The following is a 144,179-nucleotide window of genomic DNA, read 5'->3' on the forward strand; positions in this document are numbered from 1 at the left end:
TAATTTAAAAAATTAGAGACTGGTGTTCATTCAGGTGTTTGTTACTATGGACACACACACAAAACACAATGAATGGCATAAAGTCAGTGAATTCACTAATACGCATTGTATATGTATCCACATTTGTGGGAGTGCATTAACTCTACTGTGAGTGTGTTAATATTTATAATGTAGTGACTGTTCGTGCTCTCTGTCTAGTGTGTGTGCGTGTGTGTGCATGTGTGTGTGTTAGCTGGGTGGATGTGGAGGCAGGTGGTGGAGAGTCGAGCACAGTCCTGGATCCTTGGAGGCGTCTCTCTAGGGACAAACTGAAGGACTATCATTTCACTTCACTGTCAGCAGCATTGCTGCCTCGCACAATGAGGACATAATCGCATACCAGCGACACACACACACACACACACACACACACACACACGCCCTAGAGGGTTTCAACAATATACATTCAAATCAAATTTCTCAGGCTGGAACAAGTCTCTCCCGTCTGCCGTGGGAGAACTGCACCTAACAACCTGCAGTATAACATCTGTGACATTTAATTATGTGTTATCAAGATCTTGCATTATTCTTCAGGAAGTAAAACTGCAGTTAGCCAGTCCGCCACTTCCTGGTCCAGACTACATGTCTAAGAGACCTGTGGATGGATTTAGATTCACAGTTACTGGAGGATGAATCTAACCAGTTTTGGTGGTCGCAGGTTCACCTCTAGATGTTATAAATTTCCGATTAAAGGACCCAAAAGCAAGACACCAGAGGAAGACTGGAAGAACTCATTTAACTAAACAGCAGTCACAAGGCACAATGAACAAGTGATGGCAGAGGGCTGGAAAACAAACATAGGGAACAAAACCAACAGAGACACACAAGGAAAGCTCTTATTTCAAAATAAAACAAGAAACCAACAATGCAAACATAAAATCATGACACATGTCTATTAGATTAAATTTAATGACACAGTTGGACATGCCTAGGCTAAGAATAAAGCCTAACTTATGCCCACGCATCACATCAGGTATCACGCAACCACAACTGCAACAGTTGTGATTGGTCCAACATGCATTTCATCGGTCATGTCTGTCAGCGGCAGCACAAGCACTGAAAGTTCTCACGCCTTCTCCTTCCTTCACACCACGTACTGCATGCGGTTCTTTTTAGTAAAAGTAATTGTTGCTTAACATTTATTAAATTCAACTTCAGCATGAGCCACTTACTTCCAGTCACCTTTGTGTGAGGTGCACAGAGAAAGCACAGCTGGGGTTGTGCAAACTACTAATATAAGATAATGAATGATCTCTGTGTGGTTTTTTCATTTATGTGCTTAAATGTGATTAACTTAATTGCCCATATTTTCAAAATGGCCTAGTAGATAAAAAATGACATTACAGACTTCATATCCTTTCACGATTATTTACAATAATCTGCCACCCGAGCACTTGCTCACTCAACACACACAGAGAGACATGTTTTGACAATCATGCACTCTGGTTCCCAGATTACACTTCTTTGAATAAAAATCTTGTCAGTCTCCCTCGACTGCATTAAAAACTAACTTGTAGTAAATGGAAAAAGGCTAGAAAAGGTTTTGTGCAAAGATCAAATGTGTTTTGTGAATTTGTCTGGTTTCTTGTGGCACTCCAAACTAAAGCAAAGTGTTGGTCTAAACAGGTTTCACTGCAATATTGCACAAAAACAAGAACCAGAGTTACACTGCACCTCCTAATCAGCATACCACAGCCACAGATGCACCTCCTTTGACACCTAAGCATGACCAGGATATAGGCAAAAAGGTGAAGATGCAAACGGATTTATGTGTAAAAACAACCCATGCCATGATGATGAGGGTCTGCTGGGATACCTTTGCGGACGTTCATGTGCAGCTCAAATATGTTTTGACCATGCAGGTGATACACACTGCAAGCGCACCCACTCCGCATGCACAAGGAAAAAAAAATCATGTGTTTTTAAGAGACTGTGTGGAGGAGATTTCAAGTTATCAACTTCATAAGTTCTCATCATGAGCGTACAAAGACACACAAATGTCATGAAACTCTCAGTGAGAAATTATTCCAAACGCTCCAGAAATCACTTGGGAAAAGGAAGCGAAAAACTCCGTCTGCAGGCCTTCATCACTGCCACCGCCCACTCAGAAGCAGCTGCTGCCAACTTTTATGGTGCGTAATGAGTGAGCACATGTACCTGCACATCATTCTAGGGTGCATGTACGTGTGTTCTTTTTTTCTTTTTTTTTTTCAGACTAAAAACGCAGAAGAATCCATTGATGACTTTCATGCAAACTGCTCTAAAAGGCTGCAGGCAGACCAGGGACATAAGGTTTGCTATTAGGATATTGTCTTACTAACATTTGCCAACATGCACTAAACTTAAAATAAAGCTGAGACTGATGGGAACATTTAATATTTCCGTAGGCATTTGTTAAAAAAGCATATCTATTAGACCAGGTGTGGGACATGTATGTCTGAACTGTATTTATTTTATGGCTGTTCAGATATTTCACCCAAAAACACCAAAATGTCAGCCATGTGGTGGTGAGGGCGAAATTCAAGGGATTAACAAAGTCACCCTGTACCAAGGTATGTGCCAGTCCACCTGATAATTCTGCACGTCACCTACAAAAATGTTTGTTGCAAGAAGTTTACGAGTGTGAGCAGATCTTTTCAGGCCGCGCTTTCACGTCTCTAGAAGGAGGGCATGACATTTATTCCTCTGAGCTGTTCACAGTTGGACTAATTGGGAACATTCTCTTGCTGCATATCCAATAACTCAGTTTTTACGAGAGATTTATTTGCTGGACTCTTATTTGGCCAGAGATTTCTTGAAGCTTCCTTTGATCAGAGAGACTATTTTCCCCACACTTTCATTTTTATTTTAAACTATACTAATCTGCTGCAATTGTAGCCTCATTTAACGACCGTGGTATCTTCTCATTTAACTCTTAACCAGAAAATGAAGAAGTTTACTTCCTACATCCTGACAATATATTGCTTATGACATGAAGTCTATTAAATACCTCATTATGGAAATATACGTACACATTAAATCATCTGTGATAAAGGCTGGTGACGGAACGGTGCAAACAGCCACTCTCCGCTTGATACAATTACAAATGCATCAAAGTGCAGTCCCTGAAGCCAAGCCAATTACATTAATCAAAAGCTTTCAGTAGATTAATGGAAATGTATCACGTCTGCTGACAGTTTCCACTTTGACTAATGCAACACAGCACTTAACTGGGCAGAAGCTGTCTGAGAGGAGAGTATCCCCAGCTGCTGTCAGGTCAACTTCATAAATTTCATCTTTTGGTGATTTTTTTTTTTTTTTTTTTATCCACTTGCATTGTAATTCCAAAGATGAGACGGGTCTGGTGCAGAAACGTATTGGCTCCTTAATTAACATGTAATGATTTTTACCGTTTGTGTGAATTTTAAAACAGCTGAAACACTATGTTGAAACACAATGTGTGCTGCTGCTGCAGGATGGGAATTGTCAATCCTGGTGCATCAAGTGGAAGATGTTAATGGAAACTTTCTAAGAGCAGTGGCCAAACAAAGAGATTTCAGAGATTTCCAGTAATGGATAAAGTACTCAGATCATTCAGTTTGTTTAACCAAGATCACCAAAAAAGATTCCTGCACATTTTGAGCTTAAAGTATAAGTGCACCATCAGCCCTAAGCCTAACTCTGCATATTATAATTAGAAAAAATGCTAATATAAGAAAGGTTCATAGGGCTGACGGGGTTCAGCCCTGTCAGTATCTTCCCAATTCCCCAATAAAACTTCTGTCATTGAAACTTCAAGCCAATCGTAACCTTGTCCTCTTTGACATTGTGACAGACATGTGAACTGTTACTTTTTCAAGGAGAGAAGAAATTCCTCCTCCCTTTGAAAAAGCAACACAGTCAATGAGAGAGGAGATTGACGTCTGTGAAATGGCTCTCAATAATCTGACAGTCTACAGCTAAGACAAGGTGCTGCTGACACCCCGACATTCAGTTTCAGAGTGATTGCTGACAAATGTTTGCCCACAGCTGAGAAGAACTAAAAGGAATGCAGTCCATTTTGAAGCCAGTCAAGGACTCCGTTTCTGATCAACATCCAGCCTGTGGACTGTGTGGGCTTAGAAGGAATGCACCCGACTGGTGTAAAAATAAATGAACTGTAGGCAAAAATGACTCCAACTGTCATCCCATCACTTCTCACATTCCTGTAGAGAGTGCAGAAAGTTTTACAGCAAGGTCATCGCTCAATAGAGAGGGAGGGTCGAGCAGCAGCGAAAGAAGAGCACAGGGGAGAAAATGCTGAAGATAGGTGTCAAGTGAATACCTCATTGCAGTGCAGAGGTGAAGGCCCTGATCTCGATTACAAGAAGCCTGCTGGAAAGCGGCTCAGAGTGGAGCAGCTGGGATCCCGACAAGCAGTATAATCTCTTATTCAGCATGTTTTCACGCTATCAGCAGGTCTTCAGACATATAGCAACCTGAGAGCCACTTACCTTTCCTGTGATCCAGGAGCAGATAGTGCTCAATGTTGACTTGGATCACCTTCAATTTTTAAAGTAAATTGTTGACTCACGTCATAGAGTTATAACACATAAATGATAAAAAAGTTTCCCTTGGCTTTAACACCTTTGGAGTCCAAAGTTAACAGTGAATTAGACTGAGACATAGCAGATTTTCTATGAAGCCGTAGTGATTTTCTCATTGTGTGCGCAAAGCAGCATGATAAGATTTTAGGAAACAGTTAAGCATACATGGAGCAACATTAGCTTTTCATTTCAAATCCGGGAGGTCAGAAGGGCAGCAAGTGGTGGAATGGATCCCCACTGAAACTTGAGCTGCCAACCCTGTTGCCAAGATGATAGACTCCCAGCAAAGTAGCAAAGATATTTGACCTGTTAGTGTCTGATGATGGATAGCTGAACATGGCCAGAGACCCTGAGCTAAAACCTCTGTTTGAAGTGACTTTCAGTATTTCTTCAAAGAACCACACAGAGACACAAAATAATCACGAGCAGAAACAACAACCAAGACATGTTCAAAAAGGAGAGATCAAGTGGGTGAAGAATGAACATTTATTGAAGAAACATGAACATTAACATGCGGCGTAATAATTTGGTGGTTTTAATCCAAGAACAAGTCTCATAGAGCCGAATCTCAGGCGATGAAGGTAGATAGAGACGAGACTCCCTGGAGTCTAGAAGCTGGTGGTGGTGGAGAAGAAAATAAAGATGGCAGGTGGCTGAAGGAGACCACAGATGAAGACTCCTAGGATGACCATGAAGAGGTGGAGATGGGGAGGAGGAGGGCTGCTCAGTTGACAGCCTGCAGATGGAATGCCAGAATGACTGACTTTAAAGCTTGAGGGAATGATTGGATGGGGGGAGGCAGGCAAATTTGACAGGGTGAGAAAATGGAAGAGATAAGGAAGTATCGTCAGCCCAAATTTACAAGAGGAGAACAGATCATGAGGTGACAATCTTCATTATTGAACCGTAGCCTAATCTTCATTAAAATGACTAAAAAGAACCAAAAATAATTAGCATGTGCAGAAGACCTTTCAGTAGATGGCAAATTACTTTAAACCAGCCAACAGTCGCAATAACAAATAGCTGATCACCAACTATTAGGAACAGGATCTTCAAACTGAATCTGTCAGTGTCAGTGCCAACAAGAAAGCCAAGCAGCAGTGACAGAGGTGTGAAGGCTTCAAGGTGTAGAACAGCACATTTCATGTCATGAAAATAGGTCAGGTGAAAGTGTCTTCATCCTTCAGCCATGAGGTGAATGAACAGCTGCAGTAACAACATGTGGCAGAGAACAAGCTTAAGAGAGTATGAGAATCTGATCCAGGTAGGAGGGGCTTGATCTAGAGCAGCTACACTGTAAAAAATTGCAGCCTCATTTAGTTATGTCCACTTGCTACCTCTCTTTAACACAAAGAGCTCTGACAAGTTTTGGATTTTGAACTCAGCTTTACAAGTTTTAGAAACTAAAACTTACAGTTAGTTGTTGTGTTGACTATTTGAGAATTCTGTCAGATTTGTATGTGTTGATTGAACTTGAGGTTGTAAGTCATCAGTTTAAAAGAAAACAGGAGGGAAAAAGGCGGGAAACTAAAACTTATAGTTACTCATTGTGTTGACTATCTGAAAATGTTGACAGATTTGTATGTGTTGATTGAACTTGGGTTTGCAAATCATTAGCTGGGGAAAAAAGGAGAGGAAAAAAGTGGGAGTGACAGAAAAATCTATTTTCTGACTTTTTAGTTAAAATGTCTTCCTTAAACCAAGGGAAGGTTGAAGCATAGGAATAATAATTTATAATCTGCAGTGTACACTGCAGATAGGTCATACATCGAATTCCATCCAAAATATACACATTTTGCGGTAAACAATAAAGGACTGCTTCCAGCGGCGGAACGAGACTATTTCGCTGACAACGGCCTGTTAACGGAGGCGGAGCAATAAAAGACTAGGTGCGTTCGACTTCATGCAGATCTGACTTGACGTGATGCATGCTGGGTTGAACAAGTTAATTTTAACCAATCATATTCGAGGTCTATAGCATGAACAACCCAGCATGCATCACGTCAAGTCAGATCTGCGCAGATCTGCATGAAGTCGAACCATGAGTTGAACACGCCTATTGAGAGGACTGGAGTTGGACGGCTGATTGTGCATGAAGGGCCTCTGCAGGATGCTTTTACTTTCGAAGTCTTTAATGTGGCTATGATAGTAGAGGAGAAGATCATCCTACACGACATCAGATGTGCCCACCGGCAAGGTCATCATGAGGATTAATGAGTCTCTCATTTGCCTTATTAACTTATGATGATGATGCCTTATTGAACTTATAATGTTCAATAAATGTATTTTTGGACAAATGCAAGAATTCAGTGCATTCTGTCATGTGGCATGTAAGTTGTAACAAATTTGAAATTTAAATCCTCTTAACTTGAAATGGGAAGTCATATAAACATAGTAAGTTATTTTTACACAAAACTGTGAGTTACAATAATGCAGAAACATGTGTTTGTTCAACTAGCTAAGGAAAGTTATTGTATTGGTGACGTTTAATATTTTTTTGTTTTAACTCGCATTATTGAGTTGAAACAAAAAGTGATAAAACATTGAATCAACTTTGACAACTTCAAAAACAAAGTTGAGCCAACTACAACAATTTAGTACAATCAACTTTTTAAACTTTAATTTCTGAGTTGAAACAAAGATAAACCTCAAGTTGAGTTAACATGCGTTTTCAAGGCAGCAGGTGAACTTTCATTTGCAAGTTTAACTGACTTGAATTTTTTTACAGTGTATACTGGAAGGGGTGTCAGTGTTCGTTTGTTTGTCTGTCTTGTGCCTGGAGACTCTTTGCCTATTAATGGGGTTAAAGAACAACATATCAAAAGAAGAAAAAAAAAGGAAGAGGATATCACTCAATGTACCTCAACTACTTCTAATTATGGGTGAGTATTGGGTTCTTAACGCACCCTAATCATGCATGTTTCAGGCTGACAACCCCCAAAGATGCTCCAAATGAAAACCTAAACTCCCCACCAGTCAGTTAGAACTGAAGAAGCTCCTTGGATGGTGGTGAAACATCTTCAAGAAAACTCCAACAAGTCCAGTTGTGTTTGTTTCAGATTTATTTTTAGATATTCCATAACCTGAATGATTCACAATCTTCATGAACATCATTGTATCTATTTTTTGCCTGACCCCTAAAAATTTACCTTTTTGTTGGCATACCTTTGCTGTAATCAGTCAAACACTCCACTGTTTATGTCTGTATGATACAGTGAAGGCCGATGTTTTGAAGCTCATAATTCATTGCTGAATCATGGGTTGGTGGTATACAGTTGATGCCCTGTTCTGATAAAAGGGAATTTAATTCAGTTTTGCAATCATCTAAGCGTCCTCCACCTACACCTCCAACCTACACATCTCAGCTCCATTATTCAGAAGTCAAGTAGAAGTTAATAGCCTGGTTCTGGCAGAGGGGGTACGGGGGCTGTGTGTGTGTGGGGGGGTGGGTGGGTGCAGCTTTTGCCAGATGAATCTTTAGCACGATTTTTTTTATGAGCATTCTGTTGCTCAAAAAAAAAAAAAAAAAAAACAATTTTCTCATTGTTTGTGAGTTATACTGCCACAACAGATGATTTGTCATTCAGGATATAATGTCAAAGAAACAGAATGATAATATCCTTCTGTTATATTATGGAAACAAGCAGTCATTCATTCTTAAAGCTTAAAATGTGCTGGTGGAGACAAGGAGCAACCAAGCACTTCGTTTCCAGGCCTTTGTCTTTAAATGTTTGAAAAAACCATTCTCCTTTTTGTTTTTCATGCATGGTGGCTGCTGTGAAATTTTCCACCCAAGACTGGCTGCAGATGTATAATGCTTGAACCCACATAAGCCCACCTGCTGTTAAAGTAAAGTATTAAGTGTTGCTCAAATATTCAAAGTCACTGATTCAGTGATTGTTCACCAAACCAGTCACCGAACATTAGTGCTGGGGCCTTTGAGTGATTTTTTGACACTTATATACTGATGTACCAGGTTGAGTAATTTGTGTATTGGGTGTTAGGGCCATGACTCACTTAGCATCTATGGCCAAAGTTTTTCCAGTTATTCCTGCTCCATTGACTGTCACAGGATCTTTAACTGTTCCAGCAAGTCCCTTCAGAGAGATTACCCTGACTGACTGTTCAGCTTATAGAAAACGAGCCAGTGCAGCCGGTCATAGCTGACGGTTTCCAGCACAAAAGCTGTTCAAAATCTGGCAACATGCACAAACAATGACACAAAATATTAGATCAATATTTTGTTTAATACTGACAATTCATACTGCTTACACTAGTGTGAAAAACAACACGGTCGAAGAATAGAAATCAGCCAGAAACAAACTGCAGCATCCAACTACTGACATCTGGCTGCTGCAAAGCCATTGGATGACGACATGTAGTCCACTGATGGACAGATGAAAGGCATCGCTCCTCTCTACTCTTTAGAACAGGGATGCCCACACTTTTGTGGCTTGCAAACTACTTTGACAGATCAGCCACAACATTAAAACCACTAACAGAAGAAGTAAATAACATTGACCATCTTGTGACAATACAATGTTCTGCTGGGAAACTTTTGGACCTTACTTAGACATGTACCACCCACCTAGACCAGACCAGGCACCCCCACCTCATGGCAATGACACTCCTTGATGGCAGCAGCCATCCCCAGCAGGATGCAGCCTGACACAGGCACATACACAAAAACGCTTTAGGAGCAACTCAAAAAAACATGAAGAACAGCACAAGGTGTTGGCCTGGCCTCCAAATTCACCAGATCCCAAACTGATCAAGTGTCTGTGGGGTGATCCACAGAGGCCCCTCCCCTCAACCCATAGGATCCAAAGCCCCCCACTAACAACATTATGTTGCCAGACACCATAGGACACCCTCAGAAGACCCATGTCCATTCTCTGATGAGTCACAACTGTTTTGGAGGCACAAGGGAGACCTACACAATATTAGGAAGGCAGTCATAATTTTATGCCTGATCGGTGTATACACCATGTATACCTTAAGCGTCACTTGTCCAGATAACTGTGATTTCAGTTCCCTCACTTCTTCTCTGCTCGCTTTTCAGAGTAAAGTCTGTAGTAATTTTTATGAAAAGTTTGAAAGTACCTCTTCACGTTTCCCTTCTTTAAAAGAGCAATGATAGATTCATAGATCAGACAAAGACCGAAGTCCTCCTCCCATTCTGCGTGGAAATGGTAAGTTTTTGGTTTCTTTACTTTTACTTGTCACCCCCATTCATTTTTATTACTTTTTTTAGTCGATAGGGTAAATACTTGGCTTGCTAGTGTTGTGCAGCAGCTCAAGCTTTTCGCCGTGTATGCGTGCAGAGATCAGTCCGTCATTGTATTGTACCCTTCATACACGCATATGAAATGCTCTCATACACACATGTGAACACTTATGAAGCAGGAAACTATTTTAAGTCTCCTCTAATGCCATGTTACAGCAGTGTGTGAAAAAGGCACAGACTACCATTCATGTTCAAAGGAAGCCGACAATATGAAGCTACAAAATGACTCCCAACACGTCTTGCAGCTCTCCGATGACGTGGTGGCATGTCAGCCAGTCGACGGTTGTTTCCCCGCTTCACTTTTAAAGAGATGAGAATATTGAGCAACACTCCAGCAGCAACTTGATGACAGTATAGCTGGCGACGCTTGACTGCTCGTCAGCAAGCAGCACAAACAAATATCTGTTAATTAAAAGCTAACAGGCAAATGAACTGAACTCCATCTGTTGAGAGTCTTGCACAAGAATAATGCCTTTCTAAATCCACTGCACCTCATCCATGGACATAGAAGGAATATAAACCAGGGTCATTAAGCTGCTTCTCTAACCACTTAACTCCCCTAGACTAATTGTCAGTTGATGTTTCAAAGGAACGACAGAAATAAATGCCTCCTATGTTCAGTAATATTGGTGGATTCTGTGACTTCTCCTTTAAATGCCTCTAAATGTTGCTTTAAACAGAAGGGATTAAAGATGTGTTCACCCAGCCAGCCTTTGGCAGGCAGTCAGTTTAAAGACTCTCTTGGTTTGGCGTCACAGGCAAGTGATAGATGGTAACCGTCAGAAAGCCAAGCGGCCAACTTTTTAAAAAGGAATGATAGAGGGAAAGATAGAAAGTGAAATCCCATGGCAGCCAACTTCTATCCCTCACACAGTATGTGGTGTTGTCATCTCCTTTTCTTCCCCACATCCCTCCATCCTCCTCCACCTACAAGCTCAGATTAAAAAGCTGTGAGGGTTTGCCTGCACGCAGAGGCTTGCCCGTCATGACAGATGCTACCACTTATTTCTGTCTTTTTTCCCCTCTTTTTCTTTCTGTCCTCTTCAGCCTATTGTCAGAAGTGGCTGCTCTGGTAGTCACATTTTGCATGTCTCCATCTTTTCAGTGTTAAAAAAGCTTCTGTTGAAAAAGTGTGTATCTTTTCTGCATGGGAATTCAAAGCTCTCCTGGAAGCCTTGTCAAAACACAAGCTTTTTATTGTTTCTTGTCATAGTAATTTCCTTTGTTCACATTGCTTCTGATTTCTTCGCCACCAGATGAGCAGCTGGCTCCTAACATCTGAACATCTTCCCCAAAGCACTTATTGTAAATCAGCCAATTCACACCCACTGGAAAGCATGCTTGGCACATACAGTACATGCCCATGTCATCATTCTGAGTTTCAATTAAGCATGTGTCATTCATGTATGCTTTAAACGTTGCAGTAAATGTATGCATTATGTAGCGTTAGCGGCCTTATTTAATAGAAATGATTACAAAAGCACATTTGACTAAAAATAGTCAACAAGATTAATCCAATGACGTCTGCACGGCTACACAACATGGTGCTTTGTGAATGTACATTCACCTTAGCAATTTCTCTAACACACGAACAAGGCAGATACCGCAAATACCTTACAAAGCCATTTGTGAGGAGATGATTGCTGTTTTCCATTATATATGGTCACTGCACACTAGAGGCTGGCTTTCAGCTCGGCTCCCTCTGGTTATCTCCAAGCCAACCTGCAAGCTCATTACATTGCTGCTGTTGAGCATTTCCCTGCAGCCTTGTGGAGGTTTGTGGTAAACACACACATTTGTATGTAAATTCAGCATCGTGTATATCATTCAACATGTTAAGTGCATTTCGTTCTTTGCAAAACATTTTTCAAAGCAACATTTTTCAAGTCCAACAATAAAACAGTAACAGCCTGTATAGTAAGTGATTCCACTCGCATAACTGCCATAATTTCACAGTCATGTTTCCATGCAGAGATAGTGGCTCTGCCTCTACAAAATGCCTTTGGCCTTTGTGAAATATTTAAAATTCAGCTCTGTCAATTTCCGCCTTGACCAGCCCAATTTTCCTTCAACATCACCACAGCAATATCAGGCAATTTCTAGATGCAGTATGTGCTAAGTAATAGGTAGTGAGCTGGCAGTGCCACCCTTGTTTCAGAACCACTGAGAGCGCTGCTTATACAATATGATTATTATATTATTAATAAAACACAGCTATGAATCTTTGATGCATTCATTACTGGACCTAACTGTTAACCTTGTAGGCGACAGCACAACAAAGTATGAAAAAGCACTATAAACTCATTCTGTATAACAGCCATAGTGCTACTGGGAATTATTCATTCATTCATTCATCTTCTGTAACCGCTTATTCCTGTTAAGGGTCGCAGGGTCTGCTGGAGCCTATCCCAGCTGTCATTGGGCGAGAGGCGGGGTACACCCTGGACAGGTCTCCAGTCTATCACAGGGTCAACACAGAGAGACAGACAACCATTCACACTCACATGCACACCTACAGCCAATTCAGAATCACCAATTAACCTAACCAGCATGTCTTTGGATGGTGGGAGGAAGCTGGAGTACCAGGAGAGAACCCATGCAGACACAGGGAGAACATGCAAACTCCACACAGAAAGGCCCAGTCGGCCCATGGAACTACTGGGAATCACAAATTTGAAATGGAACCTTTTATACTGGTGACCTTGCATAGCTCCACCCAATTTGAGCACAGCTGTATTTAGATAAAAACTACACAATGGAGCGATGATTTCACAAACAGCTCATTGTTTTGTTTGTATTGTGTACACACACACAAGTAAGCACATGAATACCCAGATGAGTGTGCAACAATTTATATCCTGCCATGAGTCTCTACTGTAACAATGTGTCGACAGCAAAGGCTGCAAAAAAGAGGTTGAACGACTTCGGATTTTTTAGTGGGCTAATATATAGTGAAAGTCGAGTCGACATCGACTAGTCAGTGACGTCACACATAAACACAGTAGAACGTAACGCATATTGTAGCGTCTCAATGGAACAAAGGAAGCTACGGAGGTTTTTCTGCAAGGTAACTGAAGCTTGAACACGGGCTACTGTCGGCCGTAGCCCACGGCAACACCATAAACACCGCCAGCCTGACACTTCTAATACGTAGCTCTCGGTGGGCAAACAAATTAAAAAAAAAAAAAAAAACACGCTCTACAACCACAGCAACAATGCCAACTGTACTGCAACACTGCAGATATGTATGTCGCCAACAGATATCCCACATATTGCTTACCTTGTGTGCAAACTACTGTTTACTGTAGTACTTTTTTACTACTGGCTGCAGGTAGAACAATACATTTCACTGTGCATTGTACTATGTATAACTGTGCATGTGACAAATAAAACCTATCTATCTATCTATCTATCTATCTACATGCACAAAGACAGGGACACACCAAACCTACGTTAAATAACTACCGGCAACGAATGCCAACTGAGTCTGGGCCAGAAAGTTGCGCTTTAACACGCCACAAAAACAATGGCCAATGGCAAAAACTCTCATCTGAAGAGCTACGATTAGCTGGGAGGCTGGGAAGCAAGGAGGAGGCACAAATGGTCTCCTGACTCATGCTGATCAGTCTATAATTAGTTCTTTCCCTATTATCATGTTGTTGTGAAAATATTTTTGGATCTGAATATTCAGATGAGATGAAGATGTAAAACAAGAAAATGTCTTCTGTGTGCCCTTTGAACATTGCCAGTTGGTTTACTTCTGTTTTTCCTCTTGTGGAGTGGATCAGTAAATCAGAGATATCTTTTACTTTAGTGGTTCGGCTAGTTGTAACAGTGCAGGAAAAACTAGGGCCACAGAGCCTCACTAAACGTCGACTATTGACTGTCAGCCTGGTGTGTCACGACCCTATGGCCTTTAACAATCTGTGGGAAGCTAAATTAAAAGATACATGCTATTTTAAGAGAAAATCTTTACTTGACTATTTAGAGTCAGTCTTTTTTTAGTACTACATGATTGAAAAAAGCTTTCATCCATCTTGCTTCTTTTCTTTTCATCAGTCCATCTAAAATTGCCATGAAATTCAGACATAATATGTGTCTTATTCTTCTTATAATTATATTCATAATTGTATTTTCCTCTAACTGTTTTTCCCACAGAATGAGGTCTTATCTGACTACATTGTGAAATTAATTTATTTCAAGAGCTGTCATAAATCAAGACAAATCGTTTTGTTGCTGATGAAGTGTCTGTGGTTCTTTTCGGCGCTTTGCAGAAATAAAGTTAGTGGCTGTTAAAGCTTAAATGAGACAAAATTACATCTTGTTTCCATCACCGTGGAGATTTTCTTGCAGCGACTGACCTTTGTAATCAGAGCTCAAGATGACTGTTTTAGCAACCGCGCAACGCACATGTAATATTCAGTGTTGTGATTTGTGCTAATTTATGGATTTCACCGGCCCTCCTGCTGCTACCAGCCAACCTTCTTTGTGTGTTGTAAATGAGAATCTGGTCGTCAACCTGCCAAATCAAATAACAGTTAATACTTGCAGAGTCACTGAAAGCCTTTTGTCTGTTTGGCTATTATTAACATTTTATCAGTTCGCAATCAAGTGCGGTTTTGCTTCACCGCACACTTCATAGTCACATTTCATCCAATCAGAAAATGACTTTTGTGCTTTGCTGAACAAGGCCAAACCCTGAGAACCAGACTCCTGTGAAGGACTCGAGGTGGATGTGTAAAAGGACTGTTGAAGAAATTGATCTGGCATCACGGAAAGCGAGCAGCTGGTGAATTAGCAATTGTCAATTTTGTTCAAATTAGATATAAATAGTAATAATAAACCACTCTCTGTATTCACGGATCACTGGACATAAACAATCGTGATTGCGTTGATGGGCTGCTTTGAGTCTCCTCCACAGCTTTCCTTCTCTCCCAGGATTCCACTGAATCAATCAAGCCATTCAGGAGGTGTTTATTCAGACAGTCAAACCTTTTATCTATGCAAGTGTTGTGTACAGGTGTCTCTCCGCTCCACGTCTTATTTTCACCCTAACACCATAAAATACATAACAATGCTAATTATATATGCTAAAATCAATTTTTCTGTCATAAACATTTCTATTAAGCCAATTAAAAGTTTTAAAGGTACAGAGCCTACGAATTAATGTTTGTGATTATGTAGCTTATGCATTTTATACACGTTTGATTTGCAGCTGCTTTCAGTTTTTTTCTCACTCTATCATGCATGCAAGCTGCCAACAAACCAAAGAGCTCCCTCCCCTCCTCTTCCGAAAACAAGCACTTCATAATAGCAATAAAGGTAAATTGTCGCATTCTCATTAGGTTTTAGTTTAGTAACATAAAATGATGATCGGCTAATTATTCATTATTAAGTGTCAGTTCCTTATAGCTGTGCTACAGTAGTATTCTATTAATTACACTGGACACCTATCACACACACACACTACACTACAGTATATACAGTTATATGAAAAGGTTGGATGACCATCACCACCATCTACAAGCCAACAGCACATGTGTGCATTCACTGTGAAAGCCCTACTGAGGTGTTTAATGTCCTGATGATTTAGGAGTAACAAGCATAATAACATATATGGGTCCTTGCCTTTAAGTGGTAAACAAATGTAAACATGTATTTAGACCATTAGAACAAAAGTGCTGATTCAGACACACACACATGATCACATTGGACAACATTAAGCCTCTTCTTCATGGTACCTGATAAAGCAGTTATGCTCAGCGTTCATGCAAAGGGGACCTTGCAGACCACATTTAACCCTGATTTGACCTGAGAATGTTTCCTTGATCTTCTCTGACTGGCTGGGTGAAAACCACATGCTTCTCAACCTTAATGAAAGACACAGGGACTTAGTTTAAAATGTGTGCTGAAGTTACCAAAGATGGTTCCTTGCCCCATAAAGGGTTAAAGGCAGGGTACTAGTCCCTTATCTGAGGAAGGCATGACACGAGGATAAAGGCTATTGGAAGAAGGCAGTGTGGTGGTTTGAGCAATGTTCTGCATTCCACCTACTTAAGCATTGTGTCAGACCATGTACACCTTTGCATAGAAACGGTACTCCCTGATGGCTGTGGCCTCTTTCAGCAGGATAATGCTCCCTCCCACAAAGCAAACATGATTTGGAATGGTTTGAGGAGCACTACAGTGAGTTCAAAGTCTTGACTTGGCCTCCAAATTCCCCAGATCTCAGTCCAATCCAGCATCTGTGGGATGTGCTGGACAAACAAGAATAATCCACGGAGGACCCACCTCGCAACTTTCAGGGCTTAAAGGATCTGCTGCTAACGCCTTTGTGCCAGATGGCCTCAGCACAGCTTCAGGGGTCTAGTGGAGTCCATGCCTCGCCTGGTCAGGGCTGCTTTGGCGGCAAAGAGAGGACATACACAATATTACACAGATAGTAACAATGTTATGACTGAACATCTCACTAAGGAGTCCTGCATGACTATTCTGAACATCTGTGGTTATTTGACATTTTAGATTTCTGTCTGTGCTGTTTCGTCTGAGGTCTGGTCACGGTTTTGACAAAGGTGAGACACAAAATAATAACTACTTATTTATACTAACATTCATTCATTCATTCATTCATCTTCTGTAACCGCTTATTCCTGTTAAGGGTCGCGGGGTCTGCTGGAGCCTATCCCAGCTGTCATCGGGCGAGAGGCGGGGTACACCCTGGACAGGTCGCCAGTCTATCGCAGGGCTATTTATACTAACAATTGAGTATATTTGAGACAGGGTCTTTCATATATATAAACTATTTTAGTGCAGCAACAATGTCCATTTAAAGTTGACTATATATTCATGATAAGAAATACTGTATGAAATATGCATTTTTGAGTAGCTAGGGCTTTCCAATGAGCTGTGTCCTGCTTGACTTTCAAAACTTTTCTCACTAACGTAAAGCCATTTAATCACATTTACTGTTGGCCATAGACCAGCTTTACTCTATGAACTGGAGTTTGAGCACAGTGTTCAAGGGCACCTTAGCCTTAAGAAAAAATAACAAAATTGATCATTTACTGCCTCTGTCCACATTTATAGAGTCAGTCCATGGTTTCAAAATCAGATTTTTCACCCTTTGACGAATACGTTTTATGTGTGCGTCCGTTTATTTGGGTTCCACTTAATGCAGGAATGACAAGAATTCAGCTAAAGATTTTGAATCAATATCACTCTTTTTTACTATTTCGTGGTAATGTTGTGTTAATCACAGTCAGCCATGTGCAGTGCAGGTGCTGATGCAAACATCAGCTTTATTCAACAGGATGGGCAGATTGAAACCATTTCAAAGCAGCTTCCAGCACCAACATGTCACTAAAAAGCGAGCTGCAACAATCTGCTATACAAATCAAAAAGAGAGGGAAGCAAGAAAAGAAATTTGTCCTGATTGATCAAGAGCTTTCCAAACAGGAAACCCCTCTTGAAATGAATAAGTGACAGAGATATGAATTTCAACAAACACTGAATACCTAATATGAATTGCAATTATTAATGTAGTTACAGATCAAAAAGGGAACATCAACTTCCCTGCAAGACACTGTATGTGCTTATAACCCTGCTTTCATGTGTTAAATACCCTCCTCATTGTGGATGGGCTGACTCTCACTGGCAGCTGGCACGACTTTCTTTGAACTGAGAAACTCTTTGGTTTCCAGGTTATATTGTGGAGTGTAAAGTTAGACAACCTGCAATTTCACTTGTCAGAGACCAGTTGACTGGTATATATGTTATATTTAAATATGGCAGAATTCAAAGTCAAATACCAAATTGAAAGAAGACAAAGGTAATAGTTTACGTTCTTTACACTAAACATTGCATTAAAGTTTGCATGCATCACCAACACAACTTGCTGTTAGTGTCTGGTTGATAGTCACCACAATTATGCCATGAGGGAAAAAAAAACTCATGATTGATTGATTTGCTGTTTAATATGCAAATGGGCATCTGTTCTGTTCATTCTGTAACTACAGGTTACCCTCAAAGCCTGGTATGTGGTTAAACGTTGAATGGATTTCTTCATATTGCTTTTTTTCATTCTAATAGAAAGGCTTCAATCTAATTTCCTTCACCATTTCACAAAGCATTTACCCTCATACATTAGTCTCTGTGAAGCTGCTGATAGAAACAAATATTTGACAGTTAAGCCTCTTTAAAACACTTGAAACATCATCTTTACTCCATACCTGACCTGAAGGTGGACAGACCAACATGTCTGACATGTGGCACCATGTTCTGTTTCACCCAGTGGATCTTGTCTACATATATACACTCTCAACTGTGTAAGCAAGTGTTCAAATGACTTTATCTTAACTGCCAATGGCTAGAAACCACCAACGCTATCACTTTAGCAAGCTAACAAGTGGCTAACTTAATAAAGGAAATCCAAAGACACAATGAAAGGATAAGGCCATATTATAAAATTATAGGAATAACTTTATATAACTAAATTATAATGTAAAGCTTACCCTTCACCTCAGTCAGAACTCGGACCTCAAGCAGGGCTCTTTCCTATGGATTTGTGAACATGATAAACACAACCTCATTTGAAGGCAGCGTGGATGGCATTTGAATTCAGCTGGAATTCTTTAACTGGTAGTGGATTATAAAGACACAATCCACGCAAGTGCAGTCCCTGTTATGTGTCCAGATTTACAGTTGCACCAACTGTAAATTCTGTTTTGTTGTAATCAGTACAAATAAAAATGTATAACAGCCACAGAATTATCCAAGTTTTCAGTTTGATTGTGTTTTACTTCACTTTCTTTGTGTGTCCAGGTTGTTTTTACTTCCTACTACTACTTACTACTTACTTTACTACTTACTTTTTGTCCTCATCTGTGTTTTGTTTATAGTCCAATCACTTTCTTCTTCAGCTGCCAGATCATTGCAGCTGCTCTTGATGTCTTCTGTGCCATTAGCCTTCCATTTAGTTTTGGCCTAGTCATATGTTCAATGTAGTACACAAAGAGAGAGAGAGAGAGAGAGAGAGAGAAAAAAAAAACATTTTATCCACAACAAAGTGTTTCTTAAAATCAAATAATGAATGTTAACACAGCAAGATATAAGATGAAGGTGAGTGATCTTTTTTTAGTACAGTTTTGTCTTTCTGGCTCTCCCCGGGGCAAATCTGTTCTTGTCTTCTTGTGTCTTTCTATTTCCTGAGCCGCTAAAATCCACTTTGCATTCTGTCTGGTCGCTCCAACAGACTTTGACTGACACCTGACATTTGTCTCCTGTCAAACTCCATCAGCTGCCAGAAGGTAGCATGTTATCCCTGCTTATCACATTGAAAGCATTATAGGGTGGGTGGCTTTCTTCGTGATGATGGGTAAGACATAGAATTATATGGTCTTAGGAGCCATTGTGATATCTTACATAAGTATATATTATAGTGCCAGATGTAAAATGTAGGGAAAACACCTGCAGACACATCTAAACAATGTCTGCAATTAGCATCCTATTCAGTGTTATTGCTGCATGTCTTTGTCAGCTGGCTATTTCTGTTTGTAGCTACTGTTTGTAATTGTAGTTAATTCTCCACATTTATATCCATCTCTGTCAGCAGATGGCTAACCAGCCAGCCAGTGTGCATTCATTTTTTTTAAATTGTGTATTAGCAGTGTATGGCGTGTTTAATACTCATTTCCCTCAGCATGAATTATGCTCGTCTGAAATAACATGCTGTGGGACCGCCATCTTCAGAAAGCCCCATCCACCAACTCTCTCAAGACCTTTTCAGTTTTGAATTACATAGCCGGTGGAAAAACAGCGTGGTGAGAAACTCTCACAGAGAGCAGATGGCATCAGAAATGCTTCTGTGTGAATTTGTGTGTTAGGATCCTTTGGGTATGTGTTTGTAGAGCAGCAGACATAGGTCCTATTCAGCATTGTTCTAGAGTTTTATCTAACTCTAACATGTGTCCAGTAGACATGGGGCCATGTTTAAGTCTGTATTGTTGTGCTCACTTTATCTAACTTGCTGCATCATCTGAATGGTTGAAGTGACCAAGGGATTTCACACCATGCTGAAAAACACCTTGGCAAATTGTAGTTGTTGTAAATCATTGGACTGACTAGTCTTCGATGTCGGGCGTCTCTGTTCTCCTTGATCTTTTTCTGCATATTCACTAAATGGTCAGTCTTCAACTCCATCCTAGTAATGGTGTTGTCATTTTCCTTTGCTCTGTGGTCCACTAACTAGAGGTGTGCGATACCACTAGATTTGGTATCGATCCGATACCAAGTAAATACAGGGCCAGTATCGCCGATACCGATATCAATACTTTTTAATAATTAAGGTGGACGCACCATCAATCTGAATCAATCTAAATCTGAATGTATTTTCATGACATTTTAAGTGTTTTTGTGATTTGCCTTTTGGATTATTAATCAGTTAAAATCCAGTACAGAATTTGGGCAAAGTTTATAAGTAAATAGAAAATACTTTATTATCACAATAAAAGTTTTTGTTCAGAAACAACACAAAATGATCACTTGAGGACAAATAAAAACAAATTATTTTTCAGGCAGAGTGTTCAGAAACTACAATAAAAACTAAATCTCTCCCTTCATTACTTCTTTCTGGATTTTTTTTTTTCTTAAATAAACAAAGTGTAGAAAATTATCACTCCACAACAAATACTATAAGTAATGTAAGGAAGTGTTTAGGAAGTACAATACAATACAAAAATAAGACTTTTGTCCCCTTTGCACTTTTTCTTCTTTTCAGCGATCTGTAGGGGCAAGGTGGGCGGGGGATTTAAAAAAATTCCATATGCTTATACAAGTTTGTTGTGTTACCACTGTATCTTACATCCTTTTTACAAGTAGTACAACTTGCTATCATTTCATTTTCGGCCCGAAAATATAACTAAACAGCCCTACTCTTTCTCTCGTGTGTAATGCTCTGCTGCTGGCCGGGCCTGGCTGGTAGAGGTGGGCGGTGTTCGGTCACCTGGCGCCGCGGAGTCACGTGACGGTACAACAAACACACGCGAGGGGGAGGAGGAGCAAAATGAGTCAGGTCGCCTCTTTAATGAAACGAGATAAACTGAAACTTAAGTATCGATCTCATTACATTGGTATCGATCAATCTCGATACCAACTTTGGTATCGATATTATTGATATTTGGATCGATCCGCCCACCACTACCACTAACCCCAGTAGAACTCTATGCAACATGACAATATTATTGACAGACCTTAGATGGTCTTTGCACTAGGGGTTGAACCGACTAGTCGACTAGTCGATTTTACTGCTGTGCCACGAAACTTTAAGCAGGAAGTTGACTAGTCGCCGATCACGTGACAATAACAATACGGACGCTAGAAGACAGGTGAGAAGCCTACTGCGTCATTGCAGCAAACTAGCAGCAGTTCATCCAAGTGTGTGGAAATACTCTGTGGAAAGTCTAATGAGCTCACAGAGATACTGTTGAAAGCTTTAAAAATTAATATAGAATATTTTGGCAAACAATAAATATTGTTGTTGAAAATATAACTACGTAACATTAATATGTGGTACGGTTTTGTCCTAATTTATGGCTAAGACTACATGACAGCATTATGTTTCTTTCATATGATGGTTACTGTGTTAGACTGGAATCAGAAAATGACCCGTTACGTAATGGTTCACCACCAGTCATAGCATCTTTCACAGCCAGAGACCAACTTCCTTCGTGAACAAGAACTTAAATAAATGGCAGCACAAATCACTGTGCATGATATTAGCTGGTTTGTACTGAAATAAAACTGATTAAAAATAAAAATGATGTTGGGCTCATCTGTAGATATCAGTCTGTCCAGAAGATTATGTTTTACAAGCGAGCACGGTGGTAAACATCACAAAACATACTATAGAAGATATCATAAGGTCAAAGAAGGTTAGAGAAAAATCATCAGTTTGTGGTCCAACCACCCTCTTTTGGCAATTATCAGGCTGGTAATCTGAGCCACGCATTACCTCATTGTGAGGTATTGATCAGTTCAACAATAGGTTCTATGTCCATCCTATGCAGTATGTTGGTGACAATCAAAGTAATTTAACTTGTCACAAGCTCGTTTACCCAAACCCTTCACCGATATCTAAAAATACAACAGATACAACAATGCAACAGAACCTGAACTACTATTTGCAACACAAACTACAGTTTGTGTTGCAAATAATAGCTAAAAGTACATAAAGGAACAGAGATTCCGGAAACCCTCCTGTATTAGTGCAACAACAATTTTCTCCAAGCTAGCAAATGGAGGTGGAATTGCAATTTGCTATTATACCAAAAGCATAAAAAGCAGAGTATTGCATCAGTCAAGTTTCTAGAGCAAGAACAAACATCAACACTCTTCCCGTCACAAGCCTGTAAATGCCCTCCTGACCTGCACACCTGTTCATTTTTTGCTACATCGCACCCTCCGTCCTCCCTCTTTCTCTCTTTCTCCTCTATCATTTCACACCCCCGGGGGTCTGCAGAGCACAGGCTCCATGGTAGTTTCATGCAGCCATCATCACCCAGCTCCTCTATTCCCATTTGCCAGATGCTGGCATACATTTTCTCCTCAATAAACTATTTATTTGCATATAATTTGATGGTGTGGTCCTTGCTCACGAAGTGAATATTACAGCCACTCTCTAACCATAAGTTTCAAAATGAGTGATTATTGCCACTGTCACTGTATGAGAAAACCAGGCACAGGTGCCCATTATGGGGACACTGAGAGCCTAATGAGAATCTGATGTTTGACAGTTACACCACGAAAATGCTCTCCCAATATGTGTAGACAGCAATCCTTATTTAAAAAAAGTCATATACAGCTCTTAATTTTCATGCAGTCCCGAGCATAACCAAAGCAGCCCGTATATTATTATCCTAGACACTGTCTACTGAGCTGTTGTATATCTGCTACAGAAAACTACTCCAACAAGATTGGAAATCCAACTGGTAACACGACATCTTCATTAGTGACAGACTTTTATTGTTATCCAGGAGTAGCAGAAGATTGTTGTTGGCAAATGGAAAAGATGAAATGTTTTGTTGATTCATGGGCAGGGCACAAGTTGCCAACCTCATTTCCTGGCAGTGGTGGCAAACAGCTGCACTATGGTGATGAAATTCATGCAAATGTACCACTGTACAAATGAGGTACACACTAAAAAAGCAATCAAAAGCAAATCCACTGTGGAAAAAAATATAATATATATATATTCTTTCTACTGTATTTGTCTGAGATGTTGCCTGTAATTTTGTCTATTATGGGTAGTGCGCATATATGTGTCATTGCTCTCCCTCTTCTCCGGTTTTAATTCATTTCTCCAATTTATTGGAGTTTGTTCAAGCTGTTGCATCGGAGAATGTGCTCTGAGAGAGGTGGGCTTCTTGACACGTCTTGTTCCACTAACTGGCCCCCAGAGGGCTTATAAATTACGACAAAGAAGGAAGCCAGGCAGGGACGTGCACAGGAATTTTGAGGGGCAGTTGCTCTGACTTGAAAAAAGGGCACTCCCCCCCAAAAAAAAAATAAATAATAACTCACGGGCTATATGAAGGACTGAGAATAACAGGGTCTTTATTAAAATATATATACATAAAGAAGTAAAACACTGAAATACAGCACTCAATCACCTTAACTACTACTAATAATTACACAGAAAAACATGACTTGAGTCATGAAAATCCCTACATCAATATCCCTATCAATATCCTATCAAGTCACTGATAGGCTACTGTAGGTTTCTCCAAATTTACATACTAAACATGAAAACTTACAATACCAAAAATAGTGATAGGATTTAACCATTTTGAATAAAATAATTAATGTGATGCATTACTTCCATCATTCATTCTTCTTGCTAAAACGAAATGTGAGAAACTAACTATCAGCAGACATGTAGCTTAGTTTGCCTAATGCCTAAAAAATAGCCTAGGCTATGTGATAACGGGCTGCTTGTCTGCAAGCTATCTGTCTGATTATTTAGGCAAAACGTGGCAAACTCAGAATATAATAATTACCGTATTTTCCAGACTATAAGGCGCACCTGAATATAAGCCGCACCAGCTAAATTTTGGGGAAAAGACAGATTGTGCCATAAACCGCACCCGACTAGCCGCACCTGACTATAAACCGCTGGTGTTTTAATGTTTAATTATCGTAAGGGTTTCTTCTACCACGGAGGGGATTGTCGGGACAGAGACTGTTTGGAAACGCAAAGCGTCCCATTTATTTACATTTGACAAACATAAATCTTTCGATCAATCAAACAAAAAATCAATCGATCAAACTTTCACATCTTTGACATTACAAACAGCATTAGTGCAGTGCACAAATAATAGCCTACAACGGTGCGCTCCTAGCACTTCCTGCAGTAGCCTACCGTAGTAGTGCAGTATAACAAAAAACAAAGCTTACAACGCTTGACGAGGCAATAACGTTAAATGGCTAAATTTAATTTGTTTGTAAAAGTGCTTGCCTGTAACACAGCAGCAAAAGTGCAGTAACCCGGCTGCTCAACAAAATAACCAGCATCTTTTTCGAAAACAGCCAACATAGCAGTAAAGGTGCAGTAACACGGCCGTTTACTGTATCAAAATAACCAGCCTACTATACCAGAAAAGTCAGTTCTTAATCCTCGTGTCATCGTCTATGACATGATAGTGCGCCCCTGGTGACCGTTAGCTGTAAAAATCCATCCGCCGTTGTATGAGCCGCAGGGTCCAAAGCAAGTGACAAAAGTAGCGGCTTATAGTCCGGAATTTACGGTAATGTGATGCATTACTTCCATCATTCATTCTTCTTGTTAAAACGAAATGTGAGAAACTAACTATCAGCAGACATGTAGCTTAGTTTGCCTAATGCCTAAAAAACAGCCTAGGCTGTGTGATAACGGGCTGCTTGTCTGCAAGCTATCTGTCTGCTAAACGTGGCAAACTCAGCCTGGATTTATGAAGATTTTAATTCATTTAATAAAACTTGATGATGATGATCGTTCGTTTGTTATACATCACAAACTCACCTTCTCCGACAACGTTGAGTCGTCTCACCCGACAACCCTATCTTTTACTGTCTATACGACAACCTCGACGTGCTCCTACTAGGGCCGCTGCCAGTCGCGTGCAGCGCTGCAGCCACGTTAACAGAGTTTCTTTTTTTTTTTTTTTTTTTTCCTCAGAAGGGCAACGTGAGTCGAGAAGGACATATGGGCAGTTGCCCGAGCAACCTGAGCAACCCCCCTGTGAACGTCCCTGAAGCCAGGCGACACTGAAGAGTAACAGAATGCATGTAAGAAGGGGGTTAGGACGGATGGGTCAACAAAATATCAGACTTAAACTCATTTCACACTTCCTACACAATTTTTATATAGATTTGTGAACATCTCAACAAATGTTCCCTGAAGCTTAAGAAAGTCGTCATATTGACCTTACATATTGACAAACCATGATCTTTCACCGAAGAAGTCACAATGTTTTTTTCAAACCATGTTTTTACTTGTCTGCAACAAGTTTGAAGTCAGAGAGGCAGTTCTGCTGCCAATCTGCGCCTGTGCCCTGCCAAGAATCAAAGCAAACAAACATTGTCAACCTTTTTGGCACTTTTGATTGGCATGTGACTTTGAGTCAAAGACCCAGCTTTCATAATGCGGTACTTTATAATTATAAAGGATCTTCCTGTAATATCACAGTGGCATTGTACCATGAGTTTTGATTACCCAGAACCATGGGAGATGTTTTATTACGCATCTCTTGTATTATTACTCCCTGGTTATTGGGTTTCAGTTATTCAGAAAAACAAATGAAAAAGTGTCTGTGACAATACATGGAGCAGTTGGAGCTGGAGGTACACCGACTAACCCAAATGTGGAGGAGCTCTTCAGCCCTCTGCAGTGTATATGACACACATTTAGCTGGTAAATAATGGCCCTTGAAGAACTTGAGTTCAAGCATGAAAACTGAACCTTTGTGTCCATGTCAACAGAAATTCTGAAACGTTAACCCCGAAGCGTAGCAGGTCACTGCAGGACAGGTCACATTGAATTAAACCCCTCCAAAAACAGGTCCAGAGTGCGGAGCCACTACTTTTCCTTTCATTTTTCAACAGAGCTGAGTGGAAAGTCCCATGGTGCGGCACACCGCATAACTATCACCTCCAGTAAAGTAATCATGGATTTACTCTGCGTAGCATTGACTGCACCGGTGATTATCACTACAAGGGGTTGCTGGTTAATGTATCAGAAACAGCATCTAATGGTGAACAACCTCCACACGCACGCACACGCCACATCTGACTCGAGAAGTCACCAAAGCATTTCCAGTCATTATCAGCCGGCATGCTGACGTTAACTGCCACAGCACCGCAGGCCTCTGCTTAATGAGAGGAGGCCTATGTTTGACCACATGGGGCGCCCGGTCAGCTGACCATGTGACGGTAAAGTCTGTTAAACAATGAGGGGGCAACACAGCGGACATTCATGCATTTTAAATGTGTCTTAACATCACTGAGATGTGTATTGCATGTGTATGATAAGGGGAGGGAGATCTGATGGGAACTGCAGGATAAAAATCACCTGTTTGAATCAGCCATATTTGCTCAGATTTAAAGGGGACTCTGTGTTCACACAGAAAAAGAATGGTTTCAAAGAAGGCTGCAGACTGGATTTTACATTAAACAGAGTGACTGATAATGAGAACAGCTCCGAAGAAGGTTTTGAGAAGAAGAAATTGTATGTGCAGTAGAGCAGCTGAATGTGGCACAGGTTTGCAAAAATACATCATGTTTAAAATGTGAACATGTCTAGAAATGGAAATGTTAATCGGTTTGTTTACCACTGTGGTCCAGAATGAATGACATTCAAGGTCCCTCACATAATCAGCTGTAGAGGTAAAATATCTTAATAGCTACATCTACATCTACATCTGCATCTTCTGTTTTGGCTCAAGATTTTGTTCATATCTGAAGCTCATCATAAGTTCAATCAGGAAGACTATCTTTATACTCATCCAATCATTTTTTTCTCTCTTATTCCGCTTCTCAATCTGCTCTGTATGGGAATTTCTAGCATATCCATTCAGATTTTTCCACAATCTCAATCAGTCAATCGTGTCATCAAACTTTAAATCCGTTCCCCTCTGCTGCTGTCAGCTGTTCTTTCAGCCTAAGTGCTGTGACCCCCCTCTACTCGTTCACCTCTAGTCCTCACATCCAGAACCCAGGTCCAGCTCATTCTCTAGTGCTCTCTCCTTCTCATCACCACAGCTAGTTTCTAGATCTGGGCTGATTTCTACACAGCACAGCCTCGCTAATCCACCCTCAGCTTTTGATGGCGTTACGACTGGGTGTAATCATCAAACGATGACTTTTCCCTTAATATTAACCTAATAGCTGCAATTAATGGCTAACGTTTAAGAATGAGGAAATCTGGACGGCTGTGAAATTTTAATAACATGTTTACGTGACCCATTGTCGCCATTGACAGCAAGTTAGCATGCAACATAGCAACATATGTGTCAAGCTAAACAAATTCTGTGCACATGCATAAACCCCACAAAGCAGTTAACATGGCCGTAGACTATTGAGTTCATCATAAAATCATTTGATTTTTAATGTAAATCAGCTAATATTTTTGCATTGTTGTGATCATAGGCACTGTCAAGGAAGATCATTTGTTCTATTATTCAAAGAAATACCTCCAGAGAAATATTGTACAAATTGTGGGTATGTGGCACATTATACAGTGTATTCACAAACAAAAAATGTTCTGCAATATGATGGAACTCTTGATTGTATTTTCAACAAAACTTTGAAGAGCGCATCCCTATGCTCTGTTCTTTGAGGTGTCTCTTAAGATGGAGGACGTGTCAAGATGCATACATTTTTGCAGTGCACTTGTCAAGAGAAGGTCACACCGCATGAAATGCGGTTCCTGTTAATTACATCTGCACTCACCCAAGGCAAAGACCGAGACACCCAGAGTGCAGGAAATGTCGATGCAATTGACTTAAGGTCTAGGGGCTAACATGAGCTGAGTGATGGAGAGTCAGAGCCACAGCTTATCCAAATCCCAGCCCACGTAGAAATGCAGCATCACAAAGCTTAACAGCATTTGGCTCCTCTGTCTAAGAATGGATTTGGGTGTCGTCTGTGTGGGCAGACACATAACCATTCCTGCAAGTCATTGCTCATTTGGTGCTGTTTTCTTGGTTTGTGTTACATTTAGCACTCGTTTTCTACTTTGAAATATTACTTTTCTCAAAAAATAACTGTGTCATAAAGACCTCTTACCCCTAGGTAAAAACAAATTGGAGGCAAACTCAATTAACTGACCTCCTGGCACTCAAACAATGTTAAAACAGACCATGTAGAATCTAATCAGGATTAAAAGCTGATGTATAGATAGATAGATAGATAGATAGATACTTTAATTTCAAGGACTGCCTGATTAAATCTTTACCTTCTCATATCTCAGAGCCTTGGGACCAGTTCAAGGCTATGCTGTCAAGGATGTATTCTACACAGTTCAATTAAACATGTACATACCTTTGCCCTGACAAATGGTTCTATAAGCAAGGAACGGGGGGAACCAAAACGTATGATGTCTCGGATCGATTGGTGCAAAGTTGCTCACTGTACCAGGGGTCCATTATGGAAAAGCCAAATGAAACATTGCCCTTTAATTACTGTAGCACAAGGAAAAACACAACATACATAAAATCACCTAAAAAAATCTTAAGAGGACCTTTATAGGAAACAAATGCCTTGGCAAATAGAGCAAGAGCATTAGTATGTACTGTCATCTCCAATATATGCTTTCTTTCAAACTTTATTTAGGTATGTTGAATAGGTTCACAGCTAGAAATTCTAAGCTGCAATCATTGTCTCACCATCTGTTTGTTGAGCATCACCGCCACTGGAGCAGGCTTAGAGGCTTTGCTTACCTGTAAGATTTGTTTGAAAAAGTTCTTACTCTCGTGCTCAGAGGTGTACTTCGTTACATTACTTAAGTATTTTTTTTTTTGAGGATCTGTACTTTACTTGAGTTTTTTTGTTTCAATCAGGACTTTTACTTTTACTCTACTACATTTAAAAGTTAAAAAATATACTTTTACTCTGTTACTGTGACGTTTGTCACCTCGTTACTCGTTACAAATTAAAATAGAAATATAATTAATCATTGAAGGATTATCTGGAATGGGCGTGTCCGAGAGGACGAGAGGAACAACGTACGGTACTCTGACGAGGTTTAGAGGTAAGGGCGGGATGCGCGGGGCGGCGGACATCAACATGGCTACCGCCGCAGTTAACGCTGATGAGGAAGACACGGAAGACGTTACCACACTGACAGCATCTCCTTCGGTAGAAGACGACAGTCAGCCGTGACTAGGAGATAGGAGGAACTTTTTTGTTTTCTTAGGCAGACGTACGCTTTATTTTGTTCTTAGGCAGACACTTGATTCACTCACTCTACAAGTGTTTTTTTGTTTTTCTTTTTATCATACCACATATTTCATTCACCTGAAAGTGAAATAAAGAGAACAATAGGAGAACCATTTTTGGTCGTTTTGCTTCTTTTTATGCGTACTATAAAAATACTTTGTACTTTACTTGTACTTATGATAATTGAGTATATTTTTTCACAAGATACTTTTGATACTTAAGTACATTTAATGTGAGCTACTTTAAGACTTTTACTCAAGTGATTTTCTTATGGGTGACTAACTTTTACCAAAGTCATTCATTCATTTCATTCTTTCATTTTCATTCATTCATTGAATGGAAATGAATGATTTCATTCATTCATTTTCCATTACCGCTCCCGTAACCAAGCTCCTAATCGCTTGTGAGAACAGAGCTTGTGGCGTGATGTGTGCCGTCCCCAGGGCTAAGCTACCTATTCATGGTAAGGAAATGTCTCAAAACCACTGGCTGACTGCTCATTTAACTACAATGTGATACAACAGACGTTCTGCGTGTGTCTCAAAGCCTCCTTTGACAGAGAATGTGTGTAATTCCTGTAGCTGTTAGTACTTTAATTCAGTTTACAATGAGTTACACAGCACAGATGCCCGCATGGGAATTGGAGAGAGGAAAAAATCAGTGAATCTGATTCTCAGCTGCAAGACCTTGCAGAAGTGTTTCATTTTCTCCTGGTTCAGTAGAACACCATGGAAATATTAATAGTTTTATTTTGAAACTGGTCTCAAATACAAAGACATTAAAGGACAATTCCGGCGCAAAATGAACCTGGGGTTAATAACACATGTGTACCGAGTTCGACCGTTCTCTGGTATTTGTTTTCATGCATTTGTTTTGTTAGTCAAATGTGACCAGTTTTCTTGCAAACCGCTAATTACCGTATAACGCTAGCCTTCGGGGCAGACGTACACATAAAAAGAAATCGCTATTTCTATACCACTAACAAGGCTCACAATATCACCACACTTACACGGTAGCATAACTAGGGTCTCTACATGTAAACCGAAGCATTGAGAACTTTGCAAGTATACAGGCAGTTTATTAAAAAAGGAACACAGTACCGTTCGCGTCTGGCTCACATATCCAGGCGGGCGCCATCTTGGGGAAACTGAACTCTCAGTTTCCCCAAGATGGCATTGTTTTCATGAAAACAAACGTTTGACGCGAGATTCCCGTTCACGTCCCAGAGAGTTCAGTTTCCCCAAGATGGCGCCCGCCTGGATATGTGAGCCAGACGCGAACGGTACTGTGTTCCTTTTTTAATAAACTGCCTGTATACTTGCAAAGTTCTCAATGCTTCGGTTTACATGTAGAGACCCTAGTTATGCTACCGTGTAAGTGTGGTGATATTGTGAGCCTTGTTAGTGGTATAGAAATAGCGATTTCTTTTTATGTGTAAGTGTGCCCCGAAGGCTAGCGTTATACGGTAATTAGCGGTTTGCAAGAAAACTGGTCACATTTGACTAACAAAACAAATGCATGAAAACAAATACCAGAGAACGGTCGAACTCGGTACACATGTTATTAACCCCAGGTTCATTTTGCGCCGGAATTGTCCTTTAAATCCTGTACACAACATGCAGTTTTATGACACAGACTGTGGTTCCTACCATGGTGTGCAAAGTGAACAAGGGTACCCACCCAGTTTAATAAACTACCCAAACGATGTATGTTAGACTAATCTAACCAGAAATTGATTAGCGTTAGCTACATTTACCGAAATGTTAACTTTCAGGAACTGCTGCAATTCCTCCCCGATGGTTCGTCTTGGCTGGCTGACCAGTAAATAAATCGACCTAAGCTTTACAACTTTTGCAACATCTCTCAAAACTTTCTGACAATCTTGCAAAAGTGCATCTTTTGATCACAGGGTCAGTAGAATATCACCGTTGAACAATGTAAAAATACTGAATGGCAGTGGGCCAATCATCCTTGTACTCACTTGTCTCCGTGGCATCATGTATTTTAAAATTTTAAAATATGTGATGTGTTATAATTGAAGATAACACATTATCTTGTGTCTACTGGAGAAGAGTATGGGCAGACTGAGACTCAACAGGAGACTTAGAAAGCTAAAAGTGAACAGCAGGAGCTCACCTTCTTTTGCTTCAGTGTAGATGCTCAAGAAAGCTCCAGGTGTGAGATATGGGTTTAAAGTCCCCTGTCTCCCCTTTCAACAATGTTCTTACCACATATAAAAAGATTTCTTACTCAGTCTGACAAGCGTTATAACTGTGAAATTGTAATTATTGATCTGTTGATGTTCCTCTTAGCTTCCTCTTTACCTCATCCTGCTTGTGTTCAACTGCTTCATTCTGTCTTTATCCTCCAGCGTGTTGTGCAGATACACACTGTGTTCCACTTATTTATTGGAGAATATTGAGCCCCTCCATTCAGAGATTTAAGCGGGCTCTGTGAAAGCAAAATCATTATCTATCAAGTTCCCTTTTCTTCCCCCTTTGTCATCAAGCCCATCCTCAATGCCTGTGAGAGGCTATTATTGCCTTTGTGTGTGTGTGTGCAGTCACATCACGTCCTCTGATTGAGTTATAGGTGAAATACTGGCATCCCAGTATGAAATGAACTAACTCGCCTTTTTTCTCATATGAAGGAAGCTCTTGTTCGCTGATCTCTCCTTAAGAATCTAAGCTTGCACCAAAAACTTTTAATAACTTAAGAGGCTACTGACACATTTTATTTAAATAAATTAAATGAAATAATGGTAATGTCCATCAATCCATCCATTTTTGTCTTCTTACCTGAGGTCAGATTGTGGAGGCAACATCCTAAGCATGGTATTCCCAAGCCAGATGGGATATGAAAGCTCTTCAGCAAATTCTGGGTCTACCCTGGGTCTCGTCCAAACTGGCCTCCATCGAGTGGCACCCAGGAAGCTTCCTCAGCAGATACCCAAACCACTTTAACTGTCCCATTTAGATGCAAAGGAGTAGTAGCTCTACTCCAAGGTCCTCACCCTATCTCTAAGGCCGAGCCAAGACAATGTACAGCTGTGTTAGAATTCAGCTGAGTTTATTATGGCCACTTATATTTATGTTGCCATTATTTTGGCCACAACCCAAAGTTAATGACCATAGATGAAGCTTTATTCGTAGTCGCATGTATGGCGTATGATATGGGATAACCTGACTTACGCCTCCCCTGAAATCCAACTACACATCATGGGCAGCGCAGACCATAAAGGCTGTGGTTGGTCCAAAATGCATTTCCTTCTTCACATGTCTCAGCGACTAGAAAAACAGAGCAAGGTCTCTCTTGTTCTGGTTCTACACACCATCTACTCAGATGTCTTCTCTTTGTTCTGTGCTGTAGTGTTTTATGTGAACGTAGGTTGAAACAAAAAGATTTGCCCTGTGGCTCTGCTGTCTTTTCATTACGGTTCAAACCAGCTGTCCATCTCTTGCTCCATCCTGACTTACTTGAATAACTTTGCCTTAGGCAGAAACACATCCCCAACTTTGAGGGAGCTATCCACAGTTTTATGCTCAGCACCTTGGACTTCGTAATCGACTGCAAACTGTTCCAGAGCGTACTGAAGATGTCAGCCTGATAAAGCCATAACAACTACATCATCTGCAGAAAGCAAATTTTGGAGGTTCCCATACTGTACAACCTCAATGCCCTGGCACGCAAAACGTGGACATTGTTAATGTGAAAGAAAAATAAAAGATCATTTTTCTTTACATTGCATAAGACTGTTAAGTTTGATTAAACATTATTCATTAATCTGATCCTTTAACAAAAGACATTCGTGATTACCAGCTACCTTTTCTGTTTGTCTTTACCACAGCATGGCATTGCTACATTTGAAGCTAAAGCAGAGGGAATAGTCTCATCTCTGATGAAATGCAGGAAGATGCAGATGAATCACATGCTGCCTGACAAAGGTGGTTGTCAAATCATTCTGGCAAAACTCATCTCCAGGCATCCGACTCCAATTATCACGTTCCATTTCTTCACAGCACAGTTGACGAGACTGCAGCTAAGAACCAAAGCTCTTAGATGTAATGTCACAATCAAAAGACAATCAAGAGATCTACTGTGGAGATGCTGCAGCAAGTTGTCACATGTTACTTATCTCTCACTCCAAAAAGGTGAACACTGGTTTGTTCTGTTCTGTGACAAAAAACATGAAGAAAATTGTTTATTCAGTAAAGGGGAATATTTAATCACGGAGGGCTGGAGCCTATCCCAGCTGTCATTGGGTGAGAGGCGGGGTACATCCTGGACAGGTCTCCAGTCTATCTCAGGGCTAACAGAGACAGACAACCATTCACACTCACATTCACCTACAGACAATTTAGAATCATAAATGAACCTAATGAGCATGTCTTTGGACAGTGGGAGGAAGCCAGAGAGAAGTCACGCAGGCACAGGGAGAACATGCAAACTCCACACAGAAAGGCCCAGTAAAACTGCTCTGTGACTCTCATTTAAACTAATCTTCCACTAATTTATTCATTATTTTTATAATGAAATGTGAGGAGGGTCGGCCGTTTTCATGAACTGAAGTAAATTATCGTTAGAGTGTGGGCTTCAGCTCTGTTCTGCAGCTCTTTAGCATATTTTAGCTTGGCATTCCAGTCCTGATTTATAGAGTATGTACTGCACAACATGACAGAAAGACTTATACTCCACTACTGAAATATATAGAACGTCAAGCACTTGCACATCCACTCGCACTTCAGTCACAATCACACCACTTGCCTCTACACCAGCCCCGCTCTTGATTTTTTTTTTTATGCCTTCTGAGAAGCTGTTTGGTAGTTGTTCGGTGTGGCAGTCTGAAGGCCAGCGTGATGGGCACATGACGATTGTTCTCCCCAGAAACCTCAGACATACCTTCACTGTCATTGGCGTAATTTGCATACATTTGATTATGCGCCGGGGAAAGCTCAACTCCTCATCCTGTGGAATAAGTCCCTTCAGCCATCCATGGACAGATAAGTGAACACAACGAGCATGGCATAGGCACCAGCTGTAGCTAAAGTGGAAGGTGGATTTTTCAGCGCAGTCCTACAACTCTATAATGTCTTTGCTTACTCCAGAGCCTTGCAATCAATCCATGATTGACACAAATTGCACCTTGATTCAAGCCGGGAGAATGGGAGATGCATAATATTTTTGCCCACCCACCGTTCAACCCACCCAAATGCGTCAATTAATCCTGCATGCAAGCGGGGCGTAATTATCAACATCGCATGGATTTAAACACAGGGCACATTCGAAGCATGACACATTATTTGTTTTTTATGAAGGGAGATGAGAGAACCATTCATCATATCAGCTGCAATACAGTGAATTTACCATGATAAAGATGCACTGGGCACAATAAGAACAAGCGGGGTGATATATTACATATTGGTTTCATACTGAGACACCTAACCAACTTTTGCTTATTTGATGCTCCAATAAGTTAACAACATTTTGTATAAAACTTTAAATGGAACCTGCTGTGGCTGCAGACTGAACATGATGAACAGCATGCTGAGGCAGAAATGAATGGATCAGAGAGAGGGGGAGAACACCAAGACCAGGTTGTCACTGTATCCCCTCAGTGTTCAGTGGTCTGCTCTTGCTTTTGATGAAAGTCACCTGTGTACAACGACATGCACTAATCCTGTTTGAATCAAACAGTGCTATACTACAGGGAATGTTTCCCCCGCAGCAAAAACTCATATCAGGTCACGCAGTCACCTGGAGGGTTGTCATTGTTGCCATGTCAGACAATCAGAACACAATTCCTGGTGGCCCGGTGAGCTGACTGAAACTGGAGTGTCAGCCCAGTGTTAAAAATGTCAATTGGTCACACCGTCGCATCAACACCACAGTCTGAGTGCCTGAGTGCACACAAGTGTAGAGGTGTGCAGGTTAAAGAGAGAGAAGAGAACTTTTTGAGCTGAGGCAGAGCTCATTAAAATGAGAAAAAAGCCTCGGGAGAAAGTAAGTTGAAATGTTAACCACCAAAGGACAAGGTTCGTGTTTTGAAATAACATATTAGCTAGATCACTTCACAACTACACTTTAAGTTGAGTCTATGTTTTTACATAAAATCATAACTGAGATAATTACTCAGAGGACACGGCGCCAAAGGAGGATTTTGCATCTTCCACAACAATGTTTACACTTTGTCATTATTTGTTATTGAGTGTAGACTGAAGTTTTATTGATTTGGAACTGATATTGCAACACAGTAACAAAAGGGGATGCATGATATGATATTAAAATAAAGAGCTGTTTTTGAAGCAGAATATTTTCAGTAAATCATCATGCGGTGTATATGTTCTATTGCAGGCTTGGGTTGATTCCATGAGGGCAACAAGGGTAGACTGCACTGGAGCTTTAATTTTGAAACTAAAAGCAGGGCTTCACCAGAGTCTGCTACATTAAAATGTGGCATTGCACCCAGAGAAGTAAACCAAACCCAAACAGTTTAATTCAGTGGATTTCCATTTTTATTATAAGTTTGGTTTGCATTTTGCACAAAAGGTGAGTTTATTTTGTGGGTCTTTGTCATCTTGTTTGAAGTCGGGCACTTGTTACAGCACACACACAGTAGATACTAGCATGAATAAAAATGGATTGCCAGGTGTTTTTGTAATTCATCTTAGACCCCAAGTTTTCACTTATTATTTTCTTTTGATGAAACCTGGTGTGTGTGTGTGTGTGTGTGTAAATAATCATTATAATGCAGTTTGACCATATTCTGGCAGTCACTGACCGCAACTCCAATGTCATGGTTGTGGCAGACCTCCGCTGTGTCACAAGGCATAGTGATGGCAAGGCATGACAAGTGCATTGTGCATTGCTACTGATTGGCATCCCCGCTTCCCTAATTAATTCTTTTCATTTGCAATTTTCTCCGATGGCTGCTATAGTCCAGACGGTAGCCTCTCCCTCTCCTCCTTCCACTCTCTCCTTTCCCTCACCACTGTCCTGTCAGGCTTAAAATGTCAATTCCGGCTCCCCACAGAGACCAGAGAATTAGTACACCACATAGTGATGGAAAACAGCATCCTGGGAGACGGAGTCGCACCTAAACCATTGGATTATCTTAATCAGTGGACGAAGTACACATCTTTCAATCCAAACGACGACCCACTGGTTTATTCTGCGGAAATAAATCATGTAGTGGATGATGAATAAGGTCCTGAAAAGATTTTTAACGGCTTCCTGTGGTGACGCTGCTGCAAACAAACCTGTTCTGCTCTCTCACTTTCTCTACGTCATTACATCTGAGACAGCAGCCATAGGGCTCCTCTTCTCATGTGAAATTGTGGATGCTCCATCACCAGCCAATCCCTCACATTCTTGGAACTGGGACGGTTTTTGTTCCTCTTGCTCTGTTACAAGGGAATGTATTTTACCTTTAAGTAATCAGAGCTATAGAACAAACTTGGCCCTCAGGAAGCAGCTTACAGTCACATTCATAAGCACAAGCTACCGACGCATTTAAATGCGGTGTTTGAATCTTCGGTCAAATAGGCAACTTCTAAATAAAAGACAAATTACATCATTGATTAATCCTAGGCAGCACCAAACCTATTGGTAGAGTTTTACATTGCACACAGACAGGTCATTGATTCAAATGTCTTGGCTGTCATAAAAATCGATCACACTGACAGTTGGACTCAGCCACATGCGAATCCATAAGCAGAACCCTGGGCTGAACAGTAAATAAGTTCACGTCAGTCTCGCTAATCACAATTTTTGCCTCTAATCAGTAAATCGAGAAATCAAATCAATATGTGGACGAGCACCACCTGCTTTCCTGATATGAGTCATCAGTATTCATGGAATCACTTTGGTGCCATTCAGATGTAGGTGATGGAGCTCTCTGGGCTCATTAGGGAGTGAGCTCAGTTTATCCTCGACTTCTCTTCCATATAGAGCAAAATATATACAGGATGATATGAATGTCATAGAAGTTATAATTTTTTTCATGGATTAAACCGCAAATCAGGTGCATACACGTCTGCAAGTGTTAGCTCACATCTGAGTGTGTGTTTGAGTGTGTCAGGACACGTTCTGTGAAAGCCAGACACATGGACAGCAACAGAGACAGACATGGTGTCCACAACAAATAATACTCTGTCATCTCTGCAGGTGGACTTCCTTCCTCAGCTGGTTATTTGACAATGCCAGGGTTTAGCTAATTCTGTTGAGAAGGTAACAAATGCACAATGAAAGGCAGGGAATTAACATCTCTCTCCTGGATCGCCGGCAGCGATCAGAGAAGTCAGAGGCAGCGGCAGCAATTCTTCACCATAAGTGTATTACACCTGCAAATGCAAGAACGCTCTTCAAACACACCATGTAAAATTCTCTTTGAGTTTAATATTTTAAAGGAAGCCTGTGGAGATTTCTTGTAAACAGACATAGTTATGCTGGTGTTACCAGCTGGTGTTACTCACCGAAACACGCTGTATGATTCCTCAAGGGGACGAAAATAAGGCAAATTATTTTTTTTCAAATATATTTCAAACTACAATACATTGTTTAAATGTGAGTTTGCTAAATAGCAGCTAGTTAATGATCCTAAGTGGCTTATTACCAGGAACTGATTCAATGAGCAACTTGAAAGGGCACACCTTTAGCGATAGAAGTGGCAGGGGTGGCCAGATAAAATTAACATATATTAAACATATCTGTCTTGAACATATACTGCGATGAGAAGTGCCAGTGCCATGTCGGAGGCGTCTGAATGGACCCAAATCCATTCTGCAGCATAACAACAGAGTTAGCTCAGTCCATTGTCTCTTCATGTAATCCCAGACTCACTACTTGTTAAGATCAGGGCTCTGTGGGAGCCACACCATCTGTTTCAGGCCTCCATAGTCTTCATGCAGTTAAATCCAGCTGAATGCGTGCTCCCTCTGTCATGCTGCTGAATTTCGGACTAAACTGATGCCTCCCTGACATGAAGGATAATAATCTGCCTCTCCATTTGCAGCCCCAATCCTGCAACAAACCTTGAGTTCCTGTGAATAGGTGAATTACTTGGTTTGATTTGGTGGTTACATTGGTGAGTCACATCATGGCGGCAGGATTTCCATCCTGCAGATGGGTGTACCAGATCCCACTGGTTTCTGGCAAGGCTGACAGAGCTGCTGGACAGTCAGGTGTCAAAAGGAAGTCAGGCTGATGAGTTTTTCATCAGTTCGGAACTTGGCCAGAACATTTGAAATATGACACCTATGTGATTGACTGTTTCTCTGTGTCTTGTTGCTTTGCTCACTTGCCACTGCATAACAGAATACACAATTACTGGGATATTCTGACTGCTTCAATTCATAATACAAAATTAGTGAGGTAAGAAGTGCTAATTGGGTGGTCTGTGGACAAAATAACATAATACAGTCAAATGTAACAGGGGCAGTGATTCTAGATGAAAATAGCACAATAGATACATCTGTAAACTACTTTTGTCCACACATTAAGTTACTGCTCTGAGAAGTACTTGTCACTGCGTCAAAGCTGAGAGCATCTCATACAGCTGCCTCATGATTTGTTTTCCAGGAAATGACAATGTGCCCAGCATTTTCATATTACTTTTATTATCTTATTTGACACGCCTTCTTTCTGACCCAGGCCCAGACAACGTTCCCAGCATGTTAAAATGAAAACCAACACACTATTCTTTGAACAGGGTCTATTGCTTCAGCCTGCCCCAGGTTTAACAACTCTGTCTACCCATTTACAGCACTATTCTGATTTGTAATTTCATTAAAAGCATTGGACCGATACACTATCTCCTTCACTGACTTGGATCTCAGCCTGTCCTCACCTCTACTTGGCACACTAAAGTTAATAACACTATAAAGTATAGGCCCTCATTGCGCAGCATACTGTATCATTTGCGTGTCCCATAAACTCTGTTCAAGACATAGTCTGAATGCGTTAAAGAAGATTAAACTCATTTGAAAAAGACCTAAGCATGGCTCGCTGGACAGAAATGTTAAGTGTTGATGCCTACTGAAGAAAAAGAATAAGATTACTGAGAAGCAGAGAAAAACTAAGTCATTTCATAATCCTGATCACCTCTCAACAACGACCAGATAGTGAAAATCAATCAAACGGCCTCAAACAAGCTGTGGCTTCTGCTGAAGAGATAAATGCTTTTCATCTGTTAGGCACTGCTGAATGTCAACACGAATATGTGTACATGACTGAGTGCACTTATGTTTATGTATATGCGGTTCAAATGCAGTACATGCACACGTACTCATTTCAATTTTAATGCCATGATCATACATCACACTGAAGGGCTTTTCTTCCGAGACAGTAGAGATTTCACAGCACACATACACACTCCAGGGGCTTAGTCTCTGTTATAGTTAAAGCCGCAACCAGGCCCGAAGACTACAGCAGTCATCCACCAGCAGATCAAGGCATTTGTCTCTGCTCTTGCTGACCAAGATGTATACAGAGTACGGCTCACGGAAATGGAGGAAAAATATTGTTTGGATAATTTCACCATCATACACAGTCTGGTAAAAGGGATCACATAAATCCATACTCTGTGACTTCACACTGTGATTATTGGATTATCAGACTGAAATTAAATAAAGCTAGTCCATGATAAACAGGCAGGTGCAGGCATTATTTTTTCTTGCCAAATTCACCTTTATAGCTTCAGATCTTGCAAGCAGTCTTCTCGCCATCCAGCTGTTATTATCCAGCCCTCCAGAGAGAAAAGCATCTAAGGTGTTCTTCATTTTTACCTTGACATCAAGTCAATAAGCATGACCATCTGTGGTGAATCTCACTGGGCCTTTTTTACTCTCTGGATCCTCTCATGGTCAGAAGTTGTACCTGCGGCCTGACAGACCTGCAGACACTACACGATGCTGAAAAGTATTATTCTCTTAAAAGATGCCATCACTGCAGCAGAGTGCAATTGATTTTTTTGTGTTGTGATATTTGATCATTTGGCTACTACCAGTACACTACAATGCAATATCTGTCTTGACTGATATAGGGCTGACATAATAAGACTTCCATAACAGTGATAAGCCTGTAAGCGTAAATCACGTATAAAATGCAAAATGAAGAAGTAGTATATTAAAAAAAAAAAAAGGGAGAACACTGCAGAGTTTGTCATGGGAAATCAATTTTTAAATCAAAGCATATGGGGAATGCAGCAGTTTTACCCAAACACCAAACAAGTATTTAAGCTGCAGCTGTAACTAACCAGCAAGTGAGCCTTACTTTTTACTGCCATCTAGTGAGTGGCTGCTTTTTTTTTTTTCATTGTTGTCAACCATTATCAACCCATCCTCTCAGTTGTTTCCTTCTTTAATTAGAAAGAATATTTGGTCTTTATATTGCGCATTTTAGTGATTTCAATTTGAATCTTCACATATTCTTAAAGCTTTGCCACTTAATGTAATGTTTAATGCACTTTCGAAGTCCTGTAATATATGTCATCATGTAGTGTGCAATTATTATGGAGATTAGATCTGCTGATTCACTGATGAATGTGACTTTCTGTTGACAGAGCTGGATTTTAAACACCTGAAAGACAGGCGGCTATGCTACAGATGGAAGAGAAATGAATGGTGCTCTTAGTGAACTTTAAGAAACAGGAGTACTAAAGAACATCTGGTAAATGTTACTAATGGTAGATGAGATGTTCTATTGTGTCACAGCAATACATTGTCATTGCCTTTAGACTTTATTTTTCCCTTTGAAACTTTTGTGCACTTCTTTGTGATATATTATACTGAACAGCATTTAATATTAAGACTTTTCAAAAAAATATTTAAACAATCTAAATTGCTTTCAGCATAAATGCCAATTAGGTGGTGAGAACTTATGTTGCAAATTTGACTGTTGATGCATATTTGTAAACTGTTGAACTCTTATGCTAATTTATAATTTTATAAAAATGTTTTATGGTGAAAGAATACATCACTTGACCATGAAAAGCAATAAATACTTCTGATTGCTCTGATTCTGATTAGGCATAAACGCTAAAAGTAATTTAAAAAATGTGTATACAAATGAAAAATTCAAATAATAATATGATTTACTATAGATCAAATTATGTTTGTTTTAGCAAAGTTTTTAGTATAACGTTAACGGTCTAAAACCTAGTTTACGGAATCTCGCTCGCCATTCAGAAAAAAAAAAAAAACTTCCTGTGGGCGTGGTTTGACGTCTTGACGCAGGGTGGTGTTACGTAAACCGTTCGGCGCAAAAATTCAAACGCTGAACAGGAAGAAAAACAACGGCTTGCACTATTCTTGTGTGCCACACTTCTGATTATAACGACTTCCAGTAAGGGTACGTCGGGGTTTTGGCATTCGGTGTTATGTTGAGTGAACTAAGCAAGTTTTGTTGTAAAATGCTTGCGTGTCCATGAGCTAATTAGGCAGTAAGGAACTATGGTTGTTTCGCTAAGTAGCATCTCATCGCGCCGGGCTAACTGTTTTCATGTGGTTGTGTTGCTCGGGTTCACGTTATAAGCTACTAGCATAATAAGCTATCGTACCCAATATGCTGTGGTAATATAATAACATAATACCGTTTGCTTCCTAAAAAAATACGCTATTTATGTCACGGTGAAGTTAGCTTGATGCTATATTATATAAAGTTCTTATGTTTACGTGTGGCTGGCGTTCAAGATAAGTTAAGCGAATTTAGACTGAGTGAAGTCTGGGCATTATTTGTGGTTAGATATCACTCGATTTGTGTAATGTCTTAAAGGGTCGCCTGTTAAAAGTCTAATACGCTAAACTAAAAGCCCTTTACCAAGATGGCTTTATGAACCAAATATAAACCAAAGTCGCTCTATAAGGAGGAAAAAATTAATTAAGCTCCTATCTATGAACATTATCACTCATCCAGGTCATGATATTTACAAAAACAAAATAAGGGTAAAACAAGGCAGCTGGTTTTCTGTACATATTTCTTAATCATTTCATCCCATTATCAGTTGAAACTTAAGGTGTCATTTCAGTAAATCAAGTTTTCTTAAGTATATTTATGTAATTATAATTTGTTTGCAGTGTCAAACTTTAAAATGTTATACATCAGCAAGTACTTTTCCTGTAGGTCATTGTTGAGTTGTGATCCCAACTATCCTTCTTGAAGATGAAACTTTCTTTTTTTATGTCTCCAGCTAAGATGAGCGCAGCCTCCACACCCGTGTCCCGGGTTCGTACGGGATGGACGTCATCCTCTTTGAAAAATAAGGGCATGTCCCCTGCAGCTTGTAGTACTCCTCTGCTGGCAGCCTTCCCCGGCAATGATGACGAGCAGGAGCGTCATCAGCGCAGGAGGTCAAGAGTCATTGACCTTCAAGCTGCCAATGATTCCTCCTTCAGTGAGTCTGCATCTCATAGGTAAGCTGTAGAGAAACACACATTTTTAGCTGTCATATCTATTTAAGTTTCATCTGTCTTTCATATATATCTTTCTGACCATTTGTTAAGTATAACGAGAGGATTAAAGACAATCTCATTTTTGTATGCAGCGCCGTGGGGACTCCTGCTGCCGTGCCGAAGCTGTCAAATGCACAGATCTCAGAGCATTACTCGACCTGCATAAAACTCTCCACTGAGAATGTAAGTAGATATGCGCGGTGTGCCTGCATATGCACTCACTTTCCAAACCAAATGCATTTTAATATAACAGTCCTGCAGTGTACTTGAACTGATGGTAAAGTGTATATCTCTTGTAAGCCCCTCAGCTTTATGAAGGCACAGAGGTAAATTACCAGAGTATCCTTTTAAGTATTAGCATCACCTGGCCTTAAATCTATCCCGTCTTTATATTGTGACCTTCACCAGAAATTCACCATGCAGTATCATCCCTTAAATGTGATCTGCTGACATTTTTATACCAAAAACTGAGAAACTAATAAGAGACATTTTCAGGGCTGTCTGTATTTTCAGACAACTGGCGATTGCTTTGAGTCTAACTGATGCTTTGGCAAGGGAGTGTATAACGCCTGGATCACAGAGAAATCATTCAGTTGTTCATACCGTGGATTTGGAAGTGTTGCTAGTGGAAATCGTAATGCTTTTCTTATTCCCTTTCTTTTCCAGATAATAAATTTTCTCTGTTTCCATTTTCTGTCTTTATAATGAATTTCTGTTGAATCTGAAGTGGACAGTGCAGCGGGGGAAAATCAAAGACTGATGGCTTTCTCTTTGTTTTGTTTTTTTCAGAAAATCACCACCAAAAATGCCTTTGGTCTCCATCTGATTGATTACATGGCTGACATACTCAAACAGAAGGATTCTGAGCTCACTAACTTCAAGGTATTTTATATTTTTATCCAACAGCTTCCAATAACCCCCTTGATTTCCTGACAGATTTTAACTTTATTATTATTCGTCATCAATGCATTCATTTCATATCATACTTCATCTTTTCCTAACTGTTATTGTAGTAACGTAAGTTTTAGATACACACTTTGAAGTTATCTCTCAGAAGACATCTAAAAGACGTATCTTGGGATTTTCAGATGTTCAGTCAGACAGGTGATAACCATTAGTTTACGCTGAGGAATCATCATTACATTGGATACAGCAGGTCATACAATTTTAATGAAAAAATTTGTATACTTGAAAGCTCCAGTCTGATATGGCATTCATGGTAAAATATGTTTAAATTCCGTCTAACATGGTAACAATGCATTTTGATTTAGTATAAATGCCAAATGTCATATATTACCTGTAGGATATTTTTGCAACTTTTGCTTGTATATTTGCATCCCTCTAAAGGTTGCAGCAGGCACTCTGGATGCCAGTACAAAGATCTATGCTGTGAGGGTGGATGCTGTTCACGCTGATGCCTACAGGGTGCTGGGTGGTCTGGGGGCTGAGACTAAACCTGGAGAGGGTGAGCTGTGGGATGCTTTATTTACATTTAAATAGACAACATTACTTTTAGGTTGCATGATTTCAACCCTTTTTTCCAAACACATGTAAAGCAGCCTAACCACACTGCTGCTGTATTGAAACTGTTCTACTCTTTCTGTTTGTCCATGAAGACCATGGTCCAAAAGAAGAGGACAGAGATGGTGAAGGACTTGGAGAGGAAGTAACTGCCAAGCAGCCAAAGAAAAAGAGGCCTCCTAAGAAGACCGTAGAGCAGAACCTGAGTAACATCAATAGTGCTGATTCTGAGAGGAAGTGTGAGGTATGGTGTGAAGTTTACAGAGAAGTAGTTTATATGACACTCAGGCCAAACCCAAGTCTAAAACTTTGTCACTGCTAATATCTGTTTACCTCCTGAATACAACTAAATAAGAAATGTTTCTACTGAAGTTTTGTATGCACTTGTGTATAGAGGTCACTTTACTTAGCTTTAAGCCATGTCATGACTGTAGCTAGAGTTTATCTGTCTGATATTTGATTTAAGTTTTGTAATGAGCTTACAGTATATCCACTGAATGTCTGGCTGATTACTGATAAGTTCACAGTTGATTGAGATCCATTATTAGACACGGATGACTATGCTGTGATCTGAGAAGAGGCTTTGAAATATTTCAGCTTTTTTTATTTATTGTTTTTGACCTTTGGTTTCCATTGAACCTGAATCACCATTATTAATTAAGGTTATTTTACTCAACCATTTATTCATGTCAAGGTTTTCTTGCATTTCTGTGGTCAACTGTTCATTTTACCCACCCAGGTGGACCCCATGTTTCAGCGGATGGCCTCGTCCTTTGATGAGAGCAGCACGTCTGGTGTCTTCCTGTCAGTTCTCTTCAGTGAAAGCAGTCGCTGCGAGCTGCTCTTTCCCTCCTACATGACCCTCCTCCAGTCCAGACCCTCCTACTCTCCTCCACCTCCACAGGGAGTCCCTGCCTCTCCGTTTATGGGTAAAATCCATTTACATAAAGCCGTTAAGCATTATGCCTTCAGCTGTGTGTTTGAACATTAGTTTACAGTCTATCATCTTTCAAGAGCTTCCTTTGTAGAAGTGCTAAACACTGTCTTTCTGTTTTGTGTTTCTGCCAGCTGGACTGCAGCGTTCCCAGGAGAAAAGCTCCATCTGCCCCTCGTTGCAGGACTTCTCCTTCACTAGCTGGAATCCTGAGCAGGTCGGAAAAACTGTATAATCAAACCTAGTATTATAAGCCATGAAGACATAATTCTCTCATATGAATCTATAGATTTTTCTGATCCTGTGTTATTTAGTGTAACTTTATCCGTTAATAATAATAATACAGAAATGTTGATCATCGTTGTGCTCATCCGATTTGTGGAGTGGCAGAGACAGAAAATTTATGGCATGAAGTTATTTCAGTTTGAGGAGCAGGAAACTTGGATGCCGATGTATAACCGTGCACCTCAAGGTTAAATGAACTGGTGATGGAGTCTTCATCCCGTAGGTCTGACATAACTCATTATTAAACTGTCTGTCTCATGGGCTTTGAAATGACTGCAGTTTAAAAAGCATTTACAAATGTCTTGTTTTTCTCTTACATCGACCTGACCTTCCAGGCCCTCAGAGACCAGCAGATGTGTTTACTCCCTTATTCAGTTAAATGTGCAATGCCTATTGTCTAACTGTTATATTCTTTCAGACCATGAATCAGCTCTTGGAGAAGATGAAACAGGGCGAACATGTGTTTGATGTGAACGCCGAGCCTGAGCCAGAGGACGACGACTGCCCCGACTTTGACGCCGACTATGAGGAGGGATCAGGCGACTATGAGGATGGGTCCAAGGAGCGCCGGGAGGGTTGTGAGGCCTCTGGCTCTGGCAAGGGAAAGTAAGAAGGTTTTTGTTTAACCACCATTTTTCTTTGTATGTTTGTTGCAAATTTCCATCTCTCCCACCTTTGCATTCAGATTAAAAATGTCTTAGAAGATTTTTTCAAAAGATCTGCATCTTCTCCGTATTGCCTGCTTAAGTTTAATCATGTAGATAAAGTAACTCCACTGAAGAGAAAACACTGTTTTCCAATTAGAACGTAGTAAACAGTTCAGAATCTCAACCCTTAAAGCTGCCATTAATAGAGTAGCTAATTTGTGCCTTTATGTACTGGTTAAACTGTTCTTGTGATGACGTTACAGAGACGTGATTCCCATTGGAGAGGGAGATATCACCACCATGTGTCTGCAGCTGTCATCTCAGCCAAGAGAATATTCATACTTCAGCCCCAGGACTATGGCCACATGGGCTGGACCTGGCTACTGGCAGTTCAAACCAAAGCACAAATGTGAGTAAAACGTATGGGCCACCCACCCTGTGACTGGTTCACTGCTTTTCCTTCCTTGGACCACTTTTAATTGATACTGACCACTGCAGACCAGGAACACCCCTCTAAGAGCTACAGTTTTGTGATGATGTGATGCTTTGAGCTATCAAAAGTTGGCACTTGTCAAAGTTGTTCAAATCCTTCCACCTGCCCATTTTCCTGCTTCTAACATCAACTTCGAAGACAAAATGTTCACTTGCTGTCTAATATATCCAACCTACTGACAGTACCGGTAATTGTTGTTATTCACTTTTCTACTGACTAATTGGTCTTAATGTTATGGCTGATCGGTGTTAGTCGTTTGAGAAAGACGTGTAATATATCATTAGGATAAATGTCAACAGACCAATCTTTTGGTCTTATTTATTGTGATGAGAGTTAATTTACCCTCTGTCTGCTGCATTTACCTTTCATGTTAACCATTAGTTATAAATGTAGCAGATATGTATTTGTATGCTGTGTGACACTGACAGGATAATGTTTACACATCACCTGCTTATTGCTGTGCTTTGAGTGATGTGGGCATAAATTAGGCTTTTGCATTTTCTCTAACAGTCGAGATGATTCTCTAATGGCTGTCCTTCACTGCTGAATGCGTGCAAAGTAATAATTATGTGTCTCCTCTCTTATCCGTTTTTGATATACTTTATCTCCCTCAGTGGATCATCTGCCTGACAAGGAGACACGTAAAAGGAAGCCCAAAAAGACCTTTGAAATAGACTTCAGCGATGATGTCAACTTTGACACCTACTTCCGCACCACAAGGGTAAAAACATTTTCCTTAGTTTCACTTCATACACGTATCCTTATTCACAAATCAAAAGCATTCGATTTTACTGCTACTACCAATCAAGTACATGTATGTAACCAACAAAATGCTGCTCCCTGTCTTGTGGACAGCACTTGATTGCTGAGAGGATGATTGCATTTCAAATTAATTACATTGGTAATTATCAGTATTTGTAATACTTTTAGTTCCTTTGTCAGCAAATGTTATTTATGGTAAAGAAAGGGGGTTTTATCTTGGACTGATAGTAGTAGTGGTTATGTAGACAGGCTTTATGTTCAGTCCAATGCTTTGACACCAAATGACAAAGTCAGAGGTGATCGGTCTCGGCATGCTTCATCTATTGAAATATGGAGGCATTAAAGCTACAACATGGCACTTTAGATGTAGTAACCATGGCAACTCAGCCTTCAGCACTTTGGGAATTATTTTTGATGCAGCTGGTGTCACGGTTACCATGTTTGGACATCTTTTATGTTTCTGGTTTTAAGTTTTAGGTTATACGGTTTTAGGCTGGTTGCCCAGCATGAATACCAAAGTATAGCAGAATTTAAAGCAGCATTTATGCAAAGTTAAAGAAACCATTGGAAAAAATATTTTGCCCATAATGGGTGAAGGCACATGAACTATTTGGGAATTACTGCTAATAACCCAACATAGCATCCTTAACCATGTGGGTGTTCTGCTTGTGGTCTGGTTTTGCCAACTTCGCAGATTTTAAACTTCACTAACATCATTCATGTCAAGGTTATCGAGTACTGTAGACTTGCCATGTATCTTATCTGAATCAGACATGATTGACTGTTGTTTCCTCCACAGGCTGCCACCACAAACAGCAAGTCTGCCCTCAGTGCCAGCAATAAGAAAACGACTCTACCTGCAGACTTCCAGTTTCCCCCAGAGAAGCTGTCCCAGCTCAGCCTAAAACCTTCCAGCTCGGTGAGACTTCATTAATCCCGTCAGCTAGGGCTGGTCGATTTTGGAAAAAATGAGAATCACGATTTTTTTTGGTCAAGATTGAAATCACGATTCTTCAAACGATTCTTTTTGAGTTGGAAAATAAAATGCATTTATTCGGCATTTCGGCAAAAAAAAAAAAAAAAAAAAACTCACTGTAACCCCCCCAATTTGGGAGAGACCCAGAGGTGAACTGTCCCCCGCGCCCCCTTTCCCTTTCTCACGCACACCTTCTGTGCACGGCACCTTCTCAGAAAGCAGGGGCGCCTGCAGCTGCAGGGGGCGACAATTTGCCAGTTCCCCACACAGATATGACAGATAATAGAAAACCACGTAGTGGCGCAGATGTATTTGTTTATTTATTTATTTTCCAAGTGCTCGTGACGCCCCCCTTGTGTCATGAAAAAATGCCGCCCCGGGCGACTGCCCGGTTCGCCCGTGCCTAAAACCGCTACTGGTGCAGATGTGTGTTTCGTCGATTCTTCGAATCCGAAGTGTTGCCATACAAGAGAACTTGTTTTACCCTTTTTATCGACCAAATGGGACCGCGCTGTTTTCTGAATAAGATGAGTGTTGCAGGTCACCACACATACACACACAGAGCTCGTGGCGCCGCGCTGAATGCTCTGGGGGAGCGAGTGAATTGCGCATGTGCGTCTCTTTCAGAAAAACCTCACAGACCTATGTCACAGACAACGGAAAATGGCAAAAGAATCGTTCCAACTCGATTTTATTAATTTGGAGATCGTTTGAACCAAGAATCGAAATCGTGATCAAAATTCAATTAATTGCCCAGCCCTACCGTCAGCTCTCAGGGTTGATGGAGTAGGTCGATTGTACAGATGCACTGATTTACTGCTGACATAACTCAAGATTTTACAATATGAGTAAATAGCATTCATTGGGATTGTATAATTAGATATTTATCTATGAATACCGCTTTCTCCAAAACACATATACACGCAGACATAAATAGTCAAATTGTATAGTCAAAGATGTATTGCCTGTGCAGTGTTTAGTAGTTTTAGTCACATTTTTGTCATTTTTATCTTTCATAGTTTTAGTCCAGTTTTAGTCAACACAAAGTCATTGCATTATTATTACATTTAGTCAAACTGTAACTAAGAACACTAATCAGAAGGGTATATATGTACCCAGAATTTGAATCCAGGTAACAGGGTGTATCAACACTGCACTCTTAGCACTTGTGCAATTCTACATTTCCACAGTTAAATATCATCCTGCTGTGCAGTCCTTGCTAATTTATTAGTATAGTTTAGATCATACATTACAGATAAAACAGATAAAAGAGATGGCAAAAACAAAAGGGTTCCTTCACTACATTTATGGACTATTTTAGTTTGCTAAATGCTAATCCATTATACATTCTACTGTACACTGTGTTAGATATGTGTCAGTAAAAAGTCAGCAGAGGGCAGCAGAAGGCAATAACTTCAAGTAGTACTTGGATGAAACTTGTTGTACTTCATAGTTATCTTACTTACCATTATGGAGGCTGTATAAATTGCAGAGTGATGCGTCTACAAACGTCATATTCTTCCCACTTAATTTGAGGCAACAGGGCTTTTGGCAGCTTGCTAGTTTTGGACATTTTGAAAAGACAGTCAGCCCGTGCAAAGAGATCATGTATTCTTAATGTCCAAAATTCAAGTAACTTCCAAAACAGACACAAAAAAAATACGTAATTGACGAATATTTTTTGTCATTGTTAACTTAAAAACTTCTAATGGTATGACTGAACAGCTGGTATGACTCAGTCCTGCACTGAAATCATACACACAAACATCACAATAGCAAATATCTCAGCCACCAGCTTTTCATGCCAAATTTCACAAAACTGAGACATGGTACAGTCACCATTTAATCTGTGCTGCTTACACACCAGAGGTGGCAAAAGTATTCACTTTCTGTACTTAAGTAAAAGTACGGATACTTGTGTAAAATAATACTCTGGTAAAAGTAAAAGTACTGATTCAACTCCTTTACTCAAGTAAAAGTAAGAAAGTACAGGCTCTGAAATGTACTTAAAAGTAAAAATGATTTTGCCATTAATGAAACAATTCATCGGTTGATAATTTTGCAAAATGAAAAAGTTTCTAGCAGAATAATCTAGACTGAACAGACCAGAGGTCCCGCATGAGCATCTGGATAATTTTTAATAATAAATTAAGTGTTATTGTGTTGTTGTTGTTTCTAAATCGAGAGCTAGCTAGCGTTAGCTATAAACGATGTGTTCCCCTAGCATTGCTAATGTTGTAAACTGGCTTCCAAAAAATGCTCAAAAAGCTAATGATAGGAACAGAAACCACGCCATATCTGAATTAGTTTTTTTTCTTTTGTTTGTTTTTTTCAAAAAGCTAATGTTAGCAACAGAAACCACACCATACCTGTTTTTTTAGAAGAAGTACACAGGAACACTGGTGTATAGAGCTGTTGGAGGGTATTGGAGGGTATTTTCCTTTATAACTTATAACTTTATAACTGTAGGCATGTGCATAGATCGCGTTTTTACTAAATATGACACAATTGGTCTAATTCTAGGCTCAGTTTGTCAGTCCCCTGTGAATTTCCATCGATTGATAACAGGCACCTTCAGCATCAGCATCAGGTCAACAGGTATCACCAACAGGCCGGTCATTTTGTGAGCGCAGTCCATCATCGACTTTCCCCCTCTAGTCTTATGCTCTAGTCGCCATCCCGGTCACTCCCTGTTTGAACTGTTACTTTCAGGCAGACGGTACCGATCAATAAACGGAAGGACAAATAGACTCAAACACAGTTTTTATCCAACAGCAATAACAACCCTCAATGCTGCACAAAAATAATATGCACTTTTATGAAATGACTGGGTGTTTTTTTATGCAATGACTGAGTGTGCATGACTGTGTGTGTGTTACTTATGCTGCTAAATGATGTTATATGTTTTTTTTTATTATTCTTTTTATTAATGATGCACTGATAGGAGAGCACTTTTAATTTCATTGTTCTTGTGACAATGACAGTAAAGACCTATTCTATTCTATTCTATGTCCGATCATGTCACGTCTTTAACGCCATGTCATCTGTAGAGGTTAAAAAAGTAACAAGCTTGTTTTTCAGTAGAAAGTACAGATATTTGTGTACAAATGTAGGGAGTAAAAGTAAAAAGTCGCCAGAAAAATAAATACTCAAGTACAGATACCTGAAAAATCTACTTAAGTACAGTAACGAAGTATTTGTACTTTGTTACTTCCCACCTCTGATACACACGCATCAACCACAACATTAAAACCACCCTGCCTAATATTGTTTAAGTCTCCTTTTTATCTCCCACAAAGTTCAGGTGCATCAGGATATGGACAGAGGCCATTATTAACGTTATTCCCTTCACCTGACATTGGTTTTAATGCTGTGTCTGACAAGTGTACATAACTAAATAAAGATTTATTTGTATTAAGGCAGATATATTTGGTTTTGTTCATTCTAGTTGTGTCAAGAAGGCCAGAGGAGGCTGTCTGGAGAGCTTGGAGAAGGCATCGGAGATTATGACTACAACAACGCCAACGACACAGCCAACTTCTGTCCAGGTCTTCAGGTCTGAAACCCCTCTTTTATGACCCTTGATTTAATTTCATTTGGATTTGCTATATTTTGATAGATATTTTAGACATTTTTAATAATTGATCAGCATAATTCAGGAGAGGTCAGCTCTTTACAACAGTTTACAACTCTTCCCTACTTCCTGGCTAATAGTAGCACTTCATTGCTGATACTTCTTTGATATCAATTCTATGTGTCCGAAACTTTACTGTTGTGAAACTACCACCGGCTCCAAATACTGCTGACAAAGATTTTTTAAGAAAATCCTCTTGATACCTCTTTCTCCATCTAACATATCAGGGTGCTGACAGTGATGATGATGTTGAAGGGTTTGCCGGTTCAGATGATACACAGCCTTCTGGTGACAACATACCTCTGCCCTCGCAAGATCTTGAGGGCGTGTCCACCTATGGGGAAGAGGATCTGGTACCTGAGCCACACAGGGTGAGGGCCGCAAGAATTTATTCAAGAATATTTTTAAGACACGTGAAACACCCTTGTAAAATAGTGGCTATAGCTGAAACTGTTTTACTGTTTGTGTAGGTCAACAAGATTGAGATCAATTATGCCAAGACAGCAAAGAAAATGGACATGAAGAGACTCAAAAACAGCATGTGGACTCTGCTGACAGAAAGCCCAGAAAAGGCCACAGAGGTAAGTTATACTAACAGAAGTGATGAGCAGCTTTTTGTCCGCAGCCAGAGGGTGCAAAAATTAATCTGCTTTAGGTTTTGAAACTAAAATCTTAGGTCACTGCTCTTTTCATTCCCCTCTTACAAGCCCATCAGTCCGTTTTAGCTGTGTACGTCTGTTTCATTGTGGGTTGTCTTCATGTTCCCTGCAGGGGGTGGACACTGTGGAGAAACCAGAAGTATGTGGGGAGAAAGCCTTCACTCAGACCACAAAGACACTTCTTAAAAGGTACCAGCAAGACCTCCTGTCTAGTTGCCATGGCACAGCACTAATGAGTAACAATAATCACCAAATAGCACTCACCAGTAATATTGTATGCAAATATGCATTATGTATCTGCCTCACTGTTGTTGGCATGAAGAATAAAATATGGAAGTGCAGATGCCCTCTTCAAGGTGTCCATTGGCTGGTCAGATAATCATGTCAGAGTTACTATGGATTTAAATAACTTTTCTTTTTTTGTTCCAGATTGCCAAACACTATGGCTCAGAACCTGTCTGTGCCTCTAGCGTTTGTCGCTCTGCTTCATCTTGCCAATGAAAAGGTAAGTGTTGTTTACTTTAAACACTACTTTGGAACAGTGAGGCAAATTCCTTTATTTTTGCTGTAGACTGTAAACATTTGGGTTTGACATCAAATGAAGAATATGAGACACGAGATCAACATTTCAGCTTTTATTTCCAGGTATTTACATCTGATCTGATACACAACTTAGGAGATAGCACCTTTTGTTTGAACCCACCCATTTCCATGTGAGCAAAGGTATCTGAACATGTGACTAGCAGGTGTGTTTTGTTGTCCAGGTGCGTCCTATTACATTGATTAGCGCTGGATGTCCACACATTTCCAGATTTAAGTTTTGCCTGTGCTGACTGCATTTATAGTTAGAGGGGTAACCAACATGAAAACCAGAGAGCTGTCTGTGGGTGAAAAACAAGCAACTGTGAAACTGAGAGAAGAGGGGAAATCAATCGGAGCCATTGCACAAACATTGGCCATAGCCAGTACAACCATTTGGAATGTCCTAAAGAAGAAAGAAATCACTGGTGTACTAAGTAACAGACGTCGAACAGGGAGACCAAGGAAAACAACAGCAGTTGATGACAAAAACACTGTGAGAGCTGTAAAGAAAGACCCTAAAACAACTGTTTTAGTGACATCAGCAGCAACCTCCAGAGGGCAGGAGTGAATGTATCACAATCTGCTATTCGCAGAAGGATTCATGAACAAAAGTACAGAGGCTACACCAGAAGATGCAAACCACACATTAGCAAAAAGAATAGGGAGGCCAGGCTGGAAGAGCTTGCATGGCTTCTTCTTCTGGGACAAGCTCATTAATTTTCATTGATAATGTAACCAGTGATGGCAGCAGCTAAATGAACTCAGAAGTCTACAGAAACATTTTATCTGCCAATTTAAAAAAAGATGCAACCAAACTGATTGGGAGATTCTTCATCATGCAGCAAGATAATGACCCAAAACAACAAAGGAGTTCATCAGGAGCAAAAAGTGGGTGGTTTTAGACTGACCAAGTCAGCCTCCAGTCTAAAACCCTATGTATGCATTTTACCTGCTAAAAAGGAGACTGAAGAGAGTAACGCCCCAAAACAAACAACAACTGCATTGCAAGCTTGGAAAAGCATCATAAAAGAAGAATGCAAAATTTAGGTGATGTCAATGGGTCACAGGCTCGATGCAGTTATTGCATGCAAAGGATTTGCAACTAAATGACTTAGTCTTATTCAGTTTAATTTATCTGTTCCAATACTTTTGCTTGCCAAAAAAATTGGTCTTCCATTACAATTTAGGAGATATCATTATTTGTATCAGATCCAGATTTAAACACCTGGAAATAAAAGCTGAAATGTTGATCTCATGTTTCATATTGTTCTTTTGATGTCAAACCCAAATGATTTCGGTCTACAGCAAAAATAAAGGAATTTGCCTCACTGTTCCAATACTATTTTTCATTTGAAATCAGTAGTTTAACATAGGTGAATGATAAGACTTCCACTGAACCCACTTTTCACCACTGTGTTATCTCTTTCATCAGCTAGTATGCTTAGAATAAAGACTTTGCTATTTGTCATTTTCTTTTTGAAGATGTCCTGGTCAGTCTCTTTCAGTTCTTGCTGGTTGTTTGGGAACTGCTGCCAGGCAGGAATGAGCACAGAATATACCCCAAAACTAACATTTTCAGAATATGGTTTGTGTACAGATTAAACAAACAACATGTAATATGTTAGCTGGTAAACTTCAAAGATGCGGGTAGCTAATGACAGAGCCATCCTTGCTCTTTTCTCTTGATACCAAGCTTGGTGCTAAGCTATGCTTACTAGCTGCTGGTTTAACTGGCTAAAAATCAGCCGTCAGGTTCAAACCAGTGGCAATGATATGGGACACACCAAATAAACTAGATATGCAGATGCTCACTGACAACCTGACACCAAATAATGGCCAACCATCGGCTTGGTGTGTCACAGTGACCGGATCTAAGTTCATTCCCAAAACATTGCTGAATATTTATATCTTTTTTGCTTTTTGCTTTTCTTTTTCTTCAGAATTTGGAGCTGGTGAAGGTTGACGACATGTCAGATATTATCATCAAACAAGGTCACTGAGGAGAAAAGAAATTGTACGGAGTATAATAATGCTTTTTCTTAAATCTCTACTTTTCCTATTCCTAATCTCTACTTTCTAAATCTAATGTTTCTCTGTGACTCTCCTCTTTGGAATATTTTAATCCTGTCTTTTAGCAAATGTGTGATAAGGATCCTTTGAAAAGAAACCACTTTTATGTTACACATTTGTCACTCCACAAAAAGTGTGTATATAATGTCGAGAGAAATAAAAACCCTTTTTCTAAAATGTTGTTGGTGTCCATCTTAATGGCAAAACATTATGACAATTTTCCATACAATTCATATTTCCAAGAATGCAGTGGACAGTATTTTAAGCACTCTTGCACAATGCCTGCCAGGAAAATTGTTTTGACAAACAGACGTAATTTCCGTGTTTATTGTTGGCTGCATGTGATTCAGAGTTCCCTGCAGCAGTTGTCGGACACGAGCAGGTAATGAACAGCATTTAATCCTCGTCACTGCCTTGGATAGAGGTGAAACCGGTTATTCAGGGTTGATGCTGGCTGCCTGGGTGGGTGGGAGGGACATGGTATGACAAAAAGGACCTGTTGGACTGGGAGGAGTCACTCAGCCGAGAAAGACATGAAGTTCCCAGTCTTGTTCTCTGAACAGCTGGACGTCATTCTTTCATTTATCCAGCTGTGAGATAAATGTCTTTATAATAAAGTGAAATCTCTTATATGAAACTTTGCTGTCATTTAAGAAAGGGGCTGCAGAGGACTTGATCGTAAACTCAAGTATGACAGCTCAGAGGTTTTTGTTCAGCCAGGAAGAAATGTTTTTTTTCATGAACTTGTCTGATAGCTTTATCTTAACGATTCTTTGAGTAGGCTCACAGCCAGTATATGATGGGAACGCCTTGGTGTGACGCCATCCTTCCGAGAGCCACAACAATGAGACAGGTACAGGTAAAAAAAAAAAGGAAATAAAGAGGGAGAGCAGTCAAGGTGTGCGGCTTCAAAATAAAAGCACGGAGCTGTGGCTGCAACGTGGAAGAGAGCTTGACAAAATTCTGAATATTTACATTTATTGTATAGGTATAGGTGAAAATATAAAGCAAATACACCATGACATTATGAGCGCCTGCCTCACATTCCAATAATGTGCAAGTCCCCTTTCTGCAAGAAGTCCATTAGATTTCTGAAGGTGTGTGCCAAGATGTCAGCACAAATCTTTCTTTTTCGTAGTGTTGTATAGATTTAATTTAATGTAATTTATACGTTTGCCTTATCTTTGTGTGGACTATATTCATTTTTGTATGCCATTTTTACAAATTTTTGCAACTTTTTTGCAACATAGGTAGGTGGTCCACATGAGTGGAAGGAGCCATGGATCTAAATTCCACCTCACGCTTGCCTTAAACACACAGCGCATCCTTGTGTCATGTGTTTCCCAGATAAGCAACGCACCAGGCCATCCACATGATGCAGAACACAATGTGATTTACCAGTCCAGGCCCTTATGTCCAAAGTGCTCCATGAGCCATTTCTGATGCTCATGTTTACATTGTAGGTGTTTTTTTGACTGTGGACCCTGAGTTGTGTGCAGCTACGAATCCCTAAATGTTATGGCTGATCAGTGAATAAAACTACCAAAAAGTTCTTACCCTAACCCGATAACTAACGCCTCTTTAGATTATTTTGCAAAAAAATTAAAACTTTAACGTGGTCCCTAAAATGTTTTATTTTGGAAGTCTGGGCGGTGAACTGCGGCTGCGCTGTGTGTTACTTGACTGTTGAAGCCAAGGAATTCAGTTAGAAAGAGGAAAAAAACAACCAGGAAGTAAAATTCAGGAGGAAACGTATGGGTTTTGGTGAAGCGTCAAACTTTCAACCCTTAAAATCAGGTTTTAAAACGGTTTTAAACAATATCGTCAACTTTGGAGAAAATTAATCCATCGGGTTTCGGTCAGAGGGCACGGTTTCCAACAAGATGGATACTGATCCGGTAGGTGATAATGGCTGAAGCTGGTGTTTGTGTTAACAAAGCCGTCACCATTGTTTAACGACAGACATGCAACAGGTGTACCTCCAGATATAGTTATACATTTAAGTGAAAACAGTTAAACCTGTTCTGAAAGTAAGTAAAATAACTGAAGCACATTCATGCTTTATTTTCTTTAGTGGAAAGTTCCAGAGTAGCCTTATAAAATGGCCTAATTATGGCTGAATTCGTACATCATATGGTAAAACACAGTTTTTCGCAGAGTTAAGACATGACACTCCACATGAATTCTTTGAACTTCTAATATAAATTTTCTGGTCGTTATACCTGTCGCAAACTGATTATTAAACATTGTATTTAACGTGAAAAATAGCACACAAGTTTTTTGGGTTGAGCCTTGTGCTTGTAGCTACTTAAAGATGAAGCTAACTTAATTTTTCCTACAATAAACACAAAAGTAAATAAAAAAATGTCGCCGGATGACTTCTGACGTATTAGTTGCCATAAATTTCTGTTATTGTTTCTAAATATGGATTTTCCACTGTGCAACAATTAGTTTGAGTAAAACATCAAGTTTTATAGGTGGAGCTCGCTGCTTGCCAGCTAGCTTATATTCTCTTAACCTCAACAAAACTTAAAATATAAGCACTTGCTGAATGAATGCATGTCCAAATAGTATTATGAATTCACAAAAAAGTTTCTAAAAATGTTTGGTATCTAATTACTGAACTCATTAAAACAGAGTCAGAGTTTTCTGTGAAGCGTAGACTCCTCAAGGAGTAAAACTGAGCTATTACCAGAGAGAGAACAAATATTCAATGTGTATTTCCTTTTGTGTTCCCACATATATTTGGTATTTCAATTCCTGTCTGAAACAAATCTCAGGCATCTGTTTGAACAGCTATATTGTTCAAAGTGTGCGTCTGTAATGGTCTGTACAGAGACCTAAATATCTATAATTGTGACATTTAGAACAGAGCTTCAGTAACAGAAAATTCTAATGTCTGCACCTGTCCCATGGTAATTTCACATTTGGCTAGATTAGGATGTGAGCAGTCTGGATTTCATGTGGCAAGCCAAGACAAATTAAATCCATCATTTGCGTTTTGTCTGATTGATGTCATTTACATTACAGGAAGCAAAGCTAAGCAGTATAATGTGCCTTATCTGTGAGGCTTTTGTGAGACTGAAATAACGAGGACCATATCTTTGGCTTATAACAAATATTTGACATGGATTCTTATTGTGGCAGTCAGTGTATGGCTCTCTTGTGCTGGCCATGCCTCCTCCTGCCTTTAAATATTGATACTTAATAGCAATCAGCCATTATGTGGGCCTCGCTGAACTTCCAAGCAAAAAGGAAATAACTTAAGAAAGATGAAAAGGAATACAGTAAGATGAGAGGAGCTGACACACTGAAGCCTGCAAGGTTTCCTAGAGACAGGTTTGTTTGTTTTTGGCTCATGGGACGTGGAAGTTCCTGTATGTATGCACATCACACATTGCATTTAACAATTCTGCTTTGAAATCGCACCGACAACAGCGTGAGATGAGAGCTCCTCTTCTGCTTCTTCTCAGAGATGTGAAGGCAATGGTTTGACAGCTAACAGGCTGAGCTGTCACGTGCAGCAGCTCAAAGGGACTAGAAGGACTCTTAAAGCCACCACCAGTGGACAGATAACACAGACAGGCCTGAAAATGAGGGATTTGTTTGTGTTATTATTTTCTGGCCTCGCGTTCTAAAAAAAATGCCAGCAGATAATGTTCACAGGCTGACACTACATCCTGAATTTCTGGTGAAGGTCACCTGTGCACACATGATAAATTTAATGAGCAAGTGGATATGTTTGCAGAGGCCAAGTGATGCCAATACTTAAAGGGCAATTTAGCTCTGCACTTTCGTAAAGCTGAAGTGCTGACTAGATACATACACTTAACTGCCAACTCATTAAGTACACTAATAAAAACAGTAAAACAGTCCTACATGAAATCTTGGCTTCATGAAGGTTATGGTATTCAACATTTGTTTAAAATATCTGAGAAATTTGTTGATTCAGTTGTGCTTTTTTATTTAGTTTGTTCTTGTTATTTGGCAGCCCCCATTTTAGTGCACTGGGCTAAATAACACAAACATTTTAGTGTTTAAGTCAATCCATTTTAACAGCACCACAAACTACATCCTCCATAATGATCAGACAGTTAAATGACCATCTTTCTGATGCTGTTTCAACATAAACTAAGGATTTAGTGCATGACTGTTATATTCCAAAGCATTTGTTTTCACTAGTGTACCTAATGAACTGGCAAGTGAGCCCAACTTAATAGCTTCTTTCCAAAGCAAAGCACACTCCTTCTGCTTTTAAATGTACCCAGGAAAAGGCAGCAGGTTCTTCTGTCAGGATCTCAGCCTGCGTAGGGGAGAGCAGCTCTGAAATACAATATATTTTTGAGCTTGCCCAACCTTAACCCTCAACCATCAGTTTAATTTACTGCCCTCGAGTCATTAAGAACAAAAAATGTCCATAATGATGCATGAGGGTAAAAAGAAATAAGGCTGTCAGTAGTAACATAATAACATTTAACACAACAAGTTTTTTAATGCACAATTAAAACAAATATGTTTTGTGATTATGACCCTCAGTCTACCCGTAGTTTAGAAAATCAGGAAGTGATGCAGCCATAATGTTGGGCCTCTCAAGCAGAAACTCATCTCGCTGAGCAGAAATGAACAAAGAAAGGGGTCTTTTGAAGGACAAGTTCAGCTTCAAAGCTCTGCCAAGTGGTTCCCTGAACAAGACCATGGTTATTAGCATTTACTGTTGATGTAAACTGAGTTACCACCAGAGTACGTTGAGTCTCAAATATGACTTACTGGCCAAGCACACAGCTGATACAGAGAGTCCTCTCCCTCGCTAAAGGCAGACCATGCTGGATAGTTAGCAATATAAACACACCATATTTCTGGAACTTGAGGAACTTTGAAGTTATTCTGGACATTTGTTGCCATTGTTTTGAATTGTTGCAATCAAAATAACACATATTTGCATAAAGCAAACATAATTACTCCCATCTTGGGAGTATTAAAAATTTTAGAAATCTCCCTACAAGTTTAATTTACAGCAAATTAAAAAGAAATAGTTCTATAAAAAACTGGTAGCCAGTGTTATTGGTGCCAGAAGTAGGGTGATGTGATCCTAGTTTCAGCTAAATGTCCTCTCTCTTCATCGTGTCAGGAGCTGGGAGAAGTGCAGCCAGCACCGGAGCCAAAGGACAAGGTGCAGACCTTGAAGGATCAGGTCGATGGAGTCAAAAGCATCATGACAGAGAATGTGGACCGGATCCTGGCCCGAGGAGAGAGGCTGGACGACCTCATGGACAAGTCAGAGGATCTGCAAGCAGGGGTCAGTCCTGGCGCTCCTTACTTTTATTTATATTTTTTCTAAAGCAGTTTTAGATGATCTGATATGTGAACCAGTAAAACAAGTCTGGAAGTATGGAAGACATTACAGAACACAAATGAAGCGTGGCCCCGTTCTTCATCTAAACTAAACCTTTAAGTCAGTTTATCGTTCAGCTGCACCTTGTAATGTGTTACTGCACAGCCTCATAGATGTGCTTCATGGTCAACATTTGATTTTATCATAGCAGGAAAAGCACAGCTGGATCTGAGATAGAATTAACAGTGTCTGAGGTCAAGCAGTGTGTCTCAGGAAGCCACACTATCAGAAGAGTCTGGTAACTCTCTATTGGGAGTTCATTTTGGGACATGTTTCAACCGATATAGAGAAATAAAATACCTTGGCGTCAATTGGATAGTCCCAAATGATTAAAGTGTACTCAACAAATGCCTTAATCACTGTTAATTTTTCATCCTTTAAAGTTATTTAGTCGTCATTGTCTTTCACAACAGACGCAACAGCAGACTCTAAACAGCCTGCTTCTCTAACGGCAGCCAATTTGTTGTAAACAAATTCAACACAACGGCCCTCACATGACAAATGACTACGATGCTCTTACTCATCTGTCCAGAACGGCATAAAGCCACCCAAGCAATTTGATTGAAATGGCAGATCTTTGCTGAAGCTTAATCAGTCCCCAAGGGAGGAGTTCCAGACCAGGAATCCACCACCAAACATTTGTAGTCGGGGAAGGTGGTCTGGCTTCCATGTCACCTGAGAAATATCATATATCAGGATATCATAACATCCTTGAGGGATACCTCATCAGTATCAGGACCACAAAAAGACCAGCAAAAGGACATTGTTTCTTCTCTCAAGACTTTGAATTAAATGCAAAAATACTATAAAGTAAATAAACATGATTGTGCTTTGCTACATGATTGTGTTGCTTCAATAGGTTTCTTGTCTCCCTCCATTGTTCAGGCACAGCACTTTAAGCAGACGTCTCAGAAGGTGGCCCGCTCCTACTGGTGGAAGAACGTTAAGCTGGTCGTGGTCATCATAGTAGTTGTCGTCATCATCATCCTCATCATCGTCCTACTGGCCACTGGAGTTATCCCTGTCGGCACCCCTGTGCCTGCTGTCACTCCCACCGGAAAGCCCTAAACACACAGATGTCCATAAAATTACGCATTCTTATTGCACAGTATACAAAGTAATATATAGACTCAAGCAAATCATTACTGTCTGGTGAAACAATTCATTTCCACTGCTAACTTTCAGGAATTTAAATATTTCCTTCTTTGGGTTTAAGGCACTTTAACACATAAGACACATTAGCATTTGAAACCCTTTTAAGCCAAGTTCTGAGCTCTTCACCTGACGGCAGCAAAAACACTGTCACTGGTCTGAGAGGACGCTTCATGACCACTACCACCAGCTCCTCTTTGTTTAAATGAGTCACCACCAGCGGTTACTTCGTCCCAACAAAGAGGAAGCCACTTGAATGTTTGTAGATCAAAACTATGAATGTGGATTTCTCCAGTCTTTGATTTTTATTATCATGTTTATGAATGTTACCACTCATGTACACCTTTACAAGAGACAGCATGTGTAGATTAAGGTACAAAAATTGGGAAAAGTGCGCACAACACTAATGAGTTTATTTAGGTCACAGTATATTTAAGGAGATTCATGCAAGTATATGTTACCATTTGTGGCCTTAGTTCATTCAAAGTGCCTCTAGTTTCTTTATATTCAGACAACCTAATAAAAAAAAAAAGTGAATTAAATGTAAACACTTAGCGCTGCTTTAGATCTTTAGCTCTGTAAATGGTGTTTGAGGACTACTTATTGAACCTTTTATGCACAGAGGAGCACCAGAATAAGCTGTTGTCCACTACGATAACTGATCAGTTAAAAATCCACCCTGTATTTGTAGTTAATGTGGTCATCAAAAGCCGAAGTACATGCTCTGTAAAGGGGAAGAAGACACACTTGTACATTTGTATCAGTAAATGTTTTAGTTTCTGTTTTTTACCTTATTTAATAAACTCACCCTTTAGGTACAAGGTGGTCCCACTCAAGGATCAGTCTCTTCCAGCCAGCCAGCTGAGAGATCTTTAAAAACCCCAACAAGGCTCCACCTGCTGGGCCCATGTCAATAGGCTTATAACTGGAAAATTAATCTCAAGTCTATAGAAAAGATAGCTCACCTCGCACCTCTTTCTGCCGTTACAGTTTAGCCTCAGAGAGGTCATGGTCAATTATTAACTGTATATAGTCAACAGATTCTGTATATTTCCTACAGCCGTGAACCTGTGTGTTAAAACTTCATCTTTAGAGACTTATATTATTCTCTTTTAATCAATAATGAATTAATCAGCAAGGTTCCCATATCAATATATGATATAGACTGATTACTCAGTTAGTGCTGATTTAGGTTTAAAAAGACCTGGAATAAATACATGTTTTTAAGATGCAGTAGTCTCTGATCTCTTAGACTGTTGCCAGTTACTTACGCTGCAGCAGCTCTGTTACTTTGTTAAAGGATTTTATTCTGTCTTCACATCTTGTTCTTTTGAATTAACAGACTCCTCAGCTGTTCTGTGATGGAGCTGAATGTTTGAATTCCCTGTTCTCCTATCCTGATGATGTATTTAAGGGTTGTAATAGTCTGAGATGTAATAAATAGTATTTACTTGGATTGTGTTGTCATGGCGCGTCCTCCTTTTGTTGTTTTTCTCGTTTGCCACAAGATGGCGACTTTTAGCAGCACACATACAAACTGAGTGAGGTAAACCAAATTAAATTGAACTCAGATCATCTAACAATTAACTGCTGTATTTCATGACTTTTTTGATGATCTGAGCCTCTTGAACGACAGAATGCATGTGTATATATAAGTATTCTAACTTTGTAAGACGTATATTTTTAAAAAGAAAATCAAAGAAATGCACAAGTTTTGGCCCGCCTCCAGAAACACTGAGTCATTAACTGAGTGTAGAAACAGAGGGTGGAGGAAAAAAAAGCTTTCAAGTCTTTTTTCAATGTCAGCATGATCACAGTGACCGTATTAACAAGCTGATATTTTCACTGAACTCAAAGTAGACATGAGAAAGTGGGAATAATGTTACTGGTATAGACTGACAATGGACAACGAATGGGATATTAAGGAGAGAAAAGCAGTTAGATGTGATGTGCAGGAAATGTTTGTGTGGTTTGTTAGTCTCACCAGCTGATGCAGCATGACATCACCACCAAAGTCGTGTTTTTCCAGAAGTTCAAGATCCTCAAAGGCACCAGATAATGCGACAGTCGTGTTGGAAACACAAGAGCAAGAGACAGGACAGACATGGTAAGCAAATATCAAACTCATTTATAGAAGCAAGCTTGGATTCCTGTAAAGTTTAGACAAGAGTAAGGCAGAATAATTGAAATGTATATATAACTGCTCTTAATGATAAACAAGGAAGAGAAGGGAAAACCCAGCTTCCTACACAGCTGCCAGGGCCTTGCTTTTAAATGACAAATTGTAATTTAATTTAGTTTATTTAGTGTATTTCTTACAGGGACCATGTACAAAATGAATTAATCACTTAAAAGAAGATACACTGTACCAGATTTAGCAAATAGCTAATTTCCATCTGCAGTCCCAGGGCAGGTAGGATACTGGAAAATACCAAAATAAAAATAAAAATAAAATAAAAAAATGACAAAAATATTCAAAATAACTGCATGCTAAAAGTCAATCTTGATAAGGAATAATTTAGTTTAATGAAGTACCTGTTGATTATGATCATAACATGATTATGAGACAAAATATGAAAAACATTTAAGATATAAACCAATAAATATTTTTTTAAAGTGCCCACCCCTTCCTCTGTTATATATATATATTGCTGTGTTTTGTTCTGTCTGTAGGTTGCTACTCGTGGCTTAAAAGACAAAGGTGAAAGGGACAGATGTCAGGATGCAGACTACTCTGAGGTCTGTCTACCCTCCAAGCATTGCTACCCACATTAAGGTTTTCATCAATGCGCAGTCACACAAGCTGTTAAAGTCTTTTCATTCAGCTGACCTGGCCCTTGGGTACTGATTTATTTTTTTTTTCCTCACAGCAAACAGAGGTTACCATAAACATTCTTCATGAGCTGGAAAAACTTGTCTGACTTTGCGCATTAAGTCTGTTAACTTGTTCCTGGTTTCATTTAAACTGATTCACCTCACCTTAATCCAGTGTGCAACTTTAATTCAGGACTGGACAAACCTTTTGCTGCATGATCTGGACAAATGTACGAATGAATGCAATTTTTATGTGATGATAGAATACATTTCCTTTACAGTCTGGTGCTGGCCCGTCGGACTTGGAATCAGCTGTAAGTATACTCAAACACATGCACACACGCACACCACTGTATGGAACATTTCTGGTCTATTTCATCAAACTTTGAAATTCTTCTCCAGAGTTCAGAGAGAGGAATAAATGAAAAATATTAATATTTTTTAATGATTTCTTTGAGTCTTGAATCAAACAGGACAGCTGACCTCCTTAAAGTGTGTTGATCGACCAGACCTTTTTCACAGCGACATTTTGGCTCATCACAGCTGGAAAAGCGCTGGTGTAACTGACTGTATTCCATTTAGATGAGCGAGAGCTAGGAGCAGTGATGAGACGTAGCCGCCACTGACAAAATTTGCTTTCCTGCTGTCCATTCATTTTTATCTGCTGCTGGATAAACAGGGTATGGAAGGAACTCCAGACAGCCCTCTCCACAGTAACACATTCCAGTTCTTTTTGAGATACAGTGTCCCAAAGTGTTCCCAGAACAGTACAGTAATATAATCCTTCCATCAAATTTTTGATATATACGCAGAGGTTTCATCCCAGCTGGCTGTGCCCAGTAACTCCACAAAGGGATGTGCCCAGATGAGATCCTCACCATGCCTTGTTTTCATGCTGTGACAAGTCAAAACGTCTGATATGTGGAAGGTCTTTACTGGAATAAGAGCAGGCTGAATGCACATGACCTCTTGCATAGTTTTAAGGGGCATTAACATGTTGTGACTGCGTGACCTGGAGGAGGAGTTAATATCTGTGGACAGAGTCTGAGTCTAATGCAGTTTTCTTACTTCTTGAAGAAATATTATTCTAAGGCCAAATGTATGTTTGGATCGAAAGGTTATCTTGACACAAAAGATGTACTTTTGTCAACTGTAAAATATGGTGTTGTTTTTGCATTTAATGTCACTTGTTAGAAAATGTTTAAAATGACTGTTATCATTTACAGTATTTGACAGCTAAATTCCCTGACGTTTACTTTTTTTTCTTTTTGTAATGTTTGTAACATTGTAATGTTTGGACATGTACCGTCGCTAAATTGTATTTTTAAATGTCCTCTCTCTACGCCATCTCAGCACCTGGGAAAAGAGGAGCAGAGGAGCAAGATGGATGACTTGAATAAAGGCCTTACTGAAGTGGAAAATACCTTAACAGACGCTATCCAAAAGGCACTGAAGCGAGGAGAGGACCTCAATGAGTTGCAAAAACGGACTGAAGACATGACACTGGAGGTTAGTCTCACCACAGGAGTTTCTACTTTCACTTGCACCTTCTTATGTGATGTCTTACTGCACAGTCCGTATACACCTGCCTCATGGTAGGAAGACATAGCAGGAAAGACACATATGGAACATTAACAGTGACTGAGGTCAACTAATGTGTCTCAGGAAGCCACACCAATCAATTCACAAAGCCGGGAGCTTTGTCTTATTCATTAAAAAGTACACCTGTCAAAATGGCTACCATGACAACACAAGGAACAAAGTGAAAATTTTACTTTTTATTGTATGATAAGATGTATGGTATCTATCTTCTCTGAAGATATAATTAAGTCCTCTTTCCAAAATGTTCCAGTTTCATGTGTGTGAAAAGTGCAGTTAGTAACAGCTTCCACGTCACCTGCCCAAGAGTAAAGCAGTATAATAACAGCCCTCATAAGGCTGGTGTCTGGTGGTTAAGGTGCAAATACCGTCCATGGTGGAAGACCCAGCTGGGGGACTTTGATTGCGTGTCACTAGTTTTCTCTCCGCCATGGTCCCCTCACTCTCTCTAGACTGTGAAATAAATGCAAAATGCAACAAAAATGCAAAATTTAATGGATCTCCTTGTCTCCCTCCATTGTTCAGGCTGAGGACCTCAGCAGGTTATCTCAGAGGGTGGCCCGCTCCTTCTGGTGGAAGAACGTTAAGCTGGTCGTGGTCATCATAGTAATTGTCGTCATCATCATCCTCATCATCGTCCTACTGGCCACTGGAGTTATCCCTGTCAGTGCCCCTGTGCCTCCTATCACTCCCACCAAGGCACCCTAAACACACAGATGTCCATAAAATTACGCATTCTTGTTGCACAGTATACAAAGTAATATATAGACTCAAGCAAATCATTACTGTCTGCTTCACCTCAGTCTTCAGTCAGGGATTCAGTGGAGGATTTATAGGTTTGATGTGTAATTTGTACTTAATTGTGCTCAGTTACTCGCTTTCCAAAATAAGTACTTTAGCTTAAAATGCACAAATGAATGCACTTTTGACTTTTTTGTTCATCTTCTGTGGCCTGTACAATGTACAAATGTGTGTATGTGTGAGACTTTCCCAACAGAGAACTGCCTGCCGCTTTTTTAAATCCATCTTGGGCAGATGCAACAAATAGTTTTGTTGCTTCAGCTTCACCTGAACCTCCTGTGCCACAATTCCTGAGCAAATATTTAACTTTATAAGCCTGCACATTTTAGCAGCAAACACATTTAAATTTTCTTCAGATGTGCAGCTGCTTCTGCTTTTAATTACTTAATGTTTGATATATTTAGTCTGAGATGTAGAGTAAGAGAATATGAAGTAACAAGACAGTATTCGGAAGTACAGAGCTTATGTGATTTACTTTCTACTACTATACTTACGAATAAGGTAAACTTTTTACATTATTAAAACCGTAGTGTACGTTATCCTTTCTATTTCTATAGAATATATTAATTATCTCAGGACTTGTGCAAAGTATAAACAAAAGTAATTTATTTCTAAGAAATTCTTACTTTGGTTTAGGTGCATCAGTATGTCTGCATATGTGTACATGTTTCTGGAATAAAACAATGGAACTATATGGAGCGACTTGTTTTTCTTTCCGATTAACAGAGTTCACTTGTTTATTGGCTGAAAAATTAATTACTAGGTTATCATCTGCATCATCAGATCAATGTAGTTAATTTGGAGTGAAAGATCCCACAACCAGGGCTGTTGTGATCACCCATTTCAGTTATTTCAGCTACGTTCATTCTACTTAGACTTTGTTGTCTGAGCTTTGTAGATTTGTATTAGAGGACGAAGACAGCGATTTGTTTTTAACTTCAGATGGTATCCCCTGCGATGCCACCACCTCCAGCATGCACATCATCTGTTATACTCATAGACTGCATCACAGTAATAAAACGTTTGAGTTTAACGTGAAGAGGATCTGGTTTTAATAAAGTGTTTGTGGATACAGACAATGCTAATCATGTATGCAGTTCAAAGCTCAGAACACAGTCTTATTCGTGCAGTTTGAAGAGTTTTATAAAAAGTTGTCAGCAACTAAATACGAAATTTGATTATTTGTGACTAACGGTCAAATATTAAATAATCCCTACATGGGTGACTCACAAATTCCATTTGACAGCTTTTAAGATCTGTGAACTTTTACATCTTCTCGTTTTTGCTGATAACACTTCTGTATTGAGTTGTATTGACACAAGTGCACACAAGTTTGGTCATTGCTGTTGGTGACAGTAGGTTTTGTTTGCTGAGTTCTGTGTCTGGTTGTGTCCACTCTTCCATTCTAGTCCAGAAAGCTTTGGAGCCTGAATCCATATCCAGACTGCACATAAAAACACCAGGCCTGTAGCAAGCCTATCCTCTATTATCATTTAAACCTGTCTTATTGTTGTCGCTGTTCATCATCATTATCATTATTTGTTATGTGTTCTTTGTTCAACTTCTTTCAGCATCTCTGTTAAACTTTTTGGCAGCCAGATATCTTACTCCAATTTGATAATTAGGTTGTGCTGCACTATTAAATATGAAATGGAGTGAGCAGAGCTGTTAGCGTTCAGACTGTGGTCATTAACCGCAACATGGAAAACACCTTGGAAAAAGCCAACAGCACACTGACTGTTGTTATAAATCGCAACATGGATAACATCTTGGACAGAGCTGTTCGGGCTCAGACTGTGGTCATTAACCGCAACATGGAAACCATCTTGGAGACTAAGTTTTCATCTTTGCTAAGGCGAATGAATGGATTTGGAGACCAGAATGGACAAACAGAGTAAATCGTGTCTATTGAAATGCGACTACTCGCCCTAACCCAAACAATCATAGTCTAATCTGCATTCCGGAGCCAGCCCCAGGAGATCGCTGCAGTGAGACACTCTGTCCCATCCCTGCCTCCCTTCCTTCATGGACATCTGTTGATGGTTGACTTCGTCTGGGACCCAATCAGGGACGTCTCCATGGCAACCTGCTGTATTATCGCGATGACATCCTGCGAACTGAGGCACTGACTGGGAGGCTAGACGAAGCGACTCTCCAGGCTTATGCACACACATGCGCACAAGGACACTCACACACATGCACATATGCAATTCACCTCCCTATCCCCAATCCCACGCCTTCGCAGCTTTACCCATCCAGTGCAACAGGTGGGGCCCAAAGGCTGCGCCGTAGTTAGCTGTGGCCGGGGGATGCCTGTCTACACTGGAACACCTCCACCCCCCTTTCCCCTCCCCCGGTGCAAGTTGTTTTGACCTCTTATGTTGCGAAGTGTGCTCATATGTGCTTATGTTGCTGAGGTTTTTTTCCTGGTCCCACACTGTACTCCCCCAGAGGAGTGTAGTCTGGGAGCTGTTTTTTTCTCCTCTTCTCTCCTCTTGTTTTTCTCCCCTTTCCTGCCCCCAACTTTCCAAGATGGCTCTGCGGAGGGTAGCCACGGTCTATCCTTTTGGACCAAAGCAAATTCCTTGTATGTGTAAACATGCTTGGCCAATAAAGTCTGATTCTGATTCTGATTCTGAAATGATCCTTACATGAGTAAGTAGAGAGCATGAGTAACCAGCTGGTGATTATGCAGTCTCTCAGATGCTACTTTGATAAAACCGAAGCAGCTTTGGACATGATGACAGGCACTTAACATTCAATGCTTTGGGAACAGTTTTTATCCAGAAGTAATCAGATCTCATGGTTTTTCACCACATTCATATTAGCTATTATTCTAACCTGCAGTGTCAAACTAGCTGATATGAATACGGCCTGAACATGAAGAGCTTAGAACATTTTGTTTGCTCTCTGGTATCCTACACTCAACTGAGCTCTTCATACCTGTAAAATACTTGTCCATCAGTAATGTGTTTACAGTGTATTGTGATTTTTGATTGATATTTCGAATTATATTTAATTTGCCACAGTTACTCATTACCCTACTACCACCCAACATTTTCTTACCCCTACCATTTAATTCATACAAATCATAAAAATCTACTGTGTGTCTACTTCACTGAATCAACAACAAAATAAAACTACAACTCATTCTAGCTGTTTTCACTAGGATCAATCAAATCAATGCCTGTTTATGTATTTAATGTATTAAGCATTAGTCTATGGGGAAACTCACAGATCACTGACATTAGTTTCTCCACCGCTAACATGCCTGTGACAGTAAGCAGCATTAATACTGTTTAAGAACCGGCTCAGTCTATTAGTGTGCAATCATTTTACAAGGCTTATCGTGACTATTTCCTTCTGAACTCAGGATATGGGAGATGTGAAATGGAGGATAAATGGGAATTGATTTCTTTAACCCAGTACAAGTGTTGTGAAAACGGACTTGACATTTGAGTTCTATTCCATATGATATGAAGTTAAAACACAGTATTGTCCTGAACACACTTTCGAACAAAGAGCATTTTAGTCAGCCCTAGTGTTTCCTTGTAAAAATAACTTCACCAACGCCCTGCAGTAACAGAGGGAAGGCGGCTGCAAATCCACAACTTGCTGTTTACTTTCAGTGTCAAACTTACTAGACCTTTGGATGCAGTACACAGAGAAGGCTTCAGAGAAATGTTGCCTTTTTTTTTTTAACCCGGCTACACCATCCCATCTTACAACACACTGTGGAGTACTATTAAATGCTGGTGTAGAGCTGTAGCCTTTTTTTATATAAGCTATACAAATCTGCAGTGCAGAGTATCGCGCATTACTTTCCACTGTGTTTTTATTAGTGACATCATCAGCAACTAATCCATGCCGACATGACTTTCAACACATAATAGTTGACTTTAAATAATCTGAAAGTGTGCAACCCCTAGATCTGACTCATATAATAAATGCAGCAAGACGAATAAAATGTATTCGTGTAAGTGTATTTTTGACAGATGTCAAAGTTATCATATATTCACATATATGATGAACATGTTGTCTTCACACTAGAGTTGGGCAGTTTCACTTGTGTAGTTGGGTAATAAACAACACGTAACTAAACTTACAACAACACAAGAGCAGGTTAGAAATGCTCTTAAATTCATCAATAGCAGCATTATTACCACGAGTATTACTCACAGTACTACTATTCACAAGCAGCTCAGTGACTAAAGCAACAGTATAATAATCTAATAATATAATCTCTATGACCTCAGGTAACCCTAACCCACAAAATCCAGCCATACAGCCATGCTTTTATTATGTATGTTGATGTAACGCAGGTGTTCAACCAGCAGACGGCGCTAAAGACACAGCTTTAACTGGCACAAGAGCTCCCCACAGTCTAACAAATGGCTTTGGTACGTTTATTCCATAAACACTCATCACCACTGTTGGCTGTTTCTTCTCACACTTATTCTGTTGCAGGTTAAGTCTCTGTCAGCCATCCAGTTGGGAGAGATCATTTACAGCCCCTACAAGGCTCCCCCTGCTGGGCTCATGTCAACCAATAGGCCCCCACAGTCACAGCTTCATGGATGGAAAATTAAACTCCAAAACACATACCAAGTTTCAAGATTCTGGAGAAAAATCGTGTTTACATAGAAGTGTATTTGCAACAGCATTTGAAAACTGTATCAATAAATGTCATCTGTTGCTTAGGATTATTTATGGTCTTATCTGTGGTCCACGTATGTTGTTTTGGGTGTTTTCCACTACCTTAAAATATTTCATAAACACCATCCTATTCTGAAGTATGATATTTAGTGGTCTTATGACATTTAATACCTATTTCTCTTTTTTCCTCCGCTGTTTGTTGATTGGCCACAGGATGGAGACGGGGAGTCCCACTGGTCTGACTTCTAGATTAGAAGATCAGAAGGGATTCCCCCATAGCTTCCCTGTAACTTCCAATTAGCTCTCAGCGAAACAGGAAGGGGAGTTATGAAACGCCATCCTACACTTTTTGTTTCTGTTCAGTCTATTCCCAGGGTTTACTAATAGTGACACAATGGACAGCAAAAAGCACAAACTAAATGTATTTAAACTATTGTAATAATGGAAAATGACATCTAGTTTGCAAACAGCGACTCAGCAAAAACAAAAGTGGTTCATATTAGTTTGAGTAATTTGAAGAATGCAGTAAGAAAAAAAAGGGGGGTGTGCTATAAAAGAGGCCCAGCTGGTGAGGCTGGTCGCCAGAATACCTCATGCTCACCAAGAGTTATGTTCACATGAGTTTGGATGAAACTATGAGATCTCTTAAATCACATTCCTCCAATTCTTTTAGTTTTATTTTAAAAATGCCTGAAAGATGGACCAGGCATATGAAACAGTCCTAAGTGGATTCAAACCAGAAAGACCAACTAAATAATTAGACTTTTGAACAGTTAATGACAGGCTTGGAACTTTTGTCAAGAAGAGGTGAAAAAAAAAATGATCAAGATTTATCCCCACGATCAACAGCCTCTCAGACAAACACAAAGCCCATTTGTCACTAACGGGAAATCAGCCTGGACTCAGACTGTCGTAGTCATGGGGATGTGATTCTACCGTCCATTCATGAGCGTCAGGCAATGATGTGCGGGCAGTGTGACCAGAATGATGAATATAAGCTTTGTACAAGTGCAGTTTTTCCCAGAACAATCCTTTGTTGGCCTGGTGCGTGACCCCATCAGATCTGACCTGAGTCAGCCCTGATTAGAATGATGTTCAGTACGTACAGGATGTGGATCTCATGTATATGAATGTGCTATACTATACTATACTATACTATACTATACTATACTATACTATACTATGATACATTCCACTTTAGAGATGACAATTGTTAAAGACGAAATAAATAAGAAAAGCCTATTATTAGGTTTAGTAGGTACTGTATTTCTGTTTGTTTTTCATTGTCTGACAATATGGACACTGTGGGGAAAACCCACAACCCACTACAGTTGCCTTTTATTCATCTCATAACACAAATCTGCTCTAAATGGTTCCTTACTTTCATTTTCCTACTGGTGGCGGCTCTATAGGTGACAAAGCATGAATCACCTTCTTTCTTTGTTCATTAAGTGCTGTTTAACCTCACAAAATGAAACATGGGGGATTTTGTATCTTTTGAAAAATGTAATTTACCCTTTTGATGTTCATGGAGGAGGTGAATTAACCTACTTCCCATTTGTGGAATTTCTTCACTATCAACACTCCATCATACCATTTGTTTACATCCTCCTTTTGCATCCTCTGATACAGATTAAATGTAAAGCAGATGAGAGCTAGTTGGTGATTCCGATTCATTTTGCAAAAAATGTCTCGATCACTCCCCTGTGTCCGGACGTTTTCCATAAACAGAAGCAGTAATTGGGTCTGATGGTGTGTTAAGTTTGGCACATAATCGAAGACTGTTGGAAAGAATTTTAATTGCATGTGAGTGACGTAGTTGAACTACAATGAAGCTCCTTCTCATAAGCATGGCTGAGACACGCGGAAGCACTCATGATTAATAGTCTGAGTAACAACACACTGTCCTGCTTCAAAAAAGAAACCTCTTCATGTGACCCAACATCCTGTACGTCATAGCGTTAGTGTAACTATATCACATTTAAGTCCCGCAACTGACTCCCCTGCAAGACAAGAGTGGCATTGTATTGGTTTCAAAAAAAGAAAAACTACAATATGTTAAAATTACATGAGTGAATTCCATTATAGTAAACAACAAAGCACTGTAAAGAGACTGGAAGTCCCTATGCGGATATTACACATACTTCTCGAGATGTGTAATATAGCTGTCACCTTTTTATAACAGTGCATAGCCCACAAGTAGGCGACACCCTTAAGTGATCGGTCTGTGAAGGCCTCATGGGTGTCACAACTTTATGTCATGTTTCAGAAGTAAAGAGAAACATGGGCTGATACTGTTATTGAGTTTTCCTGCTGCACAAAGGAGATAAAGAAATGATTGCCGCTGCATTCAGCTGCCCCTGTTACTTTCAGTAGCAACTCAAAGGAAAAAAAAAACAACTATGCATAATGCCTGATAATAATACGAACATAATAATTCATCTTATCTAGACCTATACGTTACACCACTGTTTATCAATTCTATGTATTTGTAGCCTGATATTTACTGTATTTATGGCAAACAACAATGTAAAGAAAGTAAAATAATTATGAAATTAAGACTGTGCATGCTTTACATCTATTGTTCACCTCATACAAACTATTCTAAACCAGCCCCAACTACTTTCATTTCAGATCTTTGAGCCTTTAGCTTCTACAGCAAATTTTATTGAATCAGTATTAGTATTTTTGATCACCTGAACAATCATATTTCACACATATTTCAAGATTTCTTCAGCAATATAATGAAAACTCCTTAAAAAGTACAAGAAACAACTGAGTCAGTGCATACCTCTCTGGCACACGGCTCAATTTAAAACACATTTTTTTTGAAGCAGCCTTTGACACTGGAGCCTCTGACGGACAAGGGTCGTTAGAGCACCATTCATAGGGAAGAGGACAGGGACAAAACAAAAGAGCTGTTGATTCAACTGTGTGTGTGTTTTTTTAATTTGAAGGCTGTGGTTTGTAGTGGTATTGAACTGTCTTGTGTTTCTCTTATTTTGACAAAGGAGTTCTAGTTAATGTGCTAGGCTCAGTGACAGAAACATTTTAGTGTTTAACTCAGTCCAGTTTAACAGTGCCACAAGCTACATCGTCCAAAATGATCATTTGAATTACCACGTTTCTTATTCTGTTTCAACATGTAATGAACCTTATCTGTTTCAACTTCTTTATTGTATTCGTGCATTTCAGATTTTGTGTTTGTCTTGATGTCTCTTGAAAAATGGTGAGAAAAGTGAGCAATATCCTGCTGTCAGACAGGACAATATCGATGGAAACTGAGCTGTATTATTATCCACGAATGATACCGAAACACTTTCCCTTCTCCTTTTGTCTTCCAGCCTGTTATTCCCTTCTTCCTTCTCTATCTGAAGCGAGGTTTGTGATTACAATGAGCAAAATCAGCATACCCAAATCAACACCAACAGAGTTAATCTCAGCACTTTTAAAGTGTCTACATAATAATAATAATAATAATAATAATACCTTTATTTATATAGCACCTTTAAAAACAGCATTTACAAAGTGCTTTGACAATCAAAATGTATTAATTTTCTCTGTGATTGACCCCCAGAGGCCACAGTAGAGAGCAGTCTGCTCCACTTACCACTTTGGAACCTCAAGCATCAGCGGCATAAAATTCTGAATCTTAGTGCAGGACTGTTATAGAACGCATTTGTTTTCACTAGTGCACCTCTCCATTATGCACTCTCTGGCCAGTTCATTATGAACTGGCCTCAGATGATTGGTCTGCTGCAGAGAGTGCATAATGGAATCGAATGAAATAATTTCAAGTGGCACAAAACACAGTACGGTAGATAAACAGATACATAGCTAGATAAACAAACAGAAATATAAAAAGTAAAAGGGTAAAGCAGGCTTGTTGAAACATGGTGCTGTGTAATGGCACAAGTTTGAACCATTGACTGCCACTCGGGGAAGTCCGGGCATGGTCACGTGATTTTTTTTTATTTTTTTTTTGTAACGTTCGGCTTTCCGGGAATACGTGAACGCCTCACAAGGACACAGCAAAAGCTCAACAGGCAGAAGGACAGTGAACAGAAGTGAAAGTAACATTCGAGGTTACATTGAAGGAGTCTAAAAACAGTGTGCCGTTTCTTAATATAGACGTTTGAAATTGCGTTTCCCGTTTTTATAACGTTACCTTGGATTGATCTTTTAAATGCTCTGGATCCAGTGACAGCTTCGACACACGCACAGCAAGAGACGCGACAGACATGGTAAGTCAACACCAGGCGCCCACTTTGGGTTTGCTTTAATGTCTGTACACCGTGAATAAGGGATACAATAGGAGATAAGATGGACCTTTTTTGTTTGTTTGTTTTTGCGGAATACATTTTAAAAGTATGCTGTTTTCATCTGTAAGATGTGGGCAAACCCCCTGTCAACTTGTCTAAAAACAAATAGCATGTGATCCGAATGGATATCTTTCAGGAAAACTGGTAATAAATTAATAAATAAAGGCCTCTAATTTGTCAACTGTAAGACCAGATTTAATTTTGACACTGTGTACCTACTTTATATGCCTCGCATTTTATTTGAATGTTTATGTGGTTTTTATTTTCTGTTTCCAAGAGAGATGATAAGGGCTGATATCACTATGTACTCGTATACCGATCAGGTGTAACATTATGTAAACACTCCTTGATTTCAGCAGCCATCCCCAGCAGGATGCAGCCTGACAAAGGTACACAAACTAAATCGATTTAGGAACAACTCAAAAAACACAAGGTGTTGACCTGGCCTCCAAATTCACTAGATCCCAAACTGGTCAAGTATCTGTGGGATGATCCACAGAGGCCTCTCTGCTCAACCGACTGGACCCAAAGGCCCCCACTAACAACATCCTGTTACCAGACACCACAGGACACCCTCAAAAGGTCCATGTCCATTCTCTGATGAGTCACAGACCTACACAATATTAGGAATGTGGTCATAATGTTATGTCAGATCGGTGTATGTAGTTGTATTTAAATATAGGTTTATGTACTTGAGTGCATGTGTATGCACAAGTAGGCTAGGTTGTTTATCTGGTAGACACTTATGCCCTGAGGTTCTGTCATAAAGGAAAATATTAATAAAAAGGTAAATGACAATAATTTACTTTAATAACTGAAAAATAGAAACCCAACTTGGTGTGATATTCAAGAATAATTAAAAATAATAATAAAATAAATGAAGTGAGCCAAACAAGTTTCTCTTAAAAGAAGCACTGGAGTGAAAGATAAACTAATTCAGTTTTAAACATTTCTTGTCTGTCTTATCTTTTAACAGCAGAGGTCCCACAGGCCTGCTCTCCATTAGGGTGAATGAACTGTAATAAAAACACAAGGTTTTCATGGTTAGTTATTCTCACTGCACAGGTTTTTAAAATGACATGGAGTGCCATACTACAGACATGCTACAACATGCTCAGGGTTAATACCAGGTAGATTAACGCGAGCAGGAGGGAGGGAAGGAAGGAAGCAAGGAATGGAACTGGAATGGGCAGCAGTTCCTGTGTTAAGACGTTGCCAGCTGAATTTAAAACACAGACTATTGTTTGGCTACCATTAGGTGTGCCCAGAATGAGATAAGAATGGTGCATGGGGCATCCATAAATCAGTTTTCACTAGTTAATGATAAAATAGCCAGACTCATGAGCCAACGGTTGAGTTGTAAACGCATAACCAAGGTGCTGAGTGTGTACTTGTTTTGTTCTTTCTGTTGATTTCCTGTTCCTGTCAAACTTCTGGTTTCCTCTCATGGCTCAGAGGGCAAATGTGAAGTAGAAAGCTGTCAGGATATAAATTACTTTGAGGTCAAACTGCTCTTGAATATCCTGCTTCAGTGCTCTTCTTGTTGTTTTGCTCAACTGTTTCCTCATTTTCTAGAAAACCTGCCCTGCCTCATTTTTTGTTTATTTTATCACTTGTTTTTTGTTTCCTTTTAGGGCTTAAGTTTCGCTTAGTGTTGGCACTTTTGTAATAATGTTCTTCGTTTGCATCCTCGAAAAAGAACTGAGTTATAAAGCTTAATGTACTTTTCCTTAATCTGCTGGAAAAACAGGCCACAGCTTGTTGATTTGTTCTGCCTGCATCTGTGTTTATAGAACAAGGACACAGATCTATATCAGTCAGGCTAAGCTGGTTGTTTTCTTTTCAGTCGGCACACATATCCAAAACTAACTTGAAGAAAATAGATTTAATAATAATTAAAGTACATGAACCTCCCACATTGCTATGAACCAGTAGTTCTTTACAAAAAAGTATGAGAGGAACTCATTCATAAATTGTTTTTGTAAAAGACCCATTCAAATTCTGCAGCTAGATTGCATTGAATTGCATTGCAACAGAGCATGCATTCAGTGTCATATGATGCAGTGTGCTGGGTGGGGTTAACCAAAGTTTGAAATATAACATTTTACTTCCTGTTATTAATCAAAAAGTTCTACTTTGACTTCTTATATTTTTGTATTTTCTCTCACTTGCAAGTATGTTTGGTGCCATGTATTCCTGGGCTGTACTTTACATTGATAACTCAAAATGACCTGCCATGTTGTCTGTTTATCTCAAAACATTAAAATCATAAAAGCTCACAACAGAAAACACATTATCCATGGCACAGACTGTATATAAATATGGACCATGTGTCCCCACTTCTTTGCATTGGCCAAACTGATGCTATTTTCCCAGGGATAGGGGCAACACCATCTTGCCACTTTGGAGGCAGAGTCTGCCTAGTACGGTCCGTGAGTGGAGACATGTGGAGCTGCGATATCGATGACCTGCCCACACTTCCGTCAGACTCCCCCACATTTCATTTCATAAATACTGCGCTCTGCTCTATCTCCACCAGTTGCAAGGAAGTGTTGGATTATACATTGTACTTATTAACTTATTTATTTTTTCCAACTGTTTGAACCAGGTGTTTCTATAGCTTCAAACAACTAACTAAATAGATAAATAACTATGGATAATGGAAACTTGAATATGAATCGGTATTATGTTAACGACCTAAAATGACTGAAACCATCCTTGGACAAAAACATTTTTTAATGTGTACTTAGGTGTTTTAATTTGGCTCAAGTCTCATCTATTAACATGGATGAAGCAGAGCTCTAGCCATTCTCCGGCGGGATCTCTACTTGCTTTGGCTTCACTTTTGAGGAGCACTTCCACCGTCCATCTTTATACTGCCTATGATCCATGGTTATCTGACTATGAGAGAGTTCAATCATGTAAATTCCCACGACAAGTCACTGGATTAATTCACACTGGGTCTCTCTATTTAACCATTTTCGCCTGTGCTGATTGGACAGGAGGACGGAAAGAGCCGCCTGCAGCAAACACAGGACGAGGTGGAGGAGGTGAAGCTCATCATGGTGGACAACATCAACAAGGCAGATGAGAGATCAGGAAAACTGGGTGACCTGGAGGTTAGGGCTGAAGATCTGCAGCTAAAGGTAAGCATGTGTAGAGTTCAGAGAATATGTCCAACTGGCAAAACACAACTTCCTAAACTTACACCACACTATTTTGTTGTGACGGTTTCTGTGTTGCATGTATCGGGCTGTAAGGAGAATAATTGGAGCAAATGGTGCACAGACTCGCTTTCTGCAGGCCTCTTGGGATTAAAACTTAAGAAATGTCATCTTGGTGTCTATTAATACTCTTTAGGTGGAGCTGGAGAGGAAAACAAATGTACAATTTACATCCTGATTGTGTTTTATGGTGCTATATTTAGAAAGGTATTTCCCATTGTTTCCTAAGATGAATGAACCGAATTGGTCTCACTGGGTATGACAGAGAGAGTCCAGGACATGCCACGAGGCGAATGTCCGTCCGGGGGTCGATGAGCGGGTCACATCGTTCCCACATTGCTCCGCTGGCCTGCGTTATGACCCGACAGTTCTGCTCTGAGCAGTTCCCAGAGAACTAAGAAGGTGGACAGACAAAAGATTGAAATTTGGATCAAACTGACCCACAAAAGGGGGGCTCATATATTTGACGAAATCACAGAGAACTGTTATCACATTCTGCTGTTCTCCTCAGGTCTATGGAGCATTTGAGGGTTTTGGTGTTTGATGCCAACCTCACTGTTTTGGTTTAGTCTCACTACTCTTTTCCAGCAACCGCAGGCAGCTGTTAAATATAAAAAAGAAAACCCAGATAAACATTCTGTACACCACCTGCCAAGCGTCAAATACCAAGCAGAAAAGAACAGGCCAGGTACATGACCTCAGATGATTGGTGTGTCTTCTGGATCCATATAGCTCAGAAGCATGTTTGTTATATTCATTTTATTCAGTGACTAAATGTCAGTGTTGCCTTTGCTGCCTTTTTCACTGCCCTGAAAATTTGGAGTCATGTTTCAGATGAATGTAAGACTAATACTGTTATTCACTCAATATTATTTTCTGATAATTCCTGATTGTTTCATTAGGCATTTCTGCTGTTAAATAGCCAGCTGCAACGCAGGGAGACTGAACCACATTAAAACCTGGTTTATACTCCCTCTATGGGTCTATGCAGAGCCTTCGCTGTAGCGGACCACGCCGAGCATTTCTACTAGTTACGCAACTAAATTGCTAGTCAGCACCTAGTCAGCTGTGTTGAGTTTCTCTTTGAGCACCTTGTGTTGGAGAGGAGTTAAGACTTTAGATGACGGCTCTAGTGTAACGATCAAAAGATGTTCTGTGTTTGTCTGTCCACTGAGAAACGTTAACGAGGAACTGCATCTCTGACTTATCACAGCTGTTACAGTCTGCATCGCGATGACATACTGTTACATTTCTGGGGAGGTGCACGTCAGACTACGGTTTAGATTACAGTGTAGGGTGCAGAACTACGCTACACCTACAACACATGACCATAGATCAAGCTCAAGGCTGTGGATCTTTAACCAACACAATGAGCTCAAAGACAATAAAATGTCTCAATAGAAAATGCTGGGGTTTGGGGTAAAACATGTCAGTTGGTGTAGATTTAAATGAACCACATTGTCAAGTATGAGCACTGCACTTCTATTTGATAGATGCTTTCCTTGTTTGCCTTTGTCACATCCATATGATCCAGAAGTGTGCACTTCCTGAATTTAAATCTCAGTCATTTGCTTGTTTTTCCCACTGAAAACTCCTCAACTATGGACACAGACCAACAGGACAGTGCTCCAACAGAGTGAACCACTTTAGTTGTTTGACAAAAGTGGTTCACACTGTGGGTCATGAACCATTGGTAAAATAAAAATGTTGAATGGGGGCTCTTAAAGTAAGGAAATGTGGGGAAACAGTGGAGAAATGTACTCCACCTAGAATTCTGGTTACATACTCACGAGAAACTGCAAATTCAAACACAGGATACAGATACCTCTGTTTTTGCAGTCATGCATGTTTACTTGGACATTGATCACGTTGAAAAACATGATAATAAGATCTTTTAATTGTGTGTATTTTCCCCCCCAGGCTAAAGCTTTTGAGAAGACCACCACCCAGGTGAGGCAACAGAAGCAATGCGAGAACAAGAAGATGAAATATGTGTTTATTGGCGTTGGAGTGGCAGCGGCCGTCATCATTTTGGGACTTGTAATCTTTGCCCTTGCCGGTTAATAGTGCACAAGGACAGCAGTTCCAACAAAAGGAAAAGGGTGCTGGGATTGAAGTGGGACATGAAGTGAATAAAGACAGAAGGTCCAGGAGAAGAGGAGCTAAAACTGCGGGACTCCAGCATCTAGCGGGAACTGCTCCGTCTGTCATATTTCTATGTTTTGAGATGTTTATGGGAGTGTCATGCCCATTCTTCATTATAGTCTTAAGTTGATATGGTACCGGTAATTGCTCAGCTGCTTCTTTAATTTTTGACATTACTTTCTAAAGGCCAGACCACATTGGAAGGACATTACAGTTCACTCACAGATTAAATGTTCATTGAATGGACATCCACAGCATAAAACCGTCCTGTTAAATATCACTGTCACTCAAATCACTCAAAGTTCTCTGGCACCACATAATTTAGTTTTGTCAGCTGTCCCACTTACATGGTGATGTGAATAAAGGGCACAGCTTGGTTCCTTGGTGCAATGTTTGCACATGTTGTCCAGTGTCAAGAAATGATGTGGAAGCACATATGTTCATGCTGTTGTCAGTCCTCTAGTTTCTCCTCCTCTGCAGAGAAGACTAGTGAGAAAACAAGTGTATTGGAGTGAATGAGGATCAAATGCATGTCTTCACATTGGTTGTCTACCCCTAATCCTTCACATTGCTTAAACAGACAGCACCACAGAAGTCAGAGTTGCAGTTTAGATGCTGTATTCTCTGTGTGGAAGACTAACTCTGGGCTTTCAACATTTTATTTTTTAATGATTTATTTAAACCTTAAATCACCAGATTTTTCAGACAATCAGGTCTCCTATTTAATGTTTTAGTCATGTCTTGAACTGCTCATATCAGTATAAAATCCATTTCACTCCATCACACAAGTCATCTATAGCTGTAATACACATCGATCCCTTTAAGACTGAAAATGATCTGGATGAAAGTTTATCTGCACTGATCAGAGCGATCAGTGACTCCTGGTGGCTGATATTTTTACTGCAGAGCAGAGGGCGCAACATGTCTTGAACTGATGTTGTCTCATGTGTAACTATCAAAAGCTAGTAAAAGGTTTAATATTTATTTGTGGGTGAAAGCTTTGAAAATCAATCCATGTCTTTTTAGGGGTCTTTGAAAAATGGTGAGTCTGTAATGGGTCTGTTAATGCAATGTTTACCATTATTTTCCTAACGATCTTGCAGTCACTATAGAGATGAGGTGTGCCCGTCCTTCAGTAGATGTGCATAGTTTATAGCCTGTAGCAAATCTGCAATAAACACGATGTTTATTCCTTGTTTTATTTCATGTTTTGTCCTTTGATGAAACAGTAAAATTGCTTGTCAAAGGTAGTCCACATGGGTAATAAATATAATGGTATTAAATTATGTTTTGGATTTGTTCGTCCCAGAGTCAGAAGTGAGTGTGAAATATATGCTGGCATACAAATACAAAGGCGCTTCTACAGTATTATGTTTGGTTTCTTGTTCTCCTACAATGAAACTAAACAGATAAAAATGATCCTTTTAGGCAACAGCATCCCTCTTTCCCTGGATAACCCTGAGAGCTCACTAACAGGCTTTTCCTGGAATAAAATAGAATTTATTTCATTAAGATAGCTGTTTTACGGCATAATGACTTGTGAGAAGGGATTTTTTTTTTTCAAGACTTTCAGGAGACACAGTAGAAATGTATTATTTTTGTAACACATATTGCAGTTTTCTACATCAACCCTGACGACTATCATATCAAAGACTAAACTGGGGAAAATGAATCTTAGATTTGGCTAATATATAGACAAGCACTAAAGTATTTTACTTTTGTATTTGTCATGGTAACTCAAAATGTGAAACAAAAGATAAATATTCTTTTTTCGTTAACTTTGTTTGCAATACAAAATATAAACAGATCCATAAAATGAGAATTCAGTATTGTTTCCCATCTAAATTTATGTATTTAATCAAAATCAGAATTGTCCTTATTGTCAGGTATGTTCGCGTACATGAGGACTTTGTTGTTGATATTGTATGGATTTAAAACTGAACTGTTTTATTGTAACTAGAAATTCCTTCACTTTAAGAAAGGATTCACAGATAAGTAATCAACCATTGCAATCAAATAAATCCTTTACAAAAATAAAAATAATATTTTTTGTCAACAAAATGTACTCCTCTTGGCAATGCATTCAGTATTTCATGGAAAAGACTGATGTGGAGAGAAGTTATAAGAATAGCACAGCTTCCAAATGGTAAAATAGGGGTAGTTTCAATGGCAACTAATAATTTTATTTCCTTAAAATTAGATGACCTCCTTCTTCTTTGACAATGTCACATGGAATAGAAGTACCATAACGAGTCTGTTTCACTTTAGAAACAGGATAGGCCACCTTCATCCTTAGAACCGGCGAACACTGATTTATTTATTTATTTTTTAAGATTATGGTGCTTGCTCTTCTGTGCAAAGCTGGTGAACAGGTTATTTATGTCAAACAACATGATGAGCCATGTGGGGGGAAAAAACCCCAATAGAAGATGAACACGAAAAAGAGGGGGTGACGTAAGTGTTGTAACCCGGAACTGAAATCACCAAGTCCTTCCTGCATCAAGACCGGCAAGATGGCGGCGGACACGCAGGTTTGTGTGGCAGGATTTGTAACTGTGCGCTATCTACTTTGAGAAGGACAATCATGTACCGTAGAAAGTAAATATGTCGTATCACGAGCGCCGTGGGTTTGAACATATTTTAGCGTTCAACGAGACACTGAGACGGTAAAACTATAAGAGCTAACTAGCAGGCTGTTAGCTTAGTGCTACGTAGCCTCAGTATGACTTCACGAGACTCAGCTGCTGAAGCTAACGACAAGCTGCCCATACGGACAGAAGACTTGTCTCTGTACACAGCGAATGGACAGCTGATATTTAATGTACATACTCTTCTCATAGCTCTTCGGGGACTTATGTACTGTCATTAACATCGGTTGGTCTGGATTTCAGTCAAGCCAACAATCATGTTGTGTGATTTAACTAAGCCCCGCCCTCCACATGTAACAAGTTTAGCTAACTGATGTGTTGTGAGTGCATCAGGTATCCACCACATTGTTTCGTGTAGTGACTCTGTTAGTACAGGCAGTGCTGATTACTCTAGCAGTTCATGTGCAACAAAAGCAATGCCTTCATTATAGTGGACTGCCACTTTCTGTATAATTCTAGAGAGACTTAAATCCACAAAGAACATTTTAAATGTAATACATCTTATAAGGATTACAGTCCTGTCCTAACATTAAGGCCTCAAATATGATTGACTACTAGAGCTGTGATAACTCGTCGACTTTTCTATTAATTAGACATTCATTCAGTGTTTTGATCAAGAAAAATTGCAAGTAGTGTAACGCATTGATGAGCCTTTTTCAGTAAGTTGATGTAAACTATTTGTTTGTGTTTACAGCCTTCATAATATATCCAAAAAACAGAACTAAAATAAAGAAAATTGGACTTGGTTGGTTGAGTTTTCTTGAAGATGTTTCAATCAAGTAGCTTCGTGATTTCTAACTAGTGAAGCGTTTAAGTTTTTATCGGGAACATCTGTGAATGGTGTCCACCTGAAACCCACATGATGAGGGTCTCTTAAAGACCAAATATTCATCTGCAGTTAGATTGATTAGATCCAAATAACCAGGGTGGTGTCTCTTTTTCACAGTTACTGGTTCTCTAATTGTTTAATGACCAGAAACTCCAGACTCAAGGGGTCAACAGAAATTTGTCAAGGGCAGATGTGAAGACTGTGTTGTAATTGGCTGATAGGTGGTGTCTCTTTCCACCTCTCGCGTTCAGAGAGGGCTTTTCCAGCTTCGCATTGATTACTTCTTTCACTCCGTAGTTACTAGCCATGAATGGGTCTTTAGAGTACCACTGATTGGGAAGAACAGGACAGTGCCCAGGTTAATCTGAACAAATCCCTCTAACTGCAGGTATTGGACAAGTCTGTAGCCTTGTGAGTTTTAAGTCTACACCACCCACATATGTTCCTAAAATAGTGGTCTAGTGTGGTTTTGCTTTTTTTTTTCACCAAGAAAATCACCAAAAGTCACCAGTCTCTGAAATTTATCAATAAGATGTGTTTCCTTGTCTGCTGTGATTTACTTAACTCAAGAGATTAGCCCTCTTCTGTTCTAAATGTGACTCTCACTTCAGGTTTCAGACACGCTGAAGAAATTTGCTGTGAAAGTGACTACAGCAAGCGTGAAAGAGCGGAAAGAGATATTCAGAGACCTGAGGCAATGCATAAAGGGCAAAGGTGGGGAACTTTTTTTGTTATTTATTTCTCTAAACTGTAATTTGCTCGTTTACAGCGTGCTTCAACCAACAACAATTTTTAAATGTTCTCTTTTAGAGTTACCAGAGCCTGCCGTCAAAGGACTATGCAAGCTCTTCTGTCTCACTCCACACAGATATCGGTAGGTTCATGGCGCACCATAACAAACACAAAGGGGTGTTCTTACACATTCTTGTTTTCAGTATTTTTTGTGTTTATGTCGACGTCTGTGCTTCTCAGGGATGCTGCATCGCGCAGAGAGCTGCTCTCTGTCATTGCCCAGCTGGCTGACAGTCAGCCTAATATCCTGGTAACCAGCCTCCTCCACTCACTGATAAACTGTGGAGTCACCAGCAAAAATGGAGAGCCCAGGTACCTGAATGCTGCAGGTTTGCAGCTGTGGCATTAAATTAATTCCTGCATGTGTTTAAAGAATTATAAACAAGAACAGATGCATCATCATTGCTCAAATGTCTGCATAGAACTGTCAGGAATTGACTGTGTGTCTAACAGGCAGGTTAAGCTTAAATTATTCTGTGTAGTGTCTTATCAGTATTATTGGAGTGCTGTGCAATATGTTTTCTGGAATAAAAAACATTTAAACTGTAAACAAATTTAATAAAAATATATGAGTGTGTCTTAGACTGCATAATATCCTGGTTCTCATGCTTGTTTTATTATGTTTGCAGTAAAAGCTCTGGCTCTGCCGCCTTCATCGGCTTATCTTGGACCTGCCTTTTAGTGCCCAGTGTGTTTTCTGCCCCTGAGAAAAGAGAGGGAGCCATCTGGAAGAAAATGGTCAGTGAGAAAACTGCTGGTGGTTGGTTTGTAGTCAGACCATGGAGATGGTTACAAGCTGAAATGTCTAATAGACTTCACAAATCAGTCATCAATAATGTGTCCAGATCAGACCAGGGTCACATTTTTATTTTGGATGTTTTCCTCTCTCAGGTGGAGGTTCAAAGCCTTTTTGTTGCCGAGGTGGTGGGTGGAGCCAAGACCACGGCTAAGAAATCAAGCCTTAAGAATCTCAGTCACCTCTGGAGGGAAGTGAGTATGAAACACACAGGCAGTATAATGCCCTATTTGCACGTGACTAGTACGACTTGGGGACTTCTAGTAATTTGTAACAGTTGTAGGAATCGTCTGTGATGTTGATAATTTGACAAAATGACTCCCTAAATGACCTGCTTTATTTCTCCAAAAGCAGACGTCCTGTGATCAAATGAGTCACGTGTGCATCGTTATGTTTTTGATTAGGCCTCCGTTTTTATCTTCTTAAGGATCTTCCGTTTCCTTTGCATTTTCCCTGCCTCCTTTTGCTCGAGAATTATGAAGGCTGTTTTGGCAATTATAAATAAATAAATAAAGTTTGGATAGGAGGTCGGGGGACACATTCAGGCAAAATCAAGCTCAAAACCATCAGAAGAGGGAAAAAAAAGATGAGATAAATGATATGTGGGACAGCACATTAGGATGCATTTGATTTAATTTATTGATGCATTGATGTGTTCCTCACATTAGTAAAGGTGGAGCTGATTTAAATAGTCACTGGTAGCTTGTTATTATTAACTCGAAAGTAACTTAAGCTGTCAAATAAGTGTAGGGGTTAAAAAGGTGCATCACTTATATCTGGCATGTAGAGTTTGCTTGTCCTGTGTTTATACGTCACAGGGGTGACATGGGGGTAAATTTCTAAATCGCATCCCCAGGTAATAATAATCATGTTCAAACACACAAATTGGTCCCTGGGAATTGTTTTTTTTAATTTTTTTTTATTTTATTGTGTCAGAGTTTCATTAGACATTTTATTAGTCAACTTGTTTCTGCTAAGCTGTCAGATATCCAGTCCACATATTCAGTAGGCCATCTTACAGCATGAAGGAATGAACCTAAAGATAAACCTTATGAGACGAAGTTATTAAAAAGCTTTCCTTATGACCTCACTAATGGATCTATTAGCACAGTTCTTCACTGTCCTACAGTTGTATAGCAGCAGTGATTTTGTGTTGTGTGTGAGCTACTTGTGTTTCACACTGTTACAGATAACTGACCCTTTCTTACTGTCCAGATAAATGCCACTTTACCACTGACTGCTATCATTCCTGTAATCCTCCAGAAGGGCAAGAAGGTCACAAAATAAAAGCTGTAATACACACAAGAATGCTCAACATGTTTGTCACTTTATTTGTTGTTACCAGAACCCTGGACTGGTTGATCATTACATCAGCACTCTGTTGACTCTAGACCAGTCCCCTACAACGATGGCTATGCTCGGAGTCTGTCTAGACTTCTGCGCTGCTCAGAAAGACAAAGCTACAATAGAGAAGCATAAGGTAATATTTTTTTTCTTTCCTTATCATTTTTGCCCCCTTGGTCAGTCAAAGTAATTTGCTCTGCATTGACAATGTTTTTAAAGAGCGCACGACCTTGTGTCTTCTATTTTTCAGGGTGCCATGCTGGACCTGTACATAAAGGCGGTCCTCATGAGCAAGACAAAACCACAGCAGCACATTTTGGACAAAAGTGGCTCCTTACTGCGCCACGTGTCGCACTCCGAGTTCAAGGAGCTGCTGCTGCCCTCCATGCAGAAGACGATGCTCCGGAGTCCAGAGAACGCCATGCAGAGTTAGAAGCTTTTATTTCATCTCATTGTGTTTAATCGTTTTCTGCTTAAATCTCATACAGTCAATTAAAATACTGTTGATCTCTTCCCAGCCATTTCCTGCCTTCTCTCCACTGTAACTCTCGACCTCAGTCAGTATGCCATGGATATTGGAAAGGCTATAGCAAGTAAGGCCCATCGATTTAATTTGGTGGAACCCATTTTTAAAGCATGCACTCAGCTGTCATAACATGCTCATCAGTAACCGGGAAGTAAACGGACCAGTCTATTTATCATATTGATGTTTATGATGATTGTGTTTCAGGCCAGCTAAAAGCCAATAATGCCCAGCTCATGGAGGAAGCAGTCCAGGCCATGCAGAACCTGGCCCATCAGTGCAGCGACCCCACTGCTGTGCAAGACATCGTCACACACCTCTTCAAGATCCTCGGAGGTGAACTTAATATTTTTCCCATTTGACTTGAGTTTTGTCTTGTTTGGTTTTGCTTACTTTAAGAATAAATCTTTTATTTTCAGGGTCTGAGGGAAAGCTCACTGTTGTTGCCCAAAAGATGAGTGTGTTGTCAGGTAAGAGGCCTTTCAAACACTGAATAGTACTATAAGTATTAGCCATCAATGAGATAGAATTGTCATTGGATATTTTTGCAAACTTTTCATCTTGTTGTCGTAGGAATTGCCAGCTGCAGCCACCATGCTGTGTCAGGAACCTCCAGCCAGACTCTCAGCTCTGCAGTAACTGTGATGTTCATCCCCTATTTACAACAAGAAGGTATCACGCTTCCTCTCCCTCTTCTCAGAATCCTATACTATCTTATATTATTATATAATTATATTATAACACATAATAGAAGAGCATGCCTTGCTGCTGGAACGTCTTTGCTTGGTCACAGTGCAGTGGTTCAGTCTCCTGCTTTTTATTTTGTCCAGTTCACGAGGGCACCTTGGTGCATGCAGTATCGGTGCTCTCTCAGTGGAGCAGTCGCCTCACAGTGGAAGTTCCCACTGCTCTGCTGGATTGGCTTAAGAAAGCTTTCACCCTCAAGACCTCCACCTCTCTGGTTCGACATGCCTACCTTCAGGCCATGCTGGGGGCCTTCAAAGGTCAGTTCAACAGGAGATGTTATGCTGCATGTTTTACTCAGATCCTTTAATGGAGATCAGGTGTTTGATCGTGTTTGTTTGCCCTGGTGTTTAGGTGACAATCTGGCCCAAGCCGCGGACCTCATCCCGCTGCTCCTCCAAACAGTTGAGAAGGCTGCAGCACAAAACTCCCAGCATGCTCTGCTGGCTGAAGGGGTGGCAGCTTCTGTTCTTTTGACTCGACTGGCTATGCTGGAGACTCAAACAGGTGAACAGTAACTTCTTCTCACTCCTTTTGCTTCGTAATTGTTGCTGTACAGGAACAGTAAATGACATTTGTTTTGGTTTTTTGTCTCTGCAGAAGCCAAATTCACCAGCTTTTGGAACTTGGTGTTGGATGAGAAGAAGCCCCTATTCACTACAGAGAAGTTCCTCTCCCAGGCCAGTGAAGAAAGTAAGGCCATTTTAAACATGGAAAACTGTACTAGCTTTAATTAACGTGAAGTTTAAAATGTCGAGACATAAAATGGTTTCTTGTTTTTGTTGCGTTCCTTCTCTAGCTCTGCTCACGGTGCTGCTGCTCTGTGAAAGGCTCTTTTTGGACCATGCACACAGACTTAACACCACCAAGTCACAGTGAGTACTTCTTTCTGTTAACGTGGAAAATTATTGAACTCTTAACAATGAAAACTTCTTAAGAATATAAACAATGTATGCATTGTTTGTTTTGTGGGGGCATTTCTTTAGAATCATCTATTGTCCTTTTTGTGCAGGAAATATGGACACAGTTCAGTGCCTTAATAACATTTCCTCCCACATGTAACTGCTCTGTAGGATGTATCATCACGCCACCGTCGCAGTTCTGTTGTCCCGCAGCTGGCGTGTGAGGAAGAGGGCTCAACAGACTATCAGGAAGCTGCTCTCCTCCCTGGGCGGATCCAGTCTTGCCCACGGACTTCTGGGAGAACTCCGGGTCGTCATCAACAAACACAAAGTGATTATTCCATTTAGGCTGCTGTACATGTACTTAATAATAATAATAAATTGTGCTTTACTTGTGTTTGGTACAGTTGCCTGTTCTTTTGTCATATACACTGCAATGAAAGAATGAGTTTTTTTCCTCAACTGTATTCTCACTGTGTGTTTTCAGATTTTGCCCCAGGACGTCTTGGTGTCAGAGTCTGGAGAGCTGACTGAGCTGGGTCGCAGCTACGTTCCCCCTCGTGTCCTGCTGGATGCACTGTGTGTTATTTGCTCCGCAGCCAGCCAATGGGGCGACCCAGCTGAAGCAGAGAATTTGGCCATGGAGATCCTCATAGTCACTCATCATCCATCCATAGGTAACAACAGAAATACAGGTTTTTAATTTGGTTTGTTGGAGTGGAGTTGCTCCTATTTTGCAATCTCATTTATTCTGTGTATGTTTTTTTTTCTCCAGTTGAAGCTCGCTCCGGTCTCTGGCCTGTTCTGCTCTCCTCCATGAACTTAAAAGCAGAAGAATTCATAGAAAAGAAACTGGAGGCTATTCTGCCACATCTGCTGGAGGTCAATGCCGACAACCAGGTATGGAAGTAACACACAGCTCCCTATTTTGTATTTACTAATTGAGTTACACAAAGTTATTAAGTAGTACTTTGCTGTGACTGAGATGTAAAAACCTGAAAAAGTAGTAAGAAATCAGATTAAAATAAAACGGAATGACTCGCCTGATATAAACTAACAAAAGTGGTCCAAGGAAGGTAAAGACGTGAATCAGGTTCAATAGTTCATTGTGGGAAGTAAAGTCTGGCCCATGGGTCTGATACAACAGACGAGCTGCTGTAGATCAAATGCTGAAAAGTTGATGTTGGTTCTAATAGAAAGCTGTCAGAACACACAAACCAGTTGAGCACCTGTGGGATCTGCTAGACAAACATGTCCGATCCATTGAGGCTCCACCTCTCAACTTGCAGGACTTGAAGGATCTGCTGCTAATGTCTTGGTGCCGGATAGCACAGCACACCTTCAGACGTCTGGTGAAGTTCAGATCTCGATGGGTCATGGCTGTTTTAGTTGTAAAAGGGGAATTTACACAGTATTAGGCAGGTGGTCATAATGTAAAGACTGGTCAGAGTAAATGACATTAAGTCAAAGACGACAACAGTACAAGAAGGAATAGGCCCAGAGAAATGTTATTACACGTGTCTGCATGTTAATAAAATGCAATAATCACATTAAAGATGACGTACCAGATGTGATTTCTTCAAATTTAATCTTTTTCAGGCCTTTGAATATTTTTTGGTCACTTCTTTCTCCTCAGGCGGTGAAAAACGCAGTTAGTGCCTTGTGTGGAATCTCTCCCAAAAAGCTGTTGCCACGAGTGATCAGTCACGTCACCGAAGGGCTTTCCCAGCCCGGTCTGCTTCAGGTCACCAAGGAGGAGTACGCCATCATGCTGACACCCGAGGGACAACTGTATGACAATAGCATCATCCAGAGGTAACCTACAGCCTCTCCTACACTGTGGATTTTTTGAATTAAGCAGTCATTTCCTGAGCTTTACGATTTATTTGCTCATGTCTTCCACTTGTAAAATGGCTGCAGTGCCCAGAAGGAAAACACCAAGAAAGTAAACATGAAGAGGGAGAACAAGGCCTACTCCTACAAGGAACAGATCATAGAACTGGAGTTACAAGAGGTAGACTGAACTGATCAAGACAAGATCAAGTTATTTGATTAAGTTAAAGTCTGGAACACATTTTTTTTATTTCTGTTTTATTTGATCTCGTAGGAGATGAAGAAGAAAAAAGGCATCAAAGATGAGGTGCAGCTAACCAGCAAACAGAAGGAAATGATGCAAATGCAGCTGGAAAGGGAGTCTGCTATTCGCAAAAAGCTTCAAGGGGTATGCGACCAAGCTCATAAAATCAGTTCTTTGAAACCGAGTGTTTAAAGTGGGATATTTTTAACTTTTTCTTATTTTACCTCAGATGGATATAGAGCTTCAGAGTTTGGTGGGTCTGATGGAAGCCATTCTAAAAGAGAGACCAGCTCAGATCACCAGTGAGCTCCCTTCTGTCCTCCAGGGTCTAATACCCCTGCTCAACTCCCCTCTGGCTGCCCCACGCATCCAGCAGGTCTTCTTGGACATCGGGGTGTGCCTCATGCCCAAACACCTTCATCATCTGGGTACATGGTCTATCCTGGTATCATATTGCTAGACACAGCTATAGTCCTGGCTTCTTACTTCATTATCCCTTTGTCTATCATCTTCCTTCTTCCTCCTTCCAGCTGTACTTGTGGGTCATGTGACTTTACGGTTACTGAAGCCTGAGTGCGATCTGGACATGGCCTGGGAACAAGAGGACCTGAACACGGCCACCAACCGCACTGTACAGCTACTACATAACTACACCGTCCCTCAGAGAGACAGCAAGATGGGAGGTGAGGACAATTATGGACCTAGTTCAGAACAGCTTTAAAGCACAGTTAAAAAAGTGACTACAACCACGGTATTTCTAGATATTGTATAGCCACACTTATATGCATCTTATGTTTCATATTGTTTGTATATGTTCAGACTGGGAAACCTCACTTTATTTTAGGGACATAGGATTAAAGTCTTGCCTGATAGACTGAATGAAATTATGGGAGAGAAAACGATACATTTTAGCACACTGATAGGATGAAGGTTCATCACAAAAAGTGAAACAACACATCTATTTGAAAGCTACTGGTTACAGCGGTCTGTCTAAAAAGGGTAGCCGAGACAATCCCTCATTAATAATTGAAAAAATAAAGACAATACAGATGAGAATACTTGTCATCATAAAACTTCCCCAGTTGATACTTATATACATATAATATTGTTTTTGTTATTAAAAATATATATTTAAATATGCATATGAGGTATATATGGTTAAATATGAGGTCTGAAACAAGTGGATAGGAATAAAGCAGGAGGGTCTGATGTATTTAAGTGCTGGTGAAGTAGAGATCTCTGACACATGGCAGGGGGAAAAAAATTCAGGGAGTGGATTTGTCTTCAGGGGCAGTAATTATTGTAGAATTCCATATATTTTTATCAGAACCTGCTACAGGTTGAATTTTAAAATAACTAATATGACCATGAAACTTCCCTTATATTAAGACTTACATTAAGTTTTTTAACTTTGTCAAATTGTATGCACTGTAAAATATGCAATTGGTGCATTATCTGGTTAAATATGCACTAACTTCCATAAACGTCTAGTCGACAGGGTGTAGTGATTGCATACTGACCGCTGTCTTCTTTGTTCTTGTTGTTTTATTTTCCCCATAGATGTGTCTCCACTCCCTGCTCCAGCTTTTTCTTTCTGCTTCCCTCTCCTCAACGCGACACTGAGGGAGCTTTCTGGCAGCACTGAAGAGACCGAGAACCTGATGATCAGAGCGCTGCAAGTCATCAACGAACACTCACAGCTTCGGGCCAGCACAGACTCCGATGACACTGTTATAGACGAGGTAGAGACGAACCACTACATTGCATGTTCTGTCTGCAACCTGCACATAAAGATTTGAATGACACAATTCTTACTTTGTGTAAATGGAGCTTATTTATTGTAGCATTTGTTGGTTTTCTTGTCTTAGAACGGCCCAGAACTGCTTCCACGCGTCAACATGCTGCTGCTTCTGACCAGAATTATTTCCACAGCCACTCCGAGACTCCAGGTGAGTTAGAGAGTTGACTGACACTGGCCGTCTTAATGATAAAGCATTCTTGCGTGTGCGTACAGTGTGCACTGCAGTATTCAATAATACTGTGGTGTCACAGGTAAAATGAATGTGAAAATTGAAATATAATTTATCTTTTCCATTTTGCTCTCTATTGCTTTTGCTTTCTGTTCCTGCTTTTCCCTCAAGAACCACACTGCCAGTCGGTTGGCCTTGGTTGGGTCTCCCTGGCTAAACTGTGTCGTCCATTATTACCCACATAAATCCTGATTTTGTATAATTGATTGGCAAAAAGAAAACAAAGTAAATAGACACTTGTTTATTCTTATTTAGCTTTACATTTCAGCATTTATTTTCTTATTCTTTTACAGATATTGTTATTTTTGTTGCACTCCTATGTCTCCATCAAGTATATCCATTGCTTTCATTTTCTGTACGTGACCTCTTCACTGTTGTATTGGTGGATATTCTGTATGTCTTTGTTTTTATTTTTTTTGTGTCCTAAAATAGCCACATGGTTGGCGGTGTTGGTGCTTGGCCCAGTGATGTGAGACTTTTCACGCTGTGTTTCAGGTGTTGGCATCTCAGTCCCTGACAGCGTTGTGTGCCAGTGCTGGAGGAGATGAAGGCTGCGCTGTAGCAGAGCAGGCTGAGATAGATGTCCTGCTCAGTGCCCTGCTTTCACCCTGCTTCTCTGTCCGCGATGCGGCCCTTAGGGTGAGCTTTGAATAATGTCATTTTGATCTAGTTGAAGGTTGGTCTGTCCCACAGAAGAGAAATCCGGTCCCCATTTTGTCATAAGAAGTTGTGTACACAAAATGCTTGATGTTCAAATGGTAACATGGATCGTAAGTCATGAGAGCACCCGTTGATGATTGTTGGGGTTTCGAAGCCACCGATGCAGCTGGGAATATTAGTATTTACTCATACATATTATAAAACTACACAACTAAATTGTATAATGAACCCATTTGAAAGAAACAATGCCATGAGGGAAGGGTTGCTTTCAACACATTTGACTGAAAACCTGTGACAAATGATATAACCCATGTGTAAATACATCAACTGCTTTGTGCGTACATATTAACGCCTGGTCTGACTTCTGCTCAGGGGCTGTTGGAGATGGAGTTTGCCCTGCCTACAGACTCCTCGGAGGCCAGTGGGATGAGTTTGCTGCGAAGGCTTTGGGTTGCCAGGTTTGACGTTGAGGAAGAGGGACGAGCCTTGGCTGAAAAGTATGTAATATAGGGATTCTTACTCCTTTCTTCCTCTTGCACAGTGCTCCCTTTCTGTTTAATAAAAGTATGTTGGAATATCAATGTTTTTGGACTTCTTTGTCATTTAAAAGATGATTTATATTTATATAAACTGTGTTGTAAACTCCACAACTGAATTATTTCCTTGGCTTGTCCTTCCTCCTCAGACTCTGGGAGTCTCTGGGACTGGAGTTGGTCCCTGAGCTCTGCCCACTGCTGATTGGAGACGTCACTCACCACGAGGAGGCCATCCGTTCTGCCGCAGCCGAAGCTCTGTCGAGCGCCGTGTCCCAGTACACAGACCAGTCTGCTACAGTGCTCGTCCAGCTCACTGAGCTTTACCATGAGAAACTATATGTAAGTGCATGCACCATGCACTTATACACGTTTTTATATATTCTTACATGGATGAATTTAAGCTTATTGACCAAATATTGTTTTTTTTCTTTTTTCTTCTAGAGGCCACCTCCTGTGCTGGATGCCCTAGGCAGAGTCATCTCTGAAGCTCCACCCGACAAGTGGGAGGCCAGGTACAATAAACCAGCGTAGTTTTAATTAAGCTTTGGCCCTAATGAATTCTAAACAAATGTGATTATTTTTCTCACCTGCTCTGAATGTCAATCAGATGATTCTTGGCTCTTAGATGTAGACCAAAGCACAGTTACCCACCATTATTTCTACATAAGTCAACTATCAGTAAAGGCAGAATATTCCTTCTTGTGCTCTGAGCTTTTTTTTTCTCCCCCACACGTTTTCATCAGGTGTGGTATCGCTCTGTCTCTGAACAAGCTGTCACAGTACCTGGATGAATCTCAGGTCACCCCTCTCTTCCTCTTCTTTGTTCCTGATGCTCTGAATGATCGCCACACTGAGGTCCGGCGCTGCATGCTGGACGCTGCTCTCTCAGCGCTCAACACACACGGAAAGGTACTGCTCACTTTTATTTCTTATGTCTTCCAGTCAGCTATGATTCATGTTTTACGGTGCCCTTATCTTCTGTACCTGCTTTATTTCCCAGGATAATGTGAGCTCCCTGCTGCCGGTGTTTGAGGAGTTTCTGAAGAACGCCCCTCAAGATGCTAGCTATGACTCTGTCCGTCAGAGTGTGGTTATTCTAATGGGCTCACTCGCCAAACATCTGGACAAAAGTGACCCCAAGGTCAAACCCATCATGGCCAAGCTTATCACTGCACTCTCTACACCATCACAGCAGGTAAGCGACTCATCCTGCTTCCTGACTACATCCTCGTCCAGTGACTGTTCAGCATCCAAGAGTTTGAAATATTATACTTAACTAAAGCCTTGTTTTGTCATTCCACCCTAGGTCCAGGAGTCTGTGGCCAGCTGTTTACCTCCTTTAGTCCCTGCCATCAAAGAGGATGCTGCAGGGATTGTACGAAACCTGTTGCAGCTGCTGCTGGAGAGCGACAAATACGCTGAGAGGAAGGGAGCCGCATATGGACTGGCTGGACTGGTCAAAGGTCTTGGGATCCTGGCGCTCAAACAACAGGACATCATGACCACACTAACAGACGCCATCCAGGATAAGAAAAACTTCAGACGGAGGGAAGGTCTGTAACCGTATCCAACCATGATACACGATGCAAGAAGCCTAGTGGCACTAAAAACTTCAGCAACAGGTCTTTTTTGTGTCAACAATGAAGCTGATCAGCTGTCTTTTGCAGGAGCCCTGTTTGCCTTTGAGATGCTGTGTAACATGTTGGGGAAGCTGTTTGAGCCATACGTGGTCCATGTGCTGCCACACCTCTTGCTCTGTTTTGGAGATGGAAACCAGTATGTTAGAGAGGTGAGCAAGCGGGTTGTATCCCAAGTCCACTGCGTCTTCTGTGTTAGTGCCTTTCATAGGTGGTCAAATAAAAAATATGAATTTTCTTTCTAAATATCTTAAGAACATACAGTAACATGTGCTAGTCTAGGCTAGGCTAGTGAAAACAGCCCCACAATATAAGTGTAAAATTGTGTAGGATTTCTGTATGACGTTTTATCCTCCCTGTTTACTTGTCACGCCAGGCTGCAGATGACTGTGCTAAAGCTGTGATGAGGAACCTGAGTGCCCATGGGGTGAAGCTGGTCCTCCCCTCCCTCCTCGTGGCCCTGGAGGAGGAGTCCTGGAGAACTAAAGCAGGTGAGGAACACTTTTAAGCATAGGGTTGACCAGCAGGTCTACTGTATGACTTTTCCAATCTTACAATAGCATTTTGTGACACATGACTGTCTTTGTTCCAGGCTCAGTGGAGTTGTTAGGTGCCATGGCTTACTGTGCACCCAAGCAGTTGTCCTCCTGCCTGCCCAGCATCGTGCCCAAGCTGACAGAGGTGCTGACCGACTCCCACGTGAAGGTGCAGAAGGCTGGGCAGCAGGCCCTCCGACAGATTGGCTCAGTTATCCGTAATCCTGAAATCCTGGGTAAGAGACTCGGCTCCGATTGCCATGTTGTCAAGTACACTGAGAAACATGTAGCGTCATTACAGAACAATGCTAATCTAGTCACTACCTCTGGCATGTTTTCAAAAATGTCTGAACATTGCAACATAATTTCATTGAGGCTTGTGATAAAAAGGTCAGTGTTGCAAATTTTTGTATAAATACTGTTTTAACAGCCTTGTTCTCCTCTTAGCCATCACTCCCATCCTGCTGGACGCTCTCACTGATCCATCCAAAAGGACCCAGACGTGCCTGCAGACGCTGCTGGACACAAAGTTTGTCCACTTCATTGACGCCCCGTCCCTGGCCCTCATTATGCCCATTGTTCAGAGAGCCTTTCAGGACCGCTCCACTGACACTCGCAAGATGGCCGCTCAGATCATAGGGAACATGTATTCCCTCACTGACCAGAAGGTACACAGAGCTAACCAAATATAACAGTGACCCATTCCAAAGACTTACATTTTTTAACAGTGTTGTGTGTTTTGTTGCTTATAGGACCTGTCACCCTACCTGCCTAGTGTTATTCCTGGACTGAAGGCCTCCCTGCTGGACCCTGTGCCAGAGGTGTGTTTGTCATGCTTTCAGCAGTGCAACAGTGATAACGTGCTATGGAAGTGTGTAGCTGAAACTCTTCTTCTCTTCTTTAGGTTCGCACGGTCTCCGCTAAAGCCCTGGGTGCCATGGTGAAGGGGATGGGTGAATCCTGCTTTGATGACCTGCTGCCATGGCTCATGGAGACTTTGGCCTCTGAGCAGAGCTCTGTCGACCGCTCTGGAGCTGCACAAGGTCAGTTCCTCTCCACTGTGTTTCTGATTCGTGTTTAATATCATTAAAAAAAACTGCGTCACTGAATAATTTGTGTGATGGTGTTTCCAGGTCTGGCGGAAGTAATGGCGGGACTAGGAGTGGAGAAGCTGGACAAGCTGATGCCAGATGTAGTGCAAACGGCCAGCAAGGTGGACATCGCTTCCCATGTCAGAGACGGCTACATCATGATGTTCATCTACCTGCCACTCACCTTTGGAGATAAATTTACTCCCTACGTCGGGCCCATCATCCCCTGCATTCTCAAGGTACTAGCTGCTCACAAGGCTTTGGTGTTTCTTTGCCATTTAGCGCTGACTAATTTTCCTTTCACTCCTTTTACTTTCACCCTTCCTGTGTGGATAATTTTGGTATTTGGAAATAAATGATTTACTGAATACAGTAAAATTACAATTCGTAATTTTAGGTACAAGTCACAACCTGTACCTATAATCTTGCGCCCCCTTCAGTCAAATGCAACTTCTGAGTTTCTGACGTGACGCACACTTGCCTTGGCTGGAGAGTGATAGTAATCCCTCCTCACCTCATTCCTACGACCCATCATCGCCTGAGTTTAATCCTAGGAGTAGCCTGCTTGTTCACCCACCTTGTCAGAACAAAAGGGGTTTCTCTTATGAGTTTGGGTGTCAAGAATTAGGGTGTAGACACAACTGCTGGGCGTTGCACGAGAGACTATTATTATCTGAAAGATTGACAGTCAGCCAACTAGACAGGTTAAATACTTGCTGTATATCATTGTGAAGATCACATTTCACTGTAGCTCAGTAGCCCATATCATCTCTCTCTTGTCCACCAGGCTCTGGCTGATGAGAATGAATATGTGAGAGACACGGCACTGCGAGCTGGCCAGCGAATCATCAGCATGTACGCTGAGACCGCCATCGCACTACTGCTTCCTGAGCTGGAACAAGGCCTGTTTGATGACCTGTGGAGAATCAGGTCAGATTGATGCTCAGAAATGTGTTAACGATTGACTAAATGACACTGTTTAGTTCACTAACTGTGGATCTGTGCTGTTGTTGGTTTGTAGGTTCAGCTCTGTACAGCTGCTTGGAGATCTGCTTTTCCATATCTCTGGAGTAACGGGAAAGATGACCACAGAGACCGCCTCAGAGGATGACAACTTTGGAACTGCTGCATCCAATAAAGTATGAAGACATTTTTTTTCTTTGTACAAAAGACACTAATTAATGTTATATCTTTGCGTTCCACCATGTTTCATCATGGCTGTGCTTTACCTTCTCCCTCCCAGGCTATCATTTCTGCTCTGGGCGCAGAACGTCGTAACCGAGTCCTCTCAGGTCTCTACATGGGTCGCTCAGACACACAGCTGGTGGTCCGACAGGCTTCGCTCCATGTGTGGAAGATTGTGGTGTCCAACACCCCTCGAACTCTGCGAGAGATTCTCCCAACCCTCTTCACTCTCCTGCTGGGCTTCCTGGCTTCTACCTGCCCTGACAAGAGAACGGTATTACTCCTCTTCACTTTGTAACCAACTCTGTTGTCACAGCCCCTGGTTTGTTGCTGTCAGCAATGTTTGTTTATTCCTATTGGGGTTAAACTAGCCACACAGGGCCTTTTTACTGACGTTGTTGTCAACTTGGTTTTAGATTGCTGCTCGGACGCTGGGTGATCTGGTAAGGAAGCTGGGAGAGAAGATTCTCCCTGAGATCATTCCCATCTTGGAGGAAGGGCTGCGCTCCGATAAGAGTGATGAGAGACAGGGTGTCTGCATCGGCCTCAGTGAGATCATGAAGTCCACCAGCAAAGATGCGGTGAGTCACTCACTCAGGCTGTAAGACACATTCCTACAGCACCACAAACATTTAAAACTACCTTTATGGCAATTTTGTAGAATGAAAATCACAACATATTCTCAACATTTCCAACACATTAAGCAAATTAGGACATTAAAATGTAAATTTAAATGAAAAAACTTGTGTTTTTCAGTTTAAACTTTTTCATCCAAGCTTGAAATATTGTTAACCTGATGCTGTTGTACTTTAGGTGCTTGTCTTCTCTGAGTCACTGGTCCCCACAGTGAGGAAAGCTCTCTGTGACCCCCTGGAGGAAGTCCGTGAGGCTGCAGCCAAAACCTTTGAACAGCTGCATGCAACCATCGGTCACCAGGCACTGGATGACATCCTGCCCACCCTGCTCAAACAGTTGGTGAGAGAGTGAGGACACAAGTGTCGTTTAAAATCCAGAAAGGATTTAAAACTTTCCAATCTAAACTTTTTAATACGATGAATTTGTTTTCTCAGGATGATGAGGAAACAGCTGAGTTTGCTTTGGATGGCCTGAAGCAAGTCATGGCAGTGAAGAGTCGCTCTGTGCTGCCTTACCTGGTTCCAAAAGTAAAACATTCATCACATTTGTCCTCTTTTAGTCCTTTATAGTGTCTAGCTGTATAACTAAAGCGTATTTCCTCTGTGGTCGTCCCAGCTGACAGCTCCTCCTGTGAACACCCGGGTGCTGGCCTTCCTGTCTGCTGTGGCTGGAGATGCTCTGACCCGCCACCTAGGGGTCATCCTACCTGCCATTCTCTCTTCACTTAAAGGAAAGCTAGGAACAGAGGACGAAGCACAGGTAAATGCATTCACCACCAGTGATGGTTATTTGTTCAGTTGTTTGTTTTTGAGTCTTCTTTTCATACGGCCATAAAGAAATCTGTTAGCATCAAATCTCAGCGTGGTCTTAGATTGCACCATATAATCCAGTTCGAGGGTGACAAGTGATCTGTTCACGTCTTAAAACTATGACACAATTAATTCTTTCACATCTCTCCTCTGCCTTTCCTGTGGAGTATCTCAAGGCTCCATTTTAGGCCCCATTTTATTTTCCTATTATATGGCTCCTTTGCTTTAATTTTTAGAAAACATATCTGCTATTGTTACACAAACAACGACAATTATACCTATTGCTGAAAACCATGGTGTTTAACTATCTTTTCAACTGAATGCCAAAAGCTTCTTAGGTCTAAACCATAATAAAATTTCTGTCCTGGAAGAATAATTCAACATCGTGTTTAGCTCTTTGCAGACCTTGGTGGTATCTTGCATTGGTTTTTGAATGAGCTCTCTAAATAAACTGACTTTTTGCTTCAGGAATTGTGCAGCTGTCAAACAGTGATCCTCTCTGTGGAAGATGAGGTGGGTCAGCGGATCATCATAGAGGATCTGCTAGACGCCACGCGAGGACCCGACCCCGGCTTCAGACAGGCCGCCGTCACAGTCCTTAACGCCTACTTTGCTCGTACCCGCTTGGACTATAGTGCCCACACACGCACCCTACTGTCAGGCCTCATCCGCCTTCTCAATGACTCCAACCAAGAGATCCTGTCTCAAAGCTGGGACACCATCAACTCCATCACCAAGGTGTGCTGATATTAGGATGAGTGCAAAAAGAAAACAAGACAAGTTCTTTCGTTTGTTTCTTAATTACAGGGAAAATATAATGTTTTGATTTGTTCCATAGAAATTGGACGCGAGCAGCCAACTTGCTCTCATCGATGATCTGCATAGAGACATAAGATCAGCAGCTGCAGAGGTGAAGGGTCAGCATCTACCTGGTTTCTGTCTGCCCAAGAAGGTAAGAAGGCTGTAATAAGTTACCAAACCTTCTAACTTAACACAGCATGTTGATTTCACTAGTCTTTCAACCTTTTACAATATTTCTCTCTCCTTCTTGTTGTTGGACAACTTCAACTTTGCTTTACTCTGACCGGTCATATGGAGAGGCCTTTCCATTTCTATGTTCTGCACCATCAGTTCTACCATAACGTTTATGTTTCTAGCTTAACAAAATAATTATGAAATTAAATTCTGAACATTATAAAAAGAACACTCTGACAAAAGTCCTCTCTCTTCTCTGCCTACATTTAGTTGCTTTGGTTTTCAGATTTCCGAGCTTATCATCGAGTGCTAAACAACATCAGTCTGCATTAGGTATTTATATTTATAACACAACTGGCAAACAATCAGTCTATGATCAAAAATTGGTATTGAGGTAATTTTTATATAGGAAAAAGCAACTGTATCCATCTCCACAAATGTGTGAATTTGCTGCAGAATTTTGATTTAGCTTTGTTTTCTTTGGGATTGTTGTTTTTTACTGTTCAGAAAAAAAACAACAACTTAAATATCTGAAAACAGAGATAGTCTAGGTTTTTATTTTAAACATCTGTGGGTGGATGTATAAATGAATGGATAAAAACTCTTGTCAACAAGAAAACTCAAGCAAGTCCAGTTGTCTTTATTTTAGCTTTGTTTTTCCTGGTTGACTGAGAATCTTCACAGTCCATTTAAATACGTCACTTTGCAGTCACACATTTCTGACATTGTAGATATATCAGTTAAGCAATTAATCAGGAATAGAAATCACTGTTTTTTTTTCTCAGCCTTGCTCATTATTTTGTTTTCCTTTCTCTTCCTCTCTTTGTTTGCGTAGGGTGTGACCTGTATCCTGCCGGTCCTGAGGGAAGGCGTCCTCACTGGCAGCCCTGAGCAGAAAGAAGAGGCCGCTAAGGCATTAGGAGGGGTCATCAAACTCACATCCCCTGAGGCTCTGCGGCCCTCGGTCATCAACATCACTGGACCTCTTATTCGAATCTTGGGAGACCGCTTTGCCTGGACAGTGAAGACTGCTCTGCTTGAGACTCTCACCCTGTTGCTGGCAAAGGTCCGTAGCTGCATCTCTCTGAGTGAACACTTGACTAGTCAAATGTGGTTGCAAACAGAATATCAGGTCACAGTGTTTGACTGAAACTTCTGGACTGGATTTCTCCTCTAGGTGGGCATCGCTCTGAAGCCCTTCCTGCCCCAGCTGCAGACCACCTTCTTGAAGGCCCTGCAGGATTCAAGCCGTGCAGTGAGGCTGAGAGCTGCCGAGGCTCTGGGCCAACTGGTTTCAATCCATGCCAAAGTCGACCCGCTGTTCACTGAGCAACTGGCTGCGATCCGCAACGCTGAGGACTCTGGAGTCAGGTGTGCACTCATTCCATAAAGCTCATCACTAAATCAGCTACAAAATACATCCAGAATAGAAATTCAAATGATATTCAATATGCATTGTCTATTCTGGAGTCTGATATAAATAGCTAAAGCGCTCTTTCTAAAAATAGAGACATCGGAGCAAAAGTTGACAAGATAGTCTGATCAGTGTCTCTCTTTTAACTGAAAATATCCCATCCCATCAAATATTGTGTAATATCAACACATACACACTGGCAAGTAAGTGTATGTCCACTCCAAGGTAAAAAAATAAAGTGTCTGCATTTGACACTAAAGGCTGATATTAGCATGGCTTTTTCAGTTTTTACACAGTATTTGCATCAGTTTTCATTGGCTGAAAAATCAGTTCAGTGTTTGAGTTTAGCTAAAATACTGTAAATCATCTCCTTTACATTAGATGTCCACCAGAGAGCACTGACAAATATATCTGTGAATGTCCTACTCATTACATATCTTCTGTCACTGTTTCATTGTGTGTTTAGTGTTTCTGCCACAAGCACAATACCTACATCACTATGGATTTGTTCTTTTAGTGGTTTAGTTCACACTTTTGATTTATTAAGATATTAAAGCTGCTGTTTTTAGCATTCACAGTTATCATTCTCATTGCATGTGTTCACAGGGAGACGATGCTCCAAGCCTTAAGGTTTGTCATCCAGGGGGCCGGATCAAAGGTGGACCCAGCCATCCGCAAGAATATCACCACCACATTACTAGGCATGATGGGACATGACGAGGTAGGTCAGAAGCAGTAGATGCCTTGCACCTTCAAGTAGAGCTGAGAAGACTGCTTTTTAAATCTGTGGCAACACACCCACTGTTCCACCCAGGGTCTGCAGTAGTTATTGAAGACATTAAGCAATTCATGAATCAAATAAAAAGCATAATGTATGAAGACTTAGAGATTTCACACACGGTTGATCTGGGTTGTAGTTTCCTCCGTGATCACTGTAGAAAAACGGAAGTCTGACAGAGAGGATGCGGTTTTCTATGAAGGTGGTTTTTTAAGCCTCCTTGTCAGTTTGAGAATAAGTGACGCAGAACCTGTGTCTGTCTGACTGTCTGATTGGTGTGTGTGTGTGTGTGTGTGTGTGTGCGCGCGCGCCCACAGGATGCAACTCGTATGGCCTCAGCCGGCTGTGTTGGTGTGCTGTGTGCCTTCCTGTCAGAGGAGGAGCTGAAGAGTGTGCTACTTCAGAATATCTTGGGTTGGTATTCTTATGAAGAGTTGTCCTAATATACTAAAAATAAATGCATAGTCTGACTTGACTTCTCATCCTTCGCGCTAATTCCTTCTTCATGCAAATGACTCATCATACACAGTGATAAACATTTAGATATTTTTGCTCAATTTAACTGCACGTACTTCTTTTACTCACTATCTGCTTTGAGATAACAGATTTTGTACCTCTATTTAGCGGACGTGTCCGGCGTGGACTGGATGGTGCGTCATGGTCGTAGCTTGGCCCTGGCTATAGCTGTCAAATCTGCTCCTGAGAAGCTGTGTGCCAAGGAATACTGTGATACTGTGACAGAGGCAATTCTGGCCAATGCCACTGCTGACAGGGTGAGCAGAAAGTTTGTTCATAAACACATACATTAGACTGCGTTACAAACCCGCCTTTAGAGGAATAGACAACATGAAAATACACTGCCTGGCCAAATAAAAGTTGCCACCAAAAAAAAACCCCAAAAGGTCAAACACTCTAGTATTTCATTGGACCACCTTTAGCTTTGATTACAACACTCATTCACTGTGACAGTGTTTCAATAAGCTTCTTCAATGTCACAAGATTTATTTCCATCCAGTGTTGCATTAATTTTTCACCAAGATCTTGTATTGATGATGGGAGAGTCTGACCACTGGGCAAAGCCTTCTCCAGCATCACGGGTGCATCACTTCATCTGCCTCTCTTCTTAACCTGATGCGATGGTTCCTCACTATCCTTCCAGTTTTTAATAATGCGTTGGACAGTTCTTAACCCAATTTCAGTAGTTTCTTCAATCTCCTTAGATGTTTTCTCTGCTTGATGCATGCCAATGATTTTACCCTTCTCAAACAGAGTAACATCTTTTCCACGTCCACAGGATGTGTCTTTAGACATGGTTGTTTAAGAAATGAGAAGCTCGTCATTGCATCAGTTGGAGTTAAATAACTTGTTGCTGACTTGTTGCTAAAGTTGAGTTAACCATCTATTCACTGTGTATCAATCTGCTTCCTAAAACAAGTTCTGAAAACTAAGTTATCATATGATTCACTATTACTAAGATTAAACTGAAAATTAAAAAATGCAGTCTAAATATGTTGTTTGTTTTCTTCAGATATATATAATGTACACATGCATGTCATGTAATCAATACAAGCTATAGTCTCATGTTCACTACTGTTCTCTTACACAGTATGTCTATTACTGTTGTCCTCATTTGTGTCACCACATGTTATCCTTCTGTTCCATTTCCAGATCCCCATTGCCACCAGTGGGATCAGGGCTATGGGATTCCTGATGAGACATCATATCCGAACAGAGGGAGGCAGCGGTGTTTCCCAACGCATCATCACACAGTTTGTTAAGGTAAAAGAGAAACCATTTCATTCAGCTGATGATCACATTCTGTTCACTTCCCTTTTCTATATTTGCACATGTGAGGAAGCGAGGTGGCACTAAACAAGTTATTTGCTTCCCTTTGACTCAGACTTTGACCAAATTATCTGTAGGATTATTTGTTGTGTGAGAAGAGTTGCTTGTAGCAACAAATGAGTTGTCACCATCTCGTAATGATGCCTTCAAATGGCGTCATCTTTACCGTCCTCTTAATTAAACACAATATGAACTGTGCCTTTTTGGTGGTATTCACAATCTTATATCTGAATATGTTCAGAGGTCTGAGTTCAGTGTTTCAGTTGAGTGTTCAGAAATGACGGAAGTGGAAGTTATATGTCGAAGACTCATCCTTTCACTATACCTTTGCATTTCCTGCATTGGGATGTTAGCTTATTAAACCGTTAGCCTCAGTGGCTTCTAGACGCCAACAGTTGCAGCTGTGTTCTCACGACTTATGACTGATGTTACCACTTGAACATCAAGCATTAAGTGTACTTTGCATGTTGTAACCACAAGCTCACAAGTCTACCCAATAGAGCATTCTGCAGATTAAAAGAAAAAAACTAAAAGTGTGAAACAGGAATTTATTCTTCTATGAGAATTATATATGTTTTCTTCCCCAATTACCTGGTTAGTATTTATGTTCCGCTAGAGAACACAAGGCAGATACCACAGCACACTTTCAGAGGTCTATTGGAGTCCATGCCTCAATGGGTTCAAGCTGTTTTGGTGGCAAAAGGGGGGACCTAAAACAGTATTAAATATTAAATTCGTTCCAAGTCTTCACTGCTTTCTGTATGTTCTTTCAAATAGACAGGTTAGCAGAGATGACACAACCACAAATTGTAATTTGTTGTTACATGTGTTGTCTTTGTGGTCCCACAGTGTCTTCAGAATCAGTCCAGTGACATCAGACTGGTGTCGGAGCGGATTCTGTGGTGGGTGTTCAAAGACCCATCAGTGCCCGCCATGGACGCTGGCCTTATTAAGCCCCTGCTGAAGAGTCTGCTGGACAACACCAAGGACAAGAACACCAGCGTCAGAGCCCAGAGCGAACACACGATTGTGAACCTGCTACGACTCCGCCAAGGAGAGGAAACCATGCAGGTGAGATATGTCTGTGAAGATTCTTAGATATCCATGTCATGGTTTATCTAAAAAACAAATCTGAAACTAAAGCAGCTGGAGTTGTCTTGTACACTTTTCACCATCATCCAAGTGGCTATTCGATTCTAAATAACTGATGGGGAGTTTAGGTGTTTATTAGGAACATCTGTGGGTGTTGCCCAGACTCATGGTGTGAACAGTGGTGAAACTTTTTGGGGACATTCGTTAATACTGTGTTTAGAGAGGGGTTTTCCAGTTGTACAAAGATGGCTTCCTTTACTCCTCTCTCAAACCATCTGTCTTCTCTGGCTAAAATGTGGAAGTTGTTGTCCTCAATAGAGTGTCCCTTGTCCTTCAGGTGTGGGTAGTCTGTTTATTCCTCACTACATTGACCTGCACACAACCCCCAGATGTGCCTAATAGAACTTAAACTCCCCACTAGTCTTTGAGAACTGAAGAAGCCAGTTGGATGATGGTGAAATGTCTTCAGGAAAACCCAAACATATTCAGTTGTCTTAATTCATTATATATTTTTAGGCAGGTGAGACTATAATTTCCAACCTTTTCCTCATTTTGCATTTCAGGGTGTTACTGCCATTCTGGACTCTGCAAGTAACGACCTACTGTCCGAGTGTCACCGCCGGTCTCTGAAGAAAATCGCCAGCCTGCCGGACTCCAATGAAGAGATTGATGACACCATCCTAACATGATGGAGCAGGACTAAAACCATAAAATGACATCCACTGAAGTCAAAGAAGCTTTTCTGATGTATTAAAACAAATCCTCGGCACACGTGGCCACATGTTCAGCTTCGTGGGGCTGAGATGGAGATGTGCAGACTGGATTTCCCCAACAAGTTATTTTTTGTTTTGTTTTCTTTCTTTCTTTCTTTCTTTCTTTTAGCGGCCTTTAAGCCTGACTCGTTTGTTTTATCTTGCGACATGCAGGTTATTCTCCTGTACCGAACTACATTAGGAAGACGCAAATGCCAAATAAAAGTTCAGTGTTTTGCTACTTAATTTTTACCAAAATTATTTCAAGCATTTAAGATGCCACGGTAAGGAAATAATCACCCCTATCTTTTGATTTTATTTAGACTCTTGTGGGGAAAGCAACCTCTTGTAAGACCACAAATCATTCTTATGTCAGTGAAATGGTTGTAAAAAGGCAATGCAAAATAAAAAGATCTTGATTTCATGATGTGTAGTGTGAAATGTTGGGAAAACAATTTTCTTCAAAGGGTTTGATCGTTACTGATATTTACCATAATTCCTCCAGTTGGCTCGTAATACAATCTGTGGCTTAAACTGTCCATATATGAAGATATATTAATTTCTTGGAAATTTCTTTATTCCACTCTTGTTTTAGAAGCATAATCATCTCCAAAAGTGACCCTTTAACATCAAAAGAAATGGGTTTTAATTCTAGTTTATAATTTGTCAAATTTATTAAGTAACATTTATAAACTGAAAGATTGTTGAGTCCTCTGGTAGCTGTTCATCAATGGGACGTAACGGCTGCGCTGTGGTTGGAGTCTGCGCAGTGAGGCCGGGTCATAGTTGGGTGCAGCTCCACTAGAGGAGGAAGCGGAGTTTCCGGCTGTTTGCAGCGGAGAGAGAGGATTGCTGACGCCGCGAAACCCCGAGAAAAACGCCGCCGTCTCGGGGAGGCTAACGTTTTTTTTTTAGTAGGGGTCTTTTCTTTCATACAGGGGGATTTGGGGGTTTGGTGATTTTTTTTTTAACTGGCCGAGGGAGTCGGACAGCAAACCAAGCAAAGAAGCGGCATAAGGCGGGGGTGAGCCACCAGCTACCGGCATGGCCAGGGACTACGATTACCTCTTCAAACTGCTCATCATCGGTGACAGCGGTAAGGCGATGCCGGGGATGCGGGACGGGAAGTAGGCCTCGTCGTATTTTCTCACAAGGGTACAAGCAGAAGCACAACACTAGCGCGTCTGCGTAGTCCCCCGACGCTTGTACTGGGTTTTATTTCGTTATTTTATGCGTGTGAAATTTTCGTGAAATGTACACATCCGCCATATTTATATGTCAGTGACAGGGCGGAGGTTGTGTGTGTCCGGGCTGGGCATGTCAGAGGATCAGGCCGGATACCGCCTCCAGATCTTCAGGGTTTGTCTCTCGGAAGATTTATTATCTCGTTCTTTTATCGATATTTGTTTTAGCTCCATGACGAAACTCATATTCCTAACTTAATTGTCATTATAGGGTTTCTATTTTTCCTCTATTTATGGCCTCTTGTTTGTATCATCTGATAGCTGTGTTAGCTAGAAGCTAGGCTAACATTAGACTTCCAGGCTTGGTTATGCAGATAACTATTACTTATCGCCTTCTGGACTGAGAAGCTGGTATGCTTGGAAGCTGAGGTATCTCTGTGTCAGTTAAAGATGCTAGTTAAGCTAACTAAGTTAGGCGAAGTTACAGCAAAGGGTTTTGTTATTTAGTTAGCTAGCTAGCATGACAGTCCTAGCTGCGTGATAGTGGAGGAATGCAGCATTGCAGACACTGGTTTGCACCCGAACTTTAGTGAAGTGAGACTAACAAAGTGGTTAGCATCAACTGATGTGTCAGTCAATCAAATGCACGTGTCTCCAAAGCTACAGAGATTCAACTGCTACTTCTTTTTTTTTCTGTGAAAGTCATCATGGATATCTTTCTATTAATGCTGCTCCACCCTCAGTAGAAGTTGAACCCTCATTCTGCTGGACGTCTTTGTGAGCAATGAGCATTCATTGAGAGCCCCGATCCTGGCACTACCCCATCAGCTGCCCGCTCACAGCAGAGGACAAGGCAGCACAGCAAGCCCTTCACAGCGTTACACACACACAAGGGCCAGTGTCCCCTCAGCTGCAGCGTGGAAGTACAACTGTGCAGCAGTGCAGAGGCTATTTGGGACATAATTTGGACATAACTGCTGTCCCTCTACAGCTGCATGCACATAGATCTCCTCTACTGGATCTTGAAGCTACACCAAGGCTGACCTTTATGACTTAGCGGGACTTTGTTTTGCCTCGGGTCTGTCACAGTAGCACATGTCTGCTCTTGGAGAATGATGCGACATAAGCTTATTTGTGTGACATGAGATTCTGTCAAGCATCTCATTAAATTACTTGGAAGTTTGTTTATTCTCCGTGAGACCTGTGGAGCCTAATAATCCCTAGACTGCAAAAGATGACAGTAGAAGTGTCCTGGGTGGTCTTGTCCTAGTGTGGTGAGGCAGCTGCAATGCTTGGGACATCAAAGGTGATGATGTCTCATCTGCTTTGTTGCTTTGGTTATCATTTGTTTGAACAGCGCTCAGTAGCACGGAGATCATAAGAAGAGGGCTTTTTATGTTGGGACAGTCAAACATGAGATGACAATAACATAATAGGTAGGCTAAGTGACAGGGCTGCAGGTTGAGTCCCATCCCAGGCTGAGTAGCAGAGTCATTTCATAACTTACAGCTGTAAACTGACTGCCGATCTGTTGAAGATCCCTCCTACACCATTCTCCCTCGTTTTCAGTTCCTTCCTTTCATCTTTTATGCTTTCTGTCTCTTGTACATAATTATTTTTAGGCACATATATTTGTCCTATTTGTTGTCTCCCCTCTGTCGATTTAACTTGAGTCTTCTCAATTGTTCTGGTTTTGAACTGATTGAGCTTCTATAGCTACAGCCAATCATCAAAATAAACACATAGGTTGTAGCCTTGCTTACCATAAATCATTCACCCTGTACAGTGTGCTACAGGTTTGACTTTGTATCTCTTGAAGCTCTAAAGCTTTGGGCACGCAGGGATTAAAGCAACTTCTCAGGTTGAAGTCCCCTTTTTTGGTTTACAGGCGTCACATGGTGCAGCTCTTGGTTATCTAGGATGTAATAAGTGAAACAAAAAGCTTACTGCAAGTTCTTCTTTGGTGCACAAACCTCCAAAACTCTTCAGACAAATGTAGCATTTTCTTTGAAAAGTCGACCTCGACAAATAATGCACTGTGTTTCTCATATCTGTTTTTGTTTTGGAGACCTGTTGCTCTCTAAACCTCATCCTGTGCTGTGTTTCCTCCTCAGGAGTGGGGAAGAGCAGTCTCCTCCTGCGATTTGCAGACAACACATTTTCAGGTGCGTTGTTCTTACCTCTGCCCTACAAGTCAGAACACTGTACGTTTTAGTTGCTGCTAATTAAACGTGATTTTGTGTTGTGCATTTGTGCGTGCCTGTTTACAGGTAGCTATATCACCACAATCGGCGTGGACTTCAAGATCCGGACAGTGGAGATCAACGGGGAGAAGGTGAAGCTACAGATCTGGGATACAGCTGGGCAGGAGCGCTTTCGCACCATCACCTCCACGTAAGTTGAGACGCACGCTTTCACGTAGGGTTTTCAGGTTGCAGCTCTTTGTTTTCATTTCAACAATTAAATCTGAAACCAAGAAAGGCTCTTTGCGGTCCTCTGACTAGGTGTTATTGAGGAAGCAGTTTGCAGACAGCTCAAATAAGTCGTTGCTGCTCTATGAAACTGGGTGGAATTCCCCACAGATCCTAATTACAGATGTGAGAGGGAGGCTCCTAGTCATATGGTGTAGCGCTACATGATGGCGGCTGGGCGTCCTTACCCTCTTCTGCTCGTAGTGTGTGTCACGCCGCTGTCCAGGATTGTATAGCATCTTTGAACTAAAACAGAGCCTTAATTTCCTTCTAATTCTCGACAGCTCACTTGAAGAAGTGATAGACTTTGTAGATTTTGGATGACATGTCCATCAGTCGTATCAGGATGTATCAGTGATACTTGTTAGCAGGATAATGCAGTTGTCTGTTTTTGTCTGCGCTTATGATGGTAAATATAAAAGAGTAAAGTAAGACTTTAAAGCTTCTTAAAAGTTGTATTTTCTCACTGTGGCATTCAGATTTAATCAACTCACGTTATGTTGCATCACAAGACCAAGGCTTGTCAGTCTCACCCATATGCTAAACACATGGCATGTAAGGCAAACATGGCATGCTAGTATCTCATGTTGTTTGAAAAATGTAAGGCTTGTCAATGCTAATTCCTTTTAACGGCGCTAATTGTTTTGACGCGTGATTAACAAACCCTGCTGTGTACTGTGATTGTGACCCTCGGCCCGACACATAGTTTGGGAAATCAGGAAGGGATACAGCAACAACGTTGAGCAGATCTGGATAAAGAAGTCTAAAGATAAAGAGTCTTTTGAACGGCAAGTTCAGCTTTAAAGTCCTGCCAGCTGGTTCTCTTGACAAGAACAAAGTTGCATTCACTGTTGATGTGAACTGAATTACTACCGGAGTACATTGAGTTTCAGATACGACTCGCTTGCCAAGCACACAGCTGATGCAGAGAATCCTCCTCCCTGCGAAGGTAGTTTCCAACGCATACGCAGCATTTCATTGAGCTTGCAGTATCACTGAGGTTATACTTGAGAATATCCAGGACAGTATTTGTCATTGTTTTGGATTGTTGCAATAAATGTAATATGCATATACATGAAGTAACCATATTTGTCCGCTCCCATGTTGAGTATCAATAGAACTTCTTTATGGTACATTTAGAACGCATCAAATTAGTGTGATTCATTTTTTGTGACTCACAAGTGAGCTATGGACTTAAATATTGAATAATTCATTAAATTTGTTTGGTATGTGTTCAGTTTGTACTCATTTGACTCACAATGCAAGTCAAACCAACAGTCCCTCACTACTCTTGGATGGAAACACTTTGTTAACACACTGCATCATTTTGCAGCTCTCAGCCTGATGTTAATGAATAAAAGTCACAATTACATCCTGTTCGTGTAAAGGTTAGAAGATGCGGCATTAGCTTGCCTCCAGGTGAGCATTATCCGTGGCATAGTAAAGGTAACCTGACTCTGCAGAGTGATTGTTACAAAGAAGTCTTCCTCAGGGACTGTTTGGAGGCATGTACTTTCACAAAGTACTTGGCACATTACTGAATAAACAATCTGCCAGTAACAGGCTAGTTTAACCCAATCAATTGCTTCTAATCGATCTAGTGCGAGGACAAGTCAGTGTGGGTCATTTTGATATCATGTTTGATTGATGCATCAGGTCTGGAGCAGTTAACAAATATTCCTCTGGTTCTGATCCATGCTCCCTCGCTCTTCACCAGCTCTTTGTTGTCATCTTAACACAGTCAATTATGGCTAAAAAAAAAACAAGACTGCTTCAAAACGATGGTTCACAAACCAATGAGCGGTCCCACCATGGCTACATCCATCTTTCAAATGCGGACCATGCTTGAAGCCAGGCATGATGGATTCTTGTGTGTTCTCATGAATCTAAAAATTTTACTTTACTACAGATAAAATGCTTAGGCAGAGAGTAGCAATGGAATAATTATTTATTTTTTTCTTTGCAAGTTGCCTTTCATTTTCATCTGTTGATACTGCATGCTCAAAAAAAGGCTGCATCTACACTGTAAACAACCTTTGCAGAGAGGCAAGAGGATGCTCCGTATCAGCTGTGTTTGTCCAGCGAGTCATGTTTGAGACTCAACATACTCTTGTGATAACTCGGTTCACATTGAGAGTAAATTCAAACAACTTTGTTGTTGTGGAGAGAACAGTTTCACAGGACTTTGAAGCTGAACTTGTCACTCAAAAATAATTTTTATCCATTTCTATTAAAGGAAGTTTTTTTGTTTCTGCTTGTTTTGTGCAGTGCTTGCTTCCTGATTTTCCACACTACGGGTCAAAATCCCAGCACAAGCATGCGTTTGTGCCATAAATTAATAGTGGCGTTAAAAGGAACTTGTGTTAACTAGTTGTTATCATGTTTACTTTGACAGCCCTGTCATCTTTAAAATTGCCTTTGTCTCTGCCATTGCACTGATTGACACAGCAGAACAAGACAAAGAAGCAAAGGCATCCAGCAGATAGTAGTGGTGTTGATTTGTGTGTGTCCAGGTGTTGAGGTTGTGCGTTAGTATTTGTGTCCGTTACATTATTCTCGAGCTCATTGTCTTGCATGTATGGAAGGTATATAATAGATTATTTCTTTTTCCTTGTAAGCGTTTAACTGGAATTCACACTTTCCATTTCAGTTAGCAATTAGTTTACATGGACGAGGTTGACATTAGAGTATAGAGTATGGCTCAGACACTCAATTTGCTCACTAACACTGTATGAGGATCAAGTATCCGAGCAGCTCTGGTAGAAACAACATTGATGCGACCCACAGCTCATACTGCAGTCATCATACTTACGTACTAGTCCCTGTGGGCAGACAGAGGCTGCACTTTTAAAACGTCACGGTCTAAACCTTGAGATTATTATGAGTCCAGGAGGTTTGACAGTTTTATTATGTGCCTGCGCTGCTGAAGCAAGGACAAAAGCGTAAAATCCTCGGCAGTGCTGACGCTTCTTCCCCTGAGGAGCACGGATGTCCTAGTTTAGAAGTGCCGCTGCCAGTCGTTCTGCAGAAATCGCTCAACTGAGCAAGCCGCATATTTAGACTTATTGTTCCCTGTGCTGAAGTAGAGTGGTGTGGTGCCTCATTAGGTCCCAAATTAGTTTGACTGTGAAAACAGATCCTGGGCAGTGACCTGCTTGGTTCACTCGGGATCTAGACTAACCTTTTAAGTGGTAAGGCATATGTTAGGGGAGACGGAGGACTCACAGCTTCTACTTTCCTCCTGGTGAGTTGTAAGGGATTTCTCATTTTCTGCAGAAGTATGATCAGTACGGTAGAGACGGGATGGAAATCAGGTGAGAGAGACATGGACAAAGACGTGCGACAAAGCTAGGTGAGGTGAGGGGTGTTGTGGTCGCACATTGTAACCCCTATACCACCAGGTGAATGATGAGTTTTCGTTGAAAGTTTAGTTTATGAACATTTTACCACCCTGTTTGTGCTCGAGGTTCTCAATTAATGTGCACAGACCAGACATACACACAGCCATCCTCCCCTGCTGTCTGATAACCTGTTAGCGTTGGATGTTTGGGGGGGGACATAACCAGACAACTGCATCCCCACAATGCCACACCAGGCAGAAACACACACAAGCACACACAGTAAGCTTCACAAAAGGTTCTTTGTGTTTGTTTGTGGCAGTGCAGCTACACTGGGGATGCTCCCTTTCTGGGATCTGGCTGCTGTTTGAAGCTGGTTTAGTTTTGTGATGCAGATGCTGGTCTTTTTCCTCACGATGTCTAATAAAATGTCATAAATCGTTTCAAGTGTGCAGAGTTTATGCTGTCATTTCACTTGACGGTACATCTAGATAAAATTCATTGACTGGACATGACATTCAATTATGCCTTTTTTGATTTTGAAATTAAAGTTGTCTCTTCCAAACTGAGATCTGTCTCCCCCTGCTGAGCATCAGCATCACTCCACCAGTGCGCTCCAGTTTCTGTTTCCCCGGTACTGATTTTTCGATGAACGTCATGTACAAATGAATAGTATAACAGTGGATATTTATGAACATTTTATCCATTAAATTCTTCTTTATTGATTGATTTTAGTCATGTTAATCAGTATTTTTAGCTAAATATTTTTATCCATTATTATAGTTTTTCTATTTATTTCTACCATTTAGAACATTTAACAGTAATAAATACAACTGCTATTAAGCCATCACTATTAGGTTGCGGTCACTGGTTATTACTATTATTATTATTATCACTGTTATTCTATTTCTACTCTGAGTGTCTGGATCTGTAACCGGGGTGATCAAGGCATTTTTAAAGTGATTTGATCGGAAACGGTGATCTTTGTATTTGTTTCATGTCTGGTGCAAAGCGAGAATGAAAGTGGCAAAACATGTCGACTGTCTGGAAGTACTTACAGAACTGAAAATGGATTTCTCTTGTATGGTATATTAATGGTAACGCACATTGTGTATACACTTCTGTTCATAAAGATATTCAAATGATATTTGTTACTTTGGGCTGGAGGTAAAAGCTGAAAGTGACTTTTGTCCTTTTATTTAATTACATAAACCATTTATCTGTTACATTTAGCTATTTCAACTAAAGTCTGACCGTCTCTCCCTCCCCGCCTCTTTAGATACTACAGGGGAACGCATGGGGTCATAGTGGTATACGACGTCACGAGTGCTGAGTCCTTTGTCAACGTTAAACGATGGTTACATGAAATCAACCAGAACTGTGACGACGTATGCCGAATATTAGGTGAGTGAAAAACAGACTCTACCCTTTGTTCCCGTTCACACCTCTCACAAGTTGGAGGCAGTGTGAAGAATTATTCCGTTTAGACACAACGCAGCCTGGTGGCGTCACATTAGCAATGTTTGCTCTTCTCAGTGGGAAACAAGAACGACGACCCCAACTCCAAGGTGGTCGAGACGACCGACGCCCAGAAGTTTGCAGAGCAGATGGGAATCAGCCTGTTTGAGACGAGTGCAAAAGAGAATATCAACGTCGAAGAGGTAACTCGTTGTTTCTGTTGTTTTGCCGCCTCAGGCTATTTGGAGAGTGGCGTGTTTGTCTGGATTCATTTATTGGACATGCCAAGTATGCAGAGCAGCTCAGCTGAAGGCTTGAATTAGGTTTCTGCAGCAATGCTGATCAGTGCACTGTGTCACTGAATTACTGAAAGCAACAGTTTCTGTGCCGCAACTAAAGATGATTTTTATTATTAAGAAATCTGTCAAACATATTCTCAAATAATACATTTGATTTGGGTACAATTTCTCTACAAATTTGCAAATTATATTCTATATTATTATATATAACTTAATGTCATGTTTTGTTTGACCAGTAACCCAAAACGGCTTGCAAAGAAACTTTTTCTTATTAATAAATTGATGATGCTGCTGATGAAAATTCTGCCAGTCAGCTTGCTGAGAGTTTGATTGGAAGATTGATCCCTCTCTCATAGCTGTCCATTAACTTTGAAACTACAGCTATTAGTTAGCTTAGCTTAGCTTGCCATACAAATTGGAAAGAAAGCATAAACTGCAGCAATGGATGTATCTGCTCCAGCTGTTGTAATAACAGCGTGCTTTTGTTCTGTGCTTCTTTTCCAGATGTTCAACTGCATCACAGAGCTAGTGCTAAGAGCCAAGAAGGAGGTGGTCGCCAAGCAGCAGCAGCAGCAACAGAACGACGTGGTCAAACTCAACCGGAACAGTAAACGAAAGAAAAAGTGCTGCTAGCAAACTCGAAGCCATCAGCAAAAAAATGGGCCGCGGCGTCTATTCTTCACACACGCATACACACACACACGATGGGACTCAGAGCATCTAAATTAAAGAGCAGATAAAGATTTAATAAATATACGGTGAAAGATAAAAAAAAGAAAAAAAAAAAAAGAAAAAAAAATATGTCCCCTTTGGACAAACTAATCATGAAGACTTTAAAAAAAAAAAAATGTACAGATTTTACTAGACGTCAGATCAAGTTTTATTTGGAATTCTGCAGATGGGCACTATTGACCTGAGGTCCTCGTTTGTTAAAGGATCTGCAAGCTGACGACTGACCGCCATAATGCTCAGATTTATGTAACCTCCCTCCCATATTCCTCCATCAGTATCTCATCTCCTTCTCATTCCACTGCACACGGGACATTCAGAGTCGAGGCAGACTCTGCGCCTGAGGAGGACGAGGGCTCACCTTTCCTGGATTTCTTTCTTTCTAGTTTTATTTTATTGTTTGGGTCGGGGTGGGTGGGTGGGTGGGGCTGTTTGCGTTTGGCTGGGAGGTGGTTATTTGAGCAGGCATCTGAATGAGAGGTCTCATCACCTCTCTACAGTTTCAGACACACCTCACACCAACGGATCATGAACTGCTAGATTTTGTTTTATTTGACTTGATGGGGAAAAAATATGAATGATGATTGGTAGACGACCTTTAGCAACTAATCCGATGGACAGAACTGGTGACTTCTCCTGTTTTTTCTTTGTCTATATTTTGCCAAGCTTCCCTTCCAACCTCCATTAGTGCTGAGCCAACAGTAACTGATTTTATTATTTTTTTAAATGCAGCAGAGCTATCGAGAAGCTCTGACTGCACCGTTCACTTCAGTCTTACTTTGCTTTCAGAGTTTGCTTTTAAACCCTTCTCCTCCATTTTTTAAAAAAAACATTGATAACTGCCAATATTATAGGAAAAAAAATATTAGTAGCTCAGCGGCGCCTCGCAGTGGACTGTTGACAAAGTGGCCCCTGGCTGGCACAAGAGGCAAGGTGAATCAGGGTCTGATGGGACCCTGTACAGTCCTCAGGAAGAGCTCCCTCCCTTTGTCTCTACTGTATTTCCGCAGGCTTCTCTCCCCCACATATCATCACCTCTCTCAGTGACGGACTCACCTCCTGCATTTGATCCATCAAGGAGCACAAGGACGATCTTACTGTGGAAACCGGCTTCGTCGTGATCCACAGTGGACTGCGGCCCTCATCTTAGAGCATGTAACACTTTGTTTGGAGGGAACTGTAAACGGTGTTGACATGCATTAAGCATCCAAACTGTCGTGGAGTTTCTCATCTTGCAGAATATTAACAGTTGATTAATGTTCAAAGCTTTTTTCGTTGCTTTTCTCTGTCGTCACCAATCCCTCCTGAAATACCTGTTCAAACTGAAGTGTTACCGGACAGTGGTCTTGGCGTCGGTGGTGACGACAGCGTGGCGGACAGTGGGACTGTTAATGTAAGAACAAAATGGGGATGAACTGCAGCACTGGATCCCTGAGCTCCCCTCCCTCTCTATGTGCACTGCCAGAGTTTGCCGCAGAGGTTGAAGCATTACACACTGTCTATTACTGACATTCTTTTTTCTTTATTACGAATTGGGAGACAGATAAATGGAGATTTGCATAAGCTTCTGTTGGAAAGTCGTCATCCTCTGGGCAGACTCTGGCAGACGGTTTGGGATCCTGATACGCATTGAGAGGTCACCGTGACTCCCCCCAAAGGGCCTAAAATGGTATCAAATCTCACACTTTATGATTTCTTTTCATTATGTGTATGTATATATAAATATATTTGTGTGTTTATATTCAATATAGAACATACACACATGATTAGCACACCAGACTGTGCATGTGTCAAACATGCCACCGTGTGTGCTATGGTTGGAACACACTCGTCAGCTGTGGTTTGCTGTACACTGGAGAAAAAGATGTACTATTCATTTTTCCCTACATGAATTTAATCAGTAATAAACGTTTTAAAGGAATAAATATTTGACACATAATGACTGATCTCATTCGTACGTGATTTGAGGCCCTGACTTTTTGTTTTAAACCTGTGTCTTTTTATTTTTTCTGTGAATAAACTGTGTATGGGAGGAAGTGTGCACTGGTCTTTGGAAAAGCTCCGCTTGTTACTGTCAGACGTTGGTCATTGTATTTTAGGGGAAGTGGTTTAGTTTTCACCATAAGCAGCAACAAGTTTAAAGGGAAGAACTTAACCTCTCCATACTTAACCCCTCAGTTGTGGTTGGTTTTACATTGCCAGGCCTTTTCCATATGGAATGGAGCTTAGGTGAAAGTTCACTAAGGATTGAGAAGGTGAATGCAGACTATTCCAGCTCCTCCGTTACTTAATTTATTCCGTCACCACTCTTCTCCGATTATCTTTTTGCCCGCTTTCTCCGTCCCTCACGTCCTTGTTCTTTAAATTAATTGTAAATCTGTTACTTGCCTTCAGACGCCCATCTTGCGAACCTCCCCCTCCATCTCCACCTCCTCCTGGTCGTCCAAAGAGTCTAGATGTTAACTTTAACTGCTTCTCCAGCACCAGTATCTAGTCACCCGAGAAGGTTCTGTCCCCATCTTCCTTCATCATCTGAGGTTGAGCTCCATGATACCATCATCAAAATACTTTTAAGGCCCATGTTTCTACACCTGATCTTTCCTCGCTGAACTAAAGTCAGTAAGGAGAGACAGTTTGACTTGTCAAACTCAATCGTAACTGATTTTGTTAATCACTGCTCTGCAACAACTACTGGAGCAGAGCCTTCATCAGTGTTATTAGTTCCACATGAGATTTTCTCCTGACGGCAAATCAATATTTCTAGAGTGAAAAATGGACAAGAATGATTCACTTGGGAACATTACTGATTGTTGAAACACACACTTCCTGTATTGAATCAGGAAACATGATCAGAGATGAATAAGACAGTTTTAAGATGAGGTAGGTTAGCATAATTAGGACTAAAGAATCTACAGCAATGCTAGGTGCTCTCAGAGACCTTTGGGCTACATGTCCAAAAAAACAGCTGAAACAAAGGCAACTGGACTTGTTGGGTTTCTTGAAGGTGTCTGGACACTCACCCAAGTAGCTTCTTCAGCTGTTATTCCTCTACAGAAGAAGCGAATACGTGAATGAGTGCCCAAACCTCAAACAAGTACAGCTTTTTGTTTCAGCTCTGTTTTTAGGCTACACCATGACCTGGATGAACTGAGGACCTTCACAGACATTTTGAGCTACATGCTAACTTGTTTAATTTCTCTTTAGACGACAGATACTGTAGGAGAAGCACAGGTGTATTAGTGTATTAGCCACTCTTAATACATCTGTACTTACCCTAATGTCTGATGTGAAAAAGGTCTTTACTCCTTTTAATTTAGCATGCTAACATTAGCTAATCTTCATTACACAAAGTGCAGCTAAAGTTCATAGGAATGTAAGTAGCTGTAAGGGTAATAAACCAAAGTATTATACAAATTACATTTGACTCTGGTATAAAATTATCATCAAAACTATTACAATTTATCTTGAGTAGAAAATGAACATCTACTGAATGTGTAAGTCTGTCTGGTAATTGTTGAGATATTTTGCTCTCAACTACAAATTCCAACCTCAAACTGAAACGAGTACAGTCATTAGAATTCACATTTCTGCATGTTGACGTAGATATTTTTGAGAAGAATATGATACCACTACCTAAGAACATGAAACCACTAATTTTTTTTTGCCACTACCTCTAAACAAGACTAAAGAATCAACAGCCCTGCTAGCTGCTCTTAGAGACTTTGGGCTACATGCTAAAATGCTAGCAAGCCATACTTTCTTTATTTAGCATGCTAGCATTTAATATTTAGCATTAAAAAAAATAAAGCTTAAGTTCATGATAATTTGGGGAGTGAAAACTGGTGTGAAGTTAATGTTGCCTTCAACCTTTTACCTAGTGACACTGGAGAAAAATATTTGAAGCTTCTTAATTTGTGTGATTTTAAAGTGTTTTTTTGAATTCATCCCCCTCAACAACCAGCTGACCAGGATATAGTCCCTTTATAATGTCCCTGCTACAGTTAGATGCTGGTGTTCTCATTAATTCTCAGCAGAAAGTTTGAATCATCGCCTATTCACAGACTAGATTATTAACACAAAGCAAGCATCTGTGTTTTTTTAGAACAAGTCAGGAGAGACAAGCGGATTGTTAAGTATTTATTCGTACAAAAAAAGGAAAAAAAAAAGAAAATCTGAGAAAATTGCATGATAAATATTTTGAATAGTTTGAAGCATTTCATAAGTGAAACAGTGCTGCTAGTCAGTGGTGAATGGAAGCACTCACATGGAGCACAATGAGCCCACCAAAGCACTAAATTCCAAAACAACATCCGAACCAGTAGAGACAAGCAACAGAAGACAGTCGATGGCTTGTCTGTGCGCCACAGCATCAGGATGTTTACCACAGAAAGACACGACACGCTGTGTTTTAAAAATGCTTTCAATTGGAAAATTAATCAGAACAGTCTATGGTGTTGGAAGCGACAGTCTTGAACAATAAACAGAAACAGCAATCAGGACATAGTGTTGACAGAACCAAAAGTTTTGCTAACAAGAAATGTTACATGAAATGAAACAAACCAAAATGTGGTTATGGCAGGAGTGACTGGTGTTCCATCACACAGGACCATTTCTCACCTTTCAGCCAATGACTCCCAACAAATAAAAACACATGGATGTGAAGGTTCAGTTCAGTCCACCCACCTTTACATGTTCACAATGCAGTGAAAGAACTTTCTAATAAGTCACCCTTTGGTTTTAACTAATGCTCTTTGTTGCAGAAACTGAACGCTCTCTTCTGGCTGCTGTTACGCTCTCAGGTATTTTAGAACATGTCTTCGGTATTGTATGTTTATGGGCTGTTTTGATTTGTCATTTTGGTTAATATTTTAGGAAAAAATCATGTTGTTACCTGTCTTGTCTGTTTCACTGTAACTCTTTCCTATTTGCAGTCTATCCTGTCAAAGAAAATCTTGGAATCTTGGTTTAATCTCTACAATGCTTTCCTGTGTGAATAACAATTAAATGTTCAAAAAAGAAAAGGTATTTTAGATGCTGTTGGTGTCTTAAGGTAAGGACACACCAAACCAACATCAAAAAGAAATACTGTGGAATCCCCTCACCTCACCTGTGTCTGGAACAAAAAGTTGCACTTGAACACACTGCAAAGACCACAGTCATCATTCAGCTGGCACACATTTTTAGAAGGAAATAACTCTTCATACCAGGAGGTGGCAGTAGTCTGTATTTGTCAATCAAAGTGGGAAACCAGAGGAGCTCCAATTAGCTGGGAGACTAGCGAGTTAGGTAGCTACAATTCGTTGCATGGAGCTGGCCTCTACTACATCTTAGGTAAAAACGTAAAACGAGGCTGGTGCAGCTGAAAGAGAAGCCGCCTCCGGCAGCGCAGGAGCAGCTGATCCACACAAACAGTTGACTTATTTCCTACTATATACAGTCAATGGTTTTTCAAAAAAAAACAGTACAGATCCTGGGCAGGTCAGTCAGTGGTTCTATTGAACAAGAATAGCTCGAAGCTGCTCATTTAAAATGGAAAAAATGAATGTGATTATAATGTATATAATATAATATAATTAATTATATTTGATAAACCATTTATTAAGGGTGACTTATCAGAAGATTGTACCAAGAATTGGCAATTGGACTGAACTGGGATGTGAATTTTGGGACACTTTTGGACTAATAACATTCATGAGGCTTCTTGGGGTCTTTCCAGTGAATTGTGCACCATAAATCACACCAGAACATATAGAAACATACATACATAAGTGTTGATGTCCAACTCACCAATACCTGCTCACCGTTAGGACACACATGAAAAAAAAGAGAGCCTAAAAAATATCATTATAACATTGTACAGGCAAATTTCTTTCTACAAAAAGATTTTCATTCAAAAGTTATGCATTTTTTTTCTTATAAATATATCAATTTCATCCAAACCTATTCGACTTTTTATAAAAATCATTCTTTGGGTTGATCCTTCCCAACAACCAGCTGAGATGACACAAAGACATCTGCATAGGTTTGCACAGCTGCATTAGACGTGAGTTCATACACAGACAGACATGAGACATCACTGTGCCACACTGAAAATCATTCGTGCTCGGAGATTTTTAGGCCAGCACATAACTGCTTTACCGATGGAGTCGTAGATATGTCACCTAAAATGGAAGCCCGGCAGCTAATAAATCAAAGTGCCCGTGAAGTATTGAAGCAGTGAGAATGGAGGTAGACCTTATTCTATTAGTGGTGGACGCGAAGCAAAGCAGCAGATGTTGACCACTGCGGAGGAAGTTTAGTTTCTGTACGCTGACATGCTTCAGCGATAGGAATGACGAGCTGATGAGTACTCTAAATAGTTCTGCCTCCTTCTCAAGCTGATGTAAACATTTTGAAAATTTGGTCGACTAGGATGATGATTGACATCGTGAGGACAATTCTGGAAAAACAAATATTTTCTATGATATATAGAATTGTGTAAAAAAAGAACAACACATGGACAGACAGTGTCAGTAATGTTAACCACCCAAAGGTTTATTCAGATGTCGGAGATGAACACGAAGGCCTCTTGGAGTTCAGGACCAAATAAAAAGTGCTGTTTTTGTTACACATTTATTTACTTTAAAGATTCTCTTGTCAAGCTCAAGATTAACCCTATTTTATTTTAGTAAAATACAATATAAGATAATACTGTCTATGTGTAAACCTGAGCTAGAAAACTTTAAATTTATGACAGAAAAATATAGATGTGTGTAATAAAAAGCGCACTGGTTGCACTGTGGAAAATGAAGGATCCAGTGTTTTTAATATAATATATTCATTTTATTTTTTTATTTTTTTGAGCTGTTTCAATTTGCTAACTTTGGGCTAATGGAACAAATCCATATTTTAAAGTTGTTTAACAATCGTTAGCAAAAAAAGTTACATGTTCACACATCTATGAGACACAGCAGAGCAACATTAGCAGTGATTAAGAGCTGTGTTTCTGGCCAGCCAAATCGACTAGCTTAAAAGGCTAAAGCACTCCATGGGGCTCTGTAGAACTGCATAGCTTGGCTATAGTTCTCTGCGGGTTTTAACTATAACTGACTCCTTTCACAATAAACATAGTTATTTGATCTATACTTTATATAAAAAATAAAGATTAGTGCAGCTTTGATATATATTTTATGAGTCCCCAAACGTCATGAAAGTGCAATGCTCAAAGTTTTTCTCTCACTTTGATTGGATGTTTGGACCTGGGGGTGTAAAATTAAAAACTGACCATGTTAAAATGTGAATAAACTGTCTTTTTATAATGTGTCTGGTCAGCTATACAATACGCTCTAGTCCTTATGTTCCCCTGATCAAATGAATAAACCTGAGAGATCACATGGGTTGACTGCAGCATCATTGCTCCATACCAGGAGGATAGTTGTCCTCCTTCTCATTTCATGTTTCATCTTTTCCCTGGCCTGATAACTGGGATGTATACAGTAAGAGTTTGCACATAGGATTCATTCTCTACAGAGTTGGCAGTGGGATCGTGGAGATGGTTGTAGGCACTACAAGGAAACCTTCCTCTTTGGAGGTAAACTTTGTGACCCTGTTCATGTTCCGTAAGACCAATATCTTTCTGTGAGCGGGGCGGAAGCCAAAGCCTCTGGGGAAGTCCTATTCTTTTACTCATTGTCAGCAGTCACCAACTAATCAGAAACAAGAAGAGTAATGGGACAGATAAAGTGCAAAATGATGCCCCCCACCCCCCCTCCCAAAACCTCAGTGTGTGCCACTGCCTGTCTTTGGCTGTATTGTTACCCCCATACTGTGATGTCGCTCCCTCCTTCTCCCTCACCTTGTCCGTCTGTCTGTTAGCTGTGCTCAGGACCAGTCCAATAGGGCTCAGTTCTTCTTGAAAAAAGAGAAAAGTCTCTTGTCCCGATCTGAGATGCGTTGAGCTCGCCTTGAGGACTGACTCCCGTGGGCCCTCGACGAGCCTGACAGGGAGGTAGAGGCCGAGCGCCACTCGTCCTGGTGCTTGTCCATCAACTGCTGGTCAATCACTCTGTGCATATCGTCCTAAAGCCAGAGACAGAAGAGTGAATGAGCAAAAGACGAGAGAGAAACGTCACATACAGAAAGCAAAACGTCCTAGAAAGTGAGTCCCACTGATCAAGTTACCTGCTCAGTATTCATTACAGAGACACCACAATTACTCCATTTGTGCTGCAGATATGTTTTTCTGCCATTAATTTCCAGACCCTTGAGATTGAACAATCCTAGGTTGCAAAATATACTTTAAAAGATGAATTACACGATTAGCCATAATATTATGACCGCCTGCCTGATACTGTGTAGGTCTCTTCTGAAACCAAATCAGACCTCTGAGGGTGTACTGTGGTATCTGGCACCAAGACGTTAGCAGCAGATTCTTTAACCCTCGTGCTACCCTCTTGCATAATCTCTCTCTGTCTGTCCATTCGCTTGGGGTCCCAGAGACCCCAAGCTGTCAAAGTAACATCCACATGACTCACACTGCCTCCATCTGCTTGCCTACTTCCTATAGTGCATCTTGGTGCCACGTGTTCCCCCAGGTAAGCAAGGCACACACACACGGTGATCCACGTGATGTAAAGAAAATGTGATTCATCAGACCAGGCCATTGTCTAACATTGCTCAGTGTTCCACCATTCCTGAACATGCTTTTGCTTTGTGGCTCTTTTTTTCAGCCATCTGAGCTCCAAATGAGCAAGTCCCCACATGCATCAGTGAGCCTGTGACCCTGGTGTAGATTCACCGCTCTACCTTCCTTGGACCAGTTTTGCTGGATGCTCTGACCCAGTCATCTAGCCATCGCAAGTCACTCAAATCAGTGTTATTCCCTTCATGGTCATAATGTTATGGTTGATACAGTTCTATTGTTAGTTGTTGTTTTTAAGCGATAAAGCCACTAGAGGTTACTGAAACAAGTTACATTTGTAAAAGATCAGTGTTATAAGTCTGGATGTCACTGAACATCTTCCATTTGGGACACAGGTGTGTTTGTGGTGTTCTTGTCTCTCAGGTAAGTTTACCAGTGGACCAAACAAATACAGGCGTATGTAAAGCAGAGACAGACGGCGGGTGAAGAATGGTGGAGCAGGATGGCTCTCTGTGCCGGTTAAATGGTTACAGATAAAAATAAATAAATAAAAAAAAAGGTATGGATGGCATTTTCTCCTGGGTCAGTTAACCTCAGCATGGAATGGCTCAGCATGGTGCTTGGTGAAACGGCGGGATGGGGCAGCTCGGGCTCACCTCTAAGGCAGGAGGGGGGGTACCACAGGGGAGAAAGGGTGGTTCGGAAGCTGAGAAAGGCCACTAGATCAGAAACCACAAGAGCCAAACAGTAAAGAGCCCTGAGGAGGCAAACTGTGGGCAGGGAGAAGAGAGAGGAAAGAGCTGCTTGTTACAGATGAGGGAGGGGAGGGGAGGGAGCACACACAGTATCCTCTGTATGTTATAGGTTTCCTTGCTTTCACCCATCACAGACAAGCGAACTGGCATACACGCTCAGCAGTTAATTGAGTTGTTTAGTGTGTGCAGAGTCTGTAAGCAGCTTTAAGTTAAAATGGTCTGACACCAAACATGTAACAGGGAAGGGAAGGACAAACTGTTCCAACTGCTCAGCAGCTGCCTCTAAAATCCTCTAAACAAAACCTATTGAAACCTTATCTTCTAAACAGACAAAATGTTAAACTTGTTGTTTATTCACGTTGACCCACCTGCCAAGCCTCCAGCTGCTGCGACAGGTTGAGCTTCTGCTGGATGGCGTCCAACAGCTGGCTGTTCAGAGACATAATGTCTATTTTACATTTGGCCAGCTCCATTTCCACGGCTTTCTTCCTGCAAGACACACATGGTGATCAGTGTAGAGTTAGTCTTGACTTGCACTGAATTCCATGCAAATAATTGCTTTCCTGATGAGAGGTGTGTAAATACTGATACCACTCTCATGCCCACAGGCTAATGCTTCCTTCAAATGGAGTCGTGTTTATGAGAAGAGTGCATGTGAACGATGCCCTCTTGCGGTATTCACAAATTCATTGGCGTAAATTTAAAGAGGTCAGAGCTCACTGGTTGTGACGTGTTTGATGACATTTTCAGAAATTATTGAAATGGATGCAATTTAGTTCTATACAGTTTTCTTCGTAGTTTTATAATATGTATGAGCAAAGCATATATTCCCAACAGCCTTGTGTTTTCTTCATTAAGTTGTTAGCTTGCTAATTGTTAGCCTGGGTAGCATCTAGACACTAATAAGTCTTCTCACGACTTACAGCTGATGTTACCATTTGAACGGCAAGCATTTTTCACATGAACCACAAGTTCACAAACTCCATTTGAAGGCAGCACATATATGAAGCTACAACCTACAGATTTAGTCGTAATGCTAAGCTAACCCTGGAAACAGCTTAGCATGGTTCTGTCCAGGGACGTGTGGTCAAGGGAGGCAGGGGAAGCAGTGCTTCATCTGTCATCATGAAAAGTAAGGACGATAAAATAAATTATACCATTTGTCCACTGGTCTGTGATATAATGTAATCCCAGTATGATTCCAATAATTTCTATCATTTTCCACAGTCAAAATCGCTGAATTTACATATTTCTTGCATATATTATATATAATTTGTGTTGTCTGTTTTTCACACTGAGTACTTTCATGTTGAATGAGTATGAATGAACAGTGGAATTGCGACGGCAAATGTGCTTTTATGCCTTTTTTTTATTAGTGCTATTACATACAATATTTAACTGCTGTTATTATTATTTCTAACTGTATCAGTGCAGGTGTCATCAGTGCAGGACTCATTATGCTATCCTACTTGGCGATGGCGTCGTCTCTGTCTCTGATGGCGGTCTGGAGCTGCTCGCTGGGTTCTCGGACTTCAGACATTGCCCTCATTCGCTCATTCTCCTCCCGGAGAGAGCACATCTCCACGGAGAGTAGCGCCATCTGCAGGTCACACGGGCAAATTAAACAGATTCATGAGACACACAGTCCTCATGAATGCTTTAACGTCAAAGTTGTACAGAGTGGTGTGAGATATTTAGTTCAATAGGAGGTGAAACTCATCAGAGAGTGAGCTGTCCTGGCCCAACAAAGGCCGACGTAATGTCGTATATTAAAAACAACATACATCTGGAGTTCATCTAAATATTATTACTGACATAACTGTCAGGATATGGAATCATTTCCTGTTAATCTTCCTTGAGTTTCAGTTTGGTTTCTTCATTTGTTTGGGTTTCCTTGTACGTTTTCCCTATTTTACTTTGAAAAGATAATATCCTGTGTCTTTCTGTTTCCCACCTGTGTGATTATTTGCTCTGCAATCATTAGTTTCCCCATTAGTTCCTCTGTATTATGTCTCCCCCATCTTTTTGTCAATTTGTCTGTATTCTTCTTATTATATTTTTGCTGTTTGTAATTCCTTGCCTGCGTTCCCTTGCTGTTCCCAGTTATTTTCTGTGTCTTAACTCTTTTAGTCTTGGATCATCTATTGTTGGATTGTTTTCAGTTTGGACTTTTGTTGGACTACTTCCAGTTTACCCATCCTCACTTTTGTTACCTTCCATCGAAAGTCTCATTAAACTGACCCATTGTTATTTCATCCTGCCTTGTCTTCGAGTGTGTCCTGCATTTCTCACTCTTCCTGCTACATACAGTTAATGAGAACTAATGAGGCATATGAATGTAGAGCGTGTATGAGTGTGGTTGTGTGGTTGTGTTACAGGAGTCAGTACCTGGTTGTGTAGCTGTAGCAACTCCTCTTTACTGCTGCGTGCCTTGTCCTGCTCAGCTTCGTACAGCTCTCTGACCTCCCTCAGCTCTTCTCCCAGTCTCCTCACCTGCTCCTCCAGAGCCTCCTCGTCGCTGCGCCGCGAGCCCTGCCAACACATAACGCGCACCACTTCACAACACACACTCCAAATTTTATTATCATTCGTCCCCAAAATGCTCTCACAGAAACTCCATTCTGCCAAAGTCTTGAACAATGTTTGAATGTTTGAAACAGTTTCAGTTTCATGTGGCTTTATCTATTAAACTGATTGAGAAGAGCCTTTGAAGGCCAGTAACTGGGGAGAAAGTTGGTGTTGATATTAAATTAAGGCAAAGTATCCAGAAGCTGATTTGCATCTGTGTGTTATGTCCACAAAATGTTTGCGGTGGAAAGTCTGTGATCTGGAGCCACTCTGTTGGGAACTGATTACGCTCTGACAAAGATCTGCTGAGCCAATCAAATGTTTTGGGCTCACTTTATCTGGTGACGGAGAGAAGAGTAACTGTGACATAGTCATGCACGTCATCTGAGCTCTGTGGAGTTGAATTTGATTACAAGAAAATGTCTCTGATTGGTTGTAGGAGTATTCTTTGTGTACAGAAGTGTTTTATTCTCAGTATCAGTTGAAACCACTGGGTTGAAACGTACCTCATAATAAAATCCCCATAAAAAAATGCCAGGCTACATAATTTCCTGGTTCTCTCTGAATATTAAGATAAATGAGTAGCTGCTCATGTTTCCCACTATAGTAACAGTAAATAAATGTTTTGAGGTAATTTTAGTTTAATGAAAATATTACTGCCAGTTTGCTGTTCATTACCGTAGACTCGTTGCCATCCAGCAGATTCTGTGTTAGCCTCCGTAGCTCGAGTAGGCTGGTGTGGAGGCTACCTGTAGGCACATCCTTGGCTGAGGACGTCTCAGAGGACTCGTCCATGGAAGAGTCGGTGGACAGTGCTGAGTCTGTGACATCGTTTCCTCTGAGATGAGAGCAGAGCGAGCGAACCTCGCAGTAGGCCTCCCATAGTTGAAGACGCAGCTAAACAGCCAAGGAGGGCAGAGATATTAGTGGCCTGCCTGCCTGGTGCTCACGGCAACCTTAAACAACGTGAGTCTAGACTCAGTAAAGCACAAACCTGTAGTCATATACATAACTACCTGCTCTCTCTCTTGCTCCTGCTCCTCCTGCTCCATACTCTGCTCTATCTCACACAGCAGGCTGGATGGGTGCGGGGTCAGACTATGGAGGCTGTGTTCCTCCGTCAGCTCCTCCAACCTAGCAGCCAGCTGCCTGTGGGACACTTGGACGTCCTGGAGCTCCAGCTGACTCTGTCTCAACTGGGCATAAGAGAAGAGTAAAACTTGAAGAGGTGTGACAGGACTGCTGACTACTTAAAAGACAAACTGTTGTGGATTTACACAAAAAGGATACATTAAAGTACTGTACTCACAATATCTCCGAGCTAGTAACAGCCGTTCATTCGTGTGTTTGTACCTGAAGGTCCTTCTCGTGACACTGCTTCTCAAGCACCAGCGTTCTTTCTCGGAGGTCGTCCACTGTGTTCTGCAGCAGCTCGTTCTCCTCGAGCATGGCATGTACCCGCCGCTCTAGTTCCATCTTCCTCTCCGACAGCATCTTAATCTAACATGGCAAACGGCGCTGGTTAGTAACTGCACTGGGGAACGGGCATTGAGAGGAGAGCCTTAAGATCGTTCAGATGTCCCGGTTGAAACTAAACACCTGATTAAAGGCTAAATTGAAGTTGTTTTCCCGACTCCGAGGCAAGCTGTGCTCTTACACAAGATTAAAAAGTACTCCCACTGGTCTAAAGAATGTTTGTTGCCTAGCACGGGCGTAGGCGTTAGTTGCCACCCTTGTCTTCAGGAATGCTTTAGTGATACTTCAGCATCTACACAAAGCTTAATATCAACTTACCATCCTTGTGTAACGGCCTCCTACTGAAGGATAGTATTGCAGCAACAGCATATTCTTTATGAACTGTTTCCCCCTGTAGCTGCCTGAGCAGCTTTCCAAAATTAAAAACACATCAGATCATTTTTACCCCCCTACTTTTGACCTACATCTGGTAACCCACTTCAAAGCTTGTTGTTTTCACTACCATATGAGCATCTACATTGCCAGGTTTAGGGTATTTTTGGGGCTTCTATAGTTTCTGTCTTCACACAAATAGGCCAAAGAGCCATTAGTCATCAGCACATGGTGTGTAAAGGCAAAGCGCTGGAAAAGTGGGAGCACCCAGACATTGCAGTATCTCAGCTAAATATAGAGCAGAAGCCTTTTCTCCCAATTATAGAGCAGGCTCTGCAGTCTGGGTGTTTTCTCCCAGGCTTTGAAAAAATAAAACAAGCTCTGTTCAAAACATATCGAGCTACTCATACATGACACAGCGGACATCATAAGACATGTCATGCTCCAATAACAAACTAAGATTTTCATGCTTGAGCTCAGGAAACAGGGATTGCTATAATGTATATTGACGTATAAATGCAATAACATATGCTTTAACTTTGCTACATTACCAGATATTAAATTCCAAATCTTAAGGTATCAAAGCTATGTGATGTCAAAAGGATTTGGCAAATGCACCTCCTCTGTCGCACTGGACAGAGGAGGTGCATTTGCCAATTCAAAAGGAAAACACCGGTGCAATCCTTGCTTCTTTTGTTTTATACATGCAGCATGCAGTCTGGCCGGCAGACGGCGTAGGAGAACCACTCACTTCTAGCCCTTGCTGCTCCGACAACGAAGGGAGAGGGTGATGGGACGAGGAATGGGAGAGGAGAGGCGTAAATGTTGAGATTACAGTAAAAGAAGAAAAGAAAAGGTTTGAGAGAAATCCCACAACTTGTCCTGACAGAAAAGAAATATAAAATAATTAATTTTATTTTTTTTTTGAGCGAGCTCAACGTACTGCAACTTCAGAAATGTTGCATCCAATCTACTCCCTGTAGTCATCTCATTATGATGTAATTAAAGGGCTCGGGTCTCATTATCTTGCAGTTTCTACTTGTGGCTACAGTTCAGTTCAGTAATGTCATATAGTCTTACTTTAAAATTTTTGGTGGCGATAAGTGAAAAACTCATAAAAAGGTTCAGAATAAATGTTTAAATACTATTAATGCCATCAATTTTGCAAATTATTTGTGTATTTTGTCAGATTACTGAAATTCGCAGGATAATAATTAAAGAAATATCAACAACTCCCAAAATCATAAAATTTTCAACAACAAGTGCACCCTAGTCAGGTTAATCCCTTTTTGGGGAGCCCTGAAAGAGTTTCCCCTGTTGTTTGCGCTAGGGTTTCTCTATATTTGAATAGGGTTTCTGTATTCGGATGTGTCGTGAGTATATGCGGCACATGTGTTATCAAACTGATGAAGACATTTTTAATTCAATCTTGGTTTGTCTTTGTGTTTTTTGTTTGTTTTTTTAAGAGACACTTGCTCTTTAATGACGTCATCATCAGGCGACCGTGTGAGTGGACAGAAACCAATAAACATGTCTCTTGGTGAGTCATTAAGCTTTTCACGTAACATCCACCAGTTTTTCACGTAACATCCCCAGAAAGTTTAAAGTGAGACTGGGGCCGTTTAGCAATGTGTTGTTGTCGTCTGTAGTTGAGTTGTTGTGGAACATCATCAGTCACTGTCCAAGTACTGTCTTAATTCAAAGTACACATCTGAGTATAGCCCAAATACCCATTTGTGTACTTGCCCCGTCTGTTTTATTGAGGATGCATCAGGAAGTAACTTGTGTGGACTTGGTATAACCGGGTATCCCGGAATGCATTCTGTGGGCATCATTAAGTGTGCAGCTGTTCCAATTACAGAACAGCTGTTCTGCATCCTCCTGTCCTCCAAAGTCTGTACTTCAATCAATCAATCAATCAATCAGTCAGACTTTATTTGTATAGCACTTTTCATACAAACAAAATGTAGCACAAATTGCTTTATACAGTAATCCCACCTGCACCCCCTAATAACACCTCCCCCAATGCAGACACACACCGACACAGAATAAAAATACCAACTACTAAAACAATAGTTAATAAATAAATAAATAAATAGAGAGTTAGGATTCAATTAAAAGCCAGACTGAAAAGGTAGTCTGCTTTTAAGCAGACTACCTTTTGAGTTTGCTTTTAAGTATCAAGTTAAAGCGTCAGACAATTTAAATTGTTACTGTAGTTTGCACACTGGAGCTATAAACAACCAGTAACTATTACTGAACAGTGGCCCTACAAGTAGAAATAGCTAGATAAAGAGACATAGTGCTTTAATGACATCATCATTAGGCGACTGGAGTGAGTGGACCGAATCCAATAAACCTGTCTCATGGTGAGTCATGGTTGTGTTCACTTGTTTCTTTACTTTTGTGATGAAAAGTGTGATATATCTATCTGTGACATGCTCGGACTTTGAGTAACAGAAGTCCCCATGTCACTGAATTCACCTGAGTAACTAAGCTCAACATCTAGCTTTCTTGCTAATGTTATTTCTACTTTCAAAAGTTGCACAGTCCTGCTTCAACTTCTCCTGAGATTTGTCGCCACCTCAGGATTTTCACTGGGTACTTGTTGCTTCAAACATTTTTATTTTCAAATCAAAACTGTCTGGCTGCATTTTTCTGTGTGTGAGGCTGTGCAGACTGTAAAGTGCTCAGAATAAAGTGATGTAAACAGGGAAGATGTTACAGACAGTGGCTGACCTCAGCTTGTAGAGTCTCTAGTCGTGTCATGTGCTGGCTTGTGGACATGCTCTTCTCCCTGAAGTCATCCCGTAATGAATGGACCTGAGTGGACAGCTGCCTCTCCACCTCTGCAGCCTAGACAACGACACATAAAAGCAGGCTTTTATTTTGAAAGACAATCAGTTTAACATTTCAAAATCACAGAAGTTCAGGTTTAATTATTTTTCCTGGTAATGCTGACATAACAGCACTCTGTTAAGGCGTTACATTATCAGCTTTGTTGTGCTTTTTAGTGACTCACTGCAGCCTGATTGCAAAAGTGACACACACATATACATGTTCACAATACACTGACATGGTGAAAATCAGCCCTCTCCACTCTGGTGCATTTGATAGCTGGCTCTCTAAAAGCATAATTTCAACCAGAAGTCATGACACTTGTTATAAAAGCCTCAGTCGGTAATTTTCTGCTCAGTTTTTGTGCAATCCAGAGCAGCAGCAGTGCGTCAATAGAGCTTATTGGACAGGTGGGATCAGGCCACACACAGAGCCTGGCTGAGAATCATTAGCATACATCTGCACTCAGGAGGCTACCATTCACATCATCATCATCATCACTGCCATGGCAACAGCAGAAATCCTAAACAGTACTCCTTGCAGCGCTCTGAGGGGGATAAACATACCAAAATATGGAAGAAAGGAAGAGTTCAAATTATGATAATTTTTACCAACATGTTAATCACTGAGTGAAAGTCAAGAGGATTTATTGAATCAATATGAATGACGAGCCTCTAGGTGGCACTACATACTGCTGCAGAGAGATCTGAGGAGGCTCAACAGCTGGCTGTGTTGATGCATTAGCCCACTTCCCTTCACGTCTGTCCTTAGGTACCACTGGTGGTACTCTGTGTCTTATGAGGCCTCTGGAAATTACAGGCTTCCTGGAGCTCCTCCCTGAATGTTATCTTAAAAGTTTTATCACTAACAATAAATCAGTTCATCACTGATGTGTTGATGCATTAGCCCACTTCCCTTCACGTCTGTCCTTAGGTACCACTGGTGGTACTCTGTGTCTTATGAGGCCTCTGGAAATTACAGGCTTCCTGGAGCTCCTCCCTGAATGTTATCTTAAAAGTTTTATCACTAACAATAAATCAGTTCATCACCCACCCCCCTATGCAGTGTTACTCCAGAAAAGACACCACGATCAGAATTAACATTATGACTCATAATCATAATAACAGGTCAGGTGAATAACACAGATTATCTATTTTTCATGCCGCCTGTCAGGCAGCAAGTGAACATTTTGTCCTCAAAGCTGATGGTAGAAGCAGAAAAAAAATGGGCAAGTGGAAGGAAGTGAATGACAAAGGCTAAACTGCAATGACTAACAACTGTGCCAAGCCATCTCCAAAACTGCAGCTCTTGTGGGGTGTTCCTGGTCTGCAGTGCTCAGAGGAAGGTAATACATAGAAGTATATTGTGCATTTCATCTGATTATTTGAACTGGCAAGACAATAATAAGTAAAAGGCTTTTAAGAAATCATGTGATGTTAAAATCAAAACCAATCAATCACAACAATAAAACAAAAAACAAATATTATGGAAGCAAAACAGCCTAAAAGCCTAAAAGTATATGTACTGCCTTACTATAATGTAAATGCTAATATTGGGACATTGGTAGATATAATAACTGTGCTTCAACTTGCAGCTAAAAAAAAAACAGTTGAACAAATTGTAAGAATTATTTATCACTGTTTTATCACTATGAGCTCATGTCTGGGTCTAATCCGTCAGTTGGAGCAGCCAGATGTGTGTTTCTGAGCCGTTGCCGCTGTGCTGGAATAGATGTGTAAACAGTAGAGTCCATTGCAGCGGCAGGTCACGGTGGTAAAGCGACATCTGACCCACTGGCCCATAAAACTGACAGACTGAGCTTGGGTCTGACAGAGTTGACCACAGACTTACAGATAGTCACTTAATCTGCGCATAAACTCCTCACATCCCAGATTGAGTATTATCGGCATGACAGGACATGCAGGGGAAAATCAGACTTATGCGACAGAATCCAGGGCAGCGAAGTAGGGCTGAGCTGATGTTACTTTAATGCCCCTTTTTAATTGTGCATCACTGTTTGCAAATACTGTGCCTTCACTTTTAAGAAGAGACAGGAAGAGGAGAGTTAAAACTTTGCAGGCTGAGTGGCTGACATGATTCAGGTGCATCGGGGGGTCTCTGGTGACACAACCTATGTACATGTGGCGCTGAACTATTTGTATCCTGGTGCCATTCTGTAGAGCACATTCCCATGGTAACAACACATGGAGTTTCAATTTGCATGTCACTCTGGTTGTCATAGCAACTACAGAGAAGTGGGTATTGGCGGAGCTGCGACTTGTGGTCTCGATGCTTCTGGTATTTTCCTTAGTCACTTTCACAGCCTCGTCTAGACTCACGGAGGATGGGCTGCCCCCACGTTCAAGCGGTTGCATAACAAATCCTTCAGGTGACAATACGTGCCGGTCGCACAGCCAATCCTGAGAGCAACACCTTGATCCGTTGGGATGTTAGTGGTTTTGAGTGCTGATGGCTGGACAGGTGCCCAGGGACTGTGGCGGAAAAGGGAGGACTAGCTCTTGCATTCATCTAATGTGGATACACTGACTGTACCACCTTTCTGCTTTAGTCATTCAAAAATATTCACATTACACTTTTGTTTGCTGTGGCAGAATTTCCAGCTATTCCTCCTTAATAAGTCTGTGAAGATTGTCAGTCTTCCAGGTCATGGTTTTATCTAAAAACAAAAACGACTTGAAGACGTTTCACCATCATCTAAGCAGCTTCTTCAGTCTTAAACGACTGGTGGGGAACATCTGTAGTTAGTGCACATTTAAAAGTCACATGACGAAGGTGTGTTAACCAAAAGATTTCCCCCTGTGTCACACCTTGTGTCTGGAGTTTCTGGTCATTAAAGGCTTGTTAGAGAACCACTCACTGGACAGGACACCACCCAAGTTAATCTAAACGATTTCCAGTCACGTGAGTTTCACGTGTGCACCACCCACAGATGTTTCTGATAAAAACCTAAACTCCCCACCAGTCACTTAGAATTAAAGAAGCCGCTTGGAAGAAACATCTTCAAGAAAACTCAACAAGTCCAGCTGCATTTGTTTTAGCTTTGTTCTTTGGATGTCCTCCTCTGTAGTCTCAAACTAACAACAATGAGTCTCTTCAGGCTGCTGTCAGTGTTTCCTAAATTATTTTAGAGGCTAAGTGGGGGTAGAAAGCATGAAAGGATGTGGCCACTTGCTGCTATAATCAGTGCATCCTAATGTCTCATCAGAGCATGCGCTGCAATGTCTCCTTCTGGTTCACTCTGATCAGATTAGACCTGATGAGATTGGCTGTACTTACACTCCCGTAGAGACCAACACGCACCTTCTGGTCAACAAGAGTCGACCTTCTTTGAATATAAAGTGTAGTTTTATCACCTACTAGTGGAACATCCAATCAAATATGCCTCAAGTGCACAGACAGAAGAACAACCAGCGGGGGTATTAGTGTCAGCCCAGGATAAGACAACAGACCGGCAGATTATTATTTTTATCTTCTTTGCACAAATATCTAAGTTACCTGCTGTTATTAATTAAGTTGAGTATGGATTGGCGTCGTTGTGGTTCCTAACTAAATGCATATGGCAAGACTATTAGCTGGGATTATTAGCTAATCCCCGTGATTTACATCACTTCCGGTAAAGTGCCCTGGCTTGTCAAGGTCATCCCACTGCAGCTTGTTGAAGGCTCTGTTAAGAACTGATCCCCGAGCTGTTCGGAGAGCAAAACACTGTTGTAACAGTCTATGGATGTCTAAAATTATTTTTAATGATCATTTCTAAATAAATTATTGCTCAAATGATCATTTAAATAAACAACTGAATAAACATTAGCCAAATTAAAAATACTATTGGTTAAATGTGTGTTTATGCATACTATTTTCAGCATAAATATATATATTTATGTTTGTCGTCTGTCTTTAATCAGTATTCACTAATGAGTCCATTTTAAGCCTTTAGGAGAAGACCGTGCTAGTCTTATTTTGGTTTTTCAATCGTAGCCACAAACTGGTTAAAGTTTTTACCCGCTCATACTGATTGTGTGTTTTTGTGAGCAAAGACAATGTCTGTCAATGGATGTGTATATTTCCCATTCACTCACTGTAGGAAGCATACCAAAGGACTACAATAACAAGCTCCTTATCACTGAGACAGCATCTGTTATTCTATAGGGTCAACAGGAGGCTATACAGACCTACTTGGATCCTAATAAGACTGTCAAAGAGTTAACCGTTATACAAAACAAGAAGGGGCAGATGAAAATAGCAGGCGTCCAGTGGCCTCACTATTACCTCAGGGAAGTCTTTTATTTCCCTCCGTTCATTCAGAAATGCAAACAGTTAATATTACTTAGTCGCAGTAATGAGCTCAGACAGAGAGAGAAAAACACAGAGAAATAAGAATAAAATGAGAGAGTGTGAGCACTGTGGCTGACCTCATTTATTACCCGACAGGTCTCCCTCCGCCTGCCGAACGCACTGAATCATGAGATTTGGATCGATGCACTCAATTAGTTCTCATAAATTTCCCAAAGACCACAAGATACGCCATTTCCCTCCAAAAACACAACACAGATCACTTTCACGGAATATCTTTATAGATTCCAGTTAAATTAAATGCAGTTTAATTATACTAAGTGCCTACTTTCGCTGCAACCCACAGAAACTGACTGCTCCAGCTCAGTCCTTGTGATGGTGGTGGTGTTGGGGCAGGCTGGGGCAGGAGTTAGTCTGATCCGCTGCTGTGCACAGCAGCAACCTGGGGTTAAAAAAAATCAGCCACAACGAGGAGCGCTCTCCTCCCTGTGCGGCGTGTGCCTGGCACCAGATCATACCTTCTCCCAGGAGGGGAAACGCACACAAGTGTGAGCGTCATTGCAGAGAGCACTGCTGACGAGGTTATCAAAGCACCTGCACGGGCTTGTCAACCTTTGTGTACACAGCTCTGGGGCATCCTGAAATGTTACCCAGTGCCAAACTAACATGGCAGCAGTCGGTGCAGTGATGCCTCTGTTTACAGGGTTTAAGTCGTGGTACAGATGTTTATGCTGCATTTTCTCCTGACATGCAAGATAGCACGATGTATATATCATAATGAAGGAGACACCTCTTAGTTTACTGCAGAGCTATGTTTTACTGAGTCAGATTAAATGCCATCATCATCATTGACACTTGTTGGTCTCCTATTGTCGGTTTTTCAGACAATTCAGCATGTTGAATTGGTGACAAGACGTTGAGAGAAATCACTCTGATTGGTCATTCAGTTTAGAGAAGTGACAAAAGTAAACAAAACAACAAAGTTTGAACGGCACATAGAAGGCTTTTCTGGTTTTACATCTTTATGTAAATCTGAAAATTCGAATAAAAAAATAATCTCACAACAACATTATCATCTAGAATGAATAAACTGTCGGTCAACTGATTAGCATGATTCAGGAGATTCCAGATCTGTACGATGGTTTTTAAACCCTTCCTAGCTTCCGAGCTACCACTGCCACTTCCTGGTATAACAAGTCCTTTCCTTTCATGCATGCACAGAGCGTATGTACCAATAGGTTGTTAGTTGTAGACTTTGTGGTGTGTTTAAGCACAAACCCCTGTCACAGACACAGGCGACGTGAGGCGTCACGTGAGGCCTCTTTGATTTCCATTTGGTGTGTCCGTAGCTTAAGATTCCATTTCTACCTTTGGGATGATGCAGGGCTAGCCCTAAACCTCTAGAAAAGCATAGCACAACATCTTACCATTGCCTGTACCAAGACTGATGCTAAAACTGAAGTGTTGTGGGCATTTAGCTGATGCTTCTTCCTGTTAAGTGTGTAGGTTGCTACACCATTAGCATGCTCCTACACCATGTTTGTTGTCAGATGCCTAGCGCCCCTGACTAAAAGGGGGTCTTTGGTCCTTCAGGCTAGCAGCAATACACTCCATATAGCTACAGCGACAAAGCCATATTGTTTTTCATAGTGTGGAAATGGAGCCTTGATGGAGGAGCAAAATAATTATGAAAAAATAAAATAAAAAATTATGTCAGTTACAGTGAATATCGCAATAACATAAACTGAGGTCTGACTCCAGAGCAGAGCTGTTTCATCCTTACACTCTGTTTTGATAAGGTGTTCCTGTTTTGGTGTCGATGGAGCAGACTGAAGCATACTGAGCTCCTTAGAGAGGATTAATCAGCTGTAGCTACAAACGCTAGCACTCTCTTTTCTATCAGTCTGCACCGACTGCCAATCTCAGTTCCCCCTGATGCTAAAGTTGTCCCATTGACACCAGTGCTGTATGTTCATCTATTAATCTATCTGAAAATCTCTTATGGGAACCTTATTTATCTCAAAATAACTGCACTCCAATCACCTGTCAATATGCAAAGTGCATATTAGCTTGCGTAAGTGTTCAGTCCGCTCGTCCTAAATTATTCAATAACACCCGGAAGCTGCACTTTTATATTGATGAGTTAGCATAACTCAGGTTAGAGAGACGGGCTCACTGGAGATAGATCCACCCTGAGGGATGATGGATCCTCACTTGGCTGAGCACCTTATGTCATGCCAGCCAGGCAAACATGATTTGGACCGAGTGGCCCCGAGGCCAGTCCAGGGAGAAGCACACACACTCTGGCTTTTCCCTGAGATATGTTTCCTGGTTGGATGGAAAGGCTTTTAAAGCAGCATTAAGCCCATGTGACTTAATGACTCAAAGCCCAGACTAATTAAATCTTCCTTGCAGATTGGCCCAGCCAGCCTGAAGCAGGACATCTGAAGCACATACACAGACACACACAAATGCACATGGAGGCTGCTGCTCACCCTACTGAGTTGCTCTAGCAGTCTGTGGTTCTGTTCAGAGAGCTCGCTGATGGCCTTGGTCTTGTCCCTGTCAGCCTCTCTCAGCTGCACCTGGTGGCGCTCCAGCTCACCCTGAAGCTGCTGGACGTCAGTCTCCAGCTCGGCCACGCGGCCCTCCCACTCTCCCTCTCGACTTTCCAGACGCCGCCGCAGCTCATGCTTCTCTTGCTCCAAGTGCTGCATGTGGATGAAGGGAGAGAAGGTGATATGGTTTAAATCTTCATTTGCTTTGAACACTAATGAAGTTATTGAGGACAGGGCACCAAGCTTTCACCCAGACACTGCTGCTTCCACTCACGTTCACGATTGAATCATGTGTTTGCTCAACTGTATTACATTTAATACAATTGATTTTTTTGTCATGGTGTTGATAGTTTAACTATTCCATGACTAAATGTTCAGCAACATAAAGACTTACTTAGTAAACAAAGTATGAGTTTTGCACCATGCACGAGAAAACGATACATAAAATGAAAGAGAAAAAGAATCTGCTGGAGGATTTACATCAGTCAGCCATAACATTATGACCACTGAAAGGTGAAGTGAATGACCCTGATTATCTCGTTTTCATGGCAACTGTCAGTGGGTGGGATATAATAGGTAGGGTAGCAGCTGAACATTTTGTCCTCAAAGTTAATGATAGATACAGGAAACCTGGGCATGTGGGAGGATCTGAGCGACTTTGACAAGAACAAGTTGTGATGGCCAGACAACCTGGTAAGAGCATCTCAACAACTGCAGCTCTTGTCGGGTGGTCCCAGTCTGTAGTGGTTGGCGAGTATCAAAAGTGGTCAAAGGAAGGAGAAGCAGTGAACCAACGACAGGGTCATGGGCGGTCAAGTCTCAGTGATACACATGGGGGTTCTGACAGAGGTGTCAGCATACACAGTGTATCACAGTTTGTTTTGTATATGTCCTGCCTGGTTAGCTGCAGAACAGTCAGGGTGCCCATGCTGACCTCTGTCAACTGGTGAAAGTGACTATAATGGACATGTGAGCAGAACTATACCACAGAGCAATGGCAGAAGGTGGCCTGGTCTGATGATTCATGTTTTCACTTACATCACGTGGATGACCGGGTGCTTGTTTGTCACTTACCAGGGGAACGCAAGGCACCAGGATGCAGTATGGGAAGAAGGCAAGATGACGGAGGTAGTGTGATGCTTTGGACAATGTTGCTGAAAGACCTTCATGTGGATGATACTTTGACATGTAACCCCTACCTAAGCATGTACAACCTCCCATGGAAACAGTATTCCCTGGTGGCAGTGGCCTCTTTTGGCAGGATAATGCATCACAAAGTGAACAACAGTTTAGGAATGGTTAGAGGAACATAACAAGTTCAAGGTGTTGACTTGACCTCCCAATTCCCAAGGTCTGTGTCAAATCAAGTGTCTGTGGGATCCGATGGTCAAATAAGTCTGATCCATCGGGGCCTCATCTTGCAACTTGCAGGACTTAAAGGATCTGCTTTAGGATCTAAGATCTTGGTACCAGGTACCATAGCACACCTTCAGAGGTCTTGTGGAGTCCATGCCTCAAAGGGCCAAGGCAGTTTTAGTGGCAAAAATATCAGGGTAAGTGATTTTAAAGTGAATCAGTATTTTGGTTCCCCAGCTCCTGGAGTGACAGTTCAGATAATAAGATTGCTTCTCTCTATTCTGACCAGTGGACAGATGCGCTGCACCACAAGCGGCTGCCAAGGCTTGGATGGGGGTTGTTGTTGTTTTGGTTAAGTCCGAGGTTAAAGCAGCTGGCATTTGCGTGGCCACTAATTTCATCTCTGGATAAATGCCCACACGAAAAGAGGGATCAAAGTGATTCAAAAACAAGCCCACAACAACAATAACATCAAGCACTGATACCAGAACATGTAACAACATCAATGAGAGATATTAAGCTCATTTCCCTGAGCTCCAGCATGAGGATGAACATGGATGAAAGGGCTGAACAGATGTACAGTAGACACAGTAGACTGGGATTAGTCTTTGTGGTTTTTCTCAGGCCATGTGATGGCTTGTGTGAAGCATTTTGAAAACAATGAGAATCAAAGGCTGAGCTGTAAGATTCATTCAAACTGTAACTGACTCAGACTTTAGAGACTATATCATTAGGCTAGAGAGGCCAGCAAGTCTGAGTTTACGCTGTGAAACTTTTTTCTCCAGGGTACTGTTCATTAGGTGAAGTGATACTGCTGGCAGTAGCTTGCAGTAACTCTTCTTGAGTTTGTTTACACTGCCAAGGCCCAAACCAGTCTGTGGGATTATGACACGTTGAGCATATTAAAACTTGAGTAAATTATTACCTCTAATTTCTCGTTGAGATCTTTGTGCATTTTCTCATATTGCTTTGTCAAGTCTTGGTTTCTTTCCAGCAGAGCTTTGCCCAGTTTAGCAGCTAAAACCAAGTCTTTTTCCTTTTGGCGGAACAGCGACAGCAAGTCCGCGTTATGCCCCACCGCAGGCGCCTCTAGGTCCGACAGCTCCCCCTCGTCTCCTCGCTCCCCGGTAAGCATGGCCAGTTCCTCTTCCAAGGCCATGCCGAGGCCTCCGGAGCCGGCGTGCCGCAGCGGGTGACCCTGGAAGCCGGCGGGCTCCTGAGCGACGGGGCTGTCCCGGGGCTCCATGCCGTCGCTGTCCAGTTCCAGTGGTGCTGAAACCGCGGCAGACGTCTGCAGGTCCAGCCAGAAAGCGGACATCGCCGCCTGGCAGAGGAGAGGCCAACAGATATGAGCCGAGTGATTTCACTCCGGGTGAACCCACCCTGCTCCGTTTGGGTTGGGCTGACCGGGCCGGCTTGTAATCGATAATTCATCCATTATTCTCGCAATTCCGAGCTGGATCCAGTTGAGACTGTAAACTGCTTCTTCCCCCAGTTTCCTCACGTCCCCTCTCTCCTCGTTAACCTACCAGCCGCGACTCTGACTCTGATTGAATCCCAGAAAACGCCGCCTCCTCTGCAGCTCACACACAGTTTATTAACGGACACACAAAAATGTTTTTATCCCGGTATGAACCGCCTCGCAGAGCTCTTCGGTCGGTCAGGGTCCACCCCGTCTCGGCGTCCTGGATCCCCCATAATGATCAGCCTGTTACACCGGAGGCACTTGCCAGCCAAACATGAT

At 40.9% G+C, this 144,179-nt stretch overlaps 7 protein-coding genes across 8 annotated transcripts; 6 read left to right on the plus strand and 1 right to left on the minus strand.

Moving 5' to 3' along the window:
• Positions 1-41,660: 41,660 nt before the first annotated feature.
• On the plus strand, positions 41,661-55,762 carry ncaph (non-SMC condensin I complex, subunit H). 2 transcript variants are annotated; one of them, XM_084551849.1, is made up of 18 exons: positions 41,661-41,703; positions 42,542-42,764; positions 42,896-42,986; positions 43,593-43,685; positions 44,151-44,268; positions 44,420-44,568; positions 45,064-45,253; positions 45,393-45,475; positions 45,962-46,149; positions 46,454-46,599; positions 47,298-47,404; positions 48,245-48,364; positions 51,870-51,977; positions 52,283-52,426; positions 52,526-52,636; positions 52,827-52,903; positions 53,144-53,219; positions 55,237-55,762. In XM_084551849.1, the coding sequence occupies exons 2-18, from the start codon at positions 42,547-42,549 to the stop codon at positions 55,294-55,296; spliced, it is 2,079 nt and encodes a 692-aa protein (XP_084407975.1). In that variant the 5' UTR covers positions 41,661-41,703; positions 42,542-42,546; the 3' UTR covers positions 55,297-55,762. The 2 variants fall into 2 exon arrangements, with proteins under 2 accessions (XP_084407975.1, XP_084407974.1); XM_084551848.1 differs by lacking the exon at positions 41,661-41,703 and having other exon boundaries at positions 42,525-42,764.
• A 1,236-nt stretch (positions 55,763-56,998) lies between these two features.
• On the plus strand, positions 56,999-63,366 carry vamp8 (vesicle-associated membrane protein 8 (endobrevin)). The gene is made up of 3 exons (XM_084552011.1): positions 56,999-57,264; positions 60,495-60,662; positions 61,644-63,366. Exons 1-3 carry the CDS (start codon positions 57,250-57,252, stop codon positions 61,824-61,826), a joined length of 366 nt encoding a protein of 121 aa, XP_084408137.1. The 5' UTR covers positions 56,999-57,249; the 3' UTR covers positions 61,827-63,366.
• A 112-nt stretch (positions 63,367-63,478) lies between these two features.
• Positions 63,479-68,126, plus strand: LOC311493386 (vesicle-associated membrane protein 8-like). Its single transcript, XM_084552010.1, has 5 exons — positions 63,479-64,017; positions 64,584-64,649; positions 65,006-65,038; positions 66,078-66,233; positions 66,849-68,126. Exons 1-5 carry the CDS (start codon positions 64,015-64,017, stop codon positions 67,029-67,031), a joined length of 441 nt encoding a protein of 146 aa, XP_084408136.1. The 5' UTR covers positions 63,479-64,014; the 3' UTR covers positions 67,032-68,126.
• A 7,552-nt stretch (positions 68,127-75,678) lies between these two features.
• vamp5 (vesicle-associated membrane protein 5) lies at positions 75,679-82,672 on the plus strand. The gene is made up of 3 exons (XM_084551564.1): positions 75,679-76,024; positions 79,105-79,248; positions 81,247-82,672. The coding sequence occupies exons 1-3, from the start codon at positions 76,022-76,024 to the stop codon at positions 81,388-81,390; spliced, it is 291 nt and encodes a 96-aa protein (XP_084407690.1). The 5' UTR covers positions 75,679-76,021; the 3' UTR covers positions 81,391-82,672.
• Positions 82,673-83,972: 1,300 nt separating this feature from the next.
• gcn1 (GCN1 activator of EIF2AK4) lies at positions 83,973-108,526 on the plus strand. The gene is made up of 57 exons (XM_084551563.1): positions 83,973-84,002; positions 85,560-85,662; positions 85,759-85,822; positions 85,921-86,052; positions 86,370-86,478; positions 86,632-86,730; positions 87,882-88,016; positions 88,131-88,308; positions 88,399-88,473; positions 88,611-88,739; positions 88,823-88,873; positions 88,977-89,075; positions 89,234-89,407; positions 89,502-89,654; positions 89,748-89,840; positions 89,947-90,022; positions 90,221-90,380; positions 90,537-90,726; positions 90,825-90,949; positions 91,686-91,864; positions 91,970-92,063; positions 92,157-92,270; positions 92,356-92,554; positions 92,657-92,809; positions 93,687-93,868; positions 93,995-94,075; positions 94,652-94,795; positions 95,189-95,313; positions 95,502-95,691; positions 95,794-95,864; positions 96,096-96,261; positions 96,353-96,547; positions 96,659-96,905; positions 97,020-97,141; positions 97,366-97,480; positions 97,582-97,761; positions 97,973-98,193; positions 98,278-98,346; positions 98,430-98,568; positions 98,659-98,855; positions 99,404-99,546; positions 99,638-99,755; positions 99,860-100,075; positions 100,218-100,382; positions 100,615-100,776; positions 100,872-100,964; positions 101,053-101,196; positions 101,715-101,984; positions 102,085-102,198; positions 103,057-103,287; positions 103,399-103,592; positions 104,242-104,356; positions 104,731-104,827; positions 105,038-105,186; positions 106,082-106,192; positions 107,108-107,329; positions 107,914-108,526. The coding sequence occupies exons 1-57, from the start codon at positions 83,985-83,987 to the stop codon at positions 108,037-108,039; spliced, it is 8,016 nt and encodes a 2,671-aa protein (XP_084407689.1). The 5' UTR covers positions 83,973-83,984; the 3' UTR covers positions 108,040-108,526.
• A 378-nt stretch (positions 108,527-108,904) lies between these two features.
• Positions 108,905-117,986, plus strand: rab35b (RAB35, member RAS oncogene family b). Its single transcript, XM_084550854.1, has 6 exons — positions 108,905-109,198; positions 111,401-111,451; positions 111,557-111,680; positions 116,375-116,499; positions 116,632-116,756; positions 117,357-117,986. Exons 1-6 carry the CDS (start codon positions 109,147-109,149, stop codon positions 117,483-117,485), a joined length of 606 nt encoding a protein of 201 aa, XP_084406980.1. The 5' UTR covers positions 108,905-109,146; the 3' UTR covers positions 117,486-117,986.
• Positions 117,987-125,364: 7,378 nt separating this feature from the next.
• Positions 125,365-143,896, minus strand: bicdl1 (BICD family like cargo adaptor 1). Its single transcript, XM_084551014.1, is given in 11 exon segments — positions 125,365-125,639; positions 127,325-127,445; positions 128,426-128,556; positions 129,345-129,488; positions 130,203-130,421; positions 130,541-130,720; positions 130,878-131,024; positions 134,098-134,109; positions 134,112-134,228; positions 141,017-141,232; positions 143,361-143,896. Coding segments are annotated over 11 exon segments (1,857 nt in total). The 5' UTR covers positions 143,754-143,896; the 3' UTR covers positions 125,365-125,462.
• Positions 143,897-144,179: the final 283 nt, after the last annotated feature.

This window comes from Chelon labrosus (genome assembly GCF_963514085.1).
Source record: "Chelon labrosus genome assembly, chromosome: 9".
NCBI lineage: Eukaryota > Metazoa > Chordata > Actinopteri > Mugiliformes > Mugilidae > Chelon > Chelon labrosus.

What these genes read in the sequence shown, in the direction of transcription:
- ncaph (XM_084551848.1), top strand. Translation starts at nt 42,532, where the DNA reads ATGTCTCCAGCTAAGATGAGCGCAGCCTCCACACCCGTGTCCCGGGTT. An exon ending in TAAAACTCTCCACTGAGAAT is followed by an intron (nt 42,987 to 43,592) that starts GTAAGTAGATAT and finishes TGTTTTTTTCAG; the next exon opens with AAAATCACCACCAAAAATGC. An exon ending in ACTTCTGTCCAGGTCTTCAG is followed by an intron (nt 51,978 to 52,282) that starts GTCTGAAACCCC and finishes CTAACATATCAG; the next exon opens with GGTGCTGACAGTGATGATGA.
- vamp8 (XM_084552011.1), top strand. An exon ending in CAGAGGATCTGCAAGCAGGG is followed by an intron (nt 60,663 to 61,643) that starts GTCAGTCCTGGC and finishes TCCATTGTTCAG; the next exon opens with GCACAGCACTTTAAGCAGAC.
- LOC311493386 (XM_084552010.1), top strand. An exon ending in AGGATGCAGACTACTCTGAG is followed by an intron (nt 64,650 to 65,005) that starts GTCTGTCTACCC and finishes TTTCCTTTACAG; the next exon opens with TCTGGTGCTGGCCCGTCGGA. An exon ending in CGTCGGACTTGGAATCAGCT is followed by an intron (nt 65,039 to 66,077) that starts GTAAGTATACTC and finishes ACGCCATCTCAG; the next exon opens with CACCTGGGAAAAGAGGAGCA.
- vamp5 (XM_084551564.1), top strand. An exon ending in CTGAAGATCTGCAGCTAAAG is followed by an intron (nt 79,249 to 81,246) that starts GTAAGCATGTGT and finishes TTTCCCCCCCAG; the next exon opens with GCTAAAGCTTTTGAGAAGAC.
- gcn1 (XM_084551563.1), top strand. An exon ending in AGCAAAAATGGAGAGCCCAG is followed by an intron (nt 86,053 to 86,369) that starts GTACCTGAATGC and finishes TTATGTTTGCAG; the next exon opens with TAAAAGCTCTGGCTCTGCCG. An exon ending in TCAGTCACCTCTGGAGGGAA is followed by an intron (nt 86,731 to 87,881) that starts GTGAGTATGAAA and finishes TGTTGTTACCAG; the next exon opens with AACCCTGGACTGGTTGATCA.
- rab35b (XM_084550854.1), top strand. Translation starts at nt 109,147, where the DNA reads ATGGCCAGGGACTACGATTACCTCTTCAAACTGCTCATCATCGGTGAC. An exon ending in TGCAGACAACACATTTTCAG is followed by an intron (nt 111,452 to 111,556) that starts GTGCGTTGTTCT and finishes GCCTGTTTACAG; the next exon opens with GTAGCTATATCACCACAATC. An exon ending in CGACGTATGCCGAATATTAG is followed by an intron (nt 116,500 to 116,631) that starts GTGAGTGAAAAA and finishes TGCTCTTCTCAG; the next exon opens with TGGGAAACAAGAACGACGAC.